Here is a 144,179-nt window from a genome sequence, read left to right as displayed (position 1 = left end):
GGATGAATAAAATTTCTCCTAGTAGAGACGAAAAGGGATGGTCAGCCAATCAAAAGTTTAGTTCTTGCTCATGATGTATTCACAAGGTAAATTGGCAAGCGGTCTTGCTGCCACGTATTGACTCAGGGATCCAGGCTGAAGGGCCACTATCTATGGCTACACCTTTTGGAACAAAAGCCGGAGAAAGAGAATGTTTCTTGAGGGTTTTATTACAGTTGTCTGGATGTGCCGCACATCCCTCTAGTCACATTTCATTGGCCAGAACTAGTCATGTGGTCCTGATGAACTGCAAGAGGGCTGGGAAATGTAGGGAATAGAGGGAATATTTGTGAATATTCTATTTCCTCTCTACTATTGTGCTGCCTCCCTGGAAGTATGGCAGGTGTGCCTTGCTATCCAGTGGATAGACTGGACCAGTGGAGTCTATCCACTGGACCAGCTATCCAGTGGATAGACTCAGACACAGAAATGAACTCCCTCAAGTTTTCATGGTCACCTTGGCCATAGCTACCAAGTGAGGGTAGGATAGGCCACTATTAACAGGATACATTATTTTAAGACTGTCTTTCCCCTCTCCTCCCCCATACCTTTCTTTCCTCCTGTGACAGGTTGAAAGAGGTAGAAATTCTACAACTTCAAATGGTTTTCTTTGGCTTGGATTTTTTGAAAATCAGTGTTTAGAGAACTATGTTATTAATCCTGAACCACAGATTCAGGTCTTTTTTTTTTTTTTTAGATTTTATTTATTTATTCACGAGAGTCGCAGAGAGAGAGAGAGAGGCAGAGACATAGGCAGAGGGAGAAGCAGGTTCTCTGGGGCGGGGGGGGAGTCCAATGCAGGATTTGATCCTAGGATCCTGAGATTATGACCTGAGCCAAAGGCAGACACTCAACCACTGAGCCACCCAGGTGTCTTCCCTCTTCTTTAAAATGATGGGATGGGGTAGAGCTTCCTAGGACAAATCTTTAAACAAGTCAGCAAATAAGATTTAAAAAGGAGACTCATTCTCATCTCAAGCCTAGTGTTTTCCAACGTCTCTTTCTTCTCCTTCTTTTTTTTTCTCCCAACTTCTTCCAATGGAAGATCAATGTATAGGAGGGTATATTTCTCTCATCTACCAGGTGTACCTCTGTCCAAGTCTATATCGGCAGTGCCGTGGAAAACAATCTAAAAACTGACCCATTGTTGTCTGCAGTGAATGGAGCATTTGCTTGTTTCCAGTGACATACTAGGTAACTCTTCCAAACAGCAAGGCGCTTACCCATGTGAGAAAAAAAAAAAAAATGAAAGGAACAGCCAGATTTGGTTACTGTCGGAGCCACATGATTCACAGATATCCTTGATAATGACAGTTGCACAGCTGGATAATTAATCAAAGTATGAAGAGAATATAGAGCACTCCCATGCACACAGCCCCATCCAGTCTCCACGGGATCCGGCCATCATCTGTTTATTCTCCTTTGGAATGGCTTGAGATTATTCAATTATTCAATAGCTTCCCTTCTTGCTGTGATGGGATGTATGGTTCTTAATTGGCACCAGGGTCTTTCGGTTCCTATGAACTTTGCTAGTCACTCTTGTGATTCCAGTCCCCGGAAGCCTGAATGTTTATCTTTATCTAGAGTTGGGCCCAAACAATGCGCCTTGAAGTACCAATCAGCTTTTTAAAAAAGCAGTTCTGCCAAACAATTGGTAGCAAAATCATGACAAGGATCTGATTTCAGTTTTGCATTTTTTTTCTTCCTGCCTGTGTTGTTCTTGACATAGAATACAGGATTTAAAAAAAAATCTGTATTTGACTCGAATTTTCTCTGCCTTTATGGTTAATTTTGTAACTGTTGGTCCTTTCCGTAGGAGAGATATTTCAGGTTTTTGAACCAACTGGTGTATAAATATTTGCCCATCGTGGTGTTTCTTGGAAGTGCTTTCTGGAAGAGCAGTTCAGTATTTCTAATATAAATGCAATTCTTTTTCAAACTTCGGAGAGAGATTATTATGATTGTTTGTTCAAAGATATTTATTAAAAGTAGATTACAACCTATTTTAGGGCCTTTGAACATTAAAGTTGCAGCGACATCTCATTATGTGGGCTGTTTTTACTGTTCTTGGCACTCTAAATTTTTGCCCTCTTTAGTGGAGTTTTTCTCCTTGAGACACAAATTCTTCCAATCTTCTGTATTAATTAACTCGAATTGTTCTTTGCCGGCTTGGTCCCGGCATAGGTCTGTCAGACAACATTTGTAACACTTTTCTGCTAATAGTTGAGGTTGCTCCTTTGCCTGATCATTTCAAGAGTATTAACTTATCACAAGTCCAACACCTCGCTCTGGTTGTCAAGGTCCTCTTGAACCTGACCTCAACAAATGGCCCTGCCTTTGGTCTCGCTACCTTCTCGACAAACACCCTTCCAGTTTATCATTTTTTTTTTATCATCTTCTAAGTGCCCCGTCATCAAAGTGAGGTTCCCTCACCAGCAGCTGCGCCACCTGGGAGCTCATTAACATACAGACTCTCAGGAGAATCTGCATGTTAATGAGTTCCCAGGTGATTCCGGAGCACATTCCTTTGAGAAGCCAGTACCAGTACCTTCTGGCCACATTCCTGCCTCCTTGCCTTTGCTTACACTGTTCTCTCTGCCTGAGATCCCGTCCGTCCCTTCTCCTCTCTACTGGGGCAGATTGGATTCATCTTTTTGGTACTGGCCAGTGGAACTTTGACTTTCTTCTTTAAACCTTGTCATGATACATTTGAAAATTGAGTCTCATTTTGGAGTTAGTTTTTGAGGACAGGTTACTAGGGAAAATCAGAGAGTCAGAAGTATCCTTGAAAACACTTTAAGTTGCCCATGTAATGTAGCATAGATGTCTTAGCGCATCCTTTGCTGTAACAAGTCTACCTATGGTAAATTCTTCCTTCCTAGGGACGCCTGGGTGGCTTAGTGGTTGAGCATCTGCCTTTGGCTCAGGGCGTGATCCTGAAGTCCCATATTGGGCGCCTTGCAGGAAGTCTGCTTTTCTCTCTGCCTCTGTCTCTGTCTCTCTCTGTGTCTCTCAGGAATAAGTAAATAAAATCTTTTAAAAAATTGTTTTTTTCCTTCCTAGTCAGAACATTTTACTTTTTTTTGGTTGAATGTCAGGTATTCTGAATGACTAGTGTTTAGGAATCACATTGTAGAGACTATGTTCCCCCACCCCACCCTTCACCCACCCTTCAAGTGCCTATGGTTGAATTTGCAGCAGTTAAATACATGTAAGAAGTAACTCCCCGGAAGTCAGGTCTGGTATATGTTCCAGCTTATGTTTTTACCACCATGTTGAGTTGGATCTGGTCAGAGCAAGCAAAAATTCTTGAGACTATTTAGAAAAATATGTTTTGGGTTCTTTTGAGATAACTGTGAATCATTTCCTTTGCATTAAAAAAAGGATCCTGAATACTCAGTGCATTAAAAAAATAACAGAAGAAAACCATTTTCTGTTTTACCATGAGGTCATCTAATCTGTATCTGATAGGAAAACAAAATGAGAAGAAAGAGAAGGAGGAGCAGGAGAAAATGCAAGGGGAAGAGGGAAAGAAAAAGTCCTCTGCATAAGGATGAAAGAATTGAAAAAGACCTTTTAGGCTGGTTAATATTGTGTGAATCATGGATTGAATTGTGTCACCCTCAAAAGTCATATGTTGAAGCCCTAACCCCCAATGTGACTGTACTGAGAGACAAAGCCTTTAAGGAGGTCATTTAGGTTAAATGAGGTCCTAAGAGTGGGGCTTAATCTGTTAGGACACCACAGATTGATCCCTCTCTCTCCCTCTCTCTTTCCTTCTCTCTGCTTGTGCACAGGGGGGTTTCTACAGCTGGTTATAAGCCAGGAAGAGAGGTCTCATCAGAAGCCAATCCTGCTGGCACCATGATCTGGACTTCCAGCCTCTAAAGCCGTGAGAAAATAAATACCTTTGTGCTGGTGAAGCCACCTGTTCTGTAGTATTTTGTTATGGTTAAGACATTGCCTAACCGAGTCCACCGTCCTGAAGACAGAATGGCTTGCCATTTTACCCCGAGATCTCGTATGTTGGCTGTTCTAAAGGTATAATGGCAGCCTTATAATTCATTTCTCAGCTACTGGTCTGTCCCTCTCAGCAATTGCTTCCTTCTTGATAACATTCCTGAGCTGAATGCAATACAAGTACTTGTTAATTCTTGTATCTGTCTAGATTTGAATTCATGGCAGTCTCCAAATACTTCCCAATGCATATAGAGTTTTCAAATGGATTCATTACCTAAATCCTGAAGAAAGATGATACTGAACTGAAATCCATAGTTTGCTATGGTAATGATGTTATTGTAGGAGAAATATGGTGAGAATCTTAAAGAGTGGTAGTTTTACTTCTTCAGCTAATAAAACATTCTTCCAGTAAGTTAGAGCAGCGAAGGGAAGTCTCCTCCTATAATGTAGCCTTCTCAATGAGGTGTTAAGTTCAAAGCTTACATCCTCTCTCTTCCCTTTAATGAAGAAAAAAAGACTGTAGGAGGTACAATTCAAAGCGCTAATACTGAAATACAAGGGAAGTGGAAAATGTGAACACTAATGTGCTCCTCCTCCAATAAGAAATCACCTCGCACATTCAGGATTAATGACGAGAAGTGGCTGTCTGAGGAACTTGTCCTGAGCTTACGTGTGGTGCTCATACCTCTCACTGTCTGGTATTTCACGATATTCTGGATCTAATATCTATGGCTCTCAAAGGGCTGCAAAAATATTTTATTAATGTTATTTTATGGTGGGGTTGGGATGCTATGTGGGATTTATAGAGCTGGGGTCATGGATTCATTCTCTCTAAATTATGTTTTGTTTCTTTCTTGGTTTGAAATGTGTCCAAGTAGCCATATTGCTAGGGAAAATCACTTAAAGCATATAAATGAATACATTTGTTAAGCATAATGTTTCACTACCCCTAGCTTCTTGCATTGAAAATTTTAAGACTCCAGAATTTAGTTTTTTTTTTTTTTAGTCTAAGTCTTATTGAGGCCACATGATGGAGTGAGTGAGCTTTCTGAAAATTGGGAGATTTGGGTTTTAATTCCATTTCTACTTCTAACTATTGATGTGTGATGATTGTTTTCAGGCATAAACTTGGATGGGCTAGATATGTGGTGGAAGAGTATTCTTAATATTTCAATAGGGTTATTTTTGGGTGAGATTAACATGTGAATCAGTGGATTTTGAGTAAGACAAATTGCCCACATAACACAGGTGGGCCTCATCCAATCAGTTGAAGGTCTAGATGGGAGGAAAGACTAACCTTCCCAAAACAAGAGAGAACTCTGCCAGCAGATGGCCTTCAGGCTTGAACAGCAGTGTCAGCTCTTCTCTGAGGCTCCAATCTGCCAGCCTACCCTGCAGACATCGAATTTGCCAGCCTCTATAATCACATGAGCCAATTCCTTAAAATCCATCTCTTTCTCTCTATATACACATCCTGTTGGTTCTGTTTCTCTGGAGGATCCTGACTAATGCACTATGTAATCCTGGTTTCATCCTTTTTCTTCTCTGAGGCTCAAGTGTGCAATCTGTAAAGAGAGGAAGCGGTACTGCATACCCTCTAAGGTCTTCTAGAGAGAAAAATGGCATGATTAAAAAACCTGCTAATTTTGAAATGTAAAATTTTTATAAAGAGTAATGAAAGTACATTCCAGAGAGACATTAGATAAAAATATGAAAACACCTCCTCATTTCTTGACATTTTGCTCAAGATTGAGAGGCAGTGTGGTGAGTGTCTGCGATAGTGAAGGACACATCTCAGCACAGCTGCTTGACACAGGTATTCTGCTCGAGTTCTGCTGCTGAGTCTGTCTCCCCAGCCACAGTCCTACTCTCCCACCCACCACCACCCTGCAGGCATTCTCCTTCTTCCTAGGGCACTGGCACCTTCCAGGTGTGGGTTCAGACCTCCCAATTCCTGAGCCAGGCACAACCAAGGCAGGCAGAGCATCAGCTGACTCAGACCCCAGCTGGTGTCCAGGGATGAGAGGCTGGGCATGCCATTCCATCACCACTGTTTGCCGGTTGTATCATAATTTCTTTGATTCTTAATCATTTTCCCTCATGGCAGATTCATTGCACAATATAGCATTAAACAGAAAAGAATAATCATCCCTCATAGCACCTAAAGATAATCACTATTCACGGTTTGATATATTTTATTCCTTCATTAATCCAGGTAATAATACAATTTAGCCTTCCTTGCCCTCCCTCTTGAGGATCATCTTGTTCTCTAGTACTTAGGGGAGAAGGAAGATTTCTTCATTTCCAGTCCTGGATCAGTTAGGGTCACCGTGCATGGGTGTGCACGTAGCACACTGCAGAATCTGCAGTGCAACTCGTCTCTTCACTGTCAATCCTTTAAGTCTCCAGTGACCCTACCATAGACTTTTGTGTTTAATGGATTTTCCTGGCTTTCAGTTAATGGAGGGGAGTTAGATTATATCCCTGCCCAGAACAGAGAATAAGTTACAGCTGAAGATTAGACACCACTGTGTTTAAACATTCCTCAGACATCTTGTACAGGGGACTATTTCTCACAGGCTACTTCTTCCTTAGGCCTCAGCTTCTCATCATATTCCCTGGACCTTTTTCCTGGCTTCAGCCCACTTCTTAGACAGGTCTCTCAAAGCTTTAGCTCCTTAGGAGAAGGTTCTAAAATTCTGATTACTTTGTTACAGGGAACATTCTAATTTTTCTCTTGATTCTATCTTTTCACCCTATGATTCAGGGTACTTTACTTTTCACAAACAAAGGAAGGCCCAGAGAAGGGTTATCTTGAAAGATCAAGTCCTTCCTGAAGAAGAATTCTCTTCCCTCTTATTTTTTTATGTATAGATATTCAGAATGAAAAAAAAAAGGGGGGGGGGCAATGTTCCTCATTTTCGTTATTGGTTTTCATTTTTCTCTGATGTCTGCATTTTCACTTATGGCAGAGAGATGGTAAACTTAGCTAGAATCACCATTTTTTGGATACATGCACACCACACCAAGCTTTGAACTGCTTACCAGGGTTGCTTCATGGTGACTGGGAAAGATCTAAGGGCTGGTCTTTGCGTGCTCCTTGGGAACTCTTTTGGCCTCTGCAAAGATATCTGTTGTCTTTTCTGGCATGCTGTTAGAGTTAGCTAAGAGGTAGGAGCTAGTGTGATTCAGGAGAAGTCCATTTGGCTTGGTCAGGGTTGGGGTCTTCTGCTGGCTCAGCCCTACCTCAGCTCTACCATGCCACAGACCCTCTGAGTCTTGGTCACTGGTCATTCTGCAGCTGGCCTACTCATCCCACTCCTCAGCCTCCACTCCAGGTCACCTTGCAGCTCCTCATGGCAGGGATGCTGGCCACCATTTGCATCTTCCCTTGTGAGCATGCAGGAACCGCTGGAGCATTCCTTCTGTGTCAACCAGAAGCCCAGGAAGACCCAAGATCCTATCTCCTGACCTTGTTCTCCATGCCACACTGCTATTTCAGTACTTCTGTGGCCCTCTGGGTGGGCACTGGGGCCCCCAAGGACTAGGGTTGTTGGATTTACAAATACAAATACTAGATACCCAGCTAAATTAGGATTTCAGAAAAATGATGCATAATTTTTTAGTATTATTATGTAGTATTTGGGACATATTTCTACAAAAAATTATTTGTTATTTATTTGAAAACAAAATATAACTGGGACTCCTGTATTTTATCTGGCAACCCTACCAGGGGCCCAAGAGGACAGCAGGGCACAGCCTCCCTCTGACTTTGGTTACCTTTTTCATTTCCTTTGCATGAAATGAGTGGGCAAGCTCTATAGTCTGATGAGTTCCTGCTCACTTTACCCCTCCCATTTGAGACATAGTGCTTTAAAGTTATGCTTATTTATAATTCAGGTTCTATTGGAAATGGAGTTTTATATACATTTCTTTTTTGCTTGGCATAGCAATTTTCTTCAAGACACGATTTTTAATGGCTCATGAATTTCACATATGGCTTGATTTTTGACTGGGTTTATGATGTGTTAATTCAGAAGTGTTTGTTGAGTAGCTCTTATGTACTGAAGTATTGTTTTGGTGCTAGGAATACAGTGGTCAACAAATCAGAAATGTGTCTATTCTCAGAGAACTTACATGCCAATCAGAAAGACAGACAGTAGATAGCATTAAGTTCAGCTCATCATGAGTGCTATGTGAACCATAAAACCGTAAGAGTGACTCGAAGAGGTGGTAGTTGGAACAGTGCCCACCACCCTTGGCCTCAATTGATTGGTTCAGTGAAAGACACATGATCCAAACTAGGTCACTAAGAATCCTTTCTTAGGGCAAAGAGAGAGGTCCAGGCTGTCTCTTTGAAAGCAATAGTTTCAAATGTAAATTTCAAGAGCCCATGGTGGCCATATTTACCACTGCATGAAGAAATTAACTGATGAGAGAGGGGCCCTGGGTGGCTCAGTTGGTTAAACGGCTGCCTTTGGCGCAGGTCATGATCCCAGGGTCACTGCTTGGCAAGGAGTCTGCTTCTCTCTCTGCCCCTCTCCCTGCTTGTGCTCTCTCTCCCTCTCTCAATCACTCTCTTTCTCTGAAATAAATAAATTATCTTTAAAAAAAAGAAATAACTGCTGAGACAGAATAAAGTCATAATGTAGATAAAAGTGGTGATGAAGGACAGAAGTCTTGGAGGTGTCTGGATCCCTGGGTTCAAATGTCCCTGAACTCCACCTCCATCTCTGCCTTTTCAGTTTGGGTATTTGCAATTCCTGAAATTCTGTAAGTCCATAAATTATATTTTTGCTGAAGCTAGTTTGAATTGTGTTTCTATTAGGAGACACCCAGAGTCATCTTGATTAATAGTAAAGGGAAGCACACCAGAATTATTTACAACAGCGACCCATGCCCAGACCCATTGTAGGGTTCTTTGCTAGGTCAGCTCTCTGTCTACCTCCATATGACTAAAGATAGCTTGTCTCCAGCTCTCAACATGTTTCTTTTTTTTTTTTAATGAGAGTTATTATTTTTTTTTACAATTTTATTTTTTTATTTATTCATGAGAGACACAGAGAGAAAGGCAGAGACATAGGCAGAGGGAGAAGCAGGCTCCCCATGGGGAGCCTGATGAGGGACCTAATGCCAGGACCTGGGATCACAACTTGAGCCAAAGGCAGATGCTCAACCACTGAGCCACCGAGGTGCCCCTCCCAACATGTTTCTATCCCTCCACACGTCATTATTAATCCCAATGGATTTCCAGATTCAGAGAAATAAGTGTTTTCCTTCTTCCCTATATGAGGTTGACCTCCTGGTTTCTATATATTTTTTGGTCTCAGGTTGACCTTTTCTTAAAATGATTGCCCCCCAATGAATGTTCATTCTATTCAGGTAGAGTCACATGCCCAACCACAAAGATATTGTCTGGCCCCATGGCACAAACAGTATAACTATAAACAATAAACTGACATCAATTTCCCCAAACCTCGATTATTCAGTGAGAAATAATGCCATGCTGGGCGAAACCAAACTCAATATCATTTCTTTTCAGTTTTCTCCTCATGAGCTAAAAAATCCCTCATGACATGCATGGTGTTGTGTGTATGCAGGAGAAGGAAAGTTTCATTTGGCGATACCTTACTTTGGAAATAGAGACACAGTTCTCTCAAAAAAAAACATTTTTCTAAATGATTCTTAGGTTCCTAGGCTGGACATGGGTGTCTGTAGCTAAAACTACACCTTCGATGGTGCTAACTATTCTAAGCTCGTAAAGCTCCTGCACACTCTTATCCTTCTCTGGACCTTGAACCCACTGAGGCTTGGATCTGTATCCACCACCCTGATCCTGATGCTCCACGACCTGAGTAAAACTTGAGTCCTAGAGTCATTCTGAGCATCAAATGATTTTTGAGTCCCAAGAACACCTGAGAAGCAGCAGGGATTCCAGATATGCCCCCAAACTCGAGTTCTGAAGCAGAGGATGGATTATCCTCTTCCTGCTCTTTCATCTTCTCCTACTGGTTCCATCATCCCTTCACCACTACACTGAGGATCACTCCTGCTGCTGAGGCCTTCCTAATTAAGCCAAGACATAGATCGGTAGCCATTATGACTCAATTATCTCCATTCTTATCCAGTGAGGGTGTGTGCAAAGGTCACCCTCTTGGTACCCAGTGGCTCAGCCAGGCCTGGGGGCTTCCCCATATGTGCCTCCATCTGCCCCTTCCTCATCACTCCTGCTGCAGCTCCACATCTCCTTTGCTGCCAACTAGACTCAGGATTTAGACTTCCAGAGCAAGCTTGGGACACTCAAGTGCACTACACTCTGCTTCTCATACTAGCTGCAGGCCTCAGCTTCTGTCTAATATTCTGTGTCTGTCTAGTATCTTCCTAATATTACGGCCCCATCCTGAGTCCTACACCCCTTGATGTAGGCCTTGGTTCTCTACTTAAGTCCTTTCTAGTTTCCTCCTTGGGCCTGGATCCTATACTCTGCAATAGCTGAGAATCTGTAGAATGCAGAGACATCTCATCTAGCTCTTAAGAGGTATGGAAACCCCAATAAGTCTTGATTACAAATGGTAAACTAGATTTCTTTTCAAAACACCCTCTTTTCCCTTGATATTATCACTTTAATTCAGACCTAAGACTTTAATCAGATAATAATTTAAATTATGGTCCATCTTACTACTTACCCTTGAATTATTATGTCTCTTCTCCTTGGTTAACTGATGAATGCTCATTCAGAATTAAACCACAATTGGCGACAATTTAGTCAGAATCAAATTGTGTTCATGGGTTTCTTTTTTTTTTATTAGTTCTTTAGCATCTACAAAACTGCCCCCACAAGTAAATGTTGCCTTGAAGCACTCATGTTTGAAAAAGAGAGGTAGTGGGCATACTTGCGGTTCATGATGAGCCTGTGCCCCGTTCTTCACACAAATCCTTTGGTTGTGGCTGGAAGGAGGGTTTTGTGACCACATGTAGGCCCTGATTCACACTGGCTTAATCAGGTTCTTTGTCTCATAATACTAACCACAAAGCTCCAAAATATTTCAGGTGAAATATTAGTGGTGAGCACTGGGATGGATGGTGTTGGGGGTTCAGGGACCTGGACAACCATAAGACTGTACTCATGGGAGAGGAGAATCTGTCTAGGTGAAAGAGGAGCAGTGTAGAATTTTACAGAAAAATATATTTTCTTGTCAAAATGAGGGAGGCAATAAAATCAAGAGTCAAGTATGTGAGCATATATGGTATAAGTTGAAAACACGCCCTTATTAGGAGGCAAACACGTGGATAAAAGAAGTTATAATAAAATATATAATGATAAAAAGTAAGGGACACTTGGCTGGCTCAGTTGGTTGAGTGTCTAACTTTTGATTTTGGCTCAGGTCATGATCTCCGGGTCATGGGATTGAGCTCTGGGTCAGGCTGCACTCTGGGCATGGAGTCTGCTCAAGATTCTCTCTCCCTCTCTCTTTACCGATCCCTCTTCTAATAAACTAAAAATGACATTTTACTGTTTCTCACATTAGGTACTGCATTTAAAAAAAAAAAAGCCTTTAAACAATATCTTGTGTACAAACAATAGATTCATAAAGCTTCTTCTAGAAAGGAATATGATCTGGTACTACAAAGACCAAACCTCACTCATGCCTACCACCTACAGTTAAACTCTTTAGTATGGCCTCACGGGCTTCTATCATCCCTTCCAGCCTTACCATCCATTCCCTATTCCTGGGCATTCTATACTCTACTCACACAGGGATACTTACCATCTCTTGAACATGCTGTGCTTTTGGTCTTAGAAGATGGCTCTTGGCAGAAGTGAAGTCTAAGGCTATCGTTAGGTAGGTAACTGGAAGAAGCACTCTGGGTTGGTCCAAGTCAAAAGTTAAAAGCTGACCCCTACTGTGGGTTTAACTGGGAGACAGAATCACTGAATAAGCAGATCCAGGTTTCAAGAAATGATGCCAGGCTAAAACCACAAACGTGTTTCCTTTAAAGGTAAGATAGTTTTTACTTAGATAACAACACACATATCTCATTTCCTATCTCTAATCTACATAGTACCTGGGTGATATGTTTAGAAAAGTACCTAAGAGTGATTACTTCCCTGCTGCTAACTTAATTTTTGCTCTGATGGGCCAAGACTGAAATATCTATGCTTCTCCTATTATTTGGTTGTCCCAGGTCATTTTTGTCAGCTGTCTGATCCTCTACACCACCTTGACCTTCACTTTTGCTTAGAATGCTGCTGATGTTAATTACTCACTCTGAGCTTACCAGAGTGTTCTACATAGCCCTCCTTTGAAGTACCTCCTCCCACTCCTGACCTGCTGGGCAATGGCCAAGCTCTGCAGATCTTCTCTTTACTCTTCTATGTGAGTAGATATCAACAGATATTTTAAAAAGATACGCAGTCTCTTCAAAGATGTGTATCCAATTTTTAATTTACTCAAGAGCTATACTCCCTGGGTGAATGTGACAAGCTGAGTTCTTAGCCCTCAACAAATCTTAACAGAATTTTAAACAGACTCCCCTACATTGAGGATTAATAAAAGCTGCTTCCCATTTCTAAGTAACCCTATATTTGTTAAACATCATGCTTGTAATATTTTGGATATTAAAAGGAGTTTTGTTCCAGAAATATATTAGAAAAATCTGCATAGTGTAATATTGGGGCTGATTTAAAAATGAACAGTTTTTTAAAAAAGAGAAATGAGGCTTAAAGAAAATGATTTACCTCAGAATTCACTGAACCCACAGTTAGCTGTGTACTGCTTGTGACAATTCTCCTATTGTTTATTCCTGCGTTAGTTTGCTCACTTGTTTGTTCATTCATTCATTCCCTCAGTATCTACCAAGTGCCATCTGGATATGAGAGACACCTCTGGACCCACTGGTCATAACAACAACAACAATAGCAATGTAATAAGAGACAGCATTTGTTGAGTTCTTATAACGTGTCACATGCCACACTAATTATTTTAGATGCATTGCAGCAATTCATCCAAACAGCCCCATGTTACAGATGGAAAAGTGCCATTACCTCACAGAAATTAAGTAACTGACTCATAGTAACACAGCTGGGACGTGGAAGAGCTGGTATCTGATTCCAGAGCTATTACATTCCACTACCATAGTCATGTGGATGGGACCAGCTCATGTCCTGAAACAAGCCTTCAACACTGGCCCAACTGGGTCTTGCCACTGGCCTGGCAGCCAGTCACCTGTGAAAGTCTAGAGTGAGGGTGAACATCAAGATGTTGGTTTTTCCTCTCTTCCTGTCTGCTCTGGATGATGGGGGCTCTGAGACCCTAGGTCCCAGTCCTGATTATGTACTCAAAAGTAATTGCTGATTTGACTTTGTCTTTGCGAAAATTTCTAGATGAGTTTCATTCATTATCTAAACTCTCTCCTGCTTCATCTTTTTTCCATCCCATAAAATGATACCAGCTCCTATACACTTAGTATCTGATGATGGAGACAATCAGGATCCTAAAAAAGCACAGGGCCCCTCACTGTGGAAATTATTTCCAGTTTCTATTAAAATTCTCACTTTTCTCAGCTCATTGATTCCGGAGATTAAGATGAAGTCGGTGTATCATGGTGATGGGTGAGTCACCCAATAGTGAATGCATGGCCAATTTTCCATATTTTTGAGCCAGATTTAGTCATTCTTTTCTGCCCTCCTCAAAGTTAATAAGCCATTTCTGCCTTTTCATTTCTTCCTTAAAAATCATACGTAGAAAGAAAGGTAATGAGTCATGATTAGAGTGCTCATCAACGAATGCTTAGGACCAGACCTAGTTAGGGAAGGTGTGTTGATGTGGTGAGGGAGACTCTTTGAGAGGAGAGCATCCATTTCTAGTAAAACATGAAAGAAATACCAAGTTACCAAGTGGCAGTTGACAGCTTGTGTTCATTTATTCAGGAAAGCCTGGATCTAAGTTTGGAATGGAAACAATTAAACATTTAGGATGGCTTAGTTTGTTCAAGTTGCTATAACAAAGTGCCATGGACTGCATGGTTAATAAACAATAGAAATCTATTCCTCACAGTTCTAGAGACTGGGAAGTCCAAGATTAAGGCATTGGCAGACTCACAGCAGAGTCTGCTTCTGGTTCACAGATGGCTGTCTTATCATTGTAACTTCACATGGCAGAAGGGGTGAGGAGGCTCTCTGGGGTCTCTTTATAAGGGCTGTAATCCTTTTGTGAGGACTCCACCTTCATGGCCTGATTACTTCCCAAGCGCTCCACATCCAAATACTATCACATTAGGTGTTAAGACTTAAGGATTTTGAGAGGACACAAACATTTAGTCTGAAGCACAGGATCATAAAATAAGTTTTGACAAATTTTCAAAAGAAAGACCTAAAGTGGGGGGATTCCTCAGATTTGTGTGCCTGGGTCCGTATGAAGGAGCTCACTTCTCTCATACAAAGAGCTTCACTGCTGTAGGAACACCACTGCAATCTTAAGCATCACATCCTTGTTCAAGTCAGAAGGGCTCCAGTGAAGGTTGTACCTTTATTAAGCAGAGCAAGAAGCCCCATCATCTTCCACTTGTGTCTCATTGGCTGGAGACAATGTGAGGCTGGGAAGGTGAGCATGTGGTTCTTTCAGGTTCTATGATGGAGGTGGGAAGGGACAATGGGGTTGGGAATGTTCTGTTTTGTTTTGTTTTTTTGGTAAGCCATGAAGAAAGAATACTCCCTCTTCATTTTCTCTGCCTAATCACACTTAGCCAGTGCTTAGCACAAGTCACACCTTCTAGAGGAAGCCAATTCTACTCTTGTTCTAGCCTAAAAGGCTCTCTTCACCTTTTTAGCTCCTAGAGCTCCTGCTTTCATATGTCTAGGTCTCCCTTCAACCAATTGAAAGATCCTAAAGGCAGGACCTGCTCATATGTCTTTGTATTTCTAACTGTTTACTATAGGGCTTTGTACACAATAGAAATTAAACAAAAATTGTGTCAGAATGGTAGAGTGTGATTTAGCTCACTGTACAATATTAAGCAAATTTAATAAACATACATAGGAAAACAATCCTCCTATCAAAACTTTATCTATCCTTCAGAACCCACCTGAAATACTACTTAGTCCATGAAGCCATGACTAATCCATCTTGCCAGCCCTAAATTATCTTTCTTCTGAATTTTTATACTCTATAAACAAAAGATGCTCATAAAGCTCTATTCATTTCCGTTTCTTCTTAGAGAATTTCTTCTAGAATGGGCAGCCATATGTGATCTTGCCTATCTAGCTCCCACTGACTTGATTATAGTTGGTACTTGACCCAGGTTTAGGCCAATCATATTCTTTTCCCTGGAAAATATTGTTAAAAACAGACACTGAGTCACACAGATGGTGCTGCGTTACTGGCACTAATAAGATCATGTAGAGTTGTATTCAGAGTGGGTGGCATGAGAACCCACACATGCTGCCAATATTGATTGACAGGACTTAATATGTGCCTGGCATTGTATGAAGCTATAGGGAGCAAAATCAACCACATGCCTACCCCCATGGATCTTCTAGCGGTATAATTTCCTTTTAGGAAGTGTTGAGGCAGAATTAAAGAAGAGGCCAAGGGGAAGACAGTCTACAGCAAAGGGAACTAATCATATGGGCAAGAAATTCTGCAGCTCCTGGAGACAGACTTGGAGATTCTGACTCCTATTGTTTCCCTGGGGCCCAGCTATGCGTCCTCCACCCCTCCCATTACTATTGTTACTGTAAGCCCCTGTTATCGGTTGATCTTATTAGGTACCTGGCATGTTCCTAGCATCGGGCTAATCTCTAGAGATGTAGTTAATAGTCTCAGTAGCCTTATGACCTACGTACTTGCACTATCTCCATTTTACATGTGCAAGAATTGAGGCTCTGGGGGCAGCCCGGGTACCTCAGCGGTTTAGTGCCGCCTTCAGTCCACGGTGTGATCCTGGAGTCTCAGGATCGAGTCCCACGTCGGGCTCCCTGCCTGGAGCCTGCTTCTCCCTCTGCCTGTGTCTCTGCCTCTCTGTCTCTCATGAATGAATAAAAAAGGAAAAAAAGAATTGAGGCTCTGAGATGGAAGGTGAGTTACTTCAGACAATCAGCTAGTAAATGACTTGAAGGGAAGTAGGCTGAGCTCTTCGCAAATGTGTGTCGTATTACTCCGCATCCTTAAAATACCCTTGTAACAAACCAGCGCCTGTTCTTTCCTGTCAACAGATACCTTAGTTAGCTGGTTAATGGAGCACAGGCTGGAGGCAGCAGAAAAAAGTAGTTCTCTACCTTTCTGTTATTATATAAAACTGCAGGCATTTTAAATGGAATCAGGGCAAAATAAGCCCTCTCTTGAAAATGTTCGATAAATAAAATGATTTTTGTTTTAAACCACTAAAAAAGGAAATGTTTGAAAGTAAACTTCCATATAAGTGTTTTGGCTTGCATATTCATTTCTTGAGTTGTATGACTAAAATGAGGGGTTTCCACTTTGTGAACATCTGAGCTTTGGCTGGAGGAGGAGGAGTGGGGTGGGGCTGGTACAGAGTTAATACAAAGAGTACACAATACATATATGCACACCAAGGACTGTCTGTAAACTCAATAAACAAAACATCCTGTACATGCATGGACCACGTATATATAGGGGTAGTTAGTATTGATAAAATGAAGACTCATGTAAAGTAGTTACTGAATTCAGACTAGCTTTTTTATCATATATTTTCTGTATCAACAGAAAATATGGGATTATATGAAAGTCTGTCCTATTTATGAAATTAAGACTAGATTCTCATAATCAAAAGTCAAAAATCACTATTATAAATTATACAAAAAGAGTACTGAATGTTTAAAATGTAAAAGGCAGACATGTGGCTGTCTGTCATTCACTCGTCCTATGCACCTGGGAGGCAGCTCTTACTGATAAGGACACTCCTTGTGGAAGATCCTGATATAGCCTCACACCCCCACTAATAGTAACCAGGAAGCCACTACCAACTTTTTGCAGTTAGCTGTGAGATATTGCCATTTTTTTGTTCAGAGAATGAAGAACTTGTGTTCAGCGACTATCCCTTTATATTTCCCAGAAAGAGCATGAAGGATCAAGAAGCTAGTTTTCTCTGATGTGTTCTGGTATTTGGCAATGTGTCTATATTCTTGAGTTATCAAGTCTGTTGTCTTATTCATTTCAGCTTGTCAAGTGGGCAAAAAAAAAAAAGAAAAAAAAAAGACCCTCAGCTCTGTAGATGGCATTAATAAACTAACATTGTTGAGCTTCAGTAGAGAGCAGATAGTTGAGGAATAAATGTTATGGCATAATTGAAATAAGTCTTTAAACTCCCAAAGCAACAGAAATCTCCCCCACCTTCAATTTTTGGATTATTATTCTCATCCCACTTAAAAACAGCATAGAGTCTGCAGCAAGATGGTGTGGAAGTTCTCTGGAGCTTTAATCACTAATGACCTCATCTTCAAGTGGTCAGTGATAATAAACAAGAAGAAGGGATTTCCAAGGGGGCAAAGCATTAATAAGGTAAGATTTTAAAATTAATTTTTCAAGTTAATTAAAATGTCCAAAAGCACAATAAAACTGCAGAAAATCTGGCAAGGGAATGGCAGCAGGCCTGATTAATGCAAGTCAACTGTCTTCTGAGGGTAATAGTAATAATGATAAGATTATGGATATAGAAGAACCTGCTAAAGAGAAATGTGATGTATGTGGAATACAAACTGCGTCCCAGTTACTATTTTATGGTGCACAATGGATCTTATTAAGGAGGAATAGCTGCAAGAATTACCACCGAATTGCTCAATAAAAGTATTGTGTAATTAACAGTGTTGTAGCAGCAGCTGGAGCAATGCCTCCCATTGATATTCCATATTCTCCATCTATTTCCAGTTTGCTAAGAGGGTGTGAGTTCTAAGTCTGTTTATTTATCCAATCACTCAGTAAACATTTATGGAGCAGGGCACTCTGCTAGGAGATATGAGGGGTGTGATGATGAATAAGGCATTGCTTTTGCCTTCAGAGGGCTTATGTTCAGATAGGGGAGTTAAGATACGAGTGTAACGAACGCTAATACAACACAGATTGTCTTGAAACCTTCCATAAGAGGTCAAAAGAGAGAGAAATTCTGTTTAGTAAAAGGGATTTAATAGAGGCATCAGAGAATATGTGACATTTGAGAAGGGCTTTGATTTTGATGGTGGTGAAGATAATACTTTTCTACTTACGAATTCTTAAATCTTTAAAAATGCTGTGCAGCATGTAATGCCACCAAGACAAGTGGAAAACAATGGAGGCACATTTGGGGTGGAGAGCGTAGTAAAAATAAATAAAGTAAATAAAGGGGGGTACTTGTCAATGAAATGTTGAGAGATGGTTTGTAAAATGGAAGCACCCAATGCCATGCAAATATATCTTGTACAAAGGGGACTTTGGACATTTTGGAGACAGGCAGTTTGACCTAACTCTGTTTATGAAGTTACTCTGGCTGCATGGTGGATTCGGAGGACAAGAAGTGGATTGTAAAAATCATTTGGGGGCACTGCAGTGATAGAACATGGTGAAGATGCTGGAGGCCAAAATGTACGGGATGTATTTTGTGAAAATGGAAAGGAGAGAACAGTTGCCAGTGATATGTGAAGATAGACATAAAACTTGAGTGAAGAAGAGAGGGAGGTCAAAGATGACCATAGAATTTTGTGTTTGGGTTATTAGGAGGATGGCTGCACAAATGCCAACAAAATGGTAGATGAAAGAGGGTTGGGAAAGTAATGATGATGTGTTGGTATAAAGACAATGCGTCTGGAGAGGTACTTCTCTGTCATGAGCTTTGAGGTTGAACTTGACTTAATGCTTCTCAGCTCTTATAATAATTTTGGGTTCAGGTGCTATCAGAATGTGTTTGTGAGATAAGACACATTGGCATGGCATAAGATGTGCTGCAGGCATGCACACAAGATGATTTAGGCATTATCTACTTGGATGTCAATGTATTTCAGGATCATTTAGGATGACAGCTGAGCTTTCTGTCTCTGAGGTGGAGGTGGTTGGGTTAAGCTCAATCCCAACATCCTGAAAGGATTCTGGACCCAAGATCAAGGGATATAACTGATCTGTAATTTGGATTTTATTAGATTATCTTCAGGCCTCCTTTTAATTGTCCTTTAGTACCAAACAATGTATTCCAGCCTTCCTTTTTCATTGGGTTTCTGTTATTTCTGGCTGTATTTTCCTTATCCAGTTGCCTTTGCTTCTGGCATCAGAGCTGATGGGCACAGAAAGTGTTGAAGCATGGACATCAGCTGACTTGCCCAGAGTACAGTGAACCAGAACCACTACAATGGAGATGAAGAATTATTAAGAAATTTGAGCTGGGGTAGATCATAGTCTGAAAGCTCAAATTCCATATGAGCCCAGTATGGACTCCTAAACTTTGTCCATTTTCAACTCCCCTGCCTCCTTAGCCTCTTGGAACAATCCTGTCCAGAAAACACAATGTTTGTTATCTCTCAGATCTGTCCCTACCTCTGTAGCTTCGAGTCCCAGTCCCAGTGTTCCTGGCTTCTTTAACAAGGATGAGTATAACCTTCTACCTGGCTCTCTGAACTATCTTCTCTTACAAGCTATCCTGTGTATTGCACTGCACATTATTTTCATTTTGAAGATTCTCCAAAGTCTATATGGCTCCCAGTTGCTCCTAGAATCAGATTGAAAATGCTAATCCTGGACTGGGAGGCTCTCTGCTGGTCATCAACCTCCTCAGATGCCCCCCAGTCCTCGTCGCTGGCTGCAGGCCTATTCACTTTTGCTCTTGTTGGCAAATAGCTTTACTGCACACCACACACAACTTACAGCTGCATTAGAGAAGTAGCAGGCACCACTGCTTCTGCCTGAAATGTCATTTCTCTCCCTCTCTTCCGTATATGCCTCAGATTTCTTTCTTTCTTTTCTTTCTTTCTTTCTTTCTTTCTTTCTTTCTTTCTTTCTTTTTTTTTTTTTTTTTTTTTTTTTTTTGGAGGTCTTTCTGGTTAGGATCAGGCAAGCTACTTCTCTCTCTCTCTTTAAAAACGATTTTATTTATTTATTCATGAGAGACACAGAGGGAGAGGCAGAGACACAGGCAGAGGGAGAAGCAGGCTCACGAAGGAAAGCCTGATGTGGGACTTGATCCCAGGACCCAGGGATCACGCCTGAGCCAAAGGCAGATACTCAACCACCGAACCACCCAGGTGCCCCAGGCAAGCTACTTCTTAGCATGAGTGGCATATACTTTCATCCTTTGAAATGCTACCATAGACTTTCTTCTTAGCAGGCTGTAAAACAAACCTCATCCCTTTTATTCCATTTGATTGGGAGGGCACATTCTTTCCTGTACTTCTCCTGGCTTTTTACTCATGAGTCTTTTTAAAAAAACTCTACTTTTTTGCTGTGTGAGGTAATTACTACACGGTTATTAATTAAGTAGGAGTAAGCTGCATGTTGACCATGCTTCAACACATAGATCCTAGAAACAGGGCTTCAGGACACCACAGAACTTTCCAAAGGGTTCTTGGATTAAAAAAAAGAAAAGGTTCGATTTTCACATGAGTGAAATCCTGGATTAAGCAAGGTCAAATGGGTTTCTTTTTCTGGAGGACGACTTAGATATTTTAACAGTGTACATTATAGATCTCCAAGAAGGGGTGTTATATGATCCATCAGAATTAGGAATAGCTCTCCTCTCTGGGTCAGCCCTCCTTTGATTCTTTTTTATTGCAATGAAATGTAAATTTCAGGACATCAAGAGATAGAGACTGATCAAAAGAGATCTGATTGTCTTTTTATTTCCCACACCACGCAGCGCTAAATACCACCTGGGTATTTCTTATTCTCTGCCTGCAGGTGAAAGCCTTCAGGTTTCCAAAGTGTTCAGGGCCTAGAAGTGGCTCAGGTCACTGTGTCCTTGGGGGAGGATGACAGAGGAAGCTCCTCCTTCCTGCAGCCAAGTCCCTGCCAGCACAAAAGGGCAGTTATTCTGAAAAAGGAAATGTGGTCTTAATCCTTCCTAGTGCTTTCCTCAGGACAGAAATGGCAGGTCAAAATAGTGAAATTCAACCCTCTTACCACATTTAGGACACACAGAGGTAAGCCCCTTCCCCCTTAATCTTAGTAAAACAGTTCGAAATGCAAACCTAACTTTTAAACAATGAGGGATTTTCACAGGGAAATCACAAACTTCTCATGTTTTGTTGCCTTGTTTTTGATCTATAAGCTCCATGTTCCAGCACACCCCACTCCTGTCCCATCTTGCTCTGTGCCCCAGGAGGCTCCCCCTACAGATACCTCCACTACTACGCCCTTCTCCTCTTGCTTCCCTTCCCATTTGGAGGAGACAGATTGGGGCACTTGTCTCCTGCTCTTCCTTCTTTGTGTCCTGTGTCTGGAAGAGGCTGGTCCCCTCCTGCACCCCATCTCCCACAGGCAGCCCCACCCCATGGCTCCAGCCCCGACTACCCTCAAGGAGCACACTCCTTCCTTTCCCTCTGCCTACAGCTCTGAAAATAGTCCCTGCCAGTTTTTAAAGACCCTCGAACCACCTGAGTTGGGTTTTATTTCTTGGTAGCCCCGGGCTGGTACACGGCATATTTTCTGGAAAGGTATAGAGGTCCTTGCTGTACTTCATGTGAACATATTCAAGAGCAGTTACAGTTTGCTCTTGCTGCCTACCACCCATGAGAGAAGGAAGACCTTCAGATCTCAGGACCATAGGAGGTCTCCCAGGGCTTCCAGAAGGTGGGCTCCGCGTGCAGTGCTTACCTGACCTTATGCGGCCCCAGAATCCCTATTTGATGGAGGGGATCTCAAGGGACTAGTATTTCACAGAACCCCTTTTGCAAAGTTGGGGGCCAGGGTGTATTTCGTGGAGGCTCAGAGATGATAGGGTGCATTCAGTGGCTTGCTGACGGCCGGGGTTTTAGGAAGCTCTTTGAGACCAAGTGGGAGCCACCTATTTATTTTAGAGAAGCCCCTAAGTATGCTTCAGCACAAATTGCTCTGGACGTCTGTTCTTCAACAGAGTCTGAGCAAATCTTTGCTTGACTCCTGGTGGGGTATACTAGAGCTTTTGAAATACATCACAGCAAAGGAAGGGGACCAGGGAAGGAGGGCAAAAGTTCTGGCCAGCTCCTTACCTCCTCCCTGGAGATGCAGATGCCTGAGGGAGAAGGGCCAGCGAGGAGTGGTAGGGCCACAGGCCACACCTGCTGCTTCCCTGCAGTCACAGGGAATAACCCTTCCCCCTCAGGGGTGAGGGGAGGTGTTCTCCTTTCTGCTCTCAAGGGGGCCGGGTCACACAGAGAGATAGGTAAGGAAATGTCAGTGCCCACCCAATTCTGGTAAGTATTGGGTATGTTAGGTATGCTGTGGTGAGAAATGACTTGAGAAGGAGAGCTTTTATCATCACTGAATTTGCCTCTTCTTTGGAAATAGATGGGGCTTCTGGGTGGCTCAGTGGTTGAGCATTTGCCTTTGGCTCAGGGTGTGATCCCGGGGTCCTGGGATGGAGTCCTGCATCGGGCTCCCCCTGGAATCCCTACTGGTAGCACTCAAACTTTTCTTATTTAAAAACTGTTGAATTTTTTTCTAAATAGTTTGTTGTAGATAGCTGGAAAACAAGAAGAGCATACAATGACCCCTAAATCCATCCTTGGAGAAGATCGCTGTTGTATAGAAGATCTCCTGTATAAAACAAAAATTAAATCATGATTTTGTAGCCTGTTTCCTTATCTTCTAATGCAAAGTGACTGTTTTCCCATGTATTGTAGAGCATTCGGCTGCCATGACAAGATACCATAGACTGAGTGGCTTAAACAACAAACATTTATTTCTCAGGGCATGATCAGGGGTCTGGAGGCTGGGACGTTCAGGATCAAGGTGTTGGAAGATTCTGGTCTGGTGAGAGTCCACTTGCTGGTCCCTAGCCTGCTGTTCTCCCACCTGACAGAATGGGCAAGAGAGCATTCTGGGCTCCCTTTCAGCAGGGCACTAATCCCATCCTGCGGGCTCCACCCTCATGATCTAACCACCTTCTAAAACCTCCCCACCTCCTAATATCACCATATTGAGCATGGGGTTTCAACATATAAATTTTGGGGGAACACGAACATTGTCTATAGCACTTGTAAGTAGCATTCTTCTACCACGTAATTAAAAACAGATTTTAAGAATTTTTGTAAAAAAAAAAAAAGAGAAACTACCAGTTTTTATTTGTATTTTTTAGGATGCTAAGTAATTTCACCATAAAACATGTAAAATTAACATATGCAGATTTAGAACAATCAAGGCAATTCTGAAAAAGAGAGAAGAGATCCCACTGCCCAGGGATAATCATTGCTAACATTTTGATGTCTGTCTTTTCAGACGTTTTCCTGTGTACAGACACACAGGCTCATGTGTACACAAACACATGTTCCCAGGAAGGCTGAACATCTCTTTACATGCTTTCTAGACATTTGAAATGTTTATTTCTGAAGGACTTGTTCATGCAATTTGTATTTTTTTCTGGTTGGGTTTCAATTTTTCACATGGATTTATGATGCTCTTACCATATTTAGGAATATTAAATATTTTATTTAAAAATTTTAGCAATATCTCCTTCAGAATTTAATTTCTTTTAGCCATTTTTTTTCTTTAGAACTTTGCATTTTAATGGACTGTAATATACCAATATTATCTTTCTAGTTTCTGCCTTTTGCTTAAGGTAACAAAGGCATTGGCCACCTCTAAATGATAAAACAAATCTATGGCTGAGTATAAATTTTAGTTTTTAATCCATCTGGAATTCATCTGGCATGAGGAATTATGCAGTAAGGATCCAAATTTATTTTTTCCCCCTAGAAGGCTAGCTAATTTTCCAACATCTTTTTCCCTTTAATAAGAAATGCCAGCTTTAACATATATATGTAGTGTTCTCATTATTGTTATTCTCCAAAATATTCTACAATTGCAGTTTTGATTTTTTTCCATAACCAGTGAAATTGAAAATGGCAAGTCTCTGAGGAGTGGGCTTCATTTGTTGTTTTTTTCCTATGATATTCATCTATTTATATCTGGTCTTACTTTGCTGTAGTTAGTGAGTATGATTTTAACTGGTTGGGATTATCCTGTAACGTAATGTGATTCTACTTTGGTACATTTCCTATTTTGTAAATGTTGACAAGAAGACACAATCTTTATATATAGCATATACCATTGTCTCTCCTCTCTCTCACATCTCTAATTTCTGTCACTGTTAAGTGTGTACTTATGCTTTTTGAAAAGAAGGGTTTGAGTTTTGGAAGTTGGTTTATTGGGGAAGGAGACTCTGACTTGCAGATTAAGTAATCATTTGATTTGCTGAGAGCTCATGTTTTTCCAGTTTTATTGAGATATAATTGACATTTGACATTTTAGAGTTAAGATGTACAGCAAAATGTCTTGACACAGGCATATATTGTGAGATGATCACTGCAATACATTTAGTAAACATCTATCACCTCATATAGTTATAAAATATTTTTTCTTGTAATAACTTTTAGAATCTACTTGCTCAGCTACTTTCAAATGTACCTTACAGCAGTGTTAGCTATAGTCATCACCACTACCATATTTGAGAGTTTTGCACAAGGTTTGGGGACCAAATTTTCAGATAATTATAACATGCTACTTTGCCTTTCCAGAAAGAATTATTCTTTTCTTTTTAACCATTCTGAGTTATTTTATTTTTTAAGGTTTTATTTATTTATTCATGAGAGACACATAGAGAGAGGCAGAGACACAGGCAGAGGGAGAAGCAGACTCCTCGCAGGAGCCTGATGTTGGATTCGATTCTGAGACTGCAGGATCACAACCTGAACGGAAGACAGATGCTCAACCACTGAGCCACCCAGGCATCCTGAGTTATTTTATTTTAGGTCTATCTTTTAGGTTCAGAATGCAGTTGAGTTTAGTGTTTTGCTTTAGTGTAAGAGGTATTTTTTCCCCCCTTGATGGTTTTATCCTTTATGTATAATTATTCTTTTGGTTGTGTTTTTCTCACTTAATTTGCATTGGTGGTGGATGATATTACTTGGTCGTAGTCATTTATCCACCCCTGTACTTAGCCATGCTTCCCAGTGGGCAGAGTGTACTATATTCTCCTTCCTGCCTTTTTGACTTTGGGCTTTGCCATGGGCTTGCTCTGGCCAATGTGATGTAGATGGAAGTGATGGTAGCCAGTTTTGAGCAGGGATTTTAAGAAGCACCTTGAGTGTGGCTTGTCCCTTAAGATCTGTTCCCTTGTATAAAAAACCCCAAAGAGTGGTTGCCTCTTCATCTTGGGAATGAATGAAAAGACACAGGGGGCCCAACAAAATCCAGTTGGGCCCAGGAGGACTGCCTACCTGGGAAGAAATGCAAGCAAGAGGTATACACTTAATTGTGATAACCCCTGGAGGTTTTGGGTTGTTTATTACTGCATTTCCTTTCCCTCCCCATCCCTCCCTGAAAACTATTTTCTTCCTTCCTTCCCTTCTATCCATTCATCATCAAAAAACCATTAGTAGACTAGAATGAAGTCAACATTCCAAGTACGAATCAGGGCCTGTGTGCAAGGTGTGGACAGGGGTGTGTGGGGCTATGAGATTAGCCATATAGAGGAGGATTGAGAAATATACTCAGGATAAGGAGAGTCAGATATCTTACTATTGGAAAAGGAGAGCATATATATATGGAAATAGAGACAGATAGAATTAGGGTTGCAATATTTAGGAAATAAAAATACGGAGTCCCATTTGGGACATTTCTATTCTAAAATTTTATTTATCTGAAATTCAAATTGAGCTAGGCATCCTTAATTTTATCTGGCAACCCTACCTAGAATAAACACTGTAGTGTTGGATTGTAGTATAGAGGTGGCAGTGTGAACTCATGGTTTTTAATATAGAGAGATAAATATAGAAAAAATATAGATGTAAATATGGTATGCATGCATGTGTGATGTATTCATACATATATTTTTTAACTCTGTCCACTCAAAGGGTTTGGGGACAATGACACCATAGTGGCCATGAGCATACTTAGTGTCTAGATCTTGGTTTCCAAATATTCCCGGGAATACTAGTTCCTTTACAGGGCTTCTGAGATAAGTGGCTTATTTGAAGGCTGAGGCAGGGAAAGGACAAAGTGGAAAAGGACAGAGCACTCTATTGTGCCAGACTGTAGAGAAGTGCTCAATGAATGTTGGGGAACACAGAAGCTGCTTGACATAACTCCCACTGGCCAACTTGAGGATGTGAAAGCATCATAATAAATAAAATAGTAACTGATTATAAACCATTGAATAAAATAGAAATTCTTAAGTTCACACTAACTAAGGATCAAGGTGTTGGAAGATTCTGGTCTGGTGAGAGTCCACTTGCTGGTGGACTAACTAAATATATAGATGAATAAATCTATACCACTAACTAAATATACAGATGAATAAATAAACTGGGTAAAGAGAAAATTCTTCTTTATGGTAGAAAGAATGATGGTAATAGAGAAATCACTCTATGGCAGTTTCATCCTAACAATGCACACCAGAAATATCATTGGATGTTAAAATTAGTGTGTGATAGTATACCAAGGAAGAAAAGTTTACATAATTCCAAAGAATCTTCCATGAGAATACTTACCAGTTACAAAAGGGGAAAAAGTATCTTTGCAGGAGATAACAGGCAGATACCACCTTAGCAAAGTTGTCAAAGCCAACACCAGTAGTAAGAGTACAAATGGAAAAAAAAAAAAAAGAGTACAAATGGATATTGTGTGCTACTGAGCAGGGTGCAGTAAAAAAGAGCACTTTATCTGTAAAATTCCAGGCAAAATGCAAAGTCTGGCTCTAATCATGAGGAAACATGGGACAGATCCAAATTGAGAGACATTTTACAAGATGACTGGCTTATAATCTTCAAGAATGTCAAGTTCATAAAAGTTAAGAACACATAGGAATTGTTCCAGATTAAAAGGAACTAGAGACTCAGCATGTCTGGGTAGAACATGTGGTCCTGGATTTGATTCTTTGCTATAAAGAGCAGTATTGGGACAATTGTGAAGCTTCAGTGGACGTCTGGGAGAAGGGTATATAGGAATTCCCTGTTATTCTTTCAACTTTTCTGTAATTTAGAACCTCATTAAAATAAATTTTGAAAAAGGTGACTAATTAAATATCTACTTAGTTTTAGCTTGTCTACATTTTTAGCTTCCTTGATTTTTATTCTCCTTAGTAACTTCAAACGTGTATATACTCTAAGTTGTTGCTTCATTTTGTAAATAATGTATTTAAACTTATATTTCTTAATTTATTACATCTTCCTTTAAAGCTCTTTCTTCCTTTTAAACACATAGATTATTTACTTTTTGTATACACATATAAAATGTGTACATATACATATACAATATATGTTTATAAGTATAATATGTATATTATATAAGCATATATATGTATATTTATATATTTATAGACACACATGGACATAATATACATATATATTTGTATATATGTATATGTACATATATGTATATGCATATAAATATATATACATTATGAATTCATATTATATATACAAAGTTATACATATTATATATATAGTTATAATATATATGGATAACTTTGTTCATGTCAGGTCCACCTTTCCCTTGCATATTCTACACTCCACTACTTATTGCCATTCATATTTCTCAAGGGAAGTTTGAGAGTTATCTAATTTCTTTCTTATGCCAATAACTTACTGCTTCTGTCTGAATGCTATTGGATACTTTCTTCATATTTGAAATTCAACAACTTGCGAGATTTGGTTTGCTGTGAATTTATTATTATTATTATTTTAGCTGGAGTAGAGTGAGACTTCTGAGCTCTCTATACAAATCTTCTTTTATTTCACAAAGATTTTCTTCTATTGTGAATTTTAATATTGTTGCTTTTGTTGTTGTTATTTCCTCCAGGTATAGAAATTAGTTATATATTAGATCTCCATTATTGCTCTGCCGTATAAACCATGTTCCAGTCAAGTGCTTGAATCTTTTTAACTCCTTTCCCATCCATCCTGGGTAATTTTCACAAACCTATGCTCTATGCTATCATCATCATTCTATAGATTTAATTTTGCTTTTAATAGCATTTTAGAATTCTGTGCTACTATTGGTCTCAGACATATTCACTTAACTCTTCTTCTTTTTTTTTTTTTCACTTAACTCTTCTAATTGCCTTTCTATCCGAGTTTATCTTGTTCTATTATCTTTCATTCCATTTCTTTGATTACCTTGGGAATGCAAAGTAGTTGCTGTCTAAAAACTTCTTTGATTTCCCAGATTAAATAATCACCTAAACTGTTCTTTATTCATTACATACTAGTATCCAGTCCCTCTTTTTTACTGTTGCTGGGAGAATTATTGCTCAGGTACTATGTTGGTTCTTTCTGATTGGGACATTTCTTTCCTGAATGGCTATTTATTCTAAACAGTTTCTGTAGAGTTTCACCGTAGTCTTTACTTAGTAATTGTTTGGATCCTCCCTGTCCACCCTGATCTGGAGCCTTGATGGTCAGTGTTTACATATTCCGTTTAGCCACTGAGCTGCCTGAGGAGGGCATAGATGAAATTGTGACATGAGAACCCACAGCCAGAAAACTATCTTTCTAATAATTAAATCTTCTTTTTACTCTCAGTAAATTTTGAAGTTTTCTGAATAGTTAGTGTCTAAGTAGGGCACCAAAAACCATTTGAGTATTTAAACCCAGGAACTTGAATGCTGGGAGTTAGTTATATGGATGGTGAAAGAGCTCAGAAGGCAGACAAGATAGCAAGGCAACTTGGAAGTTGGCAACAGTGGGATACCCACCCCCAGGCCAGAGGGGCAGAAGTTTAGTTGTTTGAAGGTGGTGTCCAGTGGGAGCTGGAGCAGTGCAGAAGCACCCTCACTACCGAGCTATCTCCTGAGGCCCAGAAGGAGGGGGTGAATGACCCCAAATTCTTTCTTGTCCTATCTTTTAAATCTCCCAGCGGTGCCTCCCATTGGCCAAATCCTGCTAGAACGTGCTGACACAGGTACCTGGATGATGTAACCCAGAGCTGTCAGCCACTTTGTAATAAGGACTAGAGCAGGGGAAGTAAAAACATGAGGGCAGAGGGACAGGATTGATACAGGTTTTGTGCCATAGAGGTTCTGTGTGCATATATATATTTGCTAATTTATATCCCAAACTAAATAGCTACATACCCGCACATGCACACATAGTGTGAAGTCTGCTTTCTTAATAATATTTATTAACAATATTTTGTAGTAGCTTTGGGAATGTTATTTTTAAACACTTATTTATTTTGTAAGAATCACCATTTTGGATTCTCATGTAGTCCTAAAACCTTTCAGTTTTTTAGTTGACTCCTTTGGGTCAGAAGGGGAACTGATTTTTGTCTCATGGTGATTCCTGTGGCCAGTCCTGTGAGCTTTCCTGGACCTGGGAAGTCTTAGGTCAGCACAGCCTGAGAAGGAAGTGTACATTTGGTGCCCTAGCTGTGTCTGGATTGTAGAGCCACCTGTTTGTGCCCTCCAGGTCAAGGGAGTCCATGCTGCCTCCATTCTGATGGCCACTTGGTTTGATACTTGCAGCTCTTTCATGGGAAGACCTGTTCTGCCTGCTTCCAGTCCAGTTCTGCTTTAGTAAAGCAGCCCAAGCTTCTCCTGGAGAATCTGATTCTATAGCAGTTCTGGATTTTACTCTGGTGTTTCTCTCTGCTCATGTCAGTTCCCAGTACTTAGACCAACACAATTTCTAGAACAGTTCTACAAATATATGTCACGAATGCTGCCACTACTCCTTAATTCTGACCCAAGATTAACATCATTAATTAAGTTTAATTAACTAAACTGATTAATGAAGTCAATTAATTAGGATTGATTGATTATGTCCATTTTTTCTGTGAATACGACCTCAGAACACTTCTTGAAATTCTGCTGGAAGGCTCTGCTAGTGGCATGTGGAAACACAATATATTTTCCATCCTGGACTTGGTATCAAAGTCCAAACTCCAGATCAAACTTCAGAAGGCAATGGTTTGTTGGAAAAGGCAATAAACTCAAGGTGTCCCTTCAAGTATGAGCCTTTGACTGATTCTACTTTTGCCATTTTTTTTCCTTCAGAGGGAATCTTACCAGGAAGCATGGAACAGTAACAATAAACAATAAGTAACGATGAATAAGCAGAACATGTCTAGATAAAGAGAAGGATTCAGAATTCCACTGGAAGATTTTTTAGACTGGGTTCCCTGGAAACAGACTCTGAGATGGAGAGATGTGTACTTTCCCAAGGTTCTTGAGAAATGCATCTGCAAAGAAGAATGGCAGAAGCAGGCCCGGGGAAAGGCTGGCGCTCTGAGCCATTTACATCTGAGACCTCAGTTGATTCTCCAGGGAGCCCTCTGGGGAATTTGGGTGGTATAGAACTCTTCAGAATTGTCCCAAATTGAAGCAAGGGCTAAGACTTTACATCCCTCCATCAGCTAGTCATCAACTATGGGCTGAACCCAGTGGAGGGAAGGGCAACCTCGGACAACGCAGGATATCATGTACAAACTTAGTGCATGGTGTTATGTATCCTGCCTCATATATTCTGCTGGATCATCTGGCCATGTAGCGCTGCTGACTGCGCCTCTATAATGATAATTTTAAAAAGCCAAAGGTACAATAATTTGGTTTTTAGTTTGAAAGGGCTATTCCCCAACATGCCCTAGTCTGCCTGACTCCTAAAAACTCCTCATCGAGATAGTGGCTTCCTGAATCTTCTTAGAGCTTATTTTCTATATTTGGAGCTCATATTTCCTAGGAAGATACTCCAAAACACTGTAGACCAATCCAGTTGATTAACATGACATCATGGATATTGCAGATCAATGTGATCTTCTGTGAAATCTCCAGAATGTCCTCCTCCCTTTGGACTGTATTTATGACAGAGGCCCTGAGGTGTTATAACAAGGCCCTGGGGGAAGACGATAACTATAGACTCTCATCCATCCCTTTGGGAATATAACTGCTTCTGATCTTTCTTTCCCAGAAGGATAGGAAAAAAAAGCTAGCCAATTTAATAGCTATGCATATGTTGGGGCACCTGGGTGGCTCAGTCGGTTAAGCGTCTGCCTTTGGCTCAGGTCATGAACCCAGGGTCCTGGGATTGAATCTTGCATCGCACCAGGCCCCCTGCTCAGCAGGGAGTCTGCTTTGCCCTCTCTCTCTGCCCCTTCCCCTGCTCATGCTTGCTCTCTCTCTCTCTCTCAAATAAATAAAATCTTTAAAAATATAATAGCTATGGATATGCTGAAGATCACGTTAAAGATACAACATGTGGTACAGAGGCTGCAGTTGAGACTTGTAGTTAGTTAAGTCTGTGGTAATCTGGATGCTTAAGCAGCCTTGTACTGGCCTGTGAGCACTGACTGTTTCATTTTCAGGAGCCTTGTGAGGGATTGTTAATTGCCGCGGAACTTGGCAAAGGCTGTAAGCCTCCCCCAAACCCTGGAGAGACAGTTGCTGAACATTGACCACCATACCACTGGTGGTAGTCCACTGTCATCTGCCATGATTAGTACAGTTTTTGTAGGGGTGAATTAATGGGGATAGCATGGTGACCACCATGCCTGAATTCTTTAAAATTACAACGGTGGCACTAGTTTTTGCTATTACCCTTAGACAATGATATTTTTTTTCACATTTGCTATCCTGGGAGGCTGTGGGGACATTTCAGAGGTTTCCACTTGGCTCTCCCCACTGCAATAGGTCTTATCCCACAAATCAAGAATCTGATGTAAGAGTTCTCCCATTTCTTATGTATTCTCATTCTGGTTCTATATTTGGGTGCAGTGAAAAGATCACTGCATGGGTCTATGAACCCACAGACCCACAGTAAGCTGCACCTGATTCATAACTGGGTCCCATTTTCCTCAATCATAACGGAAGGTACAAGGGTGCTTGGAATCCCTGGGAATCAAAGTCAACTCAGACTCCAGATCCAACAATCCTTGTAAGATCTCATTTTCCCTCTGGGTGGTTATGTGAGTAAATGGCTAGAGATCACTTTGGGGAACAACTGGGAGAACTACTGAATATACTTGCTGTGGTATTCTGGTGTCTTTTTTTCATGGGGTCCTGAGTTCTCTTAACAGTTGTTCCAGAAACAAAAACTGGCTAGGTACAGAAATATGGTAAGCAATCATCACCGTTTATTTAGGCAGCTGCTTGTAGATTCTTGATCACTCATTCTTGATTTCTTTTAGTTGGATAATTTGTGCCATACCCTTGCTGGCTACCCATAGGAACACCATGTTCTCTCTACCATATCCATAGCTCTCTGCAGTTCCCTGATGGCCACTCTGACCTTGCTTTTATTGTGATAATTGCTTTGAATGGTGAGGTGCTACCATTAGTCCTCTCTCATTTCAAGATTCCCATTGTTTTCAATGAGTTCAGTTCTGTAATTATGTTTCCTACTCTTAGCCTTGGCTAGGGAGGATAGCCACCACTGAGCTTCTGAACAATGCTGGTGCCCCTCTCACGGAGCACATTCCTTCACTCTTTGGTAAAAGGGTGTCCTCTGGGACCTGCTATGGCACATTGCTGGCTGATGGGGAGTTTCCACATTTACCTAGTATATCCCATTTAGCATATCCATGTCTCTGAGTTTTGAGATGCCTTGCTGGCATATTTGACATATCACTGGGGCATTCACATGAGTCATCACATTTCCAAGCTTCTGAGAGCCATCCTCGCATCCTAGAAGGGGTATTTGCCTAGACTTGAATCTCATAGGTGAATGGTCCATGCTGATACACTTGCCTTTATTCAACCTTATGTTCCATGCCCCCACCTGCCAGTATCCATTCCCATGCTTATCTTTCCCACTCCTGTTGGCACATATTGGCTGGATCTTACAGCTCCTTTGATGTATAGGCCCTATTCTCTCTTAGCTGACCCAGCACATCCTAGTTAGGGAGTGCTGAGATCTAACTTCATTATCTGTCTGGTTCTCAGGAGGGGTGTGGGGACAAGCATTGTCTTTTAAGGCACAGCATCAGTGAGGGTCCAGTCAGGAGATGGAAACCACACAAATAATTTAAACAGAAAATTTAATCTAAAGAATTATTAATCAGTAAAAGATATTTAACTACAAAAAGGAATAAAAGAGGACTCCAAAGAATAGAGAAATAGCACATGTGGAAAGTGACTATACTTACTGAGCAGAGGAAGCATGAATAAGGAAGTACTGAGGTACTGAGAATTTAGAAGACACATGTCTTCTGTTCTCTTCCCACAAGGCTGAGACCTGGATCTCCGTGGAGAGGGCATGGCTGCCACAGCAAACTCCTGGTGGAGACACTTACGAGGTGGCACAGCTGGAGCTGGTCTGCAGGAATAGCCCTCTGGGTGGGGGAGGAGATTGCAGACAAGTGCAGGGAGGAGGCTGGAGGTTGCCCTTGGGGACTGGCAAATAAGTACCACATGGCTTCCCGCATGCTGGTCTGTTGTCAGCCAGGCCGAAGGAAAATGGCACAGAGGGACCAGAAAGAGAAGTCCCTTCCAGTGGCTATGGCAGCGTCACTCTGGAACGGTCCCCTCTATTGACAAAGATACTGCGCCTTCGGAGAAGGGAAAAGTGGATCGAAAGGTCGAGCTCTAGGCTCACAATGTGTGCCTGCTAACCTTTGAAAGCCTAGCTTACAAGTTTGGTGCTTGGTTGACATCTGGGAACTTGGATTCTGAAAAGCTTCTCATCATTCCTAGAACTGATAAGAGTGGCTCACTGTGTGTAGACTATTTGTACACATGGTTTATGCTGAACACCTGCTTTCCTTTTGGGACTGTAGAATTTGGGTACATGCCAGGCAGAGGCTGCTTATATGACCAGCCCCCCATAAGAGCTCTGGGTATTGAGTCTCTGATGAGCTTCCTGGGTCGGTAACATTTCACATGTGTTGTCACAACATTTTACTGGGAAAATCAAGTGCATCCTGTGTGACCCCTCCGGGAGAGGACCCTTGCAGGCATGCACCTGGTTTCCTTAGGACTTTACCTCATGTGCTTTTCCCTTGTTGATTGTGCTTTGCATCATTTTGCTATAATAAACAGTAACGGTACAGTGATATGCTGAGTCTGTGAGTCCTCCTCACAAATCTTCAAGCTTGGGGTGGCCTTGGGGACCCCTGACACACTAGTAGAGACATCTGCTTCATTTGAAACCTCTGAAGGATGTTCCAGCAAGTGGGGGTGCCATTTCTACCAAAGGAGTGTGGGCCTTGTCTGTAGGCCCATGGGTGGGCGGGATTCTGAGAGCTAAAAATTCTCAGTTCATTGCTCAGAGATCCCCATTCCACATCCTAGAATCTGACACTTTCCCTAGGAGGGCCCTGATCTTGGCAGAGGAAACCTTCCAGGAGGGGATCTTAACTTTCTCTGAAACTCTGTCTTGTGATTAAGTGCTGATCATACTGTCTGCCTGCCTACTGGCTAGAAGAGATCAGCATTTTCTTAAACATTGCTTAGAAGGCCCACAGGCTTCCACAAGTTTGCTTGAATTATTGAATCGTCATCCTGAGCTTGGCATAATCTTTCCTCAGTATATCAAAGGCCCTCAGCCATGACTACTTGATCCCCTGTATTTCACATGTGCCTCATACTCCTCAAGGGCCATAGATGCTGTGGTAGCCCATGCACTCACTTTCCCCAGGGAAAACGTTAGCAATCGCAGGCTCTCTCTCTACCCACCTGCCCGCCAATGGGATAGGGTGCTCATTCTCAATTCCTTGGTCGATCCAGCTATTCCATCTCCAACATTCCTACCACTTAGTGCTGTGATGACTGTGATTTAATTATACATGGATAGTAAGACTTTTGGAGCTTACCATGTGATTTACACATAGAGGATCTCCTTTAATTTGGAAACTGTCATGCAGGGGGCAGTGGAGTTGCTATTATCTTCAGTCTTGGTGAGGAAATGGAGCCTCAGAAGAGTGGCCCAAAGTTGGGATTCTACTAAGAGGCAGAGTCAGAAAGCAAACTCAGATTTTTCTGACTCAAAGTCCTCTTTCCTATCACGTCGCACTGCCTTGCCAAAGAATGGAACCTTTTTGTTCCTGTAGTAGGTAAAGAAATTGTTTGGTTTGCATTTTCTTATTCAAATTCTTATGATCACCTTAGTATTGATGTGGCTTGTGGCGATCTCTATCAGATACTTCTGACCTGAAAGAATTAAGGCCATATGAGACCAGGGCTTGTCAACTTTCATGTGCAAACAAGTCACTTGGGGATCTTAAATGTTAAACTCTACATTCTGATCCAAGGAGTCTGGGTTTCTGACAAGCCCCCTGGTTGCTACTAATACTCATGGTTTTCTACCACCCAGAGCAGCTACTTTCTTAATAGTTCTGGGGGGATTCAAGTCAGAAAAACTTAGGAATACAGATGGAGCTTCATTTTCAATTCGGTAAAACGGGAAACATTTCATATTAATTCAACCCATAAGTATTTTTGCTGAAAAAAATGTAACAAAAAATAAGGCTGCTAATAAATCTAATAAAGCTAATAAAGTTCAATTATTAGAATTTAACTGCTATTGGATAAAAATAATGATTTCTAACAGCTTCATTCAGGCATTTGATGGGCAAAGCTCATAAACAGTGAGTCAGACATGTCTTACGCCAGTATGCCTTTGCAGTTTTGCAAGGACAAAGCAAAGGACATAACTAGATTCTGACTGACCCATGGAAACCAGAGTAAATGACTTGGAGGATCATAGCTGTACAGGGTGATGTTTGCAAAAACCAGCCCAAATTATAAAAAGCTTCCAATTAGACTTGAGGGAAGTCTCAGGCTATCTTTGATAAACCTTAGAAATCTCTCAAAATGACACCCTGCTGAATGCCCAGCCCCCAGCCCCCCAACCACGTTCTAGTTTCTGCTCCATGGAGCCAAGGATTTGCCTACTCTCACATCCTGTCCTTCCCTCTTGCAGGTGCCTGGCCATGGGGCTCCTGCACCTATCCTCTAGGCTTTCCTCGGGCAGGGTCAGGACAAGAGCAGGGCACAGACACCCAGGTTGCTCTCAGGGTCAAAAACTGGGGGAAAGCTCACAAAAATTTCAAGTGGTAACAATCTTGGAAATAGGGATGGATTTCTTAATCCTGGGACGTCTGGTGGCCTTAGCTCAGGCTGTGCAAAGCCTCCTTCTGACTTTTTCAGGAAAGAAAAAAGAAAAACCCAACAGTTAATTCAATTCAATCGCTCCCCCCACCCCCATTTCTCATTCTTTGTACCAAACCAAACCACACAGCCAGCATGTGGTTAGAGTCCCTTTCTTGACTGCATTGGTACTCAAATGACAAGATATTTCCACTTGAAGTTTTGGGGGTGTCACCGGCCCTCCCCCTTTTTAAATTTAAATGGCACCAAGAAGGTGTGGGCTAGAAGTGTTTTCCCTTTCCAGTATGGAGTTTTCCTTTCAAGAAGCAATGCTTCCAGGCTGACAATTCAATGTATTTATTTATTTGTCTACCCATCCATCCATTTATTTATTTATTTGTTGTATAAGGTAATAGCTTATGGTACTTACTCAGAGCCAGCTGTTTGCAGGATGCCGAGAGCAGGTGGTCTGGGAGGCCTCTGATGAATTGCAAAAGACACTCACCAGCTGCCGACACTGTGTGTAATGAGCAAACCTGCAAAAATCTTTATTTTCAATTGGATTGTACCTTTAAGTAAGCAAGGGAGACAGCCAGTATAACTACAGACCATGACCAACAACCCACATAAACAGTGTGCAAACACAAGTGATTAATGTACCAGTATTTCAAAACATCTAAAGCTAATGAGTCAGATTTACTAGGGTGCACAAAAGAGGGGGAGAAGGGGTGGGGGAGGAGAGAACAACTTAATGGACTTTAATGGCCTTGAGCTGCAGCCGAAGAATTCTTCTGCTTTCCGTCCACTGTGCCATCGAGCTGGTAAACAAATACCCTGCTGGCCCATGAAGGCCATTTGCTTGCTAGCCATTCAAGGAGGGGGATGTTCTGGCTTTAGGATAGATTTAGGGGAGCAAGCCGGTGACCACTGCGCCCTCCAGTGATCTCTGATGATATGCGGGGATAATGGGTTACAAAGACAGACATTAATAAGGTAAGATAAGAGGGGGAGGTTTATTAATTTTTCAAGTAAGTTAGGATGCCCCAGGGCATGGTAAAAGTGTAAAGAATCTGGTGAGCGATGAGGGGCTCGGCTGATTAATGCAAGTCAGCTGTCCTCCGAGGGCCATAGCAATAATGATGAGATTATGGAAGAACCTACTGAAGACAAATGAGATGCATGTGGAATAAAAACGAAGTGTCCTAGTTACTCTTTTGGAGTGCATGGTGGATTTTTATGAAGGAAGAACAGAGGTAAGAATGACAGCCCGAGGAGGTGCCAGGGCAGGGAGCGGGCTTGTTCCGCTCAAGTGCATCCCACCTCCGGGGCTTTCAGGAATTCTGGGCCAACCCCGGGAGAAGGGTTGAAGGGGAAGAGCATCCCAGAAACCCTTCCTGCAGGGGCAGATGGAACTGTCCCCGGGGCTGTGCCTGTATTTACTGCCCTGCGCAGTGCTATACTTCCATGCTACCATTTCCTCCAGGATGTGCCAGGAGTGGGGCTCCCCATTGTTCAGACTGTCCCCAGTCTACTTTTGTTGTGCCGCTGCTGACCGGTGAACTTGGAGCAGGAGAAAAGGAAATTGGAATTATTTTTCTTGTCCTGTTCGAAATTGCTCCCTGGGCTTTCTCTCTCTCTCTTTCTCTGCCTTTGTCTTGCTTGCATACTTCTCTGTTCAGATGCATCCCTGGGCTGCCTCTCAGTCTGCTATCTTTCAGTGCAGGCAAAGGGAAGCCAGGTAGCACCCCCACTCGCCTTCCGCACCAACGTGCAGAAGATTGACCGTGGGGACCCTCAACTTCATGTGAGGAGGTGGCTAAAAAGGTGCCTTCAGGTCCTAACCTCAAAACAGTTGGGGGTAGGTCCCCAGAGTCTGTCTTTCCCCCAAGCACTTCACAAGGGGTTCTGAGGCAAGCCATCCTCAGGTGGTGGTCTGAGAGATACTGAAAGGTATGAAACCAAGTAAGAGTTGCTCTGAAAGACTCTTCTCAAAAGTGCGTAGAATTTCACCGTGGATGATCTGCTCCCTTACATTGGTTCACTAGGACTTGAACAGTTCAGAGTAAAATGCAAATCTCCTTCCTGTCCCTCTCCTCCCACACAGTAGTAGCCCCTTATACTAGATGAGACCACCTCAGTGTGAGTCTATTTATCAGGTTAGAGCAAGACAGAGTCATAAGATCAAGTCTGAAAGGAAGAGACTAGGGAACAGAGAATAACCTGGAAAAGCAAGGGTTGCTTGGGATACCAGGAGGAGGAGGGCATGAGGAGAGAGTGGGTGAGGACAGGGTTCTTACCTTTTTTTCCTTGTAGCAAAGCATTTCTTATCAAACGAAATGTAAATGGAAGTCTCAATACAGAAAGCCAATTAAATGATGATTTATTAATATACATTTGTTTTAGTTCAAATTTCAGTAAATTACAAAAATGAAAGCATTTGAATGAACACAACAAGCATTAGAAATTGGGGAATTATAGACAACAGTTCCAGTGTTAGATCAGCTTTCAGATTCAGATAAATACTTGCAAATTATAAGCTTGTTGACAGCTGGCTTTGCAATTTTAGGAGAGCTTAATCAAACTGATCTGGATTCTTACACGTGGAATAGCAGGAAATTTATATTTTCAAGTTGGATCACTAATGATGCTTAGCATGTGCTCAAATTCCTCTCACAGAAAAGCCACTCAAAAAATAACCAGGACATTTTTTTTTTTAAGATTTTACTTATTTATCCATGAGACACACACACACACAGAGAAAGAGAGAGAGAGAGAGAGAGAGAGAGAGAGATTGAGAGAGGGAGAAGCAGAAGCAGGCTCCATGCAGGGAGCCCGATGTGGGACTCAATCCCATGTCTCCAGGATCACACCCTGGGCCAAAGGCAAGCACTAAACCACTGAGCCATCCAGGGATCCCCTAACTAGGACATTAAGTCAAGAGCTAGAACCATCTCTGACGTAGGACAAGTTGGCTTACTATTGCACCAGTGCAATTGTCCTGCAAGAAGAGGATGCCTCAAGTTGATACAGAGACCTGCTTGGCATTTAACAGGGCCCTTCACTCATGTGCTTTAAGGGTGGACTTACACCATTTACACAAACAGTCATGCCTGGGCCTGAACTGATAAAAATACAGTGTGGCCCTACAATGTTTGACTCAGTGACATGGTTACTAGAAACAACAGGAGAATCTCTATTTCAAATCTGCACAATTTACTTGGCTGGGACAGATCCACAATGTGCTAAAGTCTGTAAGTTTTTAAACTTATACTGAATTTACATAAAAATGTAATGCAATACACATTTACATATATTACACTTACATACATGTAACGCATATGCATTTAAATGTAATGCACATTTAACTTACATTAAAATGTGCCCCTTTTTGAGGGATGGAGAGAGAGAGTATTAGGTGTCACACATTTGAAATACATATTTAAATAATGGAATATAAATAAAATATGTGTAGGACCCTTGGAGCCTCTCTAAGGAGCAGAGGCCCGGGCCAAGACTTGGCTTGTGACAGAGTCTGACACCAAGGCGGGGGTGAGGGATGAACAGCAGGGACTGGACATTAGGAAACATTTTGAAGCATCTTTGACAAGCACTGGATTTTTCTTTCATCCAGCTATTTGTGTATGAAGCTATCATTAGGAAAAATAGCAAGAAGTAAAAGAAGGAAGGTGTAGAGAGAAAAATAGAGTTAAGGCAAATGGGTTGTGGTGAGTTAGAGATGTCTGGATGACAAAACCAGTTCCATCATGCATAAAGATGAAAACAAAAAAGGAGGTGGGGGGAGGGCTCAGAATCTTCTGGAAGGGTGTGAGAGAAGAAAATAGAAAGGATATAGGATGGAGAGGAGGAAGGGAAACCAGAAAGGACTTCAGAAGGGTCCAAATCGTAAGAAAACATGGAAAGACCTTTATTGAAGCAATCCAGGAAGTTTGTGCTCAGGCTGTGCACTTGCTTTTATTGCCCTGGCAAGAGAGGAGGTGCTCAAAGGACTTTGTCTTGGAAACCCACTGTGGCTCCCCAGTGGCTCAGCTCTTCACATTGCTTTAAGCCCTGCCCTTCGCTCCCCAGCCTTGTTTCTCTCTGCCTGCTCCCTGTGGTCTCTCCTCTCTTCTCAACTCTCTCCCACTTAGCCCACCAAGGCCTGTCTATCCGAGTAGAACAGACTTTCATTTTCCTCAGGTTCACACTGTGCATACTGACTAACCCGCTTCCCGCCACTCCAGTGGCCCCTCTCCAGCTCCCAGCACCTCTTATCTCTATGGTAACGGAAGACATGACGATCGTCCGGATTTTGCCTCCGAGAGTTGGTCTGTACAAGCAGGCTTTCCTGGGGTAGCTTGTCCTTTTGCAGTTAACCAAGATGCCGGGGGAGAAGAGCTGCCCCAACAGGATGGCAGACGACGGCCTCCAGATGTGGGCACTTGGCAAGTCTGAGCCGCATGTCTCCATAAAAATATGATGTAATTAACAGACCTCGGCAGCTGGAACAATTCAGCACCTCACATTGATTTTCCATGTCTCCTATTTACTTTCCGTTTTTGAACTGTCTGCCGTGACAGGAAATCAAAGAATTATAATGGCGGACGTCAGGGCCATGATGCTGGGTCAGCATTTCCTTGAGAAATCCTGAGTCTAATCAGTTTATTATCACTCAATCATCCCCTTTCACTCCTAAATTAAAGCTGTCCCCCTAAAGGCTAAGAAATAGCAATTTATTTTGGGATATTAAAAAATCAATGTACTATTTTAAAATTTGAGTGGAGCATTAAAAAAAAAGAAAAGAAAAGAGCAGGCCCCACGTAATGTTAGTTGAATCTGTTTTCTCCTTCAGGCTTAATATGAGGTTGGCAAAGACGTGGGCGTGGAGAGACAGACGTGCGAGATTCACTCTGCCCAAGTTTCACAGGCTTGGAAAAGTTACCTGGTGGGACCAAAGAGGGGAATCTTGTTCCAAAGTTTTTTTCAATCACTGAAATGAAGGAACATAAGTCTCTCCATTTGGGCTTATTCACAAACTTTTTCATATGATGCAGGATTGGCTTTCTCCTGGTCTGTCACTGCATTTCCAACTCTCGTCAGGTGAGAGTCATAATCTTGGGTTAGTTTCACTTTGGATTCCTTAAAACTCTGGAGGAAATTTGGCCAAAAGCCGAGACTGCAACAAACTGGTCTCTATCTGGAGTCCACTGGTCCAGATCTCTTTCCAAGATATGCCTCAGGCTCCTTTGGTGTTGCTTTTCTTCAGACTCACTCGCCTTGGCAGGTTTCATGTCTTGGTTGTAGTGTAAGGATGCATTTTTCTTGGTCTTTTTATATAACCCTTTCATAAATACTTTGGAAAATAGAAGAAGAAAATTGCCCTTAATTCTCCCACTTAATCACCATAGCTATTACTGTTTTGGAGCAATTACTTAGGGTCATTTTCAAATGCCAAGTTTTGATATGATTCTAAGCATAACATACAAACAACTTTGTATTTTCCTTTTCTGCTTAATGTATGTTAGAGGCATTTCAGTATTATTACTTGAGTGAATATCTTTTTAATTGCTGCCTGAGCAGCTGGAAATTTTAAGTTCCTCACATTGATTTTTCCATGTATCCTGTAGAAATAGAGACACTGCATTTATTTAACTATTTCCATATTTTGGGGCAATAGATCAAACCTGTTTTTCCCTCTGGTAAATCCCACGGTAAGCATCTTTGTAATAAGACATTTCCATACAGAAGATAATTTCTTTAGGATAAATTCCCAGAAATTACGGGGTCAAAGTGCATGAAGATTTTATGACTGGATATTTCCTGTTGCTCTTCAAAACTATCATGTCAGTTTGTAACATTGCCTAAAATGTTTGAGAAATCATGCTTTAAAAGGGTCTTTTTTCCTACTAAACAGGCAGTACCGAGAGCGCTTTATGTGTGCAGTTTGATGATGCTGACAAATATCCCAGAGATAAACATTTCGGACTTTAAAGGTGTTCCCCTGCCAGTTGTGCTTAACATACAGAAGTAACTTCGTTATAGCCATTCCTTCTACGTGTGCCATAAAGTATGAAATTCTTTTTCTGGCTGTAATGCTCTATCTCATCAAACCTCATAAAATGAATTAGCGTCACACCCCCTCAGTTTGGCTGTGAATTTTGAAGATGAGATGGATTTCTCTTCCACATTACATAGAATTTGGTGGGTATCCCCTTGCTGGGAATAACACCTTTGGAAAACAGGAAAATACCGGGTAGAAAGAAAGTACATTTTCTAGGAAAAGAATAAGAACCCAGAGAGATGGAGTGAGAATTGCACCACAGAGTCCCAGCAGCAGATGTTTTGGGTGTTGAAACTCCCACCAGAACAGCTGCAGAAATGTAGAATCACATCTGGGTGTGTGACGCGGCTGCATCATTACCTACCGACAGCAAAACAGCCAGATGCTTCCAATTCATTTTAAGGACCAGGCTTCAGGTCTGAACCTGTGAATGTCTCTGCTTCCCAACTGACCCCTTATCAATTGCCCAGGCAGTTCATGAAAATGTGGCCTCACGGGCACCTTAAGGATAGATCTTCTCCGTTACGGCAGGTAGAGGCAGAGCGCAGCTGCTGTGCGCCCACACCCTCGGCCTGCTGTGGGCTCGAGAATGAAGCCATCAAAACCCTCCACACAACGGTGGCAGTGTGGCTTGTCACCGATGTATGAGGCTTCTGAGGGTTCCTACTGTTTTATTTCTCCTCGAGTTCTTTAAATCCTGTCTCTGTGTGTATGTGTGTCTGTCTATCTGTCTGTCTCTCTGTGCTTCTCTCCCTGTCTCTATCTTCCTCTCCTCTCCTCCCCCAACCTCCCAAATAGAAGTTTCTTTCCTGGGCAGCTGAACAAATAACCGGATGATCATTATGGTAGCAAATGGTTCTCAAGACTCTTGGATGAATACTGGGACTTTTGAGTACCTGGCTGTTTTCTCCTATCATTTATTTTGTCTTACACTGACAGTTACTGTGAAAGTCAAAGGAGATTGGCTTATGGTGACAGGGCTCCAGCCCTCAGACAGACCAATCAGAGCATCCAGCAGCCTCTAACCCCCTTCCTAATGGAGTACAAAGTGCGCAGGGCAGCTCACAGGCCCCAGGGAGAAAATCGTTCAATGTGTAAATCTCAACCCCAGGAGAAAAAGGTTACTCACTGTATAAATCTCAACCCTTACAATGGTCAAGGGACAGGTTTCTTTCAGAAACAGGCTGCCCACCCCAGGTCATGGAGTGAGGGGAAGCTGACCAGACGTATTTGCTAAAACATGGAGACTCCTGGTTAGAGTCAATGTCAACAAGCACCTTGAGAAACAAATAATGGCTTAAGACTTGGAATTTCTAAAGAACTGTGGAAAGTATCTTCCAGTCTTTGAAGTCACTCACATCCACAAAAATGCTTCATCCTACCTAACCACTGTGCCTTTACAGTTATCTTCTTGTAGAAGCCTCATATTTATTATTAGAAATATTTTTATTACGCCAAAGGGGCAAGCCTTTCACATGGGGCTTGCACACGGGGAGGCCAAGCAGTTTGTCTTGTCCACCCACCTGAGGTTTGGATCCATCTCTGGCTGTCATTCAGAGTGTGTGCAGTACACTGCCACCGGGGGAGAGCCGTAAAATATAATAGAGCCACAGAAGTGGATGAACACCACCAAAGAGGTGTTTGGGGAGAGAAAACTAAAGGAGAATGTCAAATAAATGCAGAGCTGGACCAAGGCTTTTTCAAAAAAAGTACAGTAATAGTAACTAATATTTACTGAGTGCTTACTATGAGCCAGGCAATGTTCACAGTTTACGATGTTTACGGTTATTAAGTAAGTCATTTAATGCTCATGAAAACCTTAGGAGGTGGGTACTAATGTTGTCCAATCTTGCACAGAAGGAAATAGAAGCTCAACGAAGTGAAATCAGTTCAACACTGGGTCCCACACGGCTCAGCACCACACTCCACCTGTCTCTTATCATGCTTTCTCTCGTACTGTGCAGAGCTGTGCCAGAGCCTTGCAGGATGAGGCTAACCCCACAGCACTGGGCTTCTGGCAGTGAAGGTCATCAACTGTGAGTGACCAGTTATGTTGATCAAAATTGGTCTTAGATCTGAAGAAAAGTTGAGGTGTTGTTCACATCCATTGTGACCCATGGTGGGCATCTCTTACTGAAATGCTTCATATTCAGTAATAATAAGAAAAAGGAGCATCTATTGAGGTGTACCAACTGCTATAGGAGGGACAAAGTAGTCTAAGATGGATGTCCTGCCTTTGAGGCATTTATGATCTGCTGAGAAGATTAGCAAAGATAGAGGAAAGCTTAAGAAATGTTCGAGATCATGCCAAAAAAGCTCTGGAGGTTTATAAACAACGTGGAACACTAAAGGGGTAAGTTTTCTGAACTAGTGGGCAGAGTCAACATCTCAGCCAGTAGGGTTTGGGGAAAGTGTACAGGGAAAAGGAAGAGGGATCCGAATCAGTTTGAGAAAGGTGCAAAAACCTCCAAATATAAAGGAGAAGCATTCCAGAGGTTTGGAATTTGGAGAAAAGGGTGAAGATGAGACATGATGTTGTGTTTGGAGAGCAGCCATCTTTTGTAGAGCGTAAGGCAGAAAGAGCTGCAAAGTAAACCCGGAAGTAGATTACAGAAAGTCTTGGTTATCCTTGACCAGAAAAATGGAAATGGCAACACTGCTTGTCAGCTGGGCCACTGTTTTTAATAAGTGGACTTGTACGAACTCAGCCAAGAATATGGGGCACTGAAAGGATTAGATCCAGAATTCAAGGGCAACTTAAAAGATCTATGTGGTTTGTTTTTCACAACCTAGAACGTTTAGCAACTGCATGGAATATTGTCTTATATACTGATACTTTAGCTACTGTCCAACTCAAACAGAACAAGGAGGTATGTTTTAAGGATGCCATGTGACAGCCTTCACCATGGGAATATTTATTCCAGAAGTCACTAGTAGAAGTTCATAATTAGCGCTTCAATATGGATTTATTAAAATCAGAAGAAAAGACATGAAAAGAGGAAGATTGATTGGGTCTGATTCAAGATACATGTTGAAAATTTAGTAGTGGACCCCCTGTAGCATGAAGAGGCAGCCTTTTGAGTAGAAACTGTAAAATGGCACCTAACCTATGGAGGAACCAAACTGGGTGACCATATAAGAAGATTTCTGTCCATGAGGCAGGGGCAGCAACTCCAGCAGAGTCTAATTTAGATAAAGCTAAGTTTTCAGAGCCAGAGTGGGCCATACTGTGTATTTAGTCCAATTTCTCATCTCAGGAAAGGTCTTGATGCCTAGCAGGTTAATTGATCTGCCTGAGATCTCTCACACTGATTAGGGGATGGCTGTGAGGTGTAATACCGAGTCTGAGTATCTGCTTTGCAGACACTTCTGCTACTACTTGAAGACCTAGGAATTTCTTCTTGAGGGCTTGCAGTCTATGATCTCTCAAAGAGGCAAACCTTCTCAAGATTATGGCACCAATATCATATTGTGACTGTTGACAGTCTGAAGAGTTATCAGATACAGTTATGCTCAGGTAGATAATTACAAGGACCAAATATAATTGAAAAGGGTTGTCTTCAACTAAAGTACAGTTGAAGATATAAAACTTAGTTCCTATATTCTGTGTCAACCAATAAGGCTGGTATATAGCCCTGCGTAACTGAAGGGAGCATCAATACTTAGGGTTTGATGTGGTTGTGTCCCCTTGCGCCATGTGGAGTGGGCTCATGGCCATCTCAAGTTATTCTTTCTTTAAAGATTTATTTACTTATTTGAGAGAAAGAGAGAGAAAGAGAGAGAGAAGAGAGAAGAGAGAAGAGGGGCAGAGGGAGAGAGATAATCTCAAGCAGAATTCCTGTTGAGCTTGGAACCTGATGCAGGGCTCTATCCCAGGACCCTGGGATCCTGACCTGAACCATAATCAAGAGTCAGTTGCTCAACTGACTGAGCCACCAGGTGCCCCTCAGGTTCTTTTGGTTGCAGACTCTCCAGAAGTCAGGACATTTTCCTTAGTTCCAATGTTATTTTTCTCCCAGTCCAGGCCAGAATCTTTCCTACATAATCTAGAAAGCAATTTCTTTCTACTTGATTGCCCAATGCTGCTTTTCCATTTCTAGCAAAAGGGCACCATGCTGGCTCAGCCTAGGTCTCCTCTCATGGTTGCTAGCTTCGATAGAAGTCTTCCCAAATATTTATTCAAATTGTCTTGCCTCCCTATTTATTCCCCTCTCCTATTTATCCCTATATATTCATCTACTTAGTATTATTTTTTGTATTTTTTAAAGTATTCTACATGAACATAATTAAAAAAAAAAATCAATGCAACCAAAAGTTATAGAATCCAATCCAGTAGCATCCATCTTGAATTCTCCCCAGCCCCTCTTCTTCTCTGTATCCATTGGCAACCACTTCTAGGTCTTTTAGGCCCTTTCTTATGTACACTCATATTTGTAAACAATTTGATAATGTTGTTAGTTCTTGATATATTAACTATTTATGATGGTAGTGGAGCTTTTCTCTAACCACCCCACCCCCTTTCCTTTCAACTTATTTATACGAAGTCCATTTGGTTTCTGTTCAGGGTTTATCGTGTTGTACCTATGTAAATATTGTTTACTACTGAGCAAATAAGTATTATACAGTAGCCCCCCCCCCACCAACCCAAGGGGAATATGCTCCAAGACCTCTAGTGGATTCCCGAAACCACAGATAATACCTTACTCTATGTTTACTATGTATTTTCCTGTACATATATACTTATGATAAAGTTTAACTTATAAATTAGGCAAAGGAGGAGATTAACAGCAATAATTAATAATAAAGTAGGACAATTATAACAATACACTGTGATAAAAGTTATGTGAATGTGGTTTCTCTCTCAAAATATCTTATTGTACTGCATTCACCCTACTTCTCATGATGCTGTGAGCTGATAAAATGCCTACCTGATGAAGTAAAGTGAGGGGAAAAACATACATTGTGACATAGTGTTAGGCTACTACTGGCCTTCTGACCATATGTCAGAAGGAGGATCACCTGCTCTGGACTGTGGTTGACCATGGGGAATTGAAACTGTGCAAAGTGAAACCATGGATAAAGAGATTATTTACTTACTGTAGTTACCTTTAGTTTACTGTATATCTCTTCCCCTAGAAATTAATCATTGTCTATTTCCTCCATTTGCTTAGTTTTCTATGAATCTATCAATAATTTTTTTCAAGTCCTCTAACAGTGGTATAAAATGCTTCTCATGCAGTTTTCCACAAGTTATGTTTATTGAATAATCTAGAATTCTCCCACTTGCCCCTACCCCCAACTTGGAGACTCTTCTAAAGTTCTTCAACTCCCCCTGCACACTGCATTGGTTAATTTTCAGGCTCATTACACATTTGTCTTAGGATTTCTTTTCTATATTTTCCTGGGATTGATTTTCTTCTCTCTCCTTTCCTGTATTCTAATTTTGTTTTTCCTTGGTAACTAAAAAAAAAATTTTGGTGAAACATTGATTCCAGTTAATACCAGTTAAGCACTGATACCATGAGAAAGGGTGTGTGGGAGGTGTATATTTTTTTTTAGTCTTTGTTTTTCCGAAAATGTTTTTCTTCTACTCTCATGCTTTATTAAGAGCTTGGAGCCTCAGAATATCAAAGGCATTGCTATATTGCTATTTGGCCTCGGTGTAGCTTTTAGGAGGCACAATGGCATTTTCATTTCCTGTCCTTTGTGATAGGCTTTCTCTCTGCAAATTTAAGATTTTTCCTATGTCTTGGTGGATTTTTGTTTTTGTTTCTCAATGCACTGTGTTGGACACTGTCTTGAAACATGTCTTCCAGTTCTGAGAAATTAAAACAATTATTTGACCATTTCCACCCCTTTATTTTTTCAATTTTCTCATTCTGGAATTCCAGATATTGGACACATTAGATTGGTCCTCTAATTTTCCTTTCTCCTCCTAGTCCTTTGTTTTTTACTTTCTGAGGAGAGTTACTCAATCTTATCTTCCAAGTGTTCTACTGAATATTTTCTATTTTGATTATTATATCTTTAATTCTTCAAATTCTTCTTTTGCACTCTGATGATCCTTTTTGTTATATCCTGTCTTGTTTTATGAAGGAGATATTTTCTCAAAACTCTCTGATGATAATGATTTTAGGTTTTTTTCTGTTGGTTTTACCTTTGTTCCCTCTCCTGCTTCTATGTCTTCTTAGCCCCTTAAAAATATGTTTCTTTGTTTAGTTCTCTTTTTGCATATTTGAGAACTTCTTCAAATGTCTGATGATCTTTGAATATTCATTTCTGGTTAAGAACTGTTGTAATAAGAAGCCAATAGGAAACTTTGCAGGGGGTGGCTTATCCCCTGTATTGTATTGTTAGGAGGTGAGCTGGCTTAGTTGATGAAGAACAGTTCAGATGGAGTCTCTGTGGAGATTTTCTCCAGGACCAGTGAGTTTCTTTGGAGAATTTTCCTTTATGTTTCTGTTTGGAATGTATACATCCAGATATGCATGTTCCATGAGCAAAGGCATGAGGAGTACTTGGAAAACAGACTTTTGCCTTCAGCCTAGCACCTGGCTCCCCATCTGCTCTGCCTGTTGTTACCTGAGTCTGGATATTCTCTGGTTCCAGTTCTCTAAAAAATATATTCTTGTCTTCCTGTAAGGGATGGAACAGAAATGGGATGGTGGGGCAAGTGAGCAGGGCTGGTGCTTGGTGGGGGAAGAGACATAGACATACTGCACATGCAGACTTTCAGTTAGCATCTCTTTTCCAGGCCCATGCCTTACCCCCAATTATGGAGGAAACTGCAGAGTCCATGTGCCCAACGTCTCCAAGTTTGGTGAGCGTACCTGGTCCTTGCTAGCTTATAGCTTCTTCCACTCTGCTGAGCTAATTGCCATTTCTCCATTACTTTGTATTCCCCACAAAGTATGTTGACAGTTCTCATTCACTGCTCTTCCCTCTCCATTTCTCATTGACTTGTAGGTTTACATCTTTTTAATTCTTTCATTGTCATTTTGTCCAGATTTTGGGTGGGAGAAGAGACAAGTATGTGTACTTTACTTACAATATTTGACCAAAATACCCTTCTGTTTACCTAATTTTAGATCACAAATAGCAGATTTTAGGCACAGAGGGCACCAGAGATTGTAGTTCATGTCTGATTTATAGTAAACAAAAACTTATTTGTGTCTCAGAGGGCCCCCACAGGGAGCAGCCCTGCCAGGTGGCAGCCTGCCTGGCCTTTGGGTCTGTTGGTCTCTGGAATCCTTCACTGTGCCTGGCTTGAATGTGGCCAGGGCCAGAGACACCTCTGGGAATTGTCTCCCTGTGAGCAGCTGCTGGAATATCAGGGATACGAGCATGGGAGACAGACTCCTAGGATGGCTTTTGTGTAATTAATTAACGTCTGGGGCAGTAATTTTCCTATGTATTCATAATGTTCATGCTCCAAACTTCCCATCACATTTATTAAAGGGAGAAATAAACAAAGAAACAAACCTGAGGTTATGTTTCATGGGAAGGTTGTCAAACAAGAAAGCATTACATATGCTTTTTCTTCTTATCTGACTTCCTTGACTTGCGAGCAGACTGCTACCAGTGAAACAGAAGACTGGTACTTATTTCTATATACCACACTGTACAGGTATCCTGTAGAGACCTGGACAGGAGCACTGCTCGTTATAAGAATGTAATGAATATAAAACAAAAAACAGTCAAGATTTAACAATCAAGAAAGTGCCATGCAGAAAACAGTGTAAGAACAAAGCAATCATAATAAAAATCTACTCCACCCAAAAAAACCTTAGAAATAAAACCCACTCTATTTTCTTTTGTTTGTTTTGTTTTAAACCAGAGGAGGAAACTTTACTTTGAGTGGCTGAATTTCAAAGACTCTTAAGAGGCTTATTAGGAATTGATTTGCACCTGCAATTTTTTTCTTTTTTTAATCTCCACAATATGCATTAACATACCAACGTCATTGGTACGTTGTGAAAAATATAATGCATCAACAGAGAATTAAAAAAACAGGGGTTAGATGCACATTTATTTCTTTCTAGGCAAAGCTTGGTAAGCCTTTGGTTGCTACCTGAAACATATGAAACATAAGGGGAGAATTATATCTCGCTCCAATTTCATGTGTCGGAGCTGTAACTTCTAGTACTGTAGAATGCACTCGAATATTCTAGTACATATCTATCTAGTACACTTCCTATCTCCAAATACACTGTCTTTGGAGGTAGGACCTAGAAAAGAGGTAATTAAGATTAAATAAGGTCATTTGGGTGGGCCCTGGTTTGATCTGACCAGTGTCCTAAGAAGAGGGAATTTGGATAAACAAAGACACAAGAGGTGCATGCACACAGTGAGAGGGCAGCCATCTGCAAGCCAAGGAGAGATGCCTCAGGAGAATGAAACCTGCTGACACCTTGACCTTGGGCTTCTGGCCTCCAGAACTGTGAGGGAATAAATATCTGTTGTTTAAGCCACCAAGTCAGTGTTATTTTCTTAGGATATCTTTAGCAAACTAATGCAGCTCCTAGATCTTTCTACCCTACTTGATTTAAAATCTGAATGTAATAAAGAGCATAGAAAAACTAAGAATCAGACACTTCTCTAAGTTAACTTTTGCTAACCAATAGTTGAAAAGTCAAGTATTAGATCACAATTGCTGAATGAATCACACATGAAACCACTTTGGCTTTATTACCTATGAGCTGAAGATCTAAGGTGTTGCGTTGGCCTTGGCTTCAGGGTGGGAACTTGGAGCCTTAGACTGTCCCTGGAGTTGCCCTCAGGCTGGTCCTCAACTGGAAACTGCCATATCTCTGGGCCTGGCAGAGGGGGGTGGGAATGCCTGGAAACTCCCAGCATGGTAGAGACTAAACTGAAGGTCTTAAAGGAGAAGGGAAAAGTCGATTGAGGGTGTTTGCTGGTGGTGGGTGTCCCTGATGGAAATGAATTCAGGGGCCAGTCCTGTTGTTTCAGACACCAATCAGCATGGAGAGAAGTACAATTTGGGGGTGTTGGAATGCTGCCATGGATAGCCTGAGAAACAGCCCCTCACTGAGAAGATCTTTAATTGGCAGAGCCTTCTGGTGGCACATGGGCAATATTATTTCTATAATTCAGGCTGAGGGAGAAAGGAAAAAAAGCTGCATATTCATTTAACTAGATACTAGAAGTGCTTGTATTTGGGCAGTAACTGGGCTGAGGGGCACTGGCCTGGTTGCAGCCTCCTGCCATGTGGTTGCTGCTGTCACGATTCATGGGAAGCCAACAAGAAAACCAGGACTTCATGGTTAGGCTGTATTCACCATCAGAGTGTGTTACCCTCCCTGTTACCCCAGTCCTCATGTTGACCAAGATCCTAGATCTGAACAGAGAAAACCAAAGAAGAAGGAAATTGAGGAGGGTTATGAAGAGAGGGACAGAGATAGAGACTCAGGGAGACATAACAAGAGACCCAGAGAAAACACACAAAGACAAAAAACAAGCAGAGAGAAGTAGGCAGTCATGGGGAAAGCAAGCCACCAGCACTCGACCTCAGATCCTGTGAGATCCCCATGAATTCCACGTCAGATCTGTTCTCTTCTCCACCTCTGACCTGGTTGAAACCCTAGTGGAGTGTCGTGGCTTACGGAAGCCTGTGGGTGTTTGCATTTGTGATGTGGTTCCTAATGGATACCCTGTGGATTCGTTGAAGTGGAACAAAAAGAATGTGGGAACCAAGTTAATATGTTTAGGTTTTATTAAATAGATGGTTATGCCTGGGATTCATTCATGTGAGGTGGACATCTTGTTCAGGCAGGAGAATCAAATGAAGAACTGAAATCTGGGGGAGGCCAACAAGACTCGAGGCAAGGGATATTCGTTCTTCCTAAATGAGTCTTTATGCAAGAGTGCTGCTTTTTCTCTGGTGCTTGTTAAATACTGTATTTATGCTGTGTATTTGTATACAGTGGGATTAAGGGACGAAACTGAATTACTGATGATGGTTGCTTGAAGGGGTGTTTGACTAGGAGATTTACAGAGCGTTCTTAATAATCTTTTTTATTTATTTATAGAATGTTATCATTCTAAACGTACAGTGCTGCCATCCCTTAGGAAAAATGCTTTCTATTTGAGGACCACCAGCTCTGCATGTTGATTTGCAAAGAGATAAAAGAGCATCTGGCCATCATAGTACAGGCTGCACATTCCCTCCCTCTTCATTATGCAGAGAGCTGATGCAATTTTTGCTTCTTTCCTATTTATACAAATAAAGTGAACGATTTGGGAAATATGTCATGCTGGCATTAAACACCACCAGTCTTGCTGGGTTGAAATGTACACGTTCCATTAACAACAATTATATTGTATAATTAAGGCTTTTGTCCCCAAAGTCTGACTCGGAAGCTTCCTCAAATACTGATGGGTTTATTGAAGACATGTTAAAATAAATATATCCCTCCCATCCCCCCTCTTGTGCTTCCCCACCCTTGTACCCACCCCCCCACCCCCCCCCCCCCCAAGTACCAATAGTACCTGTGCCAATGACTCGGTCTGCAATGAATGTGGTGTTCAAGTGCCCTCTAGTGTAGCTGTGGCTGAGATTAATAGGAAAATAGAAAAGAAGCTTTGAAGAGGCAGATGCCTGCCAGTAGAGCCACCATCACGTTCTGTACATTTGATAGGGCTCCAATGTATGGGGTCCACATGAAAGAAACTGGGTACAGATAGTCTGTTTGGAATGGCTCCTCCAGAATGTGGCTCTCTGTGTAATCTCATTGTACTGGTCATCACCATTCTTTTTTGTGAGGCTCTCAGTTTAGGTTTAGATGGAAATTTCCTGAGGCTTATGCAGTCCTGGCACACACACATGTGTAACTAGCCACAGGGAAAGGGCTAATGAAGTTCAAGCCCTTGCACCTGGGAGCACCTCCTGACCCTGCGGCTTTAGCACGTTCCACTCTCTCAGCAGCTGGAGAGAGCTCTGACCTCTCTCTCACCAGCGGATGTTGCTGGTGAGGACAGTAATGGATTTCTGAAGGCGATTAACATGGTGACAGGGTTTATAAATGATAGATTGTGACCACACTCCATGCTATTGGATTTTTTCCTTTGATGACCACGTGGCTATCAATAATGGTCGCACCAGCCAAATCCTACATTTCTACCTATGATCAAGATTACAGAAAAACAAGTAGCTGAAAATCCTAGAGCAGACTCACATCTTATTCAGGAGAAGAATTGTTGACCCAAGGGGCTCAGTGACACAAGTCAGATATAGAGGAAGACACACCTGAATCAGGGGCACCACTTTGGTGGGAATCTGTGAGCACAGAAATGATGTGAAGAGCAAGAAAGTCATCTTCCTAACTTTATGAGTATGCCCATTCTGAAAAAAACAAAAAACAAAAAAACTGTGGCCAGAAAAGTTTGGTTGGAGTGACTGCTCTATTGTTTCTGAATGGGCGGTATGTGGGTGCTGTTAAAAACGAGACAGCAGGCCCAAAATGGAGTCACTTATGCTAAACCCCATGCCATCAAACCAGGACTTAATTTAATTACAGTTTCTGTACTCTCAGAAATGGAATCTCAAACCTGTCACTCAGGAATTGCCTGATCAGTGCTGGTGAGGTAATCTGCCTGGTAATACTCCAGACATCTCCCAAAGAAAAGTAGCCTTGCAATAACCAATCTCTCTCTCTCTTTTTTTCCTGCCTAGTATAACTTCCTAATTCCTGTTTTCTTCTGCCTATAAAAGTCTTTCATTCTGATAGCACCTTGGAACACTTTTCTATCTGCTGGGCTGGATGCTACCTGATTCATGAATTGTTGAGTAAAGACACTAAGATCTTTCAAGATTTCTTAGTTGAATTTTGTTTGTAACAGTGCATATATGTGGTTTCCTTGCTGAAGAGTCAAAATCAGGTAGATTTTTTTCCCAGCATTGTACGATTGTAGAGGTGCAATCCCCAGGCAGGCCTACAAATAATATATGATTTTGTACCTCGTTATTCTTCAGAATCCCTAGGAGAAAAATGGCTCAGGATAGAAAGTGGAAGTATGTTGAAAACTTTGGTTAGACTTCCTAGAAATCTTGCAGCATTAGCAAGTTGTAGAGGTGAGTATTTTAAGGGGGTTGAATAGGTATAAATGGACAAATTCATACCAATATCATGGTGAGTAGAGCAAGACCAACTATCTTGGAAGACCCCTGTGGCAGAAACTATTGATTACTTATCCCAAATGGACCCCTTTTCTTCCTTCCTAGAAGAGCACTGCATTTGTTTAGCAATTGGGTTTACAGGCATTCCAAAGACCCCTCTCCAGCCCCAGAGACAAATGTGATTACTGTAAGACAATTGTGGGTAGTGTATAAGAAGCCTGTGGGAAATGTCTCCCTTGAAATACATAAAGAGAAGCATGAGAGGAACGCCTTCTTCTTTGCTGGATGTCATGTCTGCATGTACCATCTGGAATTGCTACAGCCAACTTGCAAATATAAAGGAGGGCTTTGTTAACCTGCTGAGCACAGCAGAGTGGAAAGATGCAGAGCACTTGCTCCTGGGAACTGACCACCTTCAGACTTCTTGCCACATAAGGTATCACATTTTTCTTGTGGTTTTAAGCCGCTTTTCACTGGATTTTCTGTTACTTGCAACTGAAGGCATCTCCACTGATACAACTACTGTTTGGAACAATAATAAGAGTGCATAATAAGAGTGTTGGCTTTGAATAATCAACACAATCAGAAAACAGTTCCAATAATGCAATTAAGTAAAATGAGGAGAGTGGATGACACAGTCTTTAAGCTCCCAATTGGTCCTGACATGCCATGCTCTAATCCTTAGATCTTTCTGTCATGGGAAAAATTAGTGTTTACGAAAAGATAAAAGTTTATGAGAACTTTTGGGCTAAAGTATCGATCAAACCTTGGACATTATGAGTGAAATATTCTTTGTTTGTAAGATAGACATTTGCGAAACTCAGACATTGGAATCTTACTTTACAAAACAAGGAATGAGATATATTGAGAAGTCTGTTTAAGCAAACCAATCATTACAATCGACAAATTGTTTCTGATGGTGTATTTTGAATTATCACATCCTATTTAAAAATATTCATCCAAATGTCATTTGAACCAAGCTACGAGTGTATACCATCTGCCATAAAGGTGGAATCATGTGTGAATTTTTCTTTTTTTTTTTTATTTTTTTTAATTTATGGTAGTCACAGAGAGAGAGAGAGAGGCAGAGACACAGGCAGAGGGAGAAGCAGGCTCCATGCACCGGGAGCCCGACGTGGGATTCGATCCCAGGTCTCCAGGATCACGCCCTGGGCCAAAGGCAGGTGCCAAACCGCTGCACCACCCAGGGATTCCTCACGTGTGAATTTTATGACTAATGATCTTAAATAACTATGTAGGGTTTTCTGGACAGACTTAGGCTATACTTTGTAATGTAGGTGTGTACTTTATAACATACTTAACAGATAATGTCTTCTTTACTTTACTTTAACATTGACAGCCTTGTAAGGGAGAACAAATGATAATGTCTGAATATATATGAATAGAGTTTGCTACTGTAACAAGATAAAATTTAGGAAAGGTTAATCAGTGATATACTGAATTATAGGCATATAGGTCACAAATGACAAGCAGTTCACAGAAAATGACTGTAAGTTTTAGGATGAATTTATTCCCAGATTTACCAAGTCTATTTCAATTTCAAATATTCTATCCCATTATAAGAACAAGAGGAATTGATTTTTTAGCTTGGGAAATGTAGTCTGTCAGAGGATCCAGTGTGCATGAACTCTACCCTCCAGCAAGTACATAAGGGGTGTGTGTGTGGGTGGGGGGTGGTGGTCAGAGAGAAGGTAGAGGTAGATGGAGAGGAACCGAGCAGGGGCTGTGGATCTACAACCCAGAGGGACCTTCTCCCTGGGCTTCCCCCTATCCCAGCAGTGGTCACCTGCTCCCGGGGGGCACTAGAAATGCTCCACTACATTCAGCTCAGTAATACTATCCTTCACCTTCACCTTCACCTTTTGGGAAAAGGTTGTAAGAGCAAGCTTGGCCTTCCTGCTGGTCCCTCCCCATCTGGGACTTGGGCTCCGCCAGCCTTTGATGTTCTGTGTTCTGATACAATGCAACCTGAAATCTGTTGGATAATAAAAGAAATTACAAGTCATAGCAAACCCAAAGATCTGACTGCCACACTAAGAGATGAAGCTTTTACCTCTATGATGTGCACTGAGTTAGGAAGTTTCATTGATTAAGCACCTAAGACGATGTCATTTTGAAGCCCCATTCGTGATTCAGTAGCAACATTATTGAAGAGTGTCCTTTTCCTTTGTGTGTCTTGGGCTTGATGATGAAGAATCTTACATTAAAATCTTTTACATGAGAAGCATATATAGGTGGTAGGTTGGAAGCCTTTCCAGGCAGGTCTGCTCAGTTTGTTATAAGCAGCAACAGAAACTAGGCCGATCTTGTACCCCTTCTGCGATTTTCTCTTCAGTTTAAGGCAGCTCCATGGAATTGTGTTTCTCTGTATGATTATGATTATTTCCGTGGCACTAATAAAGTTCATGCATTATCTAGTTGTTCTGTTTTTTCTTTGTTTGTGACACTGAATTGTTTTAGGAAAACACAATACTTTAAGTGAATCACTAAATTTGTCTGTGGGGCTGTTTTTCTCTCCAGATCTCTCAGAACTGGAGAGTTGAAAATGACACTATTGGCACTTGAATGATATCACTGGAACAAGGATGACAATAACCAAGTGTTGATTATTAACAAGATCAATCCAAGATGTGAAATGCAGGAAATTACTTTGGACTGAGGGTTGAAAACACATCTGAGACACCAGTAAGACTCTCAGTCAGTCTGCTGCCAGAGGAGATTGAAGGAGAATTGCCACAACCTGCAGAGAACACTGGTTGAGTCTATCACAATCTTTGTGAAATGGATGCACAGAAATGTGAACTTTCTAGCATTCCAGATGCCTCTCAGAGGAGGAATGTTTCTTGATGTCTAGGGGCATGTCTTATGTCTAACTCATGAGAATAGGATTTTAAAAAAATAAAGGGAGGAACACCAGGCTTTGGCCACCAAACCACGCATGACTGCTTACTTGGAAGTCATACTTATTACTCCCTGATGTTACATGACATTTGACTTGAGTTTGGGCCACTTACTGTCAAGATTCCAAGGGTATAGATAGTACTGGGGAAAAACACCTCAAAGGTGAACTTCTATGCAATGCATATAGGCTCATAGAAATCAAGGAATGCAATTATATTTTGCAAGCCCCTATGAATAATAATTGTAGCTTCTGCTGCTCAACCAATTGAACAAAACAATGGATATACTTGCTTTACTGTGACTTTCAACACCGCCTCCAGCAGCTCCATTGTCAGGCACAGGCTGCAGCTGCTCCAGGTCAAAGACGTACCATCCCGAGCTGCCAGAGGTATCTTTACTCTGATCACTCCTGTTTTAAGTTCCTAGCATTTTCTTTTCTGGGGCAAAACCCAACAAGTATCTTTCACTTGATAGTGGAATGAGCAATGTTGACACATGCTGGCAATGAGTAAAATAGCGGGAGACATAAGGGCAAGTGTCTTTGCTAGACTGGAACTTCATGCTGTTCAACCTGTTATCAGTTTTGGTTGTTCATGAGGCAAGTACTCTATGATGACAGATGCTTGAAATCACATTATTGAATGCCATCTTTGAAAGAGTGTGATCTCATTAAGACTGGATGATTATGAGTACTTATAACCTTTCATCTCTATATATACTTATAATTATTTTTCTATTCCAGATAACATGTCAAGCTTTTCTTGGTATTGCTTAGTGTGGCTGAAGAAAATATTAATGCTCTAAAGATTTAGAGAAAATAAAAAAATGTTTTAGAGAAAACTTATTATCTAATTTTTTTCTCTTATAATGATGTTAAAATTAAGTAATGGTCTCAAGTCATTGCCCACTTATTCTTTATTTCAGTGAATATTTATGGAGCCCCTTCTATGTTTCAAGCATTTGTGCTTGGTACTTACTATAATAAAAACAGAAAGGCAATGGACAAGGCATGGTCTGTCTGTAAGGATCTCACAGTCTAGAAGCGGGGCCAACCTGTATCAAATAATCATAATTGATTGTGGCACATTGCCAAAGGAGAAAGACATAGATGGTGGGTAAGGCCTGGGATAAGGACCCTGAATCCCAGCTCAGCGCTGTTGCTGTGAGAGTGGCATTCCTTGCCCCATATAGGGAAGGACTTATAAGTTCTTATTTTCTTTTTCTTTTCTTTTTTTAATTAATTAATTAATTAATTAATTAATTATGATAGTCACACAGAGAGAGAGAGGCAGAGACACAGGCAGAGGGAGAAGCAGGCTCCATGCACCGGGAGCCCGACGTGGGATTCGATCCCGGGTCTCCAGGATCGCGCCCTGGGCCAAAGGCAGGCGCTAAACCGCTGTGCCACCCAGGGATCCGGGACTTATAAGTTCTTGAGAAAAAATAACACTTCAGTGATTCAAGAACCTCTTTACCTCTTTAGCTTCATCAAAGCAGAGTTATTTATACTCTTCCCATATACTGTTACTTTCAAGCATTTATTAACAATCACTAATCTGACCAAAATTAAAAAATAACTTTATATCAATATGTGCTTTTTACTTCACAATGGGCTGACATTCATATGTTCATTTTCTCATTGAACTCCAATAATCCTATGAGGTGGTTAGAATGGACTTAATTACTATTATCTGTTTTCAGATGAGAGCTCTGAGGCACAGAAAAACTAAGGACTTTCCCCAGGTCATAGAGCTAATTAACTGGCAGATCACAAGATATGTATCTAGATCTTTCTAACTGCTTGGACCATGAGTTTTCTTAGTCTATATCACACTGCAAGGTGCTTCTTAGTCTCATTTCACAGGTGGGTTTAATCGGTATATTGGCCTGGTTTTTTCCTCCTTTTGAAGACCTATCCTTTGGATCCTTCAGTATATCACTTTGCACATATCTTGTATATTGCTGATTATTCTTTCCCTGTCGTCAAAGAGCCTTCCTTCCTTCCAAGTAAGGGCCGGTGTTTCCCTGGAGTTTGTCCCTGCCCTGCTCTCTCCCTCCATACTCTGTAGATAATTACATAAGTTTCATGGCATCACTACCACATAAGGTAACAATTTTGAAATCTACATCTTCAAACTCTGACTTCTCCTCCAAGCAGCAGGACTGAATATACCAATGGCCTGGGGGACATCTTTCCTGATGTCTACAAGTATTAGACTTTCCCAGTGGGCTATTTTCCTTTCTATCTGGCACTGGAAGCTTCACTATTATTCTTAGCTGGTGTCAATGGCATCAGCACCATTGACCTCGTCACCCAAGCTTGAAACTTGTGAACTTCTTTCCTCTTCCTTCCTTGTCACATTTAATTGGATTACCACATCTTATTTATTTATTTATTTATTTATTTATTTATTTATTTATTTAAATTCAATTTGCCAACATATAGTATAACACTCAGTACTCATTACATCATGCGCCCTTCTTAATGCCTGTCACTCAGTTACCCCATCTCCTTACCTATACCTCTCCTTCTGCAACCCTTTGTTTCCCAGGGTTAGGAGTCTCTCATGGTTTGTCTTCCTCTCTGATTTTTCCCCATTCAGTTTCCCTTCTTTCCCTAATGGTCCCTTTCACTATTTCTTATATTCCACATGTGAGTGAGACCATTGGATCACCACATCTTGATTTGAACCCCTAGAATATTTTTTGAAATCTGTTCCCTTTTTCCCATTCATGCTGCCACTCCCCTGTGTATTTAAATGGGCTTTCCAGTGTGTTTATAGGTGTCGTGAGAACACATTGAGGAAAAGGGCAAGTGATGCATTTACTTATATACTCCTTCACTAATTCACTCTACAAAAATTTATTGAGACATATAGGTCTCCCTCTTACTGCGGAAAAATTGTGTTGGTTCTTTTGAGAAAATTAAAATTGACCTGGAAACTCTAGCTTTTTTTCATATAATCTAGGTTAATTAACTATGTGTTCTACAGCTCTCAAGCCTTAGCAGTTTCAGATTGGGCATTTAACTGTAAATGTAGCCAGAAAGTAAAGATTAAATGACCATTCTTATCCATCATTCCCAAAGTAACCTCTATCAAAACCACCACCCAAGATTCTGCTGAACAAATACTTCAGGCTTTGATTCAGAAGATGTTTTGGCCACTTATAAGTCACTAATTTATCATATTTTTCCAGCAGCAATTGTAAAAATTCCAAACTGATAGTGTTTTAGTAAAAATGTTAGTAAACCTATGGCAATCCTGACACTAGCTTTTTCTTCTTTGTGAACTTATTTATGTGAAAATGCTTATAATTTATAAAATAAGGTTTTAGTTAATAATATATTTATGAATATCTTCCTTATAATATTCATGGAATAGTCTTTATTGAAATGAATGAAGATAAAGAGAGTTGGAACTGTCTAGGAAACAAGCAAACAAAGAAATCCTTGTAAAAGAATAGATTTTTTTTGATTAGTCAACCCCTTTGATGCATTTTAAAATGTGATTCATTTTCCAAAATATTATAGACATGTTTCAGAAATGTATACTAAGTGTCAAGTAAAACATACCTATTATGTATTATAATGATTAGGAATTTATTCAGACAAATGAATGATCTGATTGTGTATGCTCCCATTCCAGTAGGCCTAGAACTTTGACATTTGTTTGTTTGTTTGTTTGTTTTTTTGACATTTGGTTTATTCAAAGTTGGTTAGGCCCCAGAAAGAAGAGAGGTGGTATATTAAAAATGAGTACAAATTCCTTGCTTTCTATCCCATTGGAAGATGGAGACTATTTCTTTTCTGGAATCCAAGATGGCCCTCTGACCAGTTTTGACCAATAGAATGTGGCAGGAGTGACTGACTCTGTACTTCTGAGGGGGACCCAATAGTTCTGCAGCTTCCATTTCCACTGCCTGAGACACACTTTCTTGGAAGCCAGCATAGATCTAAGAAGCTTGAATATGCTAAGACAAGCATGCTGCCAGGAAGCCCAAGCTAGTCATGTGGCACTGCAGTGCCAAAAATGTATATGGAGGCTTCCAGAACTAGCCCAGTTGGGCTGCCCACTAATGCCACTGAACAACTAAACCCAGCCAATACTACATGGACTGGAAGAACTACTCAGCTTACTTTTATCTGAATTCTTGACCTGTAGAATTGTAAGCAAGAAACAAAGAGCTATTTTTAAGTCCCTATGTCTTGGGATAGCTTGTTACACAGGAATTGGTAATAAAAAAGTTTGACTCATACTACCCACCATTTTCCCTGAAGGAAAATTTACTTAGGAAACAAAGTTGCCTGATGAATCAGAGAGTAAGGACAGAGAAAATGTTTTCAAGGAGAGCTAGGCCTACATTTCCTGGGCATTTTTCATTTGATTTGGTTATCACTTCCCTATGCCTGTCTGAGAAACCAGTGCCCTCAATTTGTCTCTTGATGGGGACCATTTTCCCATTGTTATAAGATGCTATTGTCAATTCTTCTGATCACTCTATGTAATCAAATTACAACAAATTACAACCGGTTTGTGTCAGGCAGTGGGCCTCAAGTGGACACTCAACAGAGCCATTCATCAAAAATATAATGAGTCTCTGGACCATGTGAGGTACTGAGCTGCCCACTGGGGAACACACACAAATATGCAATGATGATACAGTCCCTGTCTTCACCAAGCTTATAATTTTTTAGGGGGAGCAAAGTCATATTCAAATAATTATAATACAATTCCATCTTGGATGCCTGCCTGAGAACACAAGAGTATTATGTGTTCTGTGTTTTCTGGCTTGGTGGAAGATTTCAAAAGAGATTGACATTTGATCTGGGATAGTGGGTAGGAGCGTGGCAGGAGGGAGAAGTTTATCAGTCATTCCAGCCAGAGGGAGTATGAGAGAGTTTCTGATGAGCTTGGCAGCCTTCGAGGTGTCTGGTGAGGCTGGGATGTAGCAAGAATTAGGACGGATGAGATCAGAAAGGTAACCTGGGGTCTTATTGTGCAGAACTCTGGACACTGCCTAGAAAATGAGTTCAACATTTGTCCTTTTAAAAATTGGTGAGCTGTGGAAAGCTGAGAGGGAGATGTGGTCATAAGTGGTCACATCAGTGTCCACACACCTTTGGTCATGGGTCTTCTTTCTCCTCCCATCCCACATTCTGGAACCCTTCATTCGTGAACTGATGATAAACACCATGGGGAAGAAAAAGGATGAGTAACTGAACGCATGGCCTTATAAGAAGACTGCTTGGTCATCTGAGAAGTAGCTTGTCACTCTACTGCTTAAAAACAGGAAAAGATACTCAAATACTTTTGTGTGATTGTTTTAAGGAAAAAAGGCTGGGGGTTCTTGGATGGCTCAGGAGGTTAAACTTCTGACTCTTGATTTTGGCTCAGGTCATGATTTCAGTCATGAGGTGGAGCCCTGGGCCTCAGGCTCTGTGCTCAGCGTGGAATCTGCTTTAGATTCTCTCTCCCTCTCCCTCTGCCCCTCCTCCCACTCAGTGCTTGCAAGTGTGCTCTCTCTCTCTCTCACAAATAAATAAATCTTCAAAGAAAAACCCCCAAAGACTGCCTGGCTCTTAGGAAGTGTAGCATGTACAGAAAACTTGAAAATGTAACTTCAGGAAGATGTTTTTGTTGGTCCCAGAGATCAAAGCAGGGATAATTCCTGAAGCACCCAGAAAGGTCTTTGTTGGGTGCAGGGAAGTGGCAGTTTCTCTCAATCATGGTGTGTGCCAAGAATAATTACATATTCTCCCAGTCATAAATTAAGTATTATTTCTTGGCAAGTGTCCCCTTTTTCTTGAGTTTTTCTCCAGAGAATTCTCTAATGTCTCATAAGCTGCACTTATGTAGATTTTTGCGGTATGAATATTGACAAATGGGTTGATATCCTTATGCTATTTTGTGTGAGTAGTGCTAAGACCCAGAAAATGAGTTGAAAATCTGGGTTCCGTCACTGACCTGTTGAACTCCAGAACCCCTGGGCAGGGAGGGGGGTAAAGCAAGGAACAAGTACTGATCTTCCTTGGTCTTGAGGGGCAAGTAGTGCAGGAGGGGAGAACACTGTGGCAGTTGTTGAGGCACAGCAGTAACGATCTTTATCTGTTCACTTCTTCAAGAGCTAAGTCTGTATGTTTGTTCTTTTGTTATTTATTTTGGAGTTTCCATATGAGAATTAGTCTAGCTCTGTGAAATGATTTGGGAAGCTTTTTTTTTAATGCCATGGAATATTTTATCTAAACCTAGGAATTATCTGTTTTTTGGTGGTGTGTGCATAGCTGGTGGGAACATGTTATGGGTCTGATAGCCTTCCTGGAGATAGTTTGTTGACAACATCACTCTTTTACCCCCCTAAAACCTGCCCCCCTCCTCTGCCGTTTCTTCTCTGGTTATTTGTCTATTTAGTTTTCTGCTTTTTAGTTTTTTCTGGAATTTTGAGTTTGTATTTACTTGAAAGTCAGCTATTTCAACAAATATTCTTTATCAGTGACTTCTTCTGTATCCCCCTATCTCACTCTTGATTTCATCTGTCATAATATCTTTTATTTTCTTTAATGAGTTAACTACAGGATTGTCCATTTTATTTATTCTCTCTTCCTGAAACAGCAAGCACTTTCTCTTCCTCTTCTTGACAGGCAATGGGCAGAGAGCTATTCTACTATCTCCATCAAACACTGTCTTGAGGGCCCTCTGTGCTAGAGCTGAGCATTCCAGGTACATTAGTTTATAAAACTGATGTCCTCAGCTGTGGCTAAAGCCTTTGGCAATGAGATGGGAGTCAACTTCTGTGTTTTCTCAATCATGTCCTTATCCTTCCTAAGATCATGTTTAATTTCACTAGTATGATGAGTGTTGGGGAGATGGGGTCACACTTTAAGACACCACTTTGCACACATATTTGCAAATGATGTGGGACTCACAAGGGAAAAGCATATTAAGAACACATCTGTTTCTAGGTAGGATAAGGGGTGTAATAGTCATAATGTTGTCCAGCTTCTTGTCCCATGAGTCTATCTACCAAAACATTAGCAGAAAGTTGTCAAAGACAATAGGGATATATTCTCTGGGAAGTGCATTGGTGTGTAACTTACCAGTAGACAAGTTTTACCTATGCTCTATCTTCCATCACCACACCTGATGGCCTGCATCTGGGCCACTCTCTGGGTAGCTTGTGGCTTTGACTGAGCACAAAAGCAAGAAGTGAAGGGTTCAGGGTTGCCAGGGCCTCTATCCACATTACCTTGCCCTCATCAGAGTAGAACCTGAAGTCTAACAATAGATACTGTCCAAAGCTGGAAGAAACATCCGTGTTTGCATCTCGGTGGGATGCTTGAGGGTCAGGATATCTCCCTAGCCTATAAGAAACAATCTTACGGTATAGGTTTTGAGAGATGGAAATGATGGAAGGTTATTTGGTTTACAATCACTTACCCATTGTAATGCAAATTATTCCAAGTAGTAAGTCAAGGTTTGAGATGCTTTCATTTGGCATCTAGAGCAGCTTTCATGAAATGGTTGGGGGTATGTGTGCACTCAAGGATGATCTAGGGGCTCTATTTACAAGCAGCAATTGGAGTATAAGGCCCATTGGAATGATTTTCTAGAAGAAGGATTCAGCAGAAGGCAGTAGAAGGACCTAGAATTATAGTCCTAGGATAGGGATTTGAATCCCACTTCTATCACAAATAAATACAATAAATAGTGTTTTTAATCTTTCTGAGGTTTAGTTTCAACATCTCCAGAATGGAAATAGCAATGCCTATCAGGATTGTTGCAAAGGTATAAGTCAATGAGATTAAAAGGAACAAAGGAAGTAAGACAGACTCTACTTCAAAAGTAACTTGAAAATGAAAGTTATGTATGCAACAAACATTTGTTGAGAGATTATTGTGCACATTAACTATATTTAGGATCCATAGCAAATTACCAGGTATGTCTTTAAATGTCTTCTCCCATTTTAGCCTACCAGCTGGAAAATTTTGATGGGAAAGCTTTTCCTGAAATAATTCTGTTTTACGTAGTAATATTTCCTTATTGGCTGGATTTTAGAAAACATCAAGGAGCATAAAAATTTTTGAATGCCATGGCCATTCCTTGCTTTTATGAATAAAAAGAGAACTGTGTCAAGGGGGTATGCCTCAGTGAGAAATGAGAGAAAATTGTTCACAGGGCTTACTTGGTTAAGTGCAATTAAACTAGCCTCTAATTTTTGTATGAAACAACTGGTAGTTGGGAACCAATATTTGGAGCTACTCATTAAATAAATTACCTAGATTAAGGAGTTTTTCCATGATTACAAACACAGGGAGGAAGGATGTCTTTAAAACCTATGGTCTCTTAAAACAAATACTAATGCAAGGTTGCTGAACAGGTAACCCTAGATACTGGCTGCAGCCTGCCTGGAAGCTTTGGTAGGTTCCTATAGCACATCAGAGGAGGGAATTACGGTGGTGTTTGGACCAGGATGCTCCTGCTTCTCCTACCTCTTTTAAATGTATGTGAGCTTTAGCTGGCATGGAAATTCCTTGACCCCAGTTTCTTTACCTCTAAAGTGGAATAATAACATCTATGTGGCCTATTGCATAAGGATATGGTGGTGGTCTGATTCAAGATGTGGATTACAGGCGAAGCTGATTCAAAAACTGAGGAGTTCTTCTCAAACATCAATATGTGTAGAATCACCTGGAGATTTTGTTCAAATGCAGATTCTGGTTCAGGAAGATCCGTAGGGTGGTCCTGGTTCTGCATTTCTGGGAACCTCCCAAGTGATGTTATTGCTGTGGATTTACATACAGATCATATTTCAAGCGGTAAAATCTTCCACAGTAAAGAAGATTTTAGTTGATTTAACTACAATGTCTAGGAATAAATATTAGCCTTAGTTAAGGCTTGTTCCAGTTGTCCAATAAAATTGTGAAAGTACTAGTTTTCTTTTACTTTTTCCTGTGTTCTGTAATGTGTGCTTTACCTTGAGACTGGTTCTCCTCATAGTATGAAGATAACTGCCTGCAGTTCCTGGGGCTTTGGTTCATACATCTTTGGTTGTGGCCAGCAGAAGACTGTTTTCCCAATATTGCCAGCAAAAGTCTGAAGATTTATTCTGATTGTACAGATGAAATAAACTGATTGGCTTAACCCAGGCCAAAAACTCTCCTTGTGGAGCTGATGGCAGAAATTCCCCAGAATCACTTGGAAATCAGGGAAGAAAAAGAGGAGAATGTGGATGCTGGGGGGACAACCAAAGAATGTCTTTTGTAGAGGCAAAGGAGATAAGTTTTAAAATTGAGTTTAACAAAGGTCATATCTTATATAAATATGAAATATGAGAAACATCATTTGTACACTTCCTCATCTGATTTTGGAAACTTCTTTGAGTCAGAAAATACTCATTTTTTGTTAATGTTGAATATGGTTGGAAGGTCATAAAACTATTTTAGAGATTTCTAAGACATATTATTATTTATTAGTTGTAATACATTTAACGTGGCTTTTGTCTGTAGGAATCACCAAGAAAGGTTGAAATGAACATCTCTATGAAATGGTTGGAAAATCTACAGCACAGAAAAACCCTTTTAAGATGGTTTTTAGTTTGGGTTTTAGGTTTAGTCATAAATTTAACCCTACTGTCCAGCTAGACTTGGAGGGGGATAAAGGAAATAGGGACTAAATATAGCAAATTAGAGCACCAGGAGAGTCGAGTATAAGGTGATATTGAGGATAGGGTTGCTCTCTCTGGGACAGAAAGAATGGTTTGTTAATTAAGACAAAACACATCAAATTTATAAGAGCTGCCCATAGTTAGCAGTAGTGAACTCGTTGCTAACCTTGCTATTGCTGTGCCCACAGCTTTCACAATATTGCTCTTTTATTCTGACAAAGACCACATGCTTGCCACCCAACCAGTTAGTCTTAGCTGGAGACAAAAGTTGGGAGCTATTTGTGTTGGGTTGAAGCATTTACCATAGAAAATATGTTAAGGCTTAAGCAAAGTTCTCATCAGGAAATTTCTCTCCATAGATAGACTTGTCCAAGTGACATAATGTCAGTGATGTCATTATCCTGTCAAATAAACTCAAGCCTAATTCCAGGAAAGCAAGAATTATAATCAGATTCTTTCCCCCCAATGCTCAGACCATTGCAATTTACTAGAACTTTATGTACAATAACTTAAGTAGACCCAAGGGTTTGTGATACAGGGCAATGTCTATGTATATGAGAGTGTTGGTCATGTGGCTACGTATAGATGTAGCACAAACTAAATGAGGCTATGGATCTGGCTGTCAGCCCCTGCAAAGTTTGGGTATCTTTTAGGTAGTATGTAATTAATAATTTAACCTTATTCAATGAACGGAAGAGTTTTTTTTTTTTTTTAATCAAGATTGAGGGTAATCTTGGGAGCTCTGAACTTGCAGTTGAGGTCAGAAATGAGTGGTCTTGAAGGCTGAATCCCTTAAATTTGCAGTTGGCATCAGAAGTGGGATTCCTTAGATGCTTGTGACTCACTTAAATATGGTTTGGAAAGAGAAAGGATGAGAAGCTTAGGGTTGATGACTCTTTGATTCCAGAATGGCTCCCTGGTCACCCATAGTATGGAACTGCAGTTATGCTGGGGTCAGTTACTAGAGGTAAAAGTTACCAGTGGAATTTAGAGATGAATCCAAATCTCAAAGAGTTAGCTCACTGGATACACAGGGAAATGTAAAATGATAAGAAATAAGCTATATATCTAATCCCTTGGCTATCATTAACTCTAATAGCCAAGCTATAAATGAAGGTGGAGAGTGTTGGAGCAGATCCTGACTATGAGCCAAGCTCAAGTTTCAGCCAGTCTCAGCTACAGTAGCCTCAGAGCTGCTACCAAAGGGACAACTATGCTGGAGATAGCACTTGTAGGATGTCTGGTCACCAAAAAGGTATAGTCCAGGTGGAAGAAGGGGAAGGGCAAAACTAAGAAACCAGTTAAACCAGAGGGTAGACTGTGAAGGAGTTGTCTCATTTTGTGTATTGGTATCATCACATTGCTGAAGAACCTATAATAAGTTGTGAGCAACTAACTTAGGAGTGTTATCTTTGGTTTTGGAAGCTGCAGAATAAAAGAGCATGTTTGCGTTAACACAGGACCCAGCTAACTATTGAACAATCACAGATGGCTGTGCATGATCCAGACACGGAGCAGATTTTTCCCAAAAGGACAGATAACTTGGTGGACTGGATAAAAGCCACTGCAAACTAAATTTACCCTGAGAAGGGGAACTGTGCAACTCTCCCCATAAATGCCAAGTGGGACACCCCTGATGATACAGCTGATATGCTTTGAATACAAGCCATGCTGGAATAATCAGGATATTCTTACACTGACTAGGCCCCTTACCCAAGGCATAGTAAAAGCTGTGATTGAAGGAGCCCCTTTTGCGTGGACACCACATGTTGCATTGCTGCTACAATATTGAGTAGCAGTCTGAGATGTCTTGTCAGTTGTGTTACCTAATTTTCCTCTATGTGTTTTTACAGAATTAAAAAAAAAATTAGAATGATTCAAAAGACAAAGTCTACACAATGGGATGGAAATCTTTCAATGGTTTTCAAGAAATGGGAGGAATAAAGTAGACATTGATGAGTTGAAATAAAGGTCTAAATGCAGCACTCTTGGAGGTCAGGTAGACCAGTCGGAGCCCGTCTTGTTTACCTACATAAAAGGGCATTTAAACAAATCTCTATTGAACCCAGTGTGGAAGAATTTGAAATTCTGGAAGGTAAAGATGTTAATGAAAAGCCTGACTTGGAATTGCTGGGGGCAATGGTCTGACATTCAGTCAAGATGGAAGTTGACAGAGGAGCCAGGATCTTCTTGCTCAGCCCTCAGCTGGGACCCAAGGCCATGTGCACATATGTGGGTTAAATGGCTAGCGGGGTTGAGGGAGAAGAGAATTTTCTGGGGCTTCTTGATATGAGATCCCAATGCACCGTGATTTTAAAGCCTGTTGATGAAGTCCTAACGAGATGTACAGTTAGATTGGGAGGATGCGGGGGTCAAATGGTTGATGGGATAAAGCGAAAGTTTGGATTAAAACTGCAATATGATATTTTATGTGAAGTGATTGGATTTACTTTACCTAAATATCCCTTCCAGAGGTGGAAAGTTTGGGTAGAAATAAATGACAAATGAAGAAAAGGAGAAATAGTAGCTGAGGGTAAACAGGAGTAAATAAATAGGTGAGGCAATGAGAGAAATACAATATAACACTGGTGACTTGAGAGAGGTTCAGAGTAGAAGAATAATAATACTTCTTATCTCAATTGTTTCAGATGCCCAGAGGGGTAAAATTTTGTTTGCCAAGGCACCTCTACTTTTGGAACCTTATGAGTGGCATTGCTTTGGGAGATCTTTTGGTTATATAATATGATGAACCAGACTGAAAGTTAATGAATGAGTAGAACTTTATTAATGTGCCAGTATCAGACTCTTCTTTCTCAGGTTATATCTACCACAAAAGGCATCATTTGGGAAAGAATTTTTGGGAACTTCTCCCTACCTGGGTCTTTGGACCATGTGGTAGACAACTTTCAGCTGACTGATCACTGTGCAACTATAAACCTAGGTAACTGAATGTTTAGAAAGCTTCCTGGATATATTAGACAAAATACAGCCATGGCATGCCTGATATGCCATAGTGTACTACACACAAATACATATCACCCTTGTTTTTGTGGATGGGAAGTTATTAAACACAATATGAAAAAAACAATGGGTCCCCATATGATTAGAGCAGGAGGCACCAAATATCAGATCCGAATTTTCCTTGGGAACAGCACCACCTTGAGATGAGGAAGGCTATGGGAGGCCTTATGGCATACTTGAACTAACATACATCTGGCTGTGACTACCTTTCATCTAACTCTAGAATGAAGGACAAACATTTTTGAGTACAAAACATGTATTCTAACTGCATTCAGGCCATTAGCCCATAATGGCAATACCAAGCTTGGTGGATGAAACAACACTGGCACTCCAGTCAAAACACAGCCTTTGGGCAGTGGTGGGGTGGGAGAGGTGGGGCGGCAGGCTCTGGCTCATTCATCTTGGGACAGACAGAATTCACTCAAAAAAAATTTCTTTTTAGTATCAAATGAATCCACTTATAGTTAGGAGTAGTAGCATTTGGAGGAAGAAGATTTATTAACTAGAATGAGCAGATTAGAAGGATTCTCTTCCCAGAGAAAGGCAAAGGATGGGCATCAGCCTGGAAGGATGACAAAGATGTAGTGAAGTAGATCAAGCTGACTCAGCAAATAATATGGAATAGTGCTAGGAGCGTTGGCAAAAGGCTCGTACCCTGACCCAACAGGGCCTCTTGACTACTTTAATACAGATGGAGGCCAAAGTAGCCACTGGCTCTCCATCCCAGCTGCTGAAATTCAAGGGCACAGGTATGGTAATTTTACAGCCTTCCAACCCTATGGAAATTCTCTTCAGGCACTTGCAATTTACATCAATGTACCATGACTGGCCTCGCCATTAGGACAGATCAAAATAAGACACAGACGGAAATACAGTTAGCAGGGATAGGAACTATTCTGAATACCACCTGCATCTTCCTCATAGAAGGGAGGTAGGGCTTGCTACATAATAGCACATAATGGAAAATGGTTTTAGCACAAGCCTAGAATTGAGACAGATTGTATGATTTTTGTCCCCAACTGACTTTGACCCTGGAAATAACCAATCATGGCCAATTATCATGGTGCCTGTCCATAGTAATATCTGGTATATCGGCAGGGGTTGGTTGTGTTGGAAGGCATACCAAATACCTCTGTAATTCTTAGTGATTTTGTTCTGCAATGAAACAGAATTGTTTGTTTCATGTACCATGACCATGCTGTGATACAGTGTAACATTTGCATCATTGGTAAGATTTGACTTCCTTATATAAATAAATCTTATGATTATACTCATATTAGTAATCAAATACACTGGGAGATTAAGTTAAATCCTCCTCAGGATATAATACCAATAGAAAATGACTGGTCTGAAGAGCTGGATTGATCAATCATCAGAGAATTGCTATGCTAAATAGTTCTGCACAAAGTTATCACAAGGTACAAATAGCAATAAATGAAATAATCAGATTAGTGCAAAATGTTAAAGTGATTATAATGACTGCACAGGATGCATTAATTTCTTTAAATTTAGCCATATCCCACAAATGGACAGGCATATTCATACTGATACTATTGCTGCCTCCGTCATATAAATGCTATTAAAGGTAGATGTTCAGATGAATGGGATCATTTCTCTATAGGAGATCCTTGGCCAGAGGCCAGGGAGTTGCTTGTGTAATACGGAATTTAAACTTACACAGGGTGAGGTCTGACCTTTGCTGGAGGTGTTTTCTAGGAGAAGTGTGTGTTTACCTGGGGGCTTTGGGCTACAAGAGGCAACTAACAATGTGATTTATGATGAAGACTTTGGACCTCCTGATATCTGTTCTACCTCTAGAAGGGCTCCAGAGAGGTTGGAGACCAAGGTCAGCCATATCTGCAGTCAACTATGTCTCCATAATAAAAACTCTGGACACCGAGCTTGGTTGAGCTTCCCTGGCTAGCAATAGTCCATGCATATTGTCACCTATTATTGTTGGGAATGTTAAAATTGTCCATGACTCCATGGTGAGAGGACAACTGAAAGCTCCATGTTTGGAACCTTCTGGGACTCTGACTTTGGCTGGTTTCAATCTGTATCCTTTATTCTTTCACTGTAATAAACCATAACCATGATTATTACAGCTTTTAGTGAGTTCCTCTAGTGATTCATGGACACTAACGGTAGTCTAGGGAACCCTTGAGCCCAGTAGTGGTGTCAGTGAGGTGGTCTTGTGGACTGCACCCCCTAACTTCACAGATGGATTTTTTGACTTGATTCAGACCATTTTTTCCTATACTCAACACAATGTCTTCAAATATGTCTCTCCTAGAAACATTATCTTTTAAATGGTTCCTTGGATGCCATTACAAGTATGGCATAATCTGTAGTAAAGCACCATTAAGATGTTAATACAGATATATGTGTGAATTAAAAAGTAACTCTAAATGCACAGTAACCAATTTACTTCACATTAATAATTCAGCTATTTTTATTTGTTTCTAAACAAAAAGCAAAGAGGACCCAGTCCACAGAGCAATTGTAATAGTGTGCACAATTTTTATTAAACCAAAATAAAACCTTTGAAGTTCTTGGCTTATGAAAGTCACTTGAATTCACTTCTCTTTTCCTATCAAGTTTTTCCTTTTCAAATGTGTTCTTTCTGACTGAAGTTAGAAACTGACATGCCCTTCCATTCTCCTTTTGGGGCAAAAGGAGAAGACATTAATACTAGTCCTTTTAATAGGAAATCAAACCACCCTTTAACTAGAGTATTATTTATTCTATTCCATCTGTTTTCAAATAAGCACAGGAAAATGATTGGAGATGAGCTATGAAGAAAGAAGATGGCAAGACATGCTACATGAAGACCTTACATTGCATTTTGAAGATTTTCATGCTTGACAATGCTGGGCATCTGTGATTCACAAAGCTCTTTACAAAGCATATTCTTGGCCCCTGTTTTGTAATTGGCAACAAAACAAAACAAATACAATGACAACTGTGCCTCCCTCCCCAAGAAAAAAAATCAACCAGACCAGGGCAGGGCTATAATAACATTTTTCAGAGGAAATATGAGGAATGCCAGATTCAGAGCCAGTCCCCCGGGGAACATTTTTCTGTTTTTCCCCTTTTGCATGCCTTGATATTGGATTTCAGTTATCCAATTTCAGTTTCACAAAATTTCAATTGTGGTTACTTAACTTAAGGCTGAGTGCATATTCAGCTTTTGCAGTGCGTCATGGACACATTGCTACAGGTTTGGTTCACCCTCTTTCACTGATGGATTGCACTATGTCACGTGCACCACTTCAAGAAAACGTGGTTATATGACAGTCTGCATGTAGGAAGAGAATGAAATCACTTAATGGTGGTTCATGTGCAAAAAAGATTTCTCACTTAGTTCGTAACTAAAGTTAGCTCTTCCAGGTCACCACAAACAATTTAACTAATTCAAAGAAATTTTACAGACCAGTCTGAGAAACATTTCTATCTCAAAAAGCAGTGTTTTCAAAATTTTTACCCCCAATTTTTAGCTGTGTGGTTGTCTCATATAACAGTTACAACTATAAAATAATAATATAATCAATATAAAAATGTATAATAAAATAATTTACAAATATTAAAAATTAAAATTTGTGTTTTTTGGTGCATATAACTTGTAAGGAAACACAAAACAAATAGAAAATTTCAAACTATATGGCCTTCAAAAAATCCTTCTGAAAACAAAATTCAAAAATCATCTTTACATGAATGGGGCCGGTGATGTTCTTTTCTGGAAGGAAATCCCTTTTTGTGTGCTACAGCTTAGGTATTTGCATCTGGCAAGCATTTACTCCTGAGTGCTGTGTGAATGACTCCTTTCCCTCACCATTTCTGTTTCTCTAGTCACACTCCTGAACAAATGCTATTTGTGTGTCTGTTGGTCTTTATATGGCATGAACTTATCAGAGGAGCCTCAATTCTTTTCACATTAAGCTCCCAAATATCGAGAAGAATTCCTCAATGCCAGTGAGATTCTGGAATGTCCCAAATGTACTCAATTACAACCTGTTTATTGGTATGATCCAGAATTAACATGGGTTAATGTTTTTTTAGATAATCATCAACATGAAAATCACAAATTAACAAAAAAATCAAAAAAAATTTACAGAAATCAGGAAAGGAAAGATTATACCACTTGGTCCCCAAGATCTGCAGATCTAGCTTGAGAACCACTCTTTTATTTTTTAACATTTTAAAAAAAGATTTTTATTTATTTATTAATGAGAGACACAAAGAAAGAAAGAGAGAGAGAGAGGCAGAGACACAGGCAGAGGGAGGAGCAGGCTCCATGCAGGGAGCCCGACAGGGACTCGATCCTGGGTCTTCAGGATCAGGCCCTGGGCCGAAGGCGGCACTAAACCCCTGAGCCACCTGGGCTGCCCCATCCACTCTTTTAAAGGTGTACAAGCATGTGCCTTTTGTTTTAACAATACTTGATCTAGTAACAATTCTCATTCTGAAGTAATTTAAATATTTCACTGGGTTGTTATAAGAATCAATGGAAGACTGTGTGAAAATATTTTGCAAGTTATTAAGCATCATAAGTATGTAGTTAATTTTTTTCTACCTCTTTCATTCTCTTCTTCCTCAAAGACATACCTAAGATACACACTGAGTCGTATTGATATATTTCCCTTTTAAAATTTTGTTGCTTTGATCTTTTTTATTAGTGTATTGATCAGCTGTCATCCATTACTTCAGAGGCAAGCTTCATCTAACTACTTACCACATTGACAGAGAGATACCGATGGACTCTGTGATGTCTTGATGTTTGGCAGTGTTGGAAATAACAATGGAACTTCTTGAAAACTTCCTTTTGGAATTATAGAATTTTAATTTATTCTACTGTATCTGATGGTTGTGCTACCTGGAAAGAAATGCATGGGGAAGTACCTGGTACTCAGGATATGTGTGTGGGGGATAGAAATTCTTCATAATAATCTCTGCTAATTGTACTTAAACCAAGTGTCAGGACATGCTCTGCACCAGATATGTAATAGGCACTCTCTGTATTACTGACATGATTTCTCCATTGTCCAGAGAAGAAACTGACATTTAGAAAAGCTCAGTAAGTGCCTAAAAGCACAAAATAAATTGAAGCAAGATTCAATCCCTCATTATGGCTTCCAAGTCCATGTTATTTCCCTGAGAGCTGGAAGAGTAAGGATGTGAGGGACACAAACCAGGGTCTTGGGCAGAGGAAGCAGAGTTTCCCTCACTTGTATTTGTCAAATCACTCATGGCCTAAAACCCAGTTTTCCAAAGTCAGCATTTACTACTGTCTACACCCCTACCTTCCTTAGTTATATTTCCTTTTGGTCCATCATCAGCATGGCCTTAAGTGGCAGTTTCTTCCCAGCAAACTAATTTGTCTTGAAGACATGCTCTGGGACTGATTCTCTCTCTGTTGATAGAATTGACCTGGAGTTGGAAACTCCTGGGTCCTTGAAATTGAACACAGTTTGTCTGGCTTCTATCAACCAGCTTGGGTGCCCCTAATAGCATAGTGACAACAATACAAATGATAACATTGACTGAGTGACTACAATGTGCCAGGTACTGTTCCAATGGCCTATATGTATTATTTTATTTAATTCTCATGTAAATCCCTTTTTGTACCTATTAATGCCATTTCACAGATGAGAAAAGAAAGTCACAGTGAGACCCAGAGATTTTACAAGACTATACAGCTATAATAAGGCCACAGTAGATTACGATCCACTGTTATTACATCCCTGGTATTTTGTGTTGCCTTTCTGACCAAAACACATGAATCACCATGACCACAGATTTCTACATATGTGCTATATATATCTGATTGCTTATCTCAGATTGCAAGATGCTTGGTCCAGGACTCAAGTCTTCCACCTTCCACGTAGCTCTCATAGCACAGAGCAGTTCCAAACAAATAGATTGTGTTTAGTGAATAGAGTTGACTTTTCCTACATGAAACAGAAATAACCAGGTGCCTACTTGTAAAAGCAGAAATAGCCCATTCTAAGTGGCATATCAAGGCATCAGAGTATATCAAAAGGGAACCTAGACTTTAACATTAAATACTGTTATGGGCTAAGTTGTGTCCCTCCAAAACTCATTTGTTGAAGTTCTAACCCCCTGTACAATGGAATATAGCTATACTTAGAGGTAGGGTCTTTTAAGAGGCAGTTAAGGTTAAGTGAGGTCAAGGTGGGACCTAGGGGTAATGTCTTTATAAGAAGAGCAGACTAGGACACAGACATACCGAGAGGAAGGACCATGTGCAGATACAAGGAGAAGATGGCCATCTACAAGCCAAGGAGACGAACAAACCCTCAGGAGAAACCAGTCTTGCTGACGCGTTGGGAAATAAACTTCTGCTATTAATGCCACCCATTCTGTAGTACTTTGTCATGGCAGCCCAAGCAAAGAGATATGGGTCACATCTGGGCAGAAAGATAATAGGGCCTGGATGAACTTCTTAGGCCCCAAGTCCCTAGAGAAGCAGAATCTTTTCCCAATTTCACCAAAATTCTCCCCATAGTCTCTGCCAGTTTCTTCCTGGCTGGAAGATGTTCAGTCTCTTGTTTACTTCTGCCAAGTAAAGCAGATACTATCAACCAACAGGTTATGGCTTTGCATTCTTTTCTTTTATCCTTTTTTTGTTCTTGGTCCTAAGCATGGATGGCAGTCTAATGTGTTGAGATATTAATTTATACCTTACTTTTAGTGCTGTAGGAGACTTGATGGAATTATTGGCTTATCTCTTGCCTCCACCCCAAGAAGAAAGTCAATTTTTCTTCTATATTTTTAGCTCCAAGCCTTAGGGAGTTGTTAAAGGCTTTCTGTCTGGACCACAAAGAGAAGTTATATATTAAAGTTGTGTGATATTGGGGAGTTCCTTAAACTCTCTAAGCCTCAGGTTTTCTTATCTGGAAAATGGGGATAATTATGGTGCTATCTCATTGGCTTGCTGGGAGTACAAAATAAGGTAATGCCTGGAAAGGTCTATGAGATATATTTATATCTCTCTATATCTATCTATATCCATATCCATATCTTTATCTTCCAATCTTGGTATTGCTTTTGAGGTCCATATTGACTAATGCATAACTTGTTTGAAAGGCCTGAAATTAGGAGAAAATAATGGTGAGCACTTGGGTGGATGAAGTGTGTTCTTTAGAGTGTGGGCAGCTTCCTGGAGACTAAGAGATGTATATTTTGGTGGGGGCATCAATGAGTTTTGGAGAACTGTGCTCTGTTCATAAGCCATGCCCTTCCTTGGGGCAGGAAGGATCAGAGCCATTAAGTGAGGAGATCCTATGTGGAATAGTCATGGAGGGGATGAAGAACCCCACCTTAGTGCCAGCACCTGCTACATGGTCACATCTGGATATTCAGAGTAAGAAGGGAAAGATGGGAAACTAATCACTGAAGGTCTGGTTCTGCCTTCAATTCTCTGTTTGCACTGATAGGCAATAGAGCCCCAATAATGAACACTCTTAAGGATTTTGCCTTCCCAAGGTCACTGGGCCTCAAAGAGTTGATCTGATCTAGAGAAATAAAAATAGGTGACAGTTTTTGCACCTGAGAATTGCATCCTGAACTCATACCACTTGCAAGTATTTATTGATTTTATTTCCTTTGTTTATAAAAATTTCAAAAATGCAGTTTGTAAAATTTGAAAAGTAGAGAAAAACATGAAGAAAAATAAATTAATATTGCCTGTACACTTACCACTTGGGACTAACCACTCTTATACAATATTTTTCTGAGTTTGTACTATATGTATATATAGTACATATATAGTTATAGAAGTGACATTATACTATGAATAATCTTTATTCTATTTTTCATTTAACACTGTTCTAGGCATTTTCTCATGTAATGTAAAATTCTTCATGAAGAGCATTTAAATACTGCATGATCACTGGTTTATAGAAGTGTTTTAGATGATTTAACTTATTCTTTATTATTGGAAAGTTAGATTTTTTTAGTTTTTTGGCTCTAGTAAATACTGTTATAGTGATTATTTGTGTTCTTGACTCATTTCCTAGAAAGTTTACTTAGAAGCTATGCTCTCTCTCTCTTATTTCTAGTGCAATATTTCATTTTATTCTTAAAAAAGTTCATCTTGTATTTTCTTAAACCCATTGGAATCCAAAAATATTTCTTCAAAGCACCTTATTTTCTCCATAATGTTTTTTTCCTCACTCATCATCCCCAAATACCCTCATTTTGAGATGGTTGGGGACTGTCCAAATGGCAAATTAGCAAATTAGGAAAACTTCCATTCAGTCATTTAAATTAAAAAGTTTCCTTAGCACAGCCAAACCAACACTTCCTCAAATTCATTCAAAATTAAAATTATCTTGATTATTTGGTATTGATGTTGTTTCCACATCTGGTCATGCAAAACTCTTGCTACCATTTTTTAAAAAAATATTTTATTTATTTATTCATGAGACACAGAGACAGAGACAGAGGGAGGGGGAGGGCAGAGACACAGGCAGGGGGAGAAGCAGGCTCCATGCAGGGAGCCCGACATGGGACTCGATCCTGGGTCTCCAGGATCCCTCCTTGGGCTGAAGGCAACGCTAAACCGCTGAGCCACCCGGGCTGCCCAACTCTTGCTACCATTAAAGGATCAACTATTTTACTCAAAACTCCTTCAGCAAAATTGTAAAGGAGTAGGAAGCTGGCATCTTCAATGTAATAGCAAGATGGTACTTCATCATAATGTGCTAACTGGTTGTTGCTTTCCATTCTTTACTAGAGCTGTGTCTGTTGGTGAGTGTGTGTGCATGCATGCACATGATGTGTTCTACGTGCATGTGTGTTTCTGGGCACTGGTAGAAAGAAGTTCCCTGTAAGTGTTTTAGTTATCCAGAGTCCCAACCTATCTCAAGACAGGACCAGACAATCTGCAATGCTAGATGTCTGAAAGCACTGTGGGTCCTCACTACAAAACCAGCATGGACACGCCCTATCCCAGAATTCTCTCCTTGTCTGCTGTCCCATTCTAAGTGCTAAATTGTGATTTCCCTGAGAGTTGCAAGTTTAATTTGCAATGAAATAGAATATACAACTCCACGGTGTTATGGCTATAACAAAGGAAAGCCCCCCTGGCTGGTCTGTGATAGAAATATTGGCTTGTCAAGGATGACTGTACATGGAAGATGTGTTTGTCCATCCTTGTCAGGCTCAGCCCACTTTGGACCAGGTCCTGCTTCCCATAGTCAGAGCCAATGGTGCATTTTCCTTGCTTCTGATGAAGAGTAACAAGGACTTTTGGTTTTAGGGATCAGATGGAGAGTGATTCTCTTTGAAGCTTTCACAAAGCCGGCAAGAATTTCACACCATTTTGAGTGCTGCAGGTGAAGAATTTAACAGCTGGTGGGAGTGCAAATTAGAGCCAATTATAATTTGATTGACCTGCCTTGACAATAAAACTGTCTTTCCTAATTTAAAATGCCTAGCAGGATCCTCTCTGCCCTGGTAAGGTGGTGATTTCAAACGAAGAGCAGCTCCAACTAGGAAATTCTTTAACAATGCTGTGACAGTAATAAAGATTTATTTATATAGCACTTTTTTTTCCTCTTGGACTGAAATGACTATGTTCAAACTGAGGAATAGCACATTATGTAGAGGAATGAAAAGGACTGGCTTGGCAGAAATGACTCAAGAGTGGCGGCAGCAGAAGTAGAAAAGGCACGTAAATTTTGGAAAGTAGTGAGGAAAGGGGGGAGTTTCTCAGCTCCAAAGTGTAATACCAGTTGTCATAATATTTGTAGAGAAACCAAATGTAGAGTTGAAAAGCATATTTTTTTGGAACTGTTTAAAAATGGCATATGAGAAAGCCCTTTTTCTTCCTGTGTTTGATTTTAAAGCTAATTTATTCCATCACCTTATTTAAATAGGTCATAGAATGCTTCAAACTCCGGTTCATACACAGCCTGGTCACTCCCTACTTATTATTCACATTAGTGAGGATTTATTTAACTATTTAAACTTTATAAAGAAAGGAATTCCTTCCGTTGTTTGCTTTGCCTTGAGTCAGGTCTCTCCATCATTCTCACTGGACTATAATTTAGATGCAGGTGATGTGCATGACCCATGCTGCTGGCTTCTGGAGGGCAGTGCTCCAAGGAGCCAACCAATATTATCACCTGGCAGAGACTGAACAGATCTACTCTCCAATTCCACCTCTACCAACCACATCTCCTTAGATCTTGGGCCTGTTATCCTCCGGGTCCTCAGGTTTTTCATCTGCAAAATTGCTTTCATGGGGTATTGAGTGACTATTGAGACATGACAAAGATTTTCTCCTTGACCAGCCTCTAGTCAGGCTCCTGGAGCACTCCTTCCAAGTAGGCCTCAACTTTGCCCTATAATGACTTGAACAAACACTAACATAATTCCTAAGAGCTCAAGGCTACATCCCTAGGATCATACCATTAAAGCGCCTGCCTGAGAAAACTCAAGGCTTCCCAAAGAATTTAGTGTGTTCCAGCCAACACCTGAAGATGGGGCCCCTATGTCCCAGCCTCTCTGGGAGGGTAGGAACTTATTTTGATGAGGAACAGTTAATAAACCCAGGCGGGTTCAAACCAAATCCCTCTTCTGTTTTTGTAATTTCCACTTCCTTGACTCTAGCGAACCCCCACTCACTCCTCTTTCCATTCCCTCATTCTTCCTTTAAAATATCCCATCATCTCTGTCCAAATCAGTTCAGTTGAGTTGAATTTGGTTCACCCTGGACTCTTTTTCCTATTGCAACAGTATATTACTGATTCAAGTCTGTCCTTACCACATTAACTCCACCTTTGTTACTTTTTGACAGATACCATATACAAAATGGTTTGGCGTAATATCTGGCCCAAGTAGCTTTCAGGAAGTGGGGAGATCCTGTTTGTACCTCTGTCAGGACGTGCTACTCTTTCTCTCCACCACAAAGGCTGCCCAACCAGTTGCTTGTCTTGTCCTACTCCCAGTGAACTTTTGCAGTGATGGGGTGGGAGGGTGTGTGGGTGGGGACGAGGGAGGGAAGATAAGTGATAAGAAATGCTATTCTTGGGATCCCTGGGTGGCGCAGCGGTTTGGCGCCTGCCTTTGGCCCAGGGTGCGATCCTGGAGACCCGGGATCGAATCCCACATCGGGCTCCCGGTGCATGGAGCCTGCTTCTCTCTCTGCCTGAGTCTCTGCCTCTCTCTCTCTCTCTCTGTGACTATCATAAATAAATAAAAATTAAAAAAAATGCTATTCTTGCCTCTTTGACATTGCACTTAGAAAGAGTTTCACTGAATACAGCATCATTCCTGTTGAGTTTCTGTAAAGCAATACAATTGGGGCCCACTGTATATTAAATGTGCTTTTGTCAGTGACTCTGATGTTGAGTCTTTTTATCATGCAGTGTATATAAAAGCAAGCAAGAAAGGTTAGGAAAATAGCTGTGATAAAGGCCATGAACTTTATATTCTAGAAAAGATATGGATACTTTCAGTTTTTGGATGCACTATATCAGTATCAATACAACCTGAGTTTTACTGCCCTTCAATTTGATGACAAGTAAAATTACCAAAGGGAACAGAAGCCTGAGTTCCAAACAATCAACTTAATATAGAAACTTTTGGTTTTTCCTATTGTAAGCTGGATACTGCTTGTAGCCAAGCTTCATCTTAATGGCTATGAACCATCAGGAAGCCTCCACTTAAGGTGACCGAATAAAGTGCATGATTTTTGTGACAGTGTTATTGCTCCTCTTTTAAAATTTGTTCTGGATGAGAATTAGGGTTTCTGGAAGTCCACTCTTTATAAAATGAGAGCTTTCCTCTATCATTATTAATGTGGCTTCCAGGGTCACTTCCTAAAAAAAATTAGAACTTATAAAGATCTATATAGTAATGGTTGTATATATTCTTGTGCATATCCATGAAAGTGAAATTTCTTGTGGGTAGCACATCTGGTTAAAAAAATTACCTATAGAAGTATTAAGTGGCAAGCAAGGATCCCAGTAACCAGGTCCTGGAGTGCAGCCAACCCCCAAACAATGAAACGATGATTTCTGCAGGGGAGGCTTGACGGGGCTGGATCTGTGTGGATGATGGAGGGGAGCAGGATGTTCCGGCAGCTGCTGTCTGGTGAAGTGAGACGGAGCATTCACAAGGTGGGCAGACAGATGCCGTAATGACCCACTAAAGAATAACCACATGCAATACAACATAGCTGTGAAACGTGGGGAAACAATGGCAGCAGATGGACAAAAACCTGGCTCACAGCAAGTAGGGAGAGGCAGCTCATTTATAGCAAAAAGCCCTGCGTGGCTCTGGGAGGGACAGGAATCCAGACCCATACCAAGCCTATAAATAGCAACAGTCCCTATAAGCAGCATACAACATTTTCAAATATTTATTGACTGCTCTGCTATGCGTAGTATACTTGGCTAGGAGCTATGTGATAAAGCAGGGATGAAGACAGGCTGACTGACTTCAAGGAGTTTGGAGTCTAATGGATATGCAGTGGGTTTCTGTTATATGACACCCTTTGGGAATTATTTTGTGGTTACTGACAATGCTGGTATTTAACATTCTTCAAAACCTAGTTATTCTTTTCCTAGATCTTGAATGGCATGGCTTCAAAACCAAAGGAGATGGAGGTTTAGAAGAGGAGAAGTCTGCACGCAGGAATTGATGAGTCATGTCTCCAGTGACTTTGCGCCAAGATTGTCCAATAGCTAAGACTGTTGAATGTGACTATTGTGCTTCAGTTTACAGTCACAAAGTACAGGGTCAGCTTCCTATGAATACACTGTAGGAATGATGACCTACACTTATCTGAATTTTAGTTTTATCCAAAGAGATATCTGTGGGAAGAGGGGCACTACAGTTTCCAAACACAAAGGGCAAGGCCATTCTCTCAGATACACACTCATGAACATACCACCCCACACATGGGTTCTGGATTATGTCTTGTACCCTTTGGTTCTTGCGTAAACATTCTTCATTGTCATCATAGTCATTATCATCACTGGGTTGGCAACTAAAGACTTAACCAACCAACCAACCAACCAAACAAACAAACAAAACAACAAAACAAAACAAAACAAAACCTCTTCCTGGCAGTTGAGTGCTTTTAATAACCCAGACATGAGCTGTTTTTCAATTATTTATAATGAGTATTAATTTTTTTTAATTTTTTTTTATTTTTTATTTATGATAGTCACAGAGAGAGAGAGAGAGAGAGAGAGAGAGGCAGAGGCACAGGCAGAGGGAGAAGCAGGCTCCATGCACCGGGAGCCTGATGTGGGATTCGATCCCGGGTCTCCAGGATCGCGCCCTGGGCCAAAGGCAGGCGCCAAACCGCTGCGCCACCCAGGGATCCCCTATAATGAGTATTAAAGAGGAAAGGAAAATAGAAGTACAATGTGAGGTATGCTTAGGTATGGAGTCATCTTGGACTCTAGCTAGAGAATAGTTTGTAAAGGGTTGCACTGTGGAACTGTCACCCCACCACCCTGTGGTTTTTTTTTTTTTTTCCATACTAGAATAGGCTGACATGGTTTGAATGGCTTGGCTGTAACCCACAGACAGTGGAGCAGAGATGATTGCCTATCAATCAATGATTAAAATAGCTACACTTCAGCATGTTCTAGTTTGGCAGATTTAGTCGTGACTGTATCACCTTATCATCACCAGCTTGATCATCCTCAGAAAAAGCAAAAATAATGATGGAGATTCTACAAGGTATATACAGACAGCTTTGTAGCCACATCCTAAATACAAAGGAACAGTCTACATTTCTGCTAAGGCCCTATCCATAGATATTAAGTGTATGTAAAAATAAGAGATCAACTTGTGATCCAGGATAGCTTCAAATTATGAAAAATTTATACACAAAATGATAGGATGTGACTAATATATTTATAAAACACAGAGTAGGACAGAGACAACCCAAATGATTCATGATTTCACCTTATCATATGGGAATGTGTTTGACAATATCAAGCAATGAATAAGAACGTCAGGAAATCTCTACACTTGGTAGTAGGAATGTAAAGCCATTGTGGTGAACAATTCCTCCTCTAAAGAAAGCTGAAGATATGCATACCTTATAATTAAAAAAATCCATACTTAGACATATTTCTTAGAATAACACTAGCATATCCAAGGAGACATGGGTAAGTATTTTTATGGTAGCAATATTTGTAGTAGCAAAAATTGGAAATAACCTCAAGTGGTTAAGTTCTTATAAAGGAGTACTAAATAATAGTGAAGCTAAATAAACTATAGCTACATGGTACTTACAATGAATGCATTTTATAAGCATAATGTTGCTTTTATAAAGTAAATTGTGAAATGGTCTATGCATTATGATATAATTTATGGAAGTCATAAAAACATGTAAAATAATACTTAAAATTATTCAAAGGGAAGTACAAATTTAGTAAAAGTATTAAAGAAATACAGTATAATGATAATTGTTTTAACATTCTTTATATTATTTTGTGTGTCTTTAACACTATATGATGAATGAGTAGACAAATCAGGAATACTAGAAGCAAAGTAGAAGGGTATCATAAGATCCTATTGAAGAAGTGGAAGAAAATTACTGAAGGAAAAGAATTTTCCCCATCTGTTTTCTCTATTTTCTTCTATGATAGCATATTAACAGCTACTTCCTTTAGAAAATGAATTCGAAGAGAGAGGCAATCGCCACTCCAGTTTTACCCAGCATAGTTTCTTGTTCCTAAAGTGGCTTGAGGACATGAGGTATGCAGGCAAATCCTCTCAGAAGCTCTCCTCTCTGAGAGACATGAGTAGGTCAACATGTCTTAAGCAGAGAATTTTTGAAATGTAGATATATTCCGTTGGAACCAGATATTGGCCAAACTGGAGAAGGTCTTAAACACCAGTGACAAGAGGTGAGGCTAAGTCATAGACATTAGACAGCTACTAATGTATATACGTAAGTGGAGAAACAAGATAAGAAAAGGATAGGTAGATAGATAGAGACAAAGTACACGTACTTAGTATAATTGTGTATCTATGTACGAGTGTATCTTCTATCTCCATGCCTGCCTTATCTATCTATCTATCTATCTATCTATCTATCTATCTATCTATCTATCAATCATCTATCTACCTACCTAACATCTATCTAATCATCTATATCATTTATCTATCTACTTACCTACTTATCTTCTTAGCTTTCTGTCTAACCATCTGTCTATGTCTATGACTGTAATTATAACTCCATCTATGTCTTCTTTTGAATCCCCTGACTTATCCAGGATTGGGGTAGGGTGGGAGGCAGAGTATTGAAGAAGAGTTGTAACAATATTAGTTGCTTTCATTTCTTTTATTATAATATGAGAATGGGAAATGCAAACTTTAAGATGAAATGCCTATATTTAAATGTTATAACTTTAATCCTAATGGTAACTAGTAGATTGTGCAAAGAGCTTTAAAGATGAGAACAGCACACTCTAGTTAATGATAATGACTATTATTGATGACAATAATATTAACTTGCTAGTACACTATTGGGAAGGGAGATTTACAAAGGATGTTTTTCCTGTGTAAAAGCCAAAGATAGATACTTTTGGCTGTGGAAAGTGAATTCAGAAATTAGCCTATTTTTTTTTTCACATTTCTTTTAGAGATGTGACATAAGCTTCTTGTAAGATTTCTTTTCATCTTTAGAAAGAGGTATAGAATAATGCTTATTTTAAAAATTAGTTTTTGGTGCTAGTGTTATAAACATAAAACCATGGTAGGTGTTTAATGATGAAAATAGCACAATTATCCTCAAAATAGCAATTATATTTAATCACTCATTTTTTCATTTCTTTACCTATTCTTCTATCAAGTACTTAGAGAGCACCTACCTGTTTTAGGCATTATGCCAAGCACACAAAAGAAAGAAACACACGATAGACATGAATTGGTCTTTGCAGAGTCCCAGTCTGTAGGAGAGAACAGAAAGGCAACAACTGAAATATGATATGTAGATTAATAGGTAGATAATAGATATGTAGGAGCAAGCACTATAGGAAAGAAACATTATGCTAGTCTAAAGCAGTTTCTTAATCTTGACACTGTGGACATTTTGGACCAGATCACTCCTTGTTGTTGGGGGACAGGATAGGAACTGTTCTGTGTATTGTAGAATGTTTGGTGGCATCTCTGGCCTCTGTGCACTAGTTGCTGGTAGCACTATCCCCAAGTCATGAACATCAAAAATGTCTCCAGACATTCCCAACCATCCCTTGAGGGGCACAATGGCCTCACAGTGGTTCTCACAGTAGTTGAGAACAACTTCTCTACAGAATCCTTTTAAAAATGGTGTTTTGTTGTCATATCTAAAAAATATTTGCTTAACCTAAGGCATGCAATGATTTTCTCCTAGGAATGTTGTAGTTTCAGCTTGAGCTTACATTTGAAGGGGCGGGGGGACTAATATCCATTTTGAGTTAATTTAGTGTATGGTGAGAGATAAGGGTCAGGTTGAGTTTCTGAAATATACAGATGTCCAATTGATATTGATTCAATGTCAATAAAATACATGAATATCCAGTACAATTTTTAGAAAAGGCTTGTCTTTTTCCATTGAATTTCTTTGGCATTTCTGTTGAAAATCAATTGCCATATATGTTTTGGTGTATTTTGGAACTCCTTATTTTCTTCTGTCTATCTGTATGTCTATCCGTACACTTATAAACACATTTTCGTGACTACTGTAGCTCTGTAGTAAGTTTTGAAATCATGTAAATCCTAACAGGTTTGTTCTTCATTTATTTTTCAAAATCGTTTTGGATATTTTAGGTCCTATGTTATTTCCACGTAAATTTATATCAATTTGTCAATTTGTACAAGAACAATTTACTGGGCTTTTGACAGAAATTGTGTTGAATCTAAAAATGAATTTGGGTATAATGTTAGTTTAACAAATGGGTTTTTCAAACATGAATGTGATGTATCTCTCCGTTTAGTTGGGACTCCTTTAAGTTTTGCATTTCCTTTGTTAAATGTTTTCCTAAGTATTTTATTATTGTTGATGTATTTGTGAATGGAATTGTTTTCTTAATTTATTTTTTTAAATTCATTGATGCTAGTATACAAAAATGCCATATATTGGTTCTTGTACACTGATCTTATAACCTGTGAAACCACTAAACTTGATTACTAATTCTGGTAGCTTTTTTGAAGATTCTTTAGGAGTTTCTACATACAAGGTAACGTCTGCTTAAAAGACAGTTTTACTTCTTCCTTTGCAATTTACATACCTTTTATTTATTTCTCTTGCCTTACTCCACAGCGTTGAATACATATGGTACAAGCAGACAGCCTTGCTTGCTCCTGATCTTAGGAGGGTAGCATTCCGTTTTTTACCATTAAGTATGATATTAGTTGTAAGTTTTTTGTAGTTGCTCTTTATCAAGTTCTCTTTTGTTTCTAATTGTGTGAGAATTTTTATGAATACGTGCTGTGTCTTATCAAAAATTTTTTCTGCATCTGTTGATTATTTTTTATTTATTCTCGAGTCTATTTTAGTAATTTGTGTCTTTCTAGGAACCTTTAATTTATATCTCATGTTAATACTGACTTAATTTGAATAAAATATAGCAACTTTGTACTAGTATAGCTTCATATCCCTGTCCCTTCTTAGTGCTATCATAATATATGTTATGTTATAAACCTATATTATAAGATAGGCATAATTGTATTATAATATAGGTATAACTACAGTATTACAATTATTGCCTTTAACAATCTTATGTTTTATAAGGATATTTCAAGAAAAAGACTAAATATCTACACAATCTTCAATTTTTTATATTTTCTTATATATTTACTATTTCCAAAGCTCTTAATTTGTACCCATGGATCCCAGTTACCATCTGGTATCATTTCCTTTTAGCTTGAAGGCCTTATGCCTTAGAATTTAATGTAGCACAGGTCTGCTATCAAAGAATTGTCTCAGTTTTTATCTGAAATTGTCTTTATTTCACAGTATTTTTGAAGAATCATTTGTCTTGAATATAGAGTGGATTGTCACATTTTTCTTTTAGCACTTTGAATTTGTAATTCCACTGCCTCTGGCTTCTGTTGTTTCTGATGCAAAGTCAGCCATTTACTGTATTATTATTGCTTTGTGAATTTTTTTTTTTTTTTTGCCACATTCAAGGTTGTCTCCTTATAATGGCTTTCAGCAATTTGACAATAATGTATCTATATGTGATCCCATCTATGCCTATTTTATTTGATGCCTTGAACTTCTTGGAGCTGGTAAATTCAATTTTTTGGGTCAGGTTTCAGGAGATTACAGTTTCTTCCAATATTTTTGTTCCTTTCCCTCTCTCTCCTCCTCTATTGGGACTTCAATTGCACACATGTTGGAATCATGACATTACCTGACAAGTCTGAGGATCTGTTAATTTTTCTTCGATTTTTTCATTCTTTGATTTTCAGTTTCAATAACTTCTATTAATCCATTTCTTTCTCTTTCTTTTGCCATCTCAAATCTGCTGTTGATCCTATCTAGTCAATTTTTTATTTCAGTTAGGGTCTTCTAGAATTTTCATTTGGTTCTTTTATATAATTTTTGTTTCTTTGTAGAGACTCCTTAATAGTTGACTGTCAGCATATTTTCTTTAACTCTTTCAGCATGGTTGTCTTTGATTCTTTGGACATATTTAACATGGCTATGTGAAGTCCTGTCTGCTAACTCCAGCATCTAGATTCACTCAGAGTCAGTTTCTAATGACTGGTTTTCCCCCACCCTCACCCCTAGACTATAGGTCACACTTTCCTGTTTCTTTACATGTCTAGTTATTCTTAGCTGAATGTTAGACATTTTGCTTCAGATATTGTAGTAACTCTAGATTCAGTTTTATTTTCTGGAGCATTTTTCTACAGATTAGTTAATAACTTGCCTGAATTACACTGTGGAATTTTTTTTCTTATAGTGCACAACTGCTGATGTCTCTGCCTATTTGTTTTTCCTGTCTTTATGTTTTAACCTGGCTCACTAGGGGAGGTCATTCCTCCATCCATATAGTTCAGCGAACAAACAATGATCAGGACTCAAGTGTTGTTCAAACACTTTGACTCCATTAAGCTTTCACCTGTGCCAACTGAGTTGTGTGTGATTGTGGAGCACATTCAAAGTCACAGCCAGTTCTCAGGCCTATCTTGGTTTTCACATCCTCATGGATCCTAGGACCACCCTTACCACATATGTAGTTTTGCAGTCAGCCAGGGATATGAGGGAGGAGGAGATTTTATCATAGTTCTTTTATGATCTTCTGAATTCTGGCACCTCCTCATTAAATTTCTGACTGGTTGGCTGCTTACCTTAAACTGGGAAACACAGTGTTGGTCCAGAAAAGCCACAGATTGTTATAGTCTATCTCAAATTAAATCTGCATTTTTAGCTGTGAATGTCATAGGTGTTCGCCTGTCCCCCTCCTTTACCTCTGCTCCAATACAAGTCAGCCTTCTTTGGCAGCAAAGTTGCTTTTTGATTGCAGCTAGCTTAGGTTGGTATGGCTATAATTCTTGCCAACTGAGCTTGGGGAAGAGGAGTATAGGAACAGCCCCAGGCAGGAAGTCACAGACTCTCACCATTCCTACCCAAAACTCTATTAGTTTTTGTGTCTCGTAAATTTTTCTAAATTTACTTTCTGCCTTTGGTAGGTTTCTACATGTTGAAATAATTTTTCAGGACAATTTTGTCCAGTTTTTGCTTGTTTTCTGTGAGAAGGAATCACCTGATCTCTTCAAGTAGTTATTACTAGAAGATCAAATCTTTTTTAGAGAGTTACTTAGAGAGTAACATTCAATAAATATGTGAGGAGCATGGTTTATTGAAAGGCAGGATCTGTTTATCACTTCAGAAAGTGATAAACTCTGTATCTCAGAATGTCAGGTTATTTGGGGAGGTCCATAAATGTTTGTTGAATGAAAAGATGTTGTAAAGCACCGGCCAGGTTTCAGGTTTCTCTTTGCTTCTATAAGAGAGAGAAATTGGACAATACTAACCTAAAAATTCCTCTGAAGCTTTGTTTTGATAATAAATGTATTGATTTACTTGAGCCATTGTATTAGATTCTCCTAAGATAATAAAAATCCCTTTCTTATCTGCATCTTAAGAAGCCTTTTTCAGGGGTTCAAAAAGACTTGTTTTTCAACTAAGTAATATTTTAAAAAGTAAGCAGAATGACTACAGTGTAGATTCCCTGTCGTGGCATCCACCCCCTTCTAGTTCAGGTTTTTGCACAAGGTTGTTAGAAGGTCAGGTGATATTCAGAGAATGTGTCAAAGGATGGTGCTGTGTTTAATTATCAAGTGTTTCCACTTAGGGATTTAAAAACTCTAGCTCTCAAGAAAGCCATCTTGAGCCAGGTATTTCTGAACTATTTGGGACTTATATTCTTTTTAGACTGTTCATTTAACCTGAAACTACCCATTAGAAGTCTCAGATTGACAGTCTGGATCAGCCCACAAATGTATTTTATTTGGCCTAAACAGTGTTTTAACAGTATCTCTTGTCACAATTTTGTAAAAGATTTATTTATTTATTAGGGAGAGAGAGAGAGAGAGAGAGAGAGAGAGAGAATGAACAGAGAAGGAGAGGGAGAGGGAGAAGCTGACTTTCCGTTGAGCAGGGAGCCCCATATAGGGCTCGATCCGAGGACTCTGGGATCATGACCTGAAGGCAGACACTTAACTGACTGAGGCACCCAGACACCCCTTCCCTTGTCACAATTTAAAAATCAAAGATTTTAGGTAACAATACAGATTTCCTAATTTGAAAATCTCACAACCCAGCTTTGTTCCCTCAAGGCAACAATGAGTACCAGACCTTTCAGAAAGCACAGAAGCTTCTGACCTAGCCCAACCCAATTCCCTTTTCATATGGCCTCCTTGCCCTTGTAGACATTCTATTTCACAACTTCTGGGACTGTGGTTTCAAAGGCCAGACTGCTACCAGGGGGATGTGATGGTAACCAGTAGAGGGTTAAGATGCATGTATTTATCATATAACAACTCGGATTGGGTGGAAGGCATTTGAAGCCAGGGTAGAGAAGAATTTTACAGCCAAGATATATACATGATATAAATGACAACTGAATTGAAGTGATATAAATGTCATTCATTTATTCATTCACTCACTTATTCACAGAGTATTTATGGGCTGAATGGGTCTGGTTCACTAATGTCTCCATCCAAGACTAGACGTTCCTGATGCATAATAAGCATAATATTTTCCACACGTAATGAAATAAGTGTTCCATACATATTCTGTAAATAAATGAACAAGTGGATGAATTGTATTCATTTAATTCATTTCCCTAGAAAATGAGATAACGTATTTCCTCATTCTCTCCCCTTCTAGCAACCCTCAAAGTTCAATTTTAATTGATTTAAAAATGGTATCTATGGTACTAATAAAGACATTCATACCTTGTTAATGAAAAAATAAAGAAGACCCCTCTCCCCTGGAAATATTAGACATTTTACCTGTAATTGGGACTGAGCAGTATACTTCTCATAAAGTAGAAAATCCCAAATTGGTGGAATCAGGTAGCTTATGATTATAGAGAAGATTGGGCAGCCTTACAGTTTCTACATGTAACTGGGGAGAGTGGTATTAGAAACCAGAGTAGGCTCTTCCTTTGAGAAGCAGGTTAATCCTTCCATAACCAAGACAAGGGAGCAGAGAAAATACAAGCCAGTCTAAAACTAACACAAGTTCAGGTTTACAAGCCAAATTTATACGATCTGTAAATATCAACAGAAACACAGGTTTTAAATTTAAGAGCAGACTCTTTCCTCCACTTATACTTAAATATATTGTGGTCAGAAGCTGGTATTATAAGTCCACGCTCTGATAACTCTACTCCAGGAGGCAAGGCTCAGAGGGAGAGAGAAAGAGAGAGAGAGAGAGAGAGAGAGAGAGAGAGAGGATTGGGAGCACTTCAGAGAAAAGATCCAAGAGAAAAGTCTGGGACTCTGGTACCCAGCTCCCTGGCCCTAAGAGGGTCCATGGCAGATGTTTGGAATGAAGGAGCTTCATGGTCCCCCAGGGGCATCCTTATAAAATCAGCTCTGGTAAGTGATATTCTTGATACTTGATGTGTTGCCAGAAGTTAGAATGCTGCTTTTCTCTAAAATCTGCACATGCTGCTTAGAAGCCTGGGTTTCTATTTAGACTTACAGATATCCCAGCAATAATTTTCAGACATCACGTGACATTTATTATCAATCCAGGCATGTGTAGATATTTAGGCTTAGGGAGACAGTGGAGTATCGTAAAGAAAAAGCATCGCATCGGCAGTCAGGAGGCCTGAGCGCAATGGCTTTTTGATTCTGCGTGACTTCAGCAAATATGCTTAGCTTTGCTGCGGCACCGCCTGCACTTCTAGCAAGAACCCAGCCCCTCCCCCACCTCCTTCAGGCTGCTATCTCCATAAATCCCACAGGGAAATGATAGCCTATTTCAGAGCTGCAAGGCTCACAACCTCCCGGTCAGGATTTTAGACTCCAGTCCATGTAAGGGATTCTGGACTTTTTAACAGAACCAGAAATGTCCTCCAATCGAGAATAGGGTTATAGAATGAATGAATGAATGAATGAATGAATAAAAATAAATTAAAAATGGAGAGGCATCTGTAATCGCAATAAGAAAAGACCTGTGAAATGAATCAAAATGCATGAGTCCAAAATGAATAAAAATGCCGATTTTTGAATATCCGAGTTGCGCTACTTTTCTAATTGCTTCACTTGCAACAGAGAGAAATAAAATAGTGAGAGTGTGAAGTGTATAAAGGACTCTACCGCTCTCTCGGGGCTCAGAGACCCACAGATTGGAGAAAGGAAGCCAGTGCCTTTCTGACCACTGAATTCCTCACTCTTGCTGCGAGTTAGAAAGCTCCAAGGAGGACTTTAACGAAACGTCTCTACACTTGGGAAAAGAGACCCGAAACGGCTGGGGAGACAGCGCCACCTAGTGTCCGCCGAAAACCGCTTGCTGGCCAGCCCTTCGCCGTAGTTGGCCGCAGTAACTCCTATGAAGTAGGGCAAAGAAAATAAATCCATCAAAGCTGACTAACAGAGAGCAATGCCAGCTGAAAGCATTTTTGATTCTTGAGGCCTTCAAAAGCCAAGAAACGTAATCCTTGCCTTATGTTTCTTTCTTCGTGCCCAAAAGGCAGCCAAGCTGTCACTAAACCAAAGGAGGTGAAGCAGGTCACTAAGTTTATAATGTAGTTGGTAACTGGTTTTCATTTTTTCTCTGCATCCTGGCAGCAGGAGATAGGCAGCTTGTTATAACTTAGAGGGGGCTCCTGGAAAGCCTGCTTGCTGGGTGTATTTCTGTAGGCGTGGGCTCGCTGGGAATATTATTACCTCATGGAGTCACAGATTTAATAGCATTTCTTCCACTTCATTCAGCACAGCACTAAGTTAGTGACTCCGGCTTGAGCACATTACAGACGCACATTGTTCCCGATAGCATCACATCTTCATAGTCCCATGTGGGGCCCAAGCACCGCCTGCTTCGGCACACAGGCCGCACACTCTCTACTCTTACACTTCAGGCTTTCTGGCTGGGGTGTGCCCGGCCTCGTTGGTTTCTCCTCCCTCTCCTCTCTGCCTTCCCCTCCCTCTTTCTCTCTCTTTGTTCTACTCCCTCTGCTCTATCATCCTCACGATCATTTTGGAGCACCCACCATGTTCCAGGCACCATGACCTGCTTTGTCCTTTGAGATATGACTGTGTGTGTTTTGTGGGTTTTAGGAGACCATGGCTCTCAGGGAAGCACAACCAGGGGAGGGGAGTGGCTACTCTCTCCCACTCTTGCTTCCAGTCTTTGGAAGTTTCTACCACTAGCAAGGACACTCCTGACCACTTTCTCGCACTCCTCCCAGAAGAGGAGGGGAGTGCTTTCATCTGACTGAGGGTGGGGTGCAGGCAGAATGGGGCTTGTGCAGCCCCAAACCCACTATTTTTCCCCCCACGGGAGCCAGGCTGCCAGTGGGGAGCATGAATTCTGGTCTGTTTCTCATTCTGTGCATTTCATGGGCCTGAGCCTGTTCCTGTGCTGCCCACCCACGGGGTGAGCAAGTCTGTTCAGTCTTGGGGTTCAGCAGGAGGAAAACCGACTCACCCACAGATATGAACCGCAACCACTGCTCTCGACTCTTGTCAGTGATATAGGTGATGTTTTCATTTCCCTTCTCTCTTGGTTCAGGACTTTGATGTGTTCTTTATTGGGGCACCTAAAACTCCTAACCTTTAGGAAAGTATTTCATTACTATTTAAATATGGAGCAGATGGGATTGGGATTATTTTAAATCCAACCTCAGATGATTCAAGGTCAAATGAGGGCTTTTTATTTTTATTTTTTTTTAGTTCAAAACCAATTTACTCTGGTGTTAAGAATGTTCTGGACTAGTGATCAAAAGATACAGGCTTTATTTTGGGCTTGAAGTCTTCCAACTTTGCAACTTTGAGCAAGCCAATTCTCTTGGCTTTGGCTTCTCCATCCTAACTTCTGTGATTTCAAGGTCAAGGCACCATGATATGGAGGTGCTGTGAGGAGGGGATGCCCATCTCCATGCGGGGAAGAAGCCTTGCATCCACTTGAAATGAGCCACTGTCTGTTTCCCTCTCCCTTTTTGGGGAAGCCTGTGTTGCTTTCCAGAGCATTCTGAAAGCATTTCACAGCATTCATAGCGATATTTGCCTAACTACCCCCCTTTACCCCTTTCCCACCTTAGGAGCAAGGCTTCAACCTGTTTTATTTGTTGTTATACAACACATAAAGGAGTGTGGGCAGGGGACAGCTAGTAAGTTAAGAGTTTTTGCTTTTGAGCCCCAAACTGGGACTCATGCATTAAAAAATTATTTTCTTGGTTTTGTGAATTTGTTCTACCATTACTCACTCTGGATCACATTTAGTTATGCATTTATCAATGTGGCTTTATGGAGGAGAATGACCCAGTGTGGACGGTGGAGTAACTGTCAGTCGCTTAGAGGGAAGTCTAAGAGGAGAGCAGGACCATTGCCTCTGCTCTTAAAAGACAAGGAAAGGACTTGGGCAAAGGGATGGAATATGACCTTTCCTGGTCTTATCCCTGTAGCCTTGCTTTTGGCCCAGAACCTTAGTTTTAAGACATTTTAGCACCAATCTAAGTTGTCATTTCCCTTGGAATAATTACTTGCTTGTCCAGGCCCTGATACACCCCCATACCTTCATTCCAAGTTCACCTCTTTCTGCCATGGGAGAGTCAGGATGGGCTCTGCTGTGGATTTATAGGTTAGAGAAGAGTTGGCGGAGAACACGATTGATGAGATGCATGTTGCTATTAATGCCAACTCTAGACCCTTGATAAATATGAGTCTCCTTTGTTTCTTATCCTCTTTCCTTGGTGAACTCATCCCATGCTGATAATTCCAAAATTGATATCTCTAGCCAGGACCTCTCCTCCAAGTGCAGACTCATGTCTATCTGTCTGTCTAGCTAGCTATCTTAATAGTAAAAATGTCAATTATCTCTATATAAATCTCATGCCCCCTCATCAGCAGGAGGAAGTGCTTGGATGCCCAGCAGGTGTCCTGAGGTCAGCATCTCCCAGATTGAGCTCCTGCTGTTCTCCTTCTACATCTGCTCTGCTCTCAGCCCTTTCCTTGGCCTTTCCTCTCTCACTAAGTAGCATCTTTCCATTCCCCGGGCCAAACCTGAGAATCATCTTTGATTCCTCCCTTGCTTGTATCCCTTGTCTGATCTGTCAGCCAATCCTGTCTTCTCTACCTTCAAATCCTAGCCATGTTTTGACCATTTTTGCCCCACTTTCACTGCTATAACCCTGCCCGCCCCCCCCACCCCCGCTGCCCTCATCTCTTTCCTGGACTGTGGCAACAGCACCTTGTGGGGCTTTCTGCCTTCTTCTTATCCCTTTCAGTCTGTTATTAGCCCAGAGGCCCGCACGATCTTGTTGACATAGGTCAGTCCATGGCACTCTGCTCAAAACCTTCCAGCAGCCTCTTGGCTCTGCCTCTGTCCTCTCTGCTCTCATGGCCATTTTGTTCTGTTCCTGTCACATTGGTGACTTTGCTTTTCCTTGAACATGTAAGGCAGCTCCTCACATCAGGATGTGTGTACTCACCACGTCCCCTGTGTGGGACTCTCCCTCTGGAGTCTGGGTGACTCACCCTCATGCCCCTCTGGCTCTTCTAAAATTACCTCCATCCTCACCGACACCAGCCTCACCGTCACCTCCTTAGCGTTACTACTGTTTAATATTCTCTATATGCTCCTTGCTTCTACTGTCTCCTCCTCAAGAATGTAAGCTCCATTAGGGCAGGGATTTCATTGATTTTGTTCCCAGCTGTATCCCCTGTATCCCCAGCAATGAGACCTGAGTGCTCAATACATATTTGTTGAATAAACGAATGAGATGAGGAGCAGGAGGAGATGTAGCAGTCACCCCTCATGTGAGCATCGGGGACTTGAACAGACAAGGAACCATTTAAAACACAGGGCGTGGTGCACTTGGGTGACAGGAATGAACTCAAAACAGGGCTATGTTCTGATGCAAGAAATTTTATTGTTAGAGATTTATTTTTCTGTTTCAAGTTATTATTTACTTCACTTGATTGAACAGATATTTATTGAGTCACTGCTATGTCACTGTGCTGAGGGTACAAATATGGTCCATGTTCTCATGTGGAGTAGAACAGTTATGAGAAATTTACCCATAAGTAGATCATTTCAATACAGAGTGGTAAGTCAGTGCTGAAACATGCCATTTGGGGTCAACAAGTTAGGTCTCCTTAGTCATTTTCACCTGAGATTTTTTTTTTTTTTTTTTTACCAGTTTCTGTAGAAGTGTATGTTTTGGTGGACAGCGTTCCTGGAAGAGAGATCTTATACTTGCGAAGTGCATCCTAAGTAAGAGCCTTCAACAAAAGGTAATTGAGGGCAGTCAATGCTAAATAATATTTTGATGGCCTCTCCTCCTCTACTGAGAGCCAATTTACTCTCTACTTTAGATAAATCTTATGAATTCTCAGTGCCTTGTATTTCTCTCTGCAAAGGGAGTTTAATGAGATCTTTGTTCCATCAAAGGAATTGTGCACAGGAAGATTGGACAAGCCCCAGTCTTTACCTTGATCTATGCCCATAACCAATAGCCCATCCTAACAAACCCCTGCTCTATGATGGCACCACTTTGAGGTGTGATTGGCCATTCGTTGGTTCTGTGCTCCCCGAAAGCCTGGAATTGTGTTTTAATTGTTGGCTGTGTATATCCAGCTCAGGGACACTTCCTAAGCAAAACCAGAGTACTTCTGTAACCTGGGACTTTAAAAAAACAAGGACAATGGTTTGCTGAGAACTATGTATCCTCTATGGAATTGACTCTACTTTGCTAAAGATTTGCCTTGAGCTCAAAGGCTTAACTGGCTTTCAAGTGCCAGGGATAACTTTTCTGGAGAGTGCTGCTGGAGCACACTCCCCGCACCCAGTCTGGATCAAGTGTACCTCTTCTGTGTGCCTACAGCACCCTGCTCTTCCTGCATTACAGCCTACCCGAGTTAGGCCAGGCTTCACACGTTGAGTGCAGGTCTCCAGAATGCCAAATCTGCCCGATATTTCTGACTCCAGCTGCAAGTTTGGGGGTCCCCAGAGGTGCCCTCACTTTAGACCAGCTGGGTACAAATATGGGCTGGGCATCCCCACAGCTCCCTCGGGCTTAATAATTCATTAGAAAGACTTGCAGATCTCACGGAAAGCACTATACTTAACCAGCCAAAAGAAGAGACACATAAGGAGAAGTCTGGGAGTGTTCTGTCTTCCTCAGGGATGTGTTATCTTCCTGGCACATCCATGTGTGACAATATGCCGAGTATTGCCAACCAGGGAAGCTTCCCAAGCTTCAGTGTCAGTTTTCATTGAAGCTTCATTACATAGGCATGCTTGATTGATCACTGGCACGTGGCTGAACTCAAGCTCCAGCCCCTATCCGTCCCCAGAGGTCAGGCTTATATCATGTGGCTCAAGCCCCAAGCCTCTAATCATGTGGCTGGTCTTTCTGGCATGGGTGATCCCCATTCTCAATCATCTGTCTGTGTCAACTATCCGGTGCAGTTGGAGGGTCTCAATAGGAAGAGCAAAGACATTCCAATCACTGGGAAATCCCAAAGGTTTACAGGTTACCTCTCAGAACCAGGGATGAAGGCCAGCCAAATTCTTTGTTACACGCAGTCTCCAGCCTGCATGTTTACCCATCTCCCTCATTAACTTCTTGAGGTCAGGGAATATGCTGCCTTGTTCATCATTTTCTTTGCAGTAAACGCAAAGTAGGTACTCAAAAAATACTGTACGAATGATCAACACACTGCAATTATTAGGCCAAGTTTATTCCAGCTTTAATTCTAAACCATCACCATTAGGGAGTTGTTAAAATCCTAAGGCACTGTAGCTAAGGCAGTTGTCTTGGTCTAGATTCTTCTTGTGCATTGCTTGGTTCCCTTCAGCCTATTGATTTTCTCTTGTGTCTCATGCCAGTCCACTCCTCACAACGTCCAAGACACTTCAAGTCAGAGTTTTGGCTCTCTTATGCTGAGATTGATATACTTAATGCAGTGTGGAAACTCACAAAGTCTCCACCTACTGTTTTTATTAGTTCTGGCTCCTAGCTACTGCATGGATCCTTGTAAATGCAGGAGTAATATCAAGTTTCTTTTCTTAAATGCTTTCTCTATGAAAAACTGCTTGCTTTACTTGCTTGAATCCTTTCTGCTGCTATGGTGGAGCTAGAATGGTCTGATGCATGGCAGAGAGGTTTTGACTGCTCTGACTTTCATCTATTCAAAGCTGCTTCCAGGTTATTCCATTGTGAAGTAGTCACTTTAAGTCCTCCCCTCTCTTTATGACTTAAAATACCTTTATTCTGTGATTACTTTTTATGTTGCATTATTAAATATCTCCCTGACTATCCAAGATACTCCTTCCCACAGGCTATGTTAGTCTAAGATTTTATTTCTAACCTTTTCCTGCCAGCCTCTGTGCGGAATATATGCTGAGGATAAGGGTAGAAGGTGTCAGGGGAACCAGACCTGGAGAAGGAGTGAATAGCAAACCCGCCCTCAGCAGGAATGGGTGATTCTCCTGCTCCAACAGCAGCCACTGGTGTGTTCCCAGTAAGAGTTTTGTCATGCCAACATCAAAGTGGCAGTAGCTCACCAGCTGCCAAGTGCATGGCCTTCTCTGGACTGTGGCTTTCTTATGATCTAGGAGACATTTGTGGAATGGGAGGCGGGTAGGGGCAGGTTTGTGGGGGTAAAGGAAAGGTGTTTCGTGAGGGTTGGCCTCATTTTAGTAGGATACAAAGCATCCCTACAAAGAGTTAAGATGGTTTAAAAATTGCTTAAATATTCCATATCCTTTCCAGAAATTTGAGAAAATAAAGGTAAGCAAAAGATGTTCTTACCCTGATAAAACACTACAAAATATATTATAAGGACATTGGTTTTATCCAAGGTCAGACATGTTCCAAGTCCACCTCTTGAAGGACCCTGTGATGTGAGAGCCCATGCTGATCCTTTTCACTTCTCTTTCTCTTCCTTTCCTCCTTTGATACAGAACAATAGGAAGACTGAGACAATGGGACAGGCTTGCAGTGGCTTTTATAGGGAGCGTGCTGTTGGCTTGCAGAGTGCCACCTGAAGGGATAGCCATTCTGGGAGAGGTGAGGCAAAGGGGAGCCCAGGTCCCATCCACATCCAACCCCTGACAGAAAGGCTCGCTCGCTATTGTGTGTATGGAGTAACAGTGACATCCTGTGGCCGGTCTGGTTGATCTAAGTGGCTCCTTTATAGATAAAGAGGACCATTTTGTCTGCACTGAAAGGTGAGCCCTTGGTTGGCTCCTTCTTCAGACAATACACAAAAGAGGGAAGGGCAGGATTCCTACCGCAGGCTTTTTGGCATCTCTACCTCGCAGCTGTCTCTGATTTAGCTGGGAGAGATTCTTGGGACAGAAATTATGTCCGTTTTTATGCTTGATCAATTTAAATGTTACCATTTGAGTGTTGAGTGAACCATAATAATAACCATGAGAACAGTGAGAAAATAGTGACAGGAGAGAGAAGCACTTCGCTTCTTTATAAGACATCCCAGAGGATTAATGCAGAATAATCTGTTACTTAAAAATGTCTAAATTGCTTGACATTTAGCTGCATTTTTTTTTGAAGTTTTGGAAGCAATAACTTTATTTTGACCTTACTTAAGAGAGAAGAGGGCTGGGGAAGAAAACAACTCTGATCTTAAGTTATTGTAACATTCTTACGAAATCAGGGTATGTGGCCAAGTGCATAGCTCTGCTCGCAGGGGCCTGGGAGTCGTGTGGTTCCAAGTCTGGCATGTGTAACCTCCCATAATGTTAAATACAGGTAGACCCCAGCTGGCACCTGGCTTTGGGTGTGATCAAACAGCAAGTATGAAACCTCAGAGCTCTGGTGGTGGGTGTGAGCTGAAGGAATTCATTCTCCATGGGGATGCCCACCATCTTGTGGTTTCCATCCATCAGAAAGGGGCTGCCTCCCCTGAAACACCTCTTGACCTCTGCTCTTTCCTAGGCGTCTCCAGGGTCCCTGCTCAGGGAATAAGGCAAAGGAAGCGTGGAAGTTGAGAAAGGAAGTTATGCTCTTGAGTTACATGGACCTGGGTTCTAATCTCAGCCCACCACTCACTAGCTCTGTGACCTTGAGTAAATTCCTTAACTGTTTGCAGTCATGCTTTTCCCAACCATGGGAAGGGGTTAATAATAAGCACCCCCTGCCTGGGTTGTGGGGAAGTATGCAAGGCAGGGGGAGAGTGTGTGTATGCCCTGGGATCCACACCACACAGGGGAGCTGCCACTCTTATTGCTTCATGCACAGCTGCGGGCTCTGGCTTGAAGGCAACTTGGTAGGAGGGCTCCCTGTTCCCCCTTCTCTGACGTTGGCAGAAGATCTCTGTCCTTGTCTACTGCAGCAGGTTGGGTTGAGGGCAGGGAAAAGTGAGATATGAGGGGGAGTTGGGTGGGTGGGATGTGTCGTGTGTGTGGTCTATATGTATGTGTGTATGTAGTATGGTCTAGTGTGTGTATGGTTTGTATGTATGTTTTTTGTGTGTGGTGTGTTTGATGTATGTATGTATGTGGTGTGGTATATGTGTATGTGGTGGTGTGTGTGGCGTGTGTGGTATGTATATGTGGTGTGTGGCGTGTGTGGTGTGTGTATGTGGTATGATGTGTGGTGTGTGTGTAATGTGTGTATGTGTATGGGTGGTGCGTATGTTTTGCTCATATGTGGTATGGTGTGTGTGTGATGTGTGGTGTATGATGTGTGGTGTGTATGTATATGGTGATGTGTATGTGGGGAGTATCTCCGTGGTGTGTGTGTGTGATGTGTGTGTACATGATGGCGTAATGTGGTCATGTGTGTATGGTTTGTATGTATGTGGTATGTGTGTATGTGTGGTACGTGTGTGTATGTGATAGGTGTGTGGGGTATGTGCGTACGTGATGTGTGTGCATGTCAGATGTCTTTGTGTACGTGATGGTGTATGTATATGTGTGTGTGTGTGTGTGTGTGTGACACACGCCTTCCCTGCCCACTGTCCTCTGGTCAGCGCAGGCACTGGCCCGGGTAGAGTGAGATGTGGGGGAGGCTGCAGGTGGCTGCCACACTCTGGATGGGGACAGAAGAAACAAAAGGGAAGGAACAAGGGACAGGGAAGCCAAGAAAATGCCAATACAGGAAGGAGACGGAGAGGATTAGAAAAAAGTCGGAGTTCAGCACTGAGTATTCTCCTAGGCCATTTTAAAGTTCTCCAAAATCATGATAACTTAATTCCTGTGTCAATAAGGGTTTTGCTGACTTTCTGTCTAGTGGCAGAAAAAAGAGCAAGGCCAAGCTTCCTCCTAAAGGGCAAAAATCTCGTGTTTTAGTCCAGAGGTGACTTGACCGAGAACATGAAAGGATGGCTCGCAGCTATTCGGATCTGTGTCCGAGCTCGTCAGCCCATCGTGGGGACAGGAGTGATTCATTTGCCACGTCTCTACTTTCTGTCTCTTTCCTGTGTTTCTCCTCCTCCTCCTCTCGCTCCTTCTCCCTCTGTCTTTCTTTGCATCTCCCGACTTTGGGGGTGACTCTTGGCCCACGCAGATGCCGTTTCCTCACTTTGTCTCAAAAACCTTGTCGCCTTCCAATTTTCTCACAAATTTCTTTATGCCTTTGGGCAGCCACCCTGTTTCATTCCAGTTTCTACTTGTGCTAAGTGACAGATGGATTTCCCACGTCCTGGCTGGAAAAGAAAAGCAATTTGTTTGAAGATCGGTTCACTTAGGTGTCGATAATAATAAAGGGGAAATAATGTCACGGTGTCTAATTGAGACAGAGTATGAAATCACTACCCTCGTGATCACTGAGGGGGAAGCAAAGTTGAAGCCCTTAGAGGGTATTTATTTGAAAGGCGTCGTGGCTCGAAGATTTGACCATGGTGACGAAGAGGCAGGGAAATAAAGCAAACCAAGTTTTTCTTGCTTGGATGGAGGTTTATTATCCTGCTCGTGTGAAGTCTGGGCCAGCAGTGCCGACGGTTTTGACTACCCTTCCGTGTTCCTCTGCACTTGGGCAGGGAAGATATTGAGATGGGCCAGCTTGCTCACGTGACCTGGACAGGACAGAGACCTCTTTTGGGAAACAAGTGCTTGAAGTTTCTGATGGTGCAAATAACAAAGCTACTTACATTTCAAATTTATTTGTGAAAGCACGTTAAACCCAGTTTTAGACACGAATATTTACACTTTTGAGTATGTGGCCCAGAAGAGTGAAGGCGATTCCAGAAAGTGCTTCATGTAATCAGTTTATGCCCATATGGAAAGCTCCAGGGCAGCCCACAGATGATGCTAGCACAATCCAGTTGGCACCTTCCCCGGTTCCTCCCTCCCAGTCTCTCCTCCCCCTCCTCATCACCACACTACTGTTTCCCCAGTTTCATGAGAAGAAAGAAAGCTGAAGAGGAACTGGTGGCTGGACGGCCCTTATGACTTTGCCAATTTTCTCTTCTCGCTGCCTGTCTTCCTCCCCAAATATGGAGCTAAATTAGAAGGTATGTAAGTGTTTCCCTCTCATATGAGGCTGAAATACAGGGTTCTAACTTATCTCCTGGGTATCAGTAGGGATGTTTTTGGTCCTGAGGGACAGAAACTCCAATTTCTCATGGTTTCACCATCGAATGAACCTTTTTGGCTCCTGTATTTGTACAGTCTCTAAGTTAGGGTGCCTTCAGGTGTCTCCAATGGCCCAGTAGTATAAATCAGGACCCACGTCTTTCTTTCTTTCTGCTCCATCCACAAAATTATCTACTTCATTTTAAGACCAGCTCCTCTCATGGTCAAGAAACGGCTCCCAATGCCAGTGGAGTGGCTATATTCCTCCCTGTCCATAAAGAAAGAGCGGTGGGCCTAGGAAGAGACAAGACTGTGCATGGGTGTACACTCAAGTGAGGTTTTTCTTCTCTCTCTCTTTTTTATTTTGGGGGTGTGCATGTCAAGACCATGGAACTAAATCCCAGGCATCAACTAGATAAACTTAAGTTGTATACCTGTCCTGAAGTAATTGCTAAATTGCTACACATAGGGGATGACAGGTGCTAATTGTTTTATGCCGACAGGACCTACCCCTGGGCTGAGGGAGAATGTGGAAGGCAGAGAAGCTAAGATTACATGCTGTCATGTTGGAGGGGCTCTCCTTCATCCTATCTTTTCAGTTTTTATAAATTCAGTCTGTCTTCATCATTAAGTGTAAGAATCCATTTGTCTGGAAGGTACTATTAGGATTGGTATACATTGTCTTTATAAAATCAGCCACTGTATTATTGAATAGTTGAACTGGGTCCATAGACTCTCCATGTCCCATTGAGGGCAGTTCTGTGCCCGACGTTTCTGAAGTCCTTCTGTGGGCAGAGTAACTTTGTGGAGGGAATAAACATATGCTTCACTTGGTTTCTTAGCTATGGTACTTCTTCCTGGAACAGAATGGGCACCCTGGGAGTGAGACTATTTAGGGTCTGGCAGGTAGATAAAGCCATATAGGCAGGTGTTGGTAGCTTGAACTAAATGAATTCACTCTTTTCTGGAGTATCTGCTAGGAATCTGGACCACTGGTAGAGCAAAGCCTCTTCAGGCAGTGTGCTTCTACAGGCTGAACTGGATATTTCATGACATTTCTCCATCCTTCCCCATCTGTTATTTTTTATTCGCACCAGAGAAGGGAAGGAAATCAATCCACTGGCACATCTACACTCAAACTTGTAAGTTTGGTTATAAAACTTGCATCTCCTTCCTGCTAGGAAGAACAGGCTGTAAGAATTCTAGGACCAAAGCAAAAATAAAATACAAAATCTGGTTATCCGATTGTTTATACTAGGTTACCCGGGAAGCAAGTGGTAAGGGTCAGGTTAATTCCCACTACTGGAGTGTGGGAGTGTGGTGGTGGTAGAGGGTTGGAAGTGCTGGAAAGGAAATGACCCTGTCAGGTGCTAGCAATATTAACTGCTTGGCTGTCAAATGGAGAGGTGAACACTAGGCCTTGCCTGCTGCTATGAGATGCTCTAGCATCCCTGGCAGTAAGGGAATGGGTTCGAATGGGATACCGTTGAATCCTGACCATCATTTTATACTTTCTCCACCTTGGACATAGACTAGGGGCCACCACACCTGCAATCACAGAACAAGGTGGCATCATCTCCACAAAAACTTCCGGGGGCCCCTGGGTTCATGTGCCAGTGCAGGCAGGTTAAGGGAGTGAAGGGTGCTAGGGGCCCGGAGGGGAGCCAGACCTCTCACATCTCCTAGGTGAAGACTCCTTCACTCATCCTCCTTACTGAAGCAGGCAGACTCAGTTTTGGGTCTCTTCTTTCTTGGAATTCCCATTTGTTCTCTTATAAACACTTGCATCCCTTTCTTGGCTGAGTTACTTCTTTTGAGATTTCTCTTGCCAAACAACCTCTTTTTGCTTTCTCCACTCTTTCTGTAGGTATATTCATATACTTAATCACTGTGCTTGCTGGATGCGATTCTGTTTCTTTAAGTGAATTTGTCTCTGTTCTAACTTCTTATGGGTTGTTTTTCAGTTGAACTCTTCAACTCTTCTTCAGTTGAAGGCAATCTTCTTTCTGAGATCTTTGTAGGGGGCCCTTTATTTTTGACTTTCCTATCTGTCCTTGATAGGACCATTTTCTCTGGCTTCTATCACATCACTTCCTCTTGGCTTCCTTTAAGTCTTCTCCGTCAGCTTAACCTCCAAGACCCACTTCACTGGGTCGATCAACTGAATGCCCACCAGCCAGGCACATGCACCACGCCTAGCCATGCCAGAGGGGGCTGGTGGGAGAGCCCTCTGCTGATGAACCTTGCCTGGAGGACCTTCTCAGGTGAGGGAGAAGCAGAGGCTCCCTGTCCCATGGTTTGGTGTCCTTCCTCCTGGACTCCTGCCCCTCCCTTCATCACTTTCTCTCCCTGGCTTGATCTTCCTCCCACCTACTTCTGCACTGCAGCTGTGCCTCTTGCTGGCTGGCAGGAATGTGTTTAGAGGAAAGCACAAACCTTCCCCTCTGGGCAATGTAATGACCTCGCTAGTGACAATGTGGGTAAAGGGTACTGGATATGCCACCCCACATTATGTCACTATGGCCTGAGGATTATTTGGAGCTAAAGGCACTTAAAAACCATCCTGTTTTTGAGAGGTCTGGTGAGAGAAAAACTCTTCACTTTCCCTAACTACCTAAAAATAAAGTATAAATTTCCCTGTTTGTAAAGGAAACTTATAGGTATAAAGGAAATTTCCATTTATAAAGATATCTCAGAAAGTTACCCCTTGGAGACAACTCTTACCACCCAGGGACTCACATTTTTGTAACAGACAACCTTTATTTACCACACATCTTCTCCCCTTCTCTGCTTATGACCCACCTGCTAGGACCAGAGGCCCCCCTCCCTTGTCCTTTGTTTAGCCTGGGGTGGTGTGTAAATCTCAATCATCTGGCTGCTTCCTTGAGTCTAGCCTAATTAAACTATTATTTCCTCTTGTGAATCTGTCTTTTAAAAGTTTGGTTCTCAGGTCCCAGTTGTTGAAAGTAGGAGGGGAGAAGGAGAAAGATTTTCCTTCCTATGGTGGCCCAAGAGATTCATTCCGAGCGGGCACCTTTGAAGATGTGGATCTTATGTGTGTATTATAAATCATTTTTATCTCTAGTCTCCATTCAAGAACAGTCTTTCATATGTATATGACTAAGGCTCTCATTCTGCAGATGGGTCTATGTTTATACTAAGACGTGAGGTTACTGCCATCTCCAAGTGTCTTCCATACTTTCCACCTTGGACGAGGGGCATGTTGAATATTCTAGGCCGTGATTCCATCACAGATGCCTTCCCTTGAGGGCCAGTCGCTCCCCCTCAGCTTCTCCGTTACTTTCTTCTCCATTGTCAGAAAGGTGGCTTTCCATCAGGCTTTCCCTTTCTATTCAGGACAATCTCTTTTTTTTCCCACTTGGTGAAAGAAGCATTGGGAACGTGTTAGGAGAAGACGCAAAATGCGGTAATCCTGCTAAGGTTGGAGAAATCCTGACTGAGTTGCAGCAAGAAAACAGCTTGTTAAACACCAGCCGGGCAGAAGTTTTCGTCTCATTGGAACGCTACTTACTCAATGCTTGAACAGCTCTTGGAACAGCAGGAACCTGGGAGTGTCTCTGGATACAAAAGGCAAGCATGGTAGATGTTAAACTGGCATTCATTTATTGGAATCCATGTTGGATACTTCTCTCATTTCTCTCCTGGGAAGACCTTGCTGGTGGTAGCTTTGAGTTAGATACACTCATATTTCAGACACTTAGGCCTCTTGCTTAGAGGGAAGATAGGCCAGATTTGAAAATGAAGTTGATATTCCTGTCATAGCACTAACAAAAGATGTTCTTGCAAACACAGAGGGGGAGGGAGAGACGGGAGAGAGAGAGTTTTTTGTTTTTGTTTTTGTTTTCATTTTTAGCGGAGAAAAATGTCACATGCCTTTGATCCACATTTCAAAGGGTGGAGCAAAACCACAGGATGCATACATCAGTAACTGGAAGGGTGTTGCAGTCAACAAATTAATACAGACCATGTCTACCTCCCCTACATTTTGCCCTTCTTCTTGTGCATGCTATTGATTGATATACCTCAGGGAGGAGATTCTTCTGACTCAGACACTAAGCAAGTTCCTAAGGAAAATATCAGCTTTAAAAGGGAAGAGAGGAAGTAGCAGCGGCAGCAAAAAATCGCTAATCTTTCATTTATAAGAGCTACTGAACATCTGGAGAGCAGGCGGCTCCTTTAACCCCTGGAGTGCAGGAACAAATGAGCACCAAAGGGCAGCCCATGCTAATGTGGTGCCATTAATTTGAATACAATGGAGGGCCCTATAATAAACATCTCTGGAGCCATCTGGGTTTTCCTTTATACCTTGCTCGGCTCCTTGGGGGCACCAGGAGGCACAGCTTAATGGGAGAGGAAATTCTTTGGGGGCCGAAGAATAGGGAAGATATCTTTAAAGAGCACCACTTAGTTTAAAAGAAAAATGTGTAATGGCCAAAGCGAGAAACAGAAACAAAAAAAAGATCAAATAAGTCACGGGAAAAATGTTTTTAAGTATCCATGGGGGTGTTCCTGAAATTAATATTTATGTCTGTTGCTCACCCAGCATTCATAGCATTTTAAACCAAATGTCAGGGTGTGGGGGGGAAGAGTAGAAGGAATCATACGCATCGGGAATGATTAATGTGATGTTTACATTTTGGGGGAGAGTATGAGATCTGGAATTTAGTTGAAATTGGGCAACTTTTTCTATCATGTTTCTATGGGGCACTCCATCTGAGGAGTCTTTAAGTCCATTAAAAAATAGAAATGGAGATTATAAAGCTTGTTCTCTTTCCTGTTCTCAGGGGTCTTGTGGGATAATGTCAACATGCGGGCGAGCGGCTCTGTACAGAAGCCTGAGATAAACAATCAATGTAGGAATTAAGGTGGTCCTACAGCAGTTGTAGCTGTGGCTCCAATTTTAGAAATAGAGAAATATTTCTTTTTCTTTCTTTCTTTCTTTCTTTCTTTCTTTCTTTCTTTCTTTCTTTCTTTTTTTTGGGGGCAGCGGGGAGAGGAGAGAGGAGAGAGAATCTTAGGCAGGCTCCCCACCCAGCACTGAGCCTGACATGGGGCATGATATTACAACCTTGAGATCATCACCTCGGCTGAAATCAAGAGAGGGACACTTAACCCACTGAGCCACCCAGGCGCCCGAGGAAACATTTCTAAGCATTCCCCTTTCTTCAATTCAGAAAGATTTCCCCACTCCTGCTTGAGGACCGCATGCCAGCAGCCAGGGCCTGGATCCGCCCATAGATTGGGATGACTGGCTCAGGCAAGGTTTTGAAATATTTCAAGGTAGTTGCCAACACTGAAAAGAACATCCAGATTTTTTATTTCTCTTAAAAAATAGAAATATCTGGCAACAATGGTGCCCTCAATCCAACATAGCAGAGGTCAGTGGGAGAGGAGATTGGGTGGAAACCCTAGACTTGACATCCTCTCTGGTTGCTACGCTCATCCGGGTTTGTCTACAGGCATTTGTTTGCACTACTTGTCTAGAGGAAGCTTTGGAAAGTGTATTTCAGGATGTGAGTGTAACAATCAATCAATCAGTCATCAATCAAACAAACAGATTTTAAAGAATTGGTTCTCATGACTACAGAGGCCAAGAATTCCAGCCCCAGGAGAGCTGAGAGTGTAAGTCTAAGTCTAAGTTCAAGTCTAGAGACAGGAAAAGACTGATGTCCCAGCTTGGTGACAGGTAGAGAGAAAGAATTCTTTTGGGCTTATAGATTTTTATTCTATTCAGGCCTTCAGTGGAGTCTGTGAAGCCTGCCCACATTGGGAGTCATTCTACTGATTCAGATGTTAGTCTTATTCAAAAATATCCTGACAGACACAAGACTCACTCAGAAATAACATTTAACCAAATACCTGGGCACCTCATGGGTTGACACATAAACTGAACCATCACACACACCTAATAACCTTTTAGGTTGGATGAGTAGAAAGCAGATCTCCTATTTTATTTATCTAAAACCCTGACAAGACCACTTGGTCAGGAAGGCCTCTCAACCAGACAGGTATCTAGTGTGAAGTGAGAGGGCTGGAGAGAAAAAGGTTCAAGCTGGGCAGGTCCGGTCTCAGGAAAAACCAAACCAAACACTTACTGACTCAGTGGACTTGTTTGTTTCTTTCTCAAAGTTCTCTGCGGACCTTCAGTTCTGATGTCGTAAGAGCTACTGAGTAGGTCTGAAAGGCTATGTACACCTGTGAAATCAGGATGTCCACTCGGTGAGGGCTGTAATAGTCTACTTGCTGGGACTCTGGACAATTAACTGGGCATGAGAGTCTGCCCAGGATCTGGGAGTGGAACCCAGGAATAGCGTCACGCAGGACTTTTCCAGGGAAATTCCGGTAAAAGTGACAGGCTTCCCTTTGGGGACACATGTCACTAACCATACTGGCTAAGGCTCCTTGGGTTGGAGGTATTTAAGACTGGATGAGAAGAAGCCAAGCAGAGCATTCGGGCCCTTAAAAACAGTGAGAACTATGTCAGAATATTTGTCCAATATCTTAAAAATGGTGAAACCATTTTCACTGAAAGGGAAATTAAGGGGCACAGGTAAACCCAGTCTGTATTCATTGTGGATGAGCTGGGACTGGGAATGGCAGCTAGAGTAATTATTTTTCATCAAAAGCCTCGAAATGAAGTCGCCATGTACACAATGCTGTTATCCCATGAAACATAAGAACAATAGTATCTGTTAGCTTAGTTCTCCTTTTTGATTATTGTTTAAATATAACTATAGACAGTTGCTTTTTCCTCCTCTTATAAAAATCATTTAAAATGAATGCCCACTTGGTGGCTGATTTCCATGAGCATCAGATCTTGAAATCCTTGCCCCGTTTGCTTTTTGCAGGTGTTCCTGCCTGTTCAGCCCCCTCCTGGGCCGTGGGCATTCCTAGCAGGGCTGAGAAAGAACCAGCACAGCCGTTTCACTGTCTCTCAATGAGAAGTCCCTCTCCAGGGCCCTCGCCTACCCCCTGCCCTTCAGATGGGGAGGCCAACCTGTCCAAGTGGGCGTGAGTGGTCATGATTTAAGCAGTGCCAAGTGCGCAGCTCTCCACCGGGAGCTGAGTTCTCTGCCTCGTAGCATTCCTGGCCATCTGGGCTGGGAGACCGAGACCACCATGGCACCAGAATAACCTTGGCCAGTTCTTCCGCAACTTCTGCTTTAGGAATTGCCATGCCCAACATCGCGGCATGTGACACCGGGCGCGCGGACACCGTGTGACCTGGAAAGGCACCGTCCTATTCTCTCACCTGGAGTCCCCCTCTCTTCCAGCCCTGCCCCCACACTCACTTAACAGTCTGCCTTCCAGGCCCATGGAAGGAGCGCTTCCATACCGGGATGCACACGCACACACACTGAACACACACACATCGAATGCCTATCTTCCTCAGAGGAGGGAAGGGGCTCCCCACGATGGCACGTGAGGCAATAACTCACTACATCCTGCAAGGGAGCAAGGGGTAGTCAGGCTGGAGAGAGGGTTTGGTGTGGTCTCGGGGAAGGAATACTCTGGGGTTTATTTTGCTGAGCCTGGGAGTCTTAATGCACATGTTCTCAGTTACCATTACTCTCTTTGTCTTCATGAGCAAATTTCTTCTTTCAGCCTCTCTGCCGGTCCTGGTCAGGAACCACACACACCTAGCTATTTCCCCCAAAGAGTCCAACCATCACTAAACGTATTATCTTTGTTTCATATTGGATTTGATGGCCTTTCATGATCTTTCAAGTTGAATATATCCTTAAGGCTACTAAATGATTACAAAAAAAAAAGTGTGTGTGTGTGTGTGTGAGAGAGAGAGAAAGAGAGAGAGTGGCAGGGGGGCATATGTTTCATCTCTCCTGCTACTACCCTAATCCAAGCTACTGAATTTGTCAGTGGGATGAGCAATGGCCTTCTACATTGTCTTTCTGCTCTGGCTTTGCCTTCTTCAGTCTATTCTCTTCATAGAAGCCAAAGTGATTTTTCAAAAATGCAAACTGTATCTTTCCAACTTCAATGAACTGAACAAATACTTACTGACCTCCTACTATGTGTCAGGCACTGTTCCAGGTGATAGGAATATCATGGTGAATGAGACAAAGACCCTACTCTCTGTCCTTAGGAGATTTACATTTTAATGGCTCCCACAGTTCTTAGGATAAGTGTCATGAGCTTTAAAATGATTGATCACACAGTGATGCCTGATTGGGCCTCTGCCCAAATCCCTAGCTTCTTGCACCTCTCTTTCTAGCCCACACTGCCTCCACCACACTGGGATGTGTCAGGAGCCTCTCTCCTCAGGGTCTTCATGTGGGCGGTTGGCCTTTCCTACCCCATCACTTGTGTTACTTTGAGGCTATATGTCTTTCACATCTCAGCTCACCATCCTTTGCTCGGTGATTTCTTCTATAGCCCTTCCGATCTATATGACGTTCCCCCTTTGACAGTCTTTCTCTTAGCACCTTTCCAATTTCTTTTCTAACACTTATTACACAATAAATTCCATGATCCTCCTACTATATAACTAATGTCTGTTTTCCCCACTAGACTGCAAGCCTTTGGCTAGTAGAAATCTGGTCTGTTTTGTATTTTATTTTATCATCTTTCAAGTAGTGTTCAGCAAACATTTGGAAAATGAATGAATGAATAAGAAAAGTGAAAAGTTCAGACAAACCAAAAGTGACTTTGTAGATATATCATAGAAACATTTAGATTTTCACAGAATTCCTCAAGTTTTAATCTTTTTCTTTTCTCCTTTTTTTCTTATTTTAAGGGGGAATATTTATCCAAAATCATATTTCATGACTGTCAAGAGCAAGAGGAGTCTGAGATTTTACCTACTTGCAAGCTAACAAGTTAGCCTGTCATAGTTTGATGGATTCTGGCAGAAGCCATGAGACTTCTGGGTCAGAGGCAATGGACTTTATTATCCACAGAACAGTAAGCAGCATAAGCACCAGTTTCCCTTCTGTTCATGTCCCACAGGGTGATGGGGGTGGGCCCAGAGGGATATGTTACAAGAGAGGATCCTGAGCATAGGGAACTTGAATCTTTTATAATGGACAGTAAACATACTCGTCCTCTCCTCCAGAGGAAGATTCTACCTTTATCTTTTAAGACTGTAAGTAAATCTGCCTTTTGTTCTGTGGGGAGACACTGTCTCTATCTTCCAAGGCTATTTGCTCCACAAACACCCTGGAAAATAGTCTGGGAGGAAGGCATTTAGTGCATTGCTCACAAAAAGTGCAGAAACATGACAGATCTATGGAGAATTTCCTCTAACAATATCCATCCCTCCTTTTTACACCATCTTAGCTTCTGGTGAACTTTCTCTGAGTAATGCTAATCCTTCAGCTGTTGTGATTAATCTGACAGAGGCAGGGACCAGCTCCAATCAATTTGTCCCATGCAGTATTAAGTCCATTATCAATAGGACAGTTTTAAGCAGCAGGATGAGAGCAGCCTGCAATATTTACCTCAACCAGGGCCCTAGTGTCTTGCATCCAACCTGCTGAGCAAATCCTGTAAAACCTACAGCATTTGACTTGGAAAGTCAGGTGACTTTCTCCTCAAGTTTCTGAATTAACTTTCCTCTTGGCCTGGGGAATTAATCCAGGCAGGGAAGCTATATTGGTAATTGACAGGCTTTGCCTAGGCCCACAAAGAACAGGTTGAGGGCAACTCCCTTATCAGTAACAATCCTGGCCAATGAGTTGAGGTTGACTTCAAGGCCTTCAAGATCCAAAGAAGCATAGCTAATTCCTTCAGCTAAAGTCAGAGACACATTTTGGATCTGCCTTTTGTTCTGGAGGGAGACCCTATCGATCTTCCAAGACTGCTTCACGAACACTCTGGAAAATAGTCTGGGAAGAAGGCATTTAGTATATTACCCACAAGAAGTGCAAAAACATTACAGACACATGGAGAGTTTCCCCCTTTCCTAATTTAATGATTCCTATTGTAGGGAAAACTGCCCTTGGGGCATGCTTAAATAACGAGGCAGTTATCCCTCCTGGAAGTTCTCCCAAATAATCAAGGATAGCCTCACTTTGGAGAGAGTTCCATGGTCATATGAGGGCTATGTGATATGCTGGGGACATTTCCTTAAATATTGGACCTGAAGTTTCCTATGACTACCTCTAAGGTGCAAAGTAGAACCCGGCTTCCACACTAGGAGTACAGTTCCAGGAGTGTCCGTAGTCCCCTTGCCTAGAAAGCATTATTTAATTTTGATGCCCTCTGTCCCTCTCAGATGAAATCTGTATCAATAGGAGGGCAGAGGCCAACGATACTTCCAACTTGGTCTCCCAACTGACCGGTGAGCCTTAAAGTTCACAGTTCAGTTTAAATGAGTCTGCTCCTTGTTTCTGGCCTGAGCCCAATTAGCCCAGCCTGCCCTGGTTGTCTGTGCTGTCAGAGGGGAGCACCGAATGCCCCCATGGAATGACTGGCAGCTACTGATTGGAAATAGCGGTGAGGAAAACACTTAGAAGTGTTGACAGGTGTTTGCATGGAAGGTATAGGTACTGGGGCCCACTATCCCCTGCTATTTTGTTAGACTTGTTAGAGCCATTGGTGGATGGTAGCAGACCTAGATGTCAGTGAATTTAAGGTGCTTGCATGAGTTTGGAAATGTGGGCACCACGGTGTTTTCCTTCATTTAGAAATGCCCACACAAGTTTATGAAGGACAAATATCATTAGTGTCCATCATTTCCTATCTCTCCTGGAATCTGAGATATTCTATCCTCAAGAGCCAACAGAGTTACAGTCCTTCCATGGCCACCAAAGTGGTGTGTCCCATTCTAGGAGCTATAATGTCACCTTTTTCTTGATCATCCCCTATTAACACCCAGACATTTCATTCAGAGGGGTCAAGTGTGAGAGGCACAAAGGCATTTTAATAAAACTTATCACATCCCCCATCTTGGTGTGTGTGGACCACTCTAGGGGAACCTAGTGAATAGTACTCAACCAAGTGGTCATCATCCTTATGCTCTGTAACCATGTCAGTTCAACAGGAGAGTCATGGTGGCTGAACTAGAAGAAATTTGATTCCTAGGTTCCCTACTGGCTGTGTTACTACCCAGAGGGTGGACCAACTAGACTGTCTGGGGTTTCTGTTAGAAGAAAGAAAAGAGCTTCATTCCTAATAATGGACACGTAGAATCCAGAATTTTCAAAATAGGCTTATATTTTCATCCTAATTATTACCCAGGAAGTAGCCAAGAGAAAATGATTCCTTTTTGGGGGCAGGCACATTCAGTGGCCACATTGCTTTATGAAAGTATATGGACCAGGAGGAAGTGATGAAGGCCTTTCCAAGTCTCCACAATTCCACATACTTGTGGATGATAGGGAACATGGAAGTCCTATTGGATATCTTGACCATTAGCCCATAATTGGGTAGCTTTTATGGTAAAAAGTTCATCATCATCAGACTGAAATTGGTCCAAAAGCCAAAAACATGACATTTTAGCTTTAGGGGCTACATTATGGCCTTCCTCACTGGGAGATGAGGGCTTAAACTTTTGGCAAGAGTCACAGTCTGATGTGCAGAGGTATGTATCAGAAACATAGAGTCCTTTTCTTTGTGCCCAGTCCATGATGGTGGACATGTTGTTATATGCAATGCGTTGGCCCTTTCAATTTGTGGAAGATGATGGATCCAGGCAACAACAGTGGCAATCTGGACATCACAGACCCAATCAAAAGCTTGATTCCAGGTGGTCTCATCAGAGCACAGGCTCTTACAGTGGGCATCTACAGGAGTGACCCAGATGGTTTGATTAGCAGCCATGATATGTTTCCACATTTCATAGCCCCTAAGAGGAGTGTCTTTAATCTGCCAGTCTGTAGTTTTCCAAATGGCAGACCAAATAGTTAAGCCATTGGCAATAGCCCAAGAGACAGGAAAAATATAATATAGTTCATTAAAGGGACTATTGGCCAGAGATATGAAAATGACTTTGAGTTCTGCCCACTGAGCAAAGCAATGATATCCTAGCACTGTATAGCTTGGCAGGGAGGTTGAAAAGGCCCAGAAAGCCCGATGGACACCATCAAGGAAGTCTCTGTGAACTAAGGGCCCCCATAAGCCAATGGCTTTTCTTTAGGTGGTAAAATGAGGGATAAAATTTCCCCAAGGGGTAGTTACCACTTTCTCATATAAAACCAAGATGCTTCTGGAGCCCAGGCAGGCTCCATTCTTTTTTGGTAAGTAGGATATGTTGGATTCTTTGTACCTTGTTAGTTGTTGAGTTCTAGTTGACCTATACTAAAAGAAGAATATCAGAGAGTCGTAAGGCCTCCATGGGTTGGGTATTTAGTGTTGAGAAGAGCCCTCTAGCAAGCTAATAGCTGCTTTCCCAAAAGGATGTACCTGTTATTCATACCAAGGAGGTGACAAGTCCATAATCCCAAGGGGCACATCTGAGAGGAAGCTATCTCCCTTTGTCAATAGGCAAAATCATCAGCCACAGAGACTCATGGTCACTTTACTGTTGCTTACTGTGAACCTTGCTTAAATCCCATTGGTTGAATTTGGGTCCTCTCTTCTCCCATGGGACCAGATATGACAGTGACATGAGTACCTATATCAAACAGTGCCATACAGTTAGGTTCCTTCTCCTTCCCAAAGTTCCTGGTATACTCGGATGGGTACATATGGCTATAAACCCCACCATTCATCATCTATTTCCTTTAAAGCAACTGTGGTCAGGGTAGAGAGAGAGGGGGGGGTGGGGGATAGGGGTCATGTAGAGTCAATAAACAAGACTTCGCATTCACTTTCACTTTCTAGTGGCTACTTGTTCCCAGCTCAACTAACAAATTTCTAATGTTTTCAGTCTACTGTCAACTCATTGTTGACACCGTTCATTTTAGCTTTTGAGACTCCTTGCTCCACAGTCTAGCCATATTGCCTTTTGACTGGGGCTGCAGCCTTGGGCTTTACTGTAGTGGTTAACATTTCTTCTTCCCTCCCTTCAAAAATCAAGGCACGATTTGTGTACTTGTTCAACCTACCTCTTTTTGCTTATCCTCTAAATGTTCAGAAATATTTATTATTCCCCATCTGGCCACCACTTTGGAGAGAATATTCTACTAGATCTCAGGGAGTTTTCTCACATTCTCAAACATGCCCTGCAGGTCCCCTTTTCCTCTTCTAGAAAGCAAAGCCCCTTCTCATCACCAATACTGCCAAGAACTGAGAGAGTCTGAGATTTTACCATACCTATACCTGCAAGCTAACAACTTGGCTGATATTACCTGAACGTGTCCCCTGTTCCAAATTCATATGTTGAAATCCCACCCCCAAAGATGATAGCATTAGGAGGGGAGGGGCCTTTTGGGAGGTACTTAGGTCTTGAGGGTGAAGCCACCATGAATGGAATTAGTGCCTTACCAAAAGAGGCTCTAGAGAGATCCCTCACCTCTTCCACCAGGTAAGGATACAGCGAGAAGGTGCCAGTTATGGACCAATGAGGGCCCTCACAAAAAGTCATCATGCTGGCATCTTGATCTTAAACTTTCCAGCCTCCAGAACATGAGAAAGCAATTTCTGTTGCTTATAAGCCACCTGGTCTGTGGTAATTTGTCATGGCAGGCAGAATGGACTAAGACATTAGCTTATAAGAGTTTCATGGATATGAATAGAAGACATGAGGCTCCTGGGTCGGAGACAGCATGGCACAGCATCCATGCGGCATGAACCCTTGTTCCCGAAGTCCCACGAGGAACATGACAATAGGCCTAGATGGATGCAGTAGGTATATTACAGAAGAGGCTTCCAAAGCACGTTTCCATTTGCTCCAGAAGGAAACACTATCTCCATCTTCCAAGGCTATTTGCTTTATAGATGCCCTTACGCAGATAGCTCAGAACAAAGGGAAATTAGTGCTCCGCTCATAAGATGAACTGAAATACAAGAGACCCATGGTGAATTGTATTCCAATAACAACTAATACTGGGCAACAGAAAGAGCATATTTAATGAATGAACGAGTGAATAGTCTGGATCTAGGTTCAACTCTTAACTCTATTCTTTGCATTTTTGCAATTTTAGGAATGACTAATATCCAGTTTCTTCATGTATAAAATGACATAATTACAGTAACTTCTGTTTGAGTGTGTACTATATGCCAAGTACTATTGTAAGTGCTCTTAACATTTTATTTATTTAATCTTTACAATAAGCTTAGGAAAATAGAGACAAACATTTTTTTCCCCATTTCATAAATGAGGAAAGGGGTGATGGATATGTTATTTTGTTTGCCTAGTATCATACAGCTAGTAAACACCAAAACCGGGACTTGAATCCATGCAGTCTGTTCCAGTATCAATGGTTTTGAGCGCTGTTCTCCGCTTCAGACCCAGTAACAATGCCTGCCTCACCAGAGTGTTGTGTGAAGACTGAAGGAATTAGGTACTTAACCAAGGACAGTTTCCTTTCTTTCTCTTCTTACAGTTGCTTAATTATTTTTAAAAATACAACTTCTTGGAATCTTCTTTTAAAAAAATGATGATTATCATTTTAACAAATAAAAGTGGAAAAACATGTTTCCCCCACAACAAAAGGGGAGAAAGGCTGACTGGGGTATAATGTGGTGACAGCAATTAAACTCAGCTTTCTCCAGGTTGAGGAGGAAAACCACCCACCATGGGCCCTGGACACCCAGGTATCTATGAAAGGCTGTGTAGAACTGCAAACTCTGGTCCTGATATAGCTCTTCCTTCATCAACTCCAGATGAACCAACCCACAGAGAGCACAGCATGAAAGAATTGCCAGAGAAATACTCAGAGAACTTACAACAAGGCCTTTAATTCATAGCAGCCTAGAACAAGCTGGTCTCTCTATGCGCTCGTCTGGGCGTTGTAGCTGTGGTAATCTGAGCTGCCTGCTATCATCACCATATATGACAGACCTGGTGCAGGGCTCCGCTACATCTTCAAAAGAGAAGAAAAATCTTGTGGTTTTAAAAGAGACAAGGCCAAAGTTGTAACGTTAAAAAGCCTATACATTTAGTGAATGTATAACAAGTAAATTTGAAACATATTTAATGGAGATAGATTTATGTGCCATTAATTCTCTTGGAGGCTAGCTTATGCATCCCTGCATAATGTTGGCATTCAATAGATATTGACGTCACACCGGTTAGAGTCGCTTCAAAGAGACACTTGGGCAAAATGAATAAAATGACATTTGATGGATTTTATGATCCAATTACTCATTCCCAAGGTATGTATTTTCTTTATAATTACACGCTTTTTAGACAAATATGAAAGATTTTTTTTTTAATATGAAAGATTTTTGGTGTAAATTTAGTAATCTTGAAATTCTCATTGTATTCACTTGGCAATAGCCCCTACTGGGACAGAGGTACTTTATTCTGTTTAAGTGCTGTCAGTGGGGCTGGGTGAAAACTAGGTAAAGAAGAGAGTAAAGTACACTCCTATACCGGTCTCAACTTACATGCATGAGAAACCATATGCTCAAAAAGAGATAATAAATCATAGTTACTAGTACCTGGAAGAGAAAGGATCAGTCAAAGCCTGAAGAACCATGCTGAAGTCATACTCAAATGACACTTTGTACCTTTCACTATTACAGCTTCTTTTTCTGTCTTATTTCTTTACCATGTGTATCCTGTTAGGGCAGTGGATTCCTTCAAGGCTATGACTATAACTAAGTTATCTTTGCATCTGGCATCTAGAATAGACAAGGCTTGCAACAAATGTTTTCTCTTTTAAATCTGGCCACCTTATCTCCTTTGCCATAAATAGTACTTTTGCCAAAAATAAACATAACTAGTTCACATTCTGATGTCCCTGGTTTTTTGCACATGCTCTTCTGTTCACCTGCAATGCTTTATTCTCCATATGAATTTTGCTAACTCCTACTTGTCTTTCAAAACTCAAGAAGCTCCTCTTCCTGGGGCACCTGTGTGGTTCAGTCAGTTAAGCATCTCTCTTTTGTTTTTTGTTTTGTTTTGTTTGTTTTTTAAAGATCTTATTTATTTATTCATGAGAGACACAGAAAGAGAGAGAGAGAGACACAGGCAGAGGGAGAAGCAGGCTCCATGCAGGGAGCCCGATGTGGGACTCGATCCCAGGTCTCCAGGATCATGCCCTGGGCCGAAGGCGGTGCTAAACAGCTAAGCCACCCAGGCTGCCCTCTCTCTTGGTTTTGACTTGGGTCATGATCTCAGTCATGGGACTCATTGGTATCAGGCTCCACACTCAGTATAGAGTCTGATTAGGATTCTCTCTCTCCCTCTTCCTCCACCCATTCCCCTCCTGCCCAGTTCTCTCTTTCTCTCAAATAAGTAAATCTTTAAAAAAAGAGAAACTCCTCTTCCTGGAAAGCTTCTCAAATTCCCTCCTGTCTTATTTCTTGCTTTCTGTCTGTGTGGCTCCAGCATCTATAGAGATGTCTATCTGTTTTGTAATTGCTGACTGGCCTTGTGGACACAGGCCACATACTATTTGGTTTTATTCCTCCAGCATGTAGAATAGCTCAGACCTTATTGGGGATCCTCAGGCCAATGTTTGCTGAATTCACAAATGGATAAATGGATAAGGAGCAAATAGTGGACATAAAAACAAGAAGCCCATATCTCCCACTCCCCTTCACCCATTTGCCCATCCCACTTGCCCCTTCCCTCTGACAACCATCAGTTAAAACAAGCAATGTGAACACTTAGACATTTTTTAAAGATTTTATTTATTTATTCATGAGAGACAGAGAGAGAGAGAGAGAGAGAGGCAGAGACACAGGCAGAAGGAGAAGCAGGCTTCATGCAGGGAGCCAGATGTGGGACTCAATCTCGGGTCTCCAGGATCACGCTCTAGGCTGAAGGCGGTGCTATCTGCTGAGCCATCCAGACTGCCCCAACACTTAGAAATTTTATACCATGTTTGCTGGCTTTCCTATGTCAACTCTAAAAGATTAGGCTTTGATGAAATTATCCTAGAAAACAGTATTATAAATGTTATCTATCTGATGGCCATCATTTTTACTTGGTGTGAACAGTGCCTCAAAGTATGGGGACTGTAGCAGATGCCGCAAGGGCCCTGCTCATTACTACATCCCTTATCACTTCAGTTGTCCCAGCTTTGCTTGCCTTTCATCTGCCAGCACCTGCATTTCTTTGCCTGAGGTCTTTCTCTGCTTTCCAAAGCCTACTTTGCCACTTGCTCTATAAGCTGGAAATGCTGGGGAATTAATGTCTTCCAGGAGCAGCTGTCAATCAATGACCAAGAGTATAAATATCCCAGCTCCCACACCCTCACATGGGATAACTCTGAGGTTTGTGTTCTATATTGGCTTCCAGAGATCCTCAGTGGGATTGAGCCCTAGTTACCCACATTGGTGACCTATTTTGGCTTCATTTTCTTCTCTGTTGTGCTCCTGCTGTCTAAACAGTTTTTACTGGGATCAGTTTTTACCCTTAAAAGTCAATTTGCTATTAGAGTAACTTCAGTCTTTTTCTGAATGAATAGTTGGGATGTCACATTCTTCATCCATGAGTTTGTATCTGCAGCAAAATTTTAACTAATGTAATTTGATGATCAGAGTTCTTTATTCATCAAGTTAAGAATTCTTTTCCTAAAAATTTCTCTTCTGAGAGCTAATCCTTCTTGATAAACTCTAGAGAATATATCTCTCATTGGTACAGAGGTCCTGCCTCCAAACTTAGCAATAAGGGCATATGAAAATCCTTGGTGAATGAAACCAGAAAAATTCAATACACAGTGGAACTGGGAAGAGTGATACAAAGTCAATTTGTAAAGAGAAAAATAATTCTAGGCTAACAAAGATGAACTGTTATAAGATTTTTATATAGCATATTTAAAGAACAGTTGCAAGGCTCAGTGAGGATGTATGGGGTTGTATTAGTTTTCTATTGCTGCTGCAACAAGTTACCACAGTGGAGTAGCTTGAAATAAAGCAAATTTTCTGTCTTATAGCTATGGAGGTCTTTAATCTGAAATGGGTCCCAAGAGCTTAAAATCAAGATGTTGGCAGAATTGCATTCCTTTAGGAGAGTTTAGGGGAGAATCTATTTTCTTGCCTTTTCCAGTTTTTAGAGGCCACCTACATTTCTTGGACACTGGTTCCCTTTCATCTTCAATGTCAGCGATGGCCAGTTATTCTTTCTTGAGATGCCATCACTCTGATTCTAATTCTTTAGCCCTATTTAAGGGCCATGGTGATTACATTGGACCACTCAAATGATCTAGAATAATTTATTTCCTTATTTTAAGGTCAGCTGATTAGCAACTTAATCCCATCTGCAACCTAATTCCCACTTGCCATGTAACATAATTTATTCATTGGTTCCGGGGATTAGAATGTGGGCATCTTTAGGGAGCCGTTATTCTGCTTACTGAAGGAGTATTGGGACAGTCATGGACAAAGTTAAAAAAAGCATCACAGAGGCAAGTGTTGTGCATGGCCTGACACAGAGGTGAGGATGTTTTGATGAAGCAGACCCCCTAAATAGGGTTTTCTTGCTTCAGTGTATATCTATTTGGTAGGGTGGTGCTGCAAACCACCGAATTTAGGAGAGACTTCTTAAAAAAAAAATCACCTATTCCTCTTATTCTCTTTCCATTTGCATCCAGACAACTTGGTTTTCTATCTATTTTGGTTATGACTCAAGAAGGTCCAGGAAACTGTCAATAAACATCTGATTTATAAATTGATATTATGTTATATTTCTCTTATGTGATAAATAAATCTCTCTGTGAGTTTGTTAATGTGCATTTATATTGTATATGTATATTGTATAAGTACATATATGTATATGTATATTGTATATGTACATAAATGTATATTAATACCTTATCTGATCTACCTATTTCTCCATTCTTCTATCCAGACTCTACAAGCCTTATTAATGTGAGTGTGCCCCTGAACCATTTATCCATTCTCTAGGCATTAACAACACTTCTGACAACCAAATCCTGGATCTTGGTGAATTCTACTCTCGTGAATTGTCTGGGTGCTAGCTGGCCCACATGTGCCAGCTTCCTACATTGCAATGTGATGTGCATTAAAAAAAAAAAAATCTACATAGTACCTATCTAATAAACAGAAAGAAAAGAAACAAAAAACATAAAATTAAGTTAAAAATCTGCAGAGGGAATACCCACTCCCACTGCTTTTTTTTTTTTAATTGATGAGAGGTTAAACAACATAACTGAGCATTTTTTTTCAAGTTGAATTTTTGGTAATGTGTTAAATATGTCACAAGTTATTAAAATGTATTTCCAGGTAATTACTAAACCAACATTCCATAGGTGATGCAAATATCAAATTAAGATACCAAGTTCTCTTTTCCAGACCTGGGTATTTCACCTGGAATCTCTGGCCAACCCTGAAAATATAAAAGAATCTCATGTGTCCTGTATGTATGTGAGGTTCGTATTGTTTATTGCGTGTAACAGTGGTTTGTTTTTTGCATGGATGAATATTATTAAATTTTAATAACATACCCTGATTTATATATCTGTTCTGTTCTAATAAAGAATTTGGGTAGTTTCCATTTTGGGGCCATTAGAAATAGTGTTATAGAACATATTTTTATACATCTCAGTAAATATATTCACATCTTTCTGTTGGGTTACTTAGGAGTGGAATTGCCAGGTCATAGAATCTGCTTATTCTTTTTTTTTTAAAAATATTTGACTTATTTATTTGACAGAGAGAAAGAGAGCACAAACAGGAAGAGCAATAGGCAGAGGGAGAAGCAGGCTTCCTGCTTACCAGGGAGCCTGACATGAGGCTCCATCTCAGGACCCTGAGATCATGACTTAAGCCAAAGGCAGATGCCTAACTGATTGAGCCACCCAGGTGCTCCAGAATATGCTTTTTCTTATAATTAGTAGATACTGCTAGTTTTCCAAATTGGGTGTACTCATTTGCACTGCTATCAGTAGTGAATGGGAGTTTCATTTCTTCCACATCCTTGCCAATTCACAGTACTGTCAGTGTCCTTGTTTCTGTTCTTCTTCTTTTCTTTTTTTAATCATTCTGGTGGCTGTATTATGGTGTCTTTTTAATTTGTGATTTGTGTTACTGTTATTTTTAATTTGAAGTTCCTGATAGCTAGAGAAGTTGAGTATCTTTTATATGTTCACTGCGAATTTGGATACTGTCTTTTGTGAAGTCCTGTTCAGGTCCTTTGCCCATTTAAAAAATTGAGTCTGTCTTTTTCTTTGTCATTTATTTGAATCCTTTGGCAGATATATGTATTATAAATGAATATTCCTATTTACACACCATAGTGTCTTTCATTTTATTTTTAAAGATTTTATTTATTTATTCATGAGAGACACACACAGAGAGGCAGAGACATAGGCAGAGGGAGAGAAGCAGGCTCCTCCAGTGGAGCCTGATGTGGGACTCGATCCTGGGTCCCCGGGACCACGCCCTGAGCTGAAGGCAGACACTCAACTACTGAGCTACCCAGGCATCCCAGATAGTGTCTTTTAATAAGAAAATGTTTTCATATTTATATGGTTCAATGCAGAAATTATTTCATGTATGGTTAGAGTTCTTCTGTGTGTCCAGATTAAGGAACCTTTGTTCACCTCCAGATTGGGAAGTTATTCTCTTGTGTTATTTTCTAGAAGCTATGTTGCTTTTCCTTTTGCATTTTAGGTCTATCATCCATCTGGAATTAATTTTTGTGTTTGGTTTGAGGCATGGATCAGGGCTCATTTTATTCCCATATGGATATTCAATTACCCCAGCACCATTTATTGAAAAGACAATCCCTTCCCCACTGAATTGCAGAAGGCCTTTGCCATTAATCCTGTGACTGTGTAAATGTAGATCTGTTTCTGGATTTTCTGTTCTGTCCCTTTCATCCCTTTGTCAATCTTTGCACCAATACTACTCTGTTTTAATCACTGTAGCTTTCTAATAAAACTTGATACCCGTTAAGTCCTTCAACACTGTTCTTCAAAATCATCTTTACTACTCTTAATCTTTTGCATTCTGTGTAAATTAAATTTCCCTAAGAACTCCTGGAATTTTTATTGTAATTGCATTGAAACTAAAAATCAAATATCAAATATAATTAAATATAAGTATGGGGGGAAAACCCATATTTACAATGTTGTCTTCCAATTCATGACATGTAAATTCCTCCATTTATTTATTCTTCTTGAATCTCTATTAGTAATATTTTATAGTGTAGATAGCTTTGTACATCTTTTGTCAGATTTGTCACAATATTTGATATTTTTATGTTAATTTAAGTGGTATTTTAATACTTTTGTTACTAACATATAGAAATATATTTACAACAACTTTGCTAAATTCACTTAATAATTCTAATATTTCTTAATATTTTGAATTTATCAAAATGAACATGAATATTCGCTCCTTTATTTTTGTAAAATAAACTCTGCTGGTTGCTTTTATTTTATCATTTTATTATTTTTAAAGATTTTATTTATTTATTTATTCATGAGAGACACAAAGAGAGAGGCAGAAACATAGGTAGAGAGACAAGCAGGCTCTCTACTAGGAGCCTGATGTGGGACTTGATCCAGGACTCTGGGATCACACCCTGAGCCAAAGGCAGATGCTCAACCACTGGCCACCCAGGTGCCCCTGCAAATTGCTTTTTAAATGTTCAGCCAATCCTGGATTTTAGGAATAACTCCAACTTGGTCATGATGCATTATCCTTCTTAAATATTGGTAGATTGTATTTTCCAAGTTTATATTTAGGTGTTTTGGTCTATGTTTTTGAGAGGCATTGCCTTTAATTTTTCTTTCTTGTATAGTTGCTTGTTAAATTGTGGTAATATTATAATGACCTCATAATGACTTGGGAAGGATTATCTCTATTTTTATTCTCTGTAAGAGTTTGTGTAAGGTAAGTATTATTCTTTCAATTTTTGGAATAAATCACAGTGAAATCATCTGGCCTTGTCCTTATTTTGTGGGAAGGATTGGTTTTGTTTTGTTTTTGTTTTTGTTTTTTGTTTTTATTTTTATTTATTTTAAAATTTGACTATTTGTCAATCAGGGTCCAGACAGGAGATAGATACCACACAGAAATTTGAACAGCAGAAGTGTAATATAAAAATTATTAACCATTTACAGTGTTTTAGTTATTACAAGGGAATAAAAGAACTCTAGAGTTATGCTAGGGCTGAAGCAGGATACCCAGGGCAAAAACAAACTTGGAAGTAAGGTGTCCACTCTCAATTTGGGACTCAAATATTGTGGAATGGGTCATAACCATAGCCTACTGATACAGAAGAAATTTTCTGGGTTCCCCTAGGGATGGGGAGGTCCACAGCTAATGGGCTGAGGCTGCAGGCACAGAATCATGGGTCAGGAATTGTAGACTGAAAACATCTTTCTGGAGTGCCAGCTGGCCTAGACTGGCACATAGGAAAGTTGAAGAGGGAACCTCCTATTGGGATGCTGGCCAACTAAAGGCTTATGGGTAGGGAACTAGAGGCCAGGGCTAGCAAGCTGGTGGATAAGCTCCTCTAGGTGTCTGCATGTTGCTGGCCATGTGCACATGGAACAAATGTGGAAGAACACACTGGAACCAGGAGGAAAGTGTGTTCCCTGCTCCAAACATCCAGGACCCCCAACTGGCAGCTTAGCATTGTGCCAGCCTGCAGAGGAGAAATATTCCAGTACATAAAATAATTAAGGGTGGATTTGGAACTGAGAGATAGCTGGTACAATTAGATTCAATTTTGTAGGCAAATATAGGACTGTTTAGATTTTCTAATTCTTATGTCATTTTTTAAAAGATTTTATTTATTTATTTGTGAGAGACACAGAGAGAAGGGCAGAGACATAGGCAGAGGAAGAAGCAGGGTCCCCTTGGGGAGCCCAATGTAGGGCTCAATCCCAGGACCCCAGGATCACTCCCTGAGCCGAAGGCAAATGCTCAACCACTGAGCCACCCAGGCATCCCTCTTTTTTTATTTTATTTTACTTTTTATTTTATTTTTTCCAGGTGTCCCTCTTATGTCAGTTTTGATAAATCTTGTTTTTCATGGAATTTGTCCATTTCATCTAAATTTTCAAATTTAGAATCAACTTTATTTATAGTAACCTCTTACTAATGTCTTAAATGTACATAGGATCTATAGTGATAGCCTGTTTATGTTTTTAATATTGGTGATGTAGTTTTTATTTTCTTTTTTCTGGATTAGTCTTGCTAAGCATTTATTAATTTTATTAATATCTTTAAAGATGTATTTTGTTGTCTCGATGATTTTCTCTAACGTATATTTGTTTTCTATTTCAATGTTTTCTGCATTCATCTTCATCTTTTCTTCTATGTACTTTCTGTTTTCTTTTGGCTTGATTTGCAGGTCTTTTACTAACTTCTTGATATAGATGCTTGCACTGTAGATTTTAAGTATCTTTTCCCTTTCTAGTTTATGCATCTAAGGCTACACATTTCATGTGAGCACTCTTTGTTTCATCAGGCAAGTTTCATATGTTATGTTCTTATCATTGAGTTAAAAACATTTCCTAATTTCTATTGTGATATATGTGTGTATAATATATATATGTGTATATATATAATTATATATGTTATATATATAATTTGTCCCTGGATTATTTAGAACTGTTTTTGCTTAATTTGTAAGCATTTGTAGATTTCTAGTTTAAATTCATTGGGGTCAGAGAATATATTCTGTATGATTTAAATCACTTTGAAATTTATTGGAAATTTGCTTTATGACCATGCATATGGCCTATGGTGATTGCTTTCCCAAGTGCACTTAAAAAGGATGTGCATTCTGAAGTTGTTGGTTGTAGTGGTTTGTTATGTCAAATAAGTTAAGTTTATTGATTATGTTATTCTAATCACCTATCATTTATTTACTAATTTCTTAGTCTACTTATTCAATTAATTGCTAGAAAAGTTATAAACTCACAAGTACACAGATTTATCATCCTCTCCACTCAATTCAGCCAGCTTTTGGTTTCAATATTTTGAGGCCGTATAAATTGCTGCATACAGTTTTAGAGTTATTAAATATTATTTAGATCGACAATTTTAGCATTAGGAATCTCTCTCTTTATCCGTAGTAATACTTATTGCCTTAAAGTTAATTTTGTCTGATATTATAGATACAACAGACATGTTTTGGCTAGGTAGTACATGGTATATATTTTCCAACCCTTTGCTTTCAACTTTTAAGGTATGTATCTATCTCTTACATGTATGTACAAGGACATATTATTTGCTTTATCCAGTGCAATCATATTTATTTTTAATCAAAGTGCTTGTTCTCTTTCTATTTAGTGTTCTTAGAGATATACCTGGATTTAAATGTATCACCTTATTATTTGCTTTTTGGGGTTTTATAGGCTGTTTCTTCCCCATTTCTGGCCTTCTTTTGCTTTAATCATATAAACTTTTAAAATTACTTCTTTCCACCATTCACATAAAATTATACACTTTTTCTTTATTGTATTTAATTTATTTGTATCTCCAATATTCATTTTAGACTGATGAATATCTAACTTAAGTCAGTAGGTTTACCTTTATGGACAAGGTCTTATAATACCTTAATTCCATTTATCCATTACTCAGTTTTGTGGTATTGTTATTAGGTATTTTGACTCTACATACATGTTAAATTGTGAAAGCCATTATTACTATTGTTACAAAGAGATAATATTCATTTGGAATTACTGAATACTTAACCTTTCTGGTTATCTTTGTTCCTTCCTGCAGTAACATGTTTCCATCTGGGATCATTCTCTTTTCACCTTAGTTTTTTAAAATTTGTGCTTAGTTTTTAAAAGTTTGCCCCTCCTGGTTATGGTATCATTGTGTTTGTTTGAAAATGCCACCATTTAACCTTACTTTTTTGAAAGCTATTTTTCTTGTGTATGCAATTCTAGGTTGGCAATAATTTTCCTTAAGCATTTTGAAACTATTATTCTATTGTCTTTTGGCATCATAGTTTGTGTTGAAAAGTTCATCATAATTCTATTGTTGCTACCCTAAAAAATCATGTGTCCATTTTCTATGTTTATCAGATACTCTTTATTTTTAGGTTTAAGTAGTTTCATGGATATATATATTTATCTGTATTTATCATGATTGAAACTTGTAGTGTTTCTTTATTGTGTTACTATTTTTGCTTGTTTTGGAAAGCAAAACAAAAAAATAAAAAAGTACCTCTTCTGTTGCATTATCTCTCTCCTTTCCTTTTAAGATTCCAATTACACTGATAAAAAGTCCTTTTGATCATGTCCCATGTTTTGTAAGCTCTTTTTCTGTTTTAATTCTTTTTGTTTCTCCAAGAAAATATAAATTCTAATATTTTCTTCTGATCTATCTTCCAGTTCTCTTGTCCTCTCTGCTGTTATGTCTAATCTGTTACTAAATCTATTTATTATATTTTTAATTTCAGTGTTGTAATACTGGCCTCTATATTTTCTATTTTTTTTAAAAAAAACAGATTCTAGTACTCTGATGCAAATGTCCATCTTTTTCTTATTTTGATTATGTTATTTATAATTATTTAAAATTCCAGGCCCAATAATTCAAATATTTGCTTTCAAACTTGCTTATGAAGCCTGTTTTCTTTTCCTCTTAGTTTTTGGTCATATGATCCTATATTTTGGCTTACTTTGTAAATTTGATCTAATGCCAAGCATTATGTATGAAAAATTATAGATGCTGTACATGACATCTTCCTTTAGAGAGGACTTAATTTTCTTCTGACAGGCAAATAGACCACAGGGAGATCATCATGATCCCCTGGACTTGGGTCCAGACTCAATGTGAGGGCTAGTGAGATCTGTTCTATTTCAGCTTTGTCTTTATTTCTAGAGCTTCCCTCTTCAAGGATCTCAAGGATGAGTCTGGTATGATTATTAGAAATTCTCTTTCTTGGCAGGCTATGAACTTCAATTTTTGTCTTTTGAGGACTGGGAGACTACTGAAAAGTCTGCTTAGATTTTTAGCTTCTTAGCAGCTGTTTTCTGCTTGGTTTTCTTGGCAATTTGCCTCATACATGTGCAGCTTAGGAGTTGAAAAATACCACAAGGAAAAATTGCACATATAATATCCACTTTACATTTCTGCAGTTTGATTTTCTCTCAGATCATGACTTCTTAAGTTCTAGCAGCCTTGGTAGCCCTGTACACTAATTTTCAATTCCCCTGTCAGTGAGACTTATAAACTCTTAGCTGATGCTCTTTGCTCAGCAGCTATGTTCCATAAAGAAAATTGGCAAATGCCTAGAGGGACACAAGTAGCAACTAGTGTAGTACTTATCTTTATGTATTTTCCTTCTCTCCAAGATTTTGGTCTTTCATGACTGAGGTACATTTGGAAGGTACAATGTGACTTCCATGGCAAAAGGTCTGTGTAGAGTGGATACAAGAAAACCAGGGAGGGTGATAAGGATGGGAATGAGCAATAGAAGAAAAAACGTAGAATCATAGAAGTTGCAGCCAGATGAATCCCAGCAAAGGAGTTCAGGTAAATCTACAGAAATACCCATGAGAGACCAAGAATTCGCTCAAATGATTGCTTGGCCTAAAGAGCAAGAAGCCATCTGCTGTGGACTGAATGTTTATGTCCTCCCAAAATTCATATGTTGGAATCTTAACCCCCACAGTGATGGTATTTGGAGGTGGAGGCTTTGGCAGGTAATTGGACATGAGCATGGAACCCTCATGGACAGGATTAGTGCCCTCATAAGAAGAGACATGAGAACTTGTCCCTGTTCTCTGCTCTCTGCCATGTGAAGAAGGCCCTTTGCAGACCAAGTAGAAAGCTCTCATGCGACACTGGATTTGCTGGTGTCTTGATCTTAGACTTCTCGGCCTCCAGAATAATGAGAAATACATTTCTGTGTTTCTAAACCACTCAGTGTACGGTAATGTCATAGCAGCCTAAGATGACTAAGACACCATCTTAGGGCAGTACTCGTTCAGGTACAGTAATGGCTTTCTTATTCTTTCTTTCCTATCCATACTCCAACATGTTCTGGCTTATTATCAGCAAATAGTGTGAGTGACAGTGAAGAAAAATAAGAAAAGAAGGACCCAATCCTCTCTCTCATGAGGAGGCTGGCCTGCAGTATGTTTCTGTCAAGAGCAAATAGTGAGGTCATGGAATTACCTGCACTTTTCAATAATTTGCTAGGTTTTCCCAGCCCAGTTTCAGGGGATAAACACCTGCATCACTGATGCTTGGGTTCCAGTTAGCTCTACATGGCAGCTATACAGGAACTCTCAGAATGTGGTTTAGAAGCCAGAAAGGATCTGAAAGCTGAGAGCCCAATCCCTTTGAAGAGGAACCCTGAAGAGCAGAAATGGACCCAATATGCTCATATTTTTTTCCCCCTGAATTCTGGACTTCTCCATTCTGGGCTTTTTATTCTACCCCATTTCTAAGCACTAAATAAATATAGCTCTGAAGAAAGGTGTTTGTGTTCCAGCGACAAATATAATCCACATAGTTGTTAAACGGGAAATTCCAGAATCCTCCTGTGGCCTTGCCTCCTATTTTGCAGGAAGAAGTTTTTCCCCAAAGACAGAGTTGACTAGAGCCTCATGTCTCCAGAGGGCCTCATTGGAAGTTGGTCTTTGGAAGTTCTAACATAAACATACTCCCACCCACCTGGCTCATGTACAGACCATGAACAACTTGGCTCTTCTTCCCAGCAGAGCAGTTTTCTGTATGAGTCACTTACTTCTGTCTCTTTATTTTGGACTTTCTGCCTCAAGGGACCTTGAGGATCCATCCAATACTGTACTGAGAATGCTTTCAGTACTTGGCGAACAATGAACAATAGAAAACCGACTAAAAAGGCTTACTCCCCTCCTCCTGGTGCATGGGAATCTGGGCCTGGTACTCAATTCAATAGAAAACCACCACAGATGCGAAACACACAAGGGAATATGCCAGGAGGTGAAGATTTTACTTCCTGAGCAAGAGAGATGGGATGACTTAGGTCTGGAAAACACGATGTCCCAAAGCTAGGAAGTGTTGGAAAAAATCTTTCATGAGAGCAATCATAATCTCTAGACCTGATCTGAGTTTCCAGAGCTGTTGCAGGAGATCCAGTCCTGTTTTAAAGAGTGGGCACAATGTAGAAAGCCATTGCATTTGAAGACAAAATTTGGGGAAAAGATACAAGAGGGCTCAGCGTGGCAGAATGGAACAAAATCTTCCTATAAACGTCTTTGGGTGCTTGTGCCTTCGGGGTTCTAAACGTTTGCCCCAAAGGATTTGGAGTACTGAAAATTATTTGGTTCTCTGCCTATTTTCAGATCTCGGAGAAAGTACATGGGGCCACAAATATGTCCCTGCACAAGCCAAGTGTGGTAAATGAATTTTTATGCTTGTGGAGTATTTTTAATATTGTGAGATGAGAAAGCCCGCTCCTTTTCTATCTTAATTTTCTGACTATGTGAATCATTATTAGCATCTTGGGGCCCCTGGAAATATCCAGGGTCCCGATTGGTGCTTCCTTGAACATGGACTCACTAACATTTGTCTGTCTGAAGTGAAAGGTATCTCTAATGATCCCAGCTGACATTTATTCAGTGCCTTTCACTCAGTGATCCCAAAGAGCTCCACAGGCTGATTTACGGGCTGTCCACAGAGTGGAAGTGAATGGTAATGACCACAGTGATGAAGATGGTGATGGATCGCCCAGGCTCTGGTATTTGATATGTCATGTTGTTTCTGGGGCATTTCCAATTTCCTGAGCTTCTCGGTGATTAGAAGCATAAGGGTAAGAGAGTGCTCCGTCCATTTCACCCTGCATTTCTCAGCGGAGATGACTCTGATTGGGGCCTTGGGAGGTCTTAATTCTCAGCCTCCCTCACACAAATTTTAGTAACCAGCAGAGAGTAGACATTATGAAATGCTACAGCGAGGCCACTTTGCATATCTCTTTTTACCAGTTGTGAAGACTACCCTCATCTCCCTCCTTAGAGTGTCTTCAACCACCTGAGACTCTTTGGGGCTTTTCTGCTCCATGAGGAAAAGGGAGGAAGCAGAAGCTGGGGTAAATTTTTGCTGGTCAAGAAGTTTATGGTAACATAATCTGACACAGTGCTTTCCAAATTTTTTTCAACCATGGAAACCCTCACTCCCTCTTCTTTTCAAGCAAAATCCTGTGGGGAATTAACATGTGAAGCAGATAAAAATGAGCTGTACCGCTTCATTCCCTCACATCCCTTCACCCCATCACATTGGCCCCTGAGACCAAGATTAAAAGCCACTGGTTTCCTGAAGTGCTGGGCTATGATCTGTACAGAGGAGATGTAAATTTCTTTCTAGATTTTCCTACTGAATTTTGAGTAAACTATTGAATAACTATGCCACTCCCTTTGTTTCATCTCTAAAATAGAGACTAAATACTCTTCATTGAACATTACAATTAAGGCTTTAAAACTTAGGATGCATGTGTATTAGAACTATAAGAATAGGTGTGGCTGGGTGGTTCGGTAGGTTAGGTGTCTGCCTTGGGCTCAGGTCATGATCCCAGGGTGCTGGGATCGAGCCCCACATTGATCGAGCCCGCTTCTCCATCTGCTGCTCCCCCCTGTTTGTGCTCTCTTGCTCTCTATCAAATAAATAAATTTTTTTTTTAAAAAGAACTATAATAATAATGAGGATAATAAGATTCGAGGCATGGTTCTAGAGGCTTTCCTTGATAACCTTATTTAATCTTTATAATCTCCCTGTGGGGCAGGTTCTATTGTTATCTCCATCTTAAATTAGAGAAACTGAGGCACAGAGGCCTTACATGAATTTCTGAAAGCCACTCAGTTTGATATAGGCATAAATCAACCCCAGGTAGCCTGACTCCAAAGCCTCTTGATCTTAACCCCTGACGCTTGAATTTTAGACTTGCTTGCACTTTAGAATTGCTTAAGGACTTTTTAAAAATTCAGAATCCCAGGCTACATCCGAGATCAATTAGATTGCAGACTCTGGGTATGGGCCATTACTGAGAGTATTTTAAAAAATTCTTTTATTTCTCTTTATGAGTTGAATTGTATCTTCCAAAACAGATATATTGAGGCCTTACACCCCGCTACCTTGGAATGTGATCTTATTTGGACACAGGGTCATTTCGGGATGTAATCACTTAAGTTAAAGTGAAGCCACATAGGAGTAAGGTGTGTCCAGTATGATTGATGTCCTTCTAAGAAGAAGATCTGGGGGCACCTGGGTGACTCAGTCAGTTAAGTGTGAGGCTCTTGTGTTTTTTTGTTTTTTAAGATTTTATTCATTTATTCATGAGTGTCACAGAGAGAGAGAGAGACAGAGAGAGAGAATGAGAGAGGCAGAGACACAGGCAGAGGGAGAAGCAGGCTCCATGCAGGGAGCCCTATGTAGGACTCGATCCTGAGACTCCGGGATCATGTCCGGGGCCAAAGGCAGATGCTTAACGGCTGAGCCACCTGGGCATCCCGAGGCTCTTGGTTTCAGCTGGGGTCATGCTCTCAGGGTCATGAGATCAAGCTTCTGTTGGGCTCAGGGCTCAGTGCAGAGTCTGCTTGGGATTCTTTCCCTCTTCTTCTCCCTCCCTCTCTGCTCCTATGTGTGCTGCCCCCCGCCCCCATTATATGCAAGCTCTCTTGCTTAAAAATAAATAAATAAATAAATAAGTAAATAAATACATAAATAACATGTCTAAAAAAATGGGCTAGTGAGGACAGAGACACACAGAGAGAATGCTATGAGCTTGAAGCTGTCGATCTATAAGCCCAAGAATGCCAAAGATTGACAGCAAACCATCAGAAGCTGGAATAGGCAAGCAAGGATTCCCTTGTACAGGTTTCCGAGGGAGTGTGGTCTTGCCAATACCTTAATTTCTATATGGTCTTCAAAACTGTGAGACAATAAATTTCTGTTGTTTGAAGTCACAGAGTTTATAGGTCTTTGTTATGGCAGCCCCAGGAAACAGTATAGCTCCCCAACTGATATTGGTGTACAGACAGTTTTGAGAATCACTGCCATATATTAATCTCTTAAGAACTTACTGTGTGAATGGGGGAAAATCAACTCCTATAAGGTACCCTAGTTTTGGTTAGGGCTGGTGTAGTTCATTGGTATCTTTTGTTCATACTGGCTGTGCCATCCTCTTAAACAGGGGTCACTGTTGATCAGGTAACTGACATGTTTGGCATGAGAAGGGATTTCAAGAGTCATTCCCAGTGCTCCTGTTCATGGAAGAAACTGTAGTTGTGGGTGTGCTCCTGGGCAAAGAATAAGATGTTCCCTAATAAGAGTGGTTGGACAGGAGTTGAATGTGTGCTTCAACCTGTGATGTCACAGGTTTTTTTTTTTCCATAAAAAATATGACATCATCACAGGGGAGAAAGAGCCATTATTAAGGTGACCTGCAATCTGGATGTATAAGTCCAGGTAAGACAGAGCACTAGAAAAGATCACTGGGGTTATCTGGAAAAAAGGGATGTGTGAACACCTCACAGAGAGGAGGTTGATGTTAAGAGAAGTTGGGATGGATTTTGATAGATCACTATGAGTATAAGCTGTCCAGGCACAAGGATCATGTTCAGCAAAGGTGTAGAAGGGGGAATTGCAGAATGGCGGGAGCACTGGTGAGTTATGAGTGGACTCCATGCTTAGAGCAAGCTAGAGAAGAGAGCCTGGGTGAAAGGAAAGGAGTCCAGAAAGGCAGGTTAAGACAATTTTCTGATGGAATTGGAATACCACACCGAAAAATTGCCCAGACTTCATTTTGTAAGCAACGTGGAATCAACAGAGGATTTTGATCAAGGAAGAGGCACCATCATTAATGTAAATGATCTTGATAATATTTCACAGGGTCCTTACTCTGTGACCAAAGATGAGGTATCTCATTTAATTTTCCCAATGACCTTAAGAGATAGGTATTATTATTATCCTAATTTAATAGATTTAAAAACGTAGACTAAAAGAATTTCAGTTACGGCCCAAGTCATATAGCTGGTTAAGTGAAGAAAAGTGGATTTGAACTCTGGCCATCTGATTCTTGAGTCTGTGGGCTTACCTGACTTATCACTGAGGATTCCCAGCATTGGTGTTGAAAAAAACTAGCCCCATCGGCAGGATGAGACAGCTGGACAGTGGTTGGCAGGAGGGAGAGAGTGGGGACAGAAAGGCCAGTTAGGAAATGATTTCAGAGTCATGTGAAATATCTCAAAAGAAGGCCAAAAAGATTTAATTCTGGTTGTGTATTGGAGAGATATCATCTCAATCAAGGATAATTGAGTAACTGGGAGAAAGATGTTACCTTTATGAGCTAAAGGAAGCAGGAAGAGGAGTAAATTGGGTGCTGGAAGAGAGTGAAATTTCTTTAGACACTTCAAAATAAAGTACTTATAGGATATCCATGTCATAGATATTCATGAAGTACATGGAAATGTCATTTAGAGGTAGTAACTCTGAAGGAGAGATGGATTACTGCATCTAATCCTCAGACTTTAGAGACTAAATACTGTGGAGGCAGTATAAGTATACGTGCGGTGTTGATGCCCATAGGCATTAGGGCTCAACTGGGTTGAAATTCTTAACCAACTAGTTATTAGCTGTGTGTCTTTGGACAAGTGTCAGTTTCTTCATCTGCAAAAAAGGGAATAATAATAATAATAGGACCTGTTTCATGGTATCCTGCAAAGGATTAAATGAGATAAGACAGGTGGAGTGCATGGCAGAAGGCAAAATTTTATAAAATGTGTTTTGCTTTGCTCCTTTTAACCCAGAAAGCCTCTGCTTGATAACATACCTCAATCTTCGCCTCTTTTCCACACCCAAGAACTTTCTGTGTCATATTTGAATTTACTTCTCTTTATTTAGCCGTTTGAACTTAGTAGCTTCCTTTTTTCTTAAAGACCAATTTTTCTAATACCCAGGAATATTTTGTAGTTTTTCTTCTTTTCTTTCTCTCAGACTCAGTGTGAACATGATTTTCTCCTGGTGTGGCACCTCACTTCATGGAGTTTTGTGTGTTAGACAGAGAAAGAGACCAGGAAGCCCACATTTCATAGTCCTGCTTATTATCTTTGATGGTACAATCTGCTTGTTTTCCCTACAGTTACCTCTGAGCATCTACAGGCCATGATTCAGGAATTTTCTTTGTATGCTCTGTGCACAGTGCCTGGTATTTTAAGGGGGCTCAATGCATAAATCCAAGAAATAGCTGCTCTTCTTGGGCAGAGTAGAGCAAAATCAGGTAACAATAACAAAGTCTAAGATTGGTTTCCTAGTCCTTTGGCTCTAGAAAGAGGTGTCCATAACAGGAGAAAAGTGTGGAGGAGCTGACTCATTATAGGCCTTTCAATCTCTTCGTGCTCAGAAAAAGAAACTTTATCTGTGGAGAAAATGAAGGATATGGTGTGTGGATGAAGGTCATCTGTCGCTGGAGATTTGGGGCACGTGGCTAGAAGCAGTAGTTTGAAAGGATGATTATGTGGGTCATTTTAATAGCTTCATAACTGATGTCCTTCTCATGATTGGTCTTCCTTTCATTCCAAGGAAGATCTCATTTTTTTCTACCACCCAACCCAACCCTCTCTCTGCATTCTTAAAAAAATTCCGCTTATATCAAGTCACCCTTCAGCCAGAAATATCTTTAATGACTTGGCTCTGCTCAGAGGAGTGAGTCTCCAGGCTTTATGGTAGCACTCAAAGTCTTCTACTCTCAGCCTCATCCCACCTCTCCAACCTTCCCTTTCTCACACCACTTCCATCCCTGTGATTCAGAACCTCTTGCTTTCCCTCACTCCTACTTCCACCTAGGGCCTCTGTCCTTTAGCTATATACCAGTATCCCCAGAATCAGGGTCTATGTGCTGAGCAGTCAACTATCCTTACTTAGCTAGTGCACCTTGCCCCCTGGAACAGGTTACTCTTACTTTTTTAGGACCTACTTTTTTAGGACCTACAACAGGTCCTGGTACTACCTGCAGGTAGTATAGACTACCTGTACACTCAAGTTAAAACTTAGATTATTTACAAAAGGTCAATAAGCAAACTAATTAAATATATGTAATTGAAAAGAGAATGTGATCTGCAATGTTAAACTTGTAGAGTTCTCAGAGCAAACGCTGTGGTTTTTGAGCTTTAGCTTTGGGTAGCATCTGACTCAGAACAGAATAGACTCTAGGAGAGCACCAGTCTTTTCAGAACCTTACCTGGCAAGGTAAAGAGATTTAGAGAGGAGAAGGTATCAAGACTATCCAAATGACATGAGAGAGTAAGTAGGCCTCCTTAAACATTTACCTTGCTACCAAGGAGAGGTTTGGGGCAATCTGATCTAGTAATTATCTGGGGTCTAATTGCATACCTATTACTGGACTTACTCTATCTACCAGCCATTGGGAATTTACCAGATTTCCCTGATCCTGATTGAGTTGACTCATGTAAACTATAGTGAGTTTCTTCTTGGGGTCAATTCTCCATGGAATTAATCAAACTTGGGCTTGTCTACTGTAATCAGCTTGATAGCAGCTTTCTGCTCATGGATGGCTTTTTGCCTTCATTAAATCTGAAGGTTCCAGCTTTTGTTAGTGCACACCACCTCAATCAATACAAGCGAGTACAACTGTCTCCAAAATGAGGATGTCAAGCCAAGGCCCTGATAACCAATGGTTACTAAATACTTAACGATTTGTGTTGTGTGTCAACAGTTCCCCCATTACATTTCAGTGTAGGGCCCTTGAACTAACCTTTAAAAAGACTTTTTTCCCTAAGACTTATCATTTACTTTCCATGTGTTATTTCCTTATTTGCTATATTATAGCACATGAGCAAAGTGCTTCAGAAGACACAAAGTGGGACCCAGAAGTTAGAAGAGCTGAGAACCATTAGCTCCCATTGACACTTTCTACCCCAAAGGGATGGAATTTCTTTAGTGTGGTGGTTATTGGTGCTAGTTACCAAATGTGCTATTTACCAAATGGTTTCCCCATTCCAGGTACAGGATATGATTGTATTTCCTGGCTCCTTTGTAGTTGATGGGGTCATGCGACTAGTTTTGGCCAAAGAGTTGAAGGCACAAATAACTTACTTCTTTGCTGCAACCTTAATGTCAGTGTGAGGCCCTTCAGAGTTCGATATTCCCTTTTCTACCATGACCAACAATTTTCTAGATTTGGCAGCTCTGACAGCCTGGGGCCTAGTGATGATAACAAAGACGGAGATCGAAGCCCCAGACTACCTGCTACGGGCATGTAGCATAAGCAAGAAATCAACCTTTCCTGTCTTTAGCCACTGATATATTCAAGTTTTTGTTACTGTAACATAATTTAGCTTAACTAAGTGAGACAGGTAGCTTGCAAGATAATAAAAAACCTTTGAGATGTGTAAGGAAGATATTATGATCAGCTTTCAAATACCATTGCTTATCTGAAGACTCCCAAATTTATATTCCTAGCCTATGGTTCTTTCCTGAGCTTGCACATATGTATCTAATTACCCTACCTGACATATCCACTTGGGTGTCTCAAAAGATGCCTCAAAATTATGTGCAAACTTAACTTGTAAATGTTTGCCAAACCTGGATGACTCCAGTCTTGTATTAGCATTTAGCACTAGCATGTTCTCAGTTACTGAAGTCACTGTCATTAGAAGCTTCTCTCTTTATCTTATCGGAAATATGATGGAACATAATCTTCCCATCACCAGGACCGGATGATTCTCCAGAAAATAGCTCTGTCTCTGCCCACTTGTCTCCATACTCATGGCCAACATTCTAGTCAAGGCCAGCAACATCTAACATCTAAATTACCTTAATGGCCCCATATAAAATCTCTCCCTCTCTATTGTGTGTGGGGGGGTATGTGTTTTTGGTTTTATTTATTTATTCATGAGAGATACACACAGAGAGACAGAGACACAGACAGAGGGAGAAGCAGACTCCTTGTAGGGAGCCTGATGTGGGACTTGATCTCTAGGATCATGCCCTGAGCCAAAGGCAGATGCTCTACTGCTGAGCCACACAGGCTTCCCTATTGTGTGTGTGTGTGTTTTATATTGAAATATAGTGGACATACCATGTTACATTAGTTTTAGGTGTACAACAAAGTGATTCCACATTATGTTATTCTCACCACAAGCGTAGCTACCATCTGCCATCATACAACACTATTACACCACCACTGTCTACATTCCCTATGCTGTATCTTTTGTGTCCTTTCAATTGATTCTGCACAGGATATACAAATCTTTAAAAGAAGGATGCAAGATCATGAAAATCCCCTTCAATGACTTCCCATTAAACTTAGAATAGAAATCCAAATTCCTTACAAAGTCCTATGTGTTCTGGCTTCTCTTATTTCATCAGCCTTATTTCGTACATCTATGGCTCACACACTGATCATCTCTCAGTTGATTCAGAACCAACCAAGTTGTTCAGGCACCAGGGCCTTTGCTCTTGCTATTCCCTTTGCTAGAATACTGTTCCATTGGTTGGTTCTATAAATCGTGTATTGCTCCTTATTGCTTAGGTTTTCACTTAACTATCACTCTTTAAAGAATTCTTCTCAGAGTCTCCTAGCAAGAATAGGTATCTTTGTTATCTTCCAATTATCCCTATGTATTTCTTTTTCTTTTTTTTCGAGTATAGTTGACACACAGTGTTACCTTAGTTTCAGGTGTACAACTTAGTGACAGGTGTTTACATCATGCTGTGTTCGTTTTGGACCATGAGAAGGAATGGAAACTGGGCCGGTGTACCTTACGTTTCCCTGAGATTCTCCAAAAGATTTTAGATGACTTACTTCTCCACACTCTCTGTGATTATATCTATGAGCTGGCAACTACTTTCACAGAATTCTATGATAGCTGCTACTGTGTAGAGAAGGATCGACAGACTGGACAAGTGTTGAAGGTAAACATGTGGCGTATGCTGCTTTGTGAAGCAGTAGCTGCTATTATGGCCAAGGCATTCGATATTTTGGGAATAAAACCTGTCCAAAGAATGTAATCCTTAGGTTTGAACACTGTGTGTTTTTACCAAAAAATAGCCATTTAGCACTATTTGCTTTTTTACAATCATGTGGATACAAAAATTAAGTAAATGAAATTTGTCAACTAAAAAAAAAAATTGGGCCATCTGTCCCATTACATCACTATATATTTCTTTAATAGCACTTATCACAACTTTTAAAAGTTTAGTTTGGTTTTTTACATGTGGACTATTCTCCCCACTAGAATGAAAGCTTCAAGACAAGAATCTTGTCTTACTCAACACTTCAATCCCGGTATCCTATATAATGGGGGTATGTAGAATGCTCTCGAAATATATTTAGATGAATGAGTGGATTATCCTTATTTCACAAGTGAAGACAAGACTCAGAAAGCATTTGACTTGCCCAAAGTACATGGATAGTGAGTGGCAGAGACTGAGTCTATGACCACGTCTTCTGACCCTGTAGTTTGAGCTTTGGTTCCATGTAGCATACACTTTCCTGTTGCCACCTGATAAGCAGTGAAAGATAATTTTCTTGGAGTCCGTTCTCTACTAGAATCACAAGAACTCTTTGCTTTCCCTCACCACTAAGACAAAGTGGCTTTGCAACACCAGCAGCCCAGCTGGTTTACTCATTTTTCATACTATAAAATGTTATTAAACTGCACCACACAGATAAGTGCTAGAAAAATTGCCAGGTTATTTTCCTAACATAAAATTAGCCAATTTGCCTGTGTACGGGATTGTAAAGGATGCAAAGCATTCCATTCAAGTGATTAACCTCTTAGTTAATAAAAGCAACAATTTCATGTGTATAAATAATATAATAAAAGGAACATTCATATCAAAGTTATGTAGCCCTCCCCTTCCTCTGCTCATCTTCTTAATTGGTAAATAATTCATCAAACTCTGAAATGAATTGTGCTCCCACCCACATTTCTTCATCCAATTATCATGAAATAGGAAAGCCGGCTCTTTCTCCCTTTGGAAGACAGGAGATAATGAAATCGTTCAGGGCTTCCCTGAGCCTGTGCTAGGCTAGATAGAGGATCCAGCTGGCACGGGCCTCATCAGGCAACTGAGCAATGCTTCTTCGGGTTCTGAAGAATTGGGCATGTCCTTTTAGTTTGCCCTCTTTTCCCTAAAGGTCACGTATTTGTCTTTCCACTAGAGCATCCATAAATATTACCTGTTTTGAGTGTGATGGGCAATGGGAGGAATGGGCTGTGCAAAGTAGCTAGCTGCCTAAAGATTTTAATATGACTTTTGCATCAGATGAGTTGCACGGATCCATTTTTACAATGCTGATGAGCCACAATTCCTGGACGCAGAGATGTCCTTTTATGTTGTAAATTATGTAAGATTATTGCCGAAAGTTTCTTGTGGGAGCTGTAATTTTTTCCCCTTTGGACTTCTTCATGTGTGGAAAAAACCCTACATTAGATATAAATTAATATACTCTTGGGCTGATGACCTTTGGTTTTTTGCCTTTTACCTTTAAATTGAGGTAGAATAATGCCCAACATAGTGTAATTTGCCTTTGCAAAACTCTTCTATGTATGTCACTATAATTCCCAAGGATGGCCTTGCTAATAAATCCCATTAAAAAACTCCTTTTTTCAGATCGTTTTGGTTCCTCTCATGAGTTCTGTTTAGAATTTGATCATTACTGTATTCAACAGCTTCAACTTGGTTGTGGATGGATTACAGAGGTTGTGTACTGAGCTTACAATAGCAGTGTTTATACCTGGGGTTTCTTTATTTTCCCTCTAACGCATTAGAGTTTTATGGAAAAAGATAAAACAGTTACTGCCTCCTTTACCACAGCTTTTTGAATAGCCTCTTCAGTTTGAAGTTTATGGCTGCCGAAAAATCATCTTAATTTGCAAATTGTATAAGCCATGTTTTAGGGTCATAGTACCATAGTCAAGCAAATAGAGAAATAGAAATGTCAGCAGCAGCATTTATGACTGACTTGGTAGAGAAACTTTTCCTTCTGAGTCAAGATGGAGCATATTACCCAAGGGAGCTGGTGAAGTGTGAATGAGACTCAGCCCTGAGCTCACATCCTCTGCCATTGTGTCTATGGTCAATTGAAACAGTTAGCTTTCCTTTTTCACCATTTGAAGTTGTGGATGTGCTTTCTGTTAAAAATGATAGCTTGAAGGCTAAACCATTGAATTCCTTCCTAAAAATTTCCCCTTCCTTTTTTCAAATAAATGAGCTATTCTCCCCTGTTGCTTGAGAAATGCTGTTGTGAAATTCTGGATATTTCTGCCACTGTGGCTGCTCTACAGAAACAAAGAAATTTCTGTAGAAATGAACAATAGGAAAAGAACTATACTGCAATTGGGTTGACTGGACTTGCTAAAGCAAATATGTCTTAATCTTAATTAACCAGCTTTTGACATCTGGATGTGCGGATTGCTGGCTCTGTCACATGAGTACTTTATAATCAGTGTCCTCTGGGTGGCTCTCTTAGAATTTTTCTCTGTAGAGTAAATTCTTTCTATCAAACACTGTACCACAATATCCCAATCCACAGCAGGGAAACTTTGATCAAGGTCAAGACAAATGGACTTGGAGGGGTTTCTAGCTGACAAGGACAGCCATTCTCTATAAAAGAGTGGAGAACTGCTTTTCTTTATCGGGGTTGGGGGGGTGCATGTACTTCGGTGCAAGGTGCTGATTTGGGAGTTGTCTGCCCACAGCACACTGAATAGGAAGGGATGCCTGTCTAGCCAGCTTGACCAGCAGAAAGTGTGCTATCTTCTCAGGTCAATCCCTGTGTCATTAGTTAGGGTCCCAAACCTGATGGCCATGTTTGCCCAATGACTGTGGAAGAAACACTCTCCAACTGCATTTTTCCTAAATAAGATCATGAAATAGATGACACTGGTAACATTTATTTTGGTATTCCTCTCCCTGACCCCTAATCACCTTCTCCTGCCAGTTCTCCATCCTCTCCTATATCTTTCCTTCCTTTTGCCTCAAAATCTAGTTATCCATTGTCCTAGCCCTTAAAAGCCCCGATTTCTGCCACCTTGATGATGGAAGGGGAACAGGAAGCTAATATCGATTGAATAATAACATGTAGTGATTAGTCCGTGTTTAAGAAGGAATATGTATTATTGCATTGGAGTCACAGATAGGCATGTGAGTTATCCCCATTTTACGGATGAGAACCTTGAGGTTCCTATAGACTAAGTGACTTGCCTAAGGCACACAGCAAGCAAGGAGTAGAGCCAGAATTGGAACTTTTAAAAAAAGATTTTATTTATTTATTCATGAGACACACACACACACACACACACACACACACACACACACACACACAGAGGCAGAGACATAGGCAGAGGGAGAAGCAGGCTCCATGCAGGGAGCTCTATGTGGGACTCGATCCCCGGTCTTCAGGATCACACCCTGGGCTGAAGGCGGTGCTAAACCGCTGAGGCACCCATGCTGCCCTAGAATTGGAATTTCTGTGTGTCTGACTTCAGGGACCATGCTCAAATAGCTTTAAATGTAATCACTGCAAAATTACATAATTTCTTAAACTCAGTTAAAGTTCTCTTTTCACATATAACACTTTGGAGTTAAGTTTTCAGTTCAAGACAGATTTATGGGGAAGATCTTTTCTGATCAAATCAAATTCAGACTCAGGAGGGGGTCCTTCAAATCCTGCTACATGGAGGACTGACTCTTCTGTCTTTAATCGTAGATCCTGTTTTGACTAAGACCAGATCATGACCAAGAAAATGTGGTTGCTTTGCTATTCCCAGAATTCTTGTTTCATTAGGTGACATTGTGCTATTCTCTGCCTGTCCTGATTTCTGTGATTCTGATGCTCTATGTGGTTTAACACATTTGACTTCTTCAAGCTACCCCTATTTATCAGCCCTAGAATTACCTGGACTTACCTTTAAAAAAAAAAAAAAAGATTTTATTTATTTGAGAGAGAGAGAGTGCAAGAGAGAGCACAAGCAGAGGGAGAAGCAGTCTCTCCACCCATCAGG

General features: G+C 40.8%; 2 long non-coding RNA genes across 2 annotated transcripts in view; both read left to right on the top strand.

The window, feature by feature from the left end:
* LOC125755377 (uncharacterized) overlaps positions 1 to 3,960 on the top strand; it is a 9,131-nt gene extending 5,171 nt beyond the window's left edge. The window contains exon 3 of the long non-coding RNA XR_007411719.1: positions 3,837 to 3,960. This is a non-coding gene — a long non-coding RNA (uncharacterized LOC125755377). The remainder of the gene's footprint in view (positions 1 to 3,836) is intronic.
* Positions 3,961 to 36,936: 32,976 nt separating this feature from the next.
* Positions 36,937 to 106,783, top strand: LOC112648258 (uncharacterized). The gene is made up of 4 exons (XR_003128866.3): positions 36,937 to 37,182; positions 96,857 to 96,950; positions 103,020 to 103,136; positions 106,590 to 106,783. It is a non-coding gene; the product is annotated as an uncharacterized LOC112648258 (long non-coding RNA).
* Positions 106,784 to 144,179: the final 37,396 nt, after the last annotated feature.

Source organism: Canis lupus, chromosome 7 (assembly GCF_003254725.2).
Source record: "Canis lupus dingo isolate Sandy chromosome 7, ASM325472v2, whole genome shotgun sequence".
Taxonomy (NCBI): Eukaryota; Metazoa; Chordata; class Mammalia; order Carnivora; family Canidae; genus Canis; species Canis lupus.
The sequence above is the reverse complement of the archived record's forward strand: the minus strand, read 5'-3'. Positions and strand labels throughout refer to the sequence as shown.